This window comes from Oncorhynchus mykiss, chromosome 7, assembly GCF_013265735.2.
Source record: "Oncorhynchus mykiss isolate Arlee chromosome 7, USDA_OmykA_1.1, whole genome shotgun sequence".
In the NCBI taxonomy this organism is placed as follows: Eukaryota; Metazoa; Chordata; class Actinopteri; order Salmoniformes; family Salmonidae; genus Oncorhynchus; species Oncorhynchus mykiss.
The window spans coordinates 28556493-28691317 of record NC_048571.1 but is presented as its reverse complement, the minus strand read 5'-3'; the positions used below and the strand labels follow the sequence as shown (position 1 = coordinate 28691317).

Genomic DNA, 134825 nt, shown 5'->3' with positions numbered 1-134825 from the left:
AGTACTTAAGTATCAAAAGTAAAAGTATAAATAGTTTCAAATTCCTTAAACCATTAGGCCCATTTATTTATTTAAAAAAAATGTATTGACAGATAGGCAGGTGCACACTCCAACACTCAGACATAATTTACAAACAAAGTGTTTGTGTTTAGTGAGTCTGCGTGGTATGTCACAAAATCATGTTACGACCACACACATGCTTAGGCTCTCGAGTGGCGCAGTGGTTTAAGACACTGCACTCAGTGCAAGACACGTCACCTGGTTCAAATCCAGACTGCATCACTCTGTGATTAGGAGTCCCATATGGCAGCACAAAATTAGCCCAGTGTCGTCCGGGGTAGGCCGTCATTGTAAATAAGAATTTATTCTTAACTGACTTGCCTAGTTAAATAAAGGTTACAGAAAAAAATATATATACTTTAAAACATATCAATATTCATTTTATATATCAATATTCTGCTAAGTCTTGCTAAGTGGATTGAAGGTTTAAATGGTGCAGCCAAATGGCTATTTGCATAGTAGCAATATCAGAAATAGATAGTGTCAATATACACTACCGGTCCAACGTTATAGAACACCTATTCATTCAAGGGTTTTTCTTTATTTTTACTATTTTCTCTATTGTAGAATAATAGTGAAGACATCAAAACTAAGAAATAACACATATGGAATCATAAAAGTGTTAAACAAATCAAAATATATTTTATATTTGAGATTCTTCAAATAGCCTGCCTTGATGACAGCTTTGCACACTCTTGGCATTGTCTCGGCATTCTCTCACCCAGCTTTATGAGGTAGTCACCTTCCTAAAAGTTAATGTGCGGAATTTCTTTCCTTCTTAATACCTTTGAGCCAATCAGTTGTGTTGTAACAAAGTAGGGGGATATACAGAAGATAGCCCTATTTAGTTAAATACCAAGTCCACATTATGGCAAGAACAGCTCAAATAAGCAAAGAGAAACGACAGTCCATCATTACTTTAAGATATGATAGTCAGTCAATACGGAACATTTCAAGAACTTCGAAAGTTTCAAACCAGATTAACATGGTCTGTACTTTGTCATGTACAGTATTTGTATGTTTTTTGTGGACCTCAGGAAGAGTATCAACTGCATGTGCAGTAGCTAATGGGGATCCTAATAAATTCAACTTAACCCTAACATCCATATGTGAAAATGGCACGTTTCTAGGTTTTGTGGAAAAGATAGGAAGATAAGTTTTTCCAATGACATCGGTGTGCATCATGTGATTTAAACTAATTATGAGTAGGCATTGCATGCTTATTGGTTGATGCATTGTAAACACGTAGAAACGTGCTATTATCACATACACTATACAGTGGGGAGAACAAGTATTTGATACACTGCCGATTTTGCCGATTTTCCTACTTACAAAGCATGTAGAGGTCTGTAATTTTTATCATAGGTACACTTCAACTGTGAGAGACGGAATCTAAAACAAAAATCCAGAAAATCACATTGTATGATTTTTAAGTAATTAATTTGCATTTTATTGCATGACGTAAGTATTTGATACATCAGAAAAGCATAACTTAATATTTGGTACAGAAACCTATGTTAGCAATTACAGACATCATACATTTCCTGTAGTTCTTGACCAGGTTTGCACACAATGCAGCAGGGATTTTGGCCCACTCCTCCATACAGACCTTCTCCAGATCCTTCAGGTTTCGGGGCTGTCGCTGGGCGATACGGACTTTCAGCTCCCAGATTTTCTATTGGGTTCAGGTCTGGAGACTGGCTAGGCCACTCCAGGACCTTGAGATGCTTCTTACGGAGCCACTCCTTAGTTGCCCTGGCTGTGTGTTTCGGGTCGTTGTCATGTCATGTCACCCAGCCACCACCCATCTTCAATGCTCTTACTGAGGGAAGGAGGTTGTTGGCCAAGATCTCGCGATACATGGCCCCATCCATCCTCCCCTCAATACGGTGCAGTCGTCCTGTGCAGTCATCCTTCTTCTTCCTCCAAACACGGCGAGTGGAGATAAGACCCAAAAGCTCTATTATTGTCTCATCAGACTACATGACCATCTCCCATTCCTCCTCTGGATCATCCAGATGGTCATTGGCAAACCTCAGACGGGCCTGGACATGCGCTGCCTTGAGCAGGGGGACCTTGCGTGCGCTGCAGGATTTTAATCCATGACGGCGTATTGTGTTACTAGCGGTTTTCTTTGAGACTGTGGTCCCAGCTCTCTTCAGGTCATTGACCAGGTCCTACCGTGTAGTTCTGGGCTGATCCCTCACCTTCCTCATGATCATTGATGCCCCCACGAGGTGAGATCTTGCATGGAGCCCCAGACCGAAGGTGATTGACCGTCATCTTGAACTTCTTCCATTTTCTAATAATTGCACCAACAGTTGTTGCCTTCTCACCAAGCTGCTTGCCTATTGTCCTGTAGCCCATCCCAGCCGTGTGCAGGTCTACAATTTTATCCCTGATGTCCTTACACAGCTCCCTGGTCTTGGCCATTGTGGAGAGGTTGGAGTGTGTTTGATTGAGTGTGTGGATAGGTGTCTTTTATACAGGTAACGAGTTCAAACAGGTGCAGTTAATACAGGTAATGAGTGGAGAACAGGAGGGCTTCTTAAAGAAAAACTAACAGGTCTGTGACAGACGAAATTCTTACTGGTTGGTAGGTGATCAAATACTTATGTCATGCAATAAAATGCAAATGAACGACTTCAAATTATACAATGTGATTTTCTGGATTTTTGTTTTAGATTCCGTCTCTCACAGTTGAAGTGTACCTATGATAAAAATTACAGACCACTTCATGCTTTGTAAGTAGGAAAACCTGCAAAATCGGCAGCGTATCAAATACTTGTTCTCCCCACTGTATAGTGTATGTGATAATAGCACATTTCTATGTGTTTACAATGCATCAACCAATAAGCATGCAATGCCTACTCATAATTAGCTTAAATCAAATACTTGTTCTCCCCACTGCATGTACAAATGCATGTGGACACCCCTTCAAATTAGTGGATTCAGCTATTTCAGCCACAAACATTGGCAATGGAATGTCCTTACTGAATAGTTCAGTGACTTTCAACGTGGCGTTGAAACCGTCATAGGATGCCACCTTTCCAACAAATTTCTGCCTTTCTAGAGCTGCCCCGGTCAACTGTAAGTGGTGTTATTGTGAAATGGAAATGTCTAGGAGCAACAGCGGCTCAGACGCAAAGTGGTAGACCTCACAAGCTTACAGAACGGGACCTACAAGTGCTGAAACGCATAGCGAGTAAAAATAGTCTTGTCTTCAGTTTGCAACACTCACTACAGAGTTTCAAACTGCCTCTGGAAGCAACGTCAGCACAAGAACTGTTCGTCAGGAGCTTCATGAAATGGGTTTCCATGGCCGAGCAGTCGCACACAAGCCTAAGATCACATGCGCAATGCCAAGTGTCGGGTGGAGTGGTGTAAAACTCGCGGCCATTGGAAACACATTCTCTGGAGTGACGAATCACGCTTCACCATCTGGCGGTCCGACGGACACCAGGAGAACGCTATCTGCCCGAATGCATAGTGCCAACTGTAAAGTTTGGTGGAAGAATAATGGTCTGGGCTCTTTATCAAGGTTTGGGCTAGGCCCCTTAGTTCCAGGGAAATCTTAATGCTACAGCATACAATGACATTCTAGATGATTCTGTGCTTTCCTTTCCCATTTTACTGTTGATATATACTTTTGTACCGGTTTCCTCCAGCATCTTTACAAGGTCCTTTGCTGTTGTTCTGGGACCGATTTGCACTTTTCGCACCAAAGTACGCTCGGCTGCGTGGTCCCATGGTGTTTATACTTGCGTACTATTGTTTGTACAGATGAACGTGGTACCTTCAGGTGTTTGGGAATTGCTCCCAAGGATGAACCAGAATTGTGCAGGTCTACAATTTTGAGGTCTTGGCTGATTTCTTTTGATTTTCCCATGATGTCAAGCAAAGAGGCACTGAGTTTGAAGGTAGGCCTTGAAATACATCCACAGGTACACCTCCAATTGACTCAAATTATGTCAATTAGCCTATCAGAAGCTTCTAAAGCCATGACATCATTTTCTGGAATTTTCCAAGCTGTTAAAAGCCAAAGTCAACTTAGTGTATGTAAACTTCTGACCCACTGGAATTGTGATACAGTGAATTATAAGTGAAATAATCTCTGTAAACAATTATTGGGACAATTACTTGTCATGCAGTCTCGAAATCCTAAGCTACTTGCCAAAACTATAGTTTGTTAACAAGAAATTTGTGGAGTAGTTGAGAAACTAGTTTTAATGACTCTAACCTAAGTGTATGTAAACCTCCGACTTCAACTGTATATACTGAATAGCTCAATTTACAGAATGTGTAACTGCTATTAAGGGGATTTGTTGGGTGTTATAACTGGACACACCAGTTGAAAGCCCTGACCCACTTTGGGATTACTGGTTTAATGCATCTTATCTCCTAGGCCTCGGACCATCAATGTTAATAAACTAGTATAACCTACAGCATATTACCCAAACAACATTAATGGTACAGATGTTACTTTCACTTTTTATTTGTAATTCTTGAAAGTGCTTCAAGGTTTTCCACAAGCATGATAATAACATGGTACATCTGTGAATTTCATACTTAACTTGTTTTAATACTAAGCTCACACTTCTAAATAGAAACCATAAATTGTGAAGAATAAGAGTTGTGTGTGGAATTGTATTTTTGTAGGCACTTTCCATTCAAATATCAAACCAGAAAAAAAACTGCACAATCTGGAAAAAATAAATCACAATTGCTTTTCATTTAGTTTCTACATCAAAGAATCACCACTACATTTTCAAGAAAGTCCTACTTCCAGTTCATGGCATTCACAGGCAAGCAAGTGGAGAAAGGAAGACTGGGAATGGGGTAGGATAGGATGGGATGGAGATGGAATGGGACTGTTGGGCTTCAGGTGATGGGCATCAAAAGAGGGAGGGGCCTTTCGAATAGCCTCTGGACGAGGAGCCAGCTTGGCTGTCCTCGAAATAGCTCTGCTCGATGCGGCGGCAGAAGGCCAGCAGGTTGCTGTAGCTCTTGATCTTCTCGCCCAGCTCGTCGCTGGTGAGTCGTGTGGTCAGGATGGTGAAGAGGTGGCCGAACACCAGCGCATCCAGCTCAGTGGGTCTGAGGACAAAGGGAATCTTTTATAACCTATAAAAGTTTGAGCATGATTCTTGACACAAACATACTTTTTTTTTTTTTAAAGGAGATCAGATTCACCAATCCAATTTCATATTTGTATTTTTAAGATACGAAAAGTATAGAGGGGGATAGATGGTATATAAGCGCAGAGTGGCCGAGACAGGGCTTAAGTCCCGTAGTCATGGCCTAGTTCCAATATTTGTGGCTTGTATGGCTCAGTTTGTAGGCTAGTTTTCTGGGACCACACATACGTAAAATGTGTGCACACATGACTAAGTCGCTTTGGATAAGTGTCTGCTAAATGGCACATTATTACAGTGCCTTCAGAAAGTACTGTATTCACACCCCTAGATTTTTTCCACATTTTGGGTTATAGCTCAAATTTAAAATAGATTGAGTTTCTGTTACGGGCCTACACACAATTATTGAAGAAGTATGGCTGTACGCCCAGCCTCTGGGAACGAGCTTGACAGCATAGGCTAACATCTTCATTAACCTGGAGAAGAAGCGTGGAAACAGTTATTATTACAACTATGTGGAAACACTGGCCTGAGAGATGAGAAATCCAGCCACACTTTGCATTTGTTAAACTAAGCCACTAACAAATCCTAATATAATTTTTGGAACAAAACCCCATGTAAGTCAATCTCCCCTGTTTAGCATGTTTTGCTCAATTCATTTGTTTAATTATTTTGAAGATTTGGGCATGACATTTAAAACATGCTAAACATGGGGACATCGATTTACATGAGGTTTTTACAGAAAATGCTAACATTAACAATAATTGGCACTGACTAGTTAAACAAAACCAAAGTGTGGTAGAATTCTGTTTCTCGAAATTTTGACCAATTAATGAAATGAAAAGCTGAAATGTCACGTCAAGGATTCAACCCCTTTGTTATGGCAAGCCTAATAAAATCAACTGTATAAAAATATTCCACAAACATGCATCCTGAAATCCAAAAGGAAAATGGTGTTCAGTCTGCTTTACACGGGACACTGGAAGATTTATAAACTTTTCAGGAAGACAATAGCGTAAAACACAAGTCCAAATATACACTGGAGTTGCATATCCGAGAATGTTCTTGAGTGGTGTAGTTACAGTTTTGACTTAAATGGTTCTCTAGCAATGATCAACAACCAATTCGACAGAGCTTGAAGAATTTTGAAAATAATAAAATGGGCAGGTATTGTACAATCCAAGTGTGCAAAGCTCTTAGACTAACCCAGAAAGGCTCAAAGCTGTAATCGCTGCCACAGGGGATTCTAACACATATTCACTCAAGGTTGTGAATACTTATGTAAATGAGATATTTCTGCATTTCATATTAAATCAAAATCATGTTCACTGTCATTACGGAGTAGTGTGTGTAGATAGATTAGGGAAAAAGTAATCAATTTTGAATTCAGCCTGTAACAAAATATGGAATAAGTCGAGGGGTATGAATACTTTGACAGTTCTAGATCCAAATCATACAGCAAATAAGGTTGTCATTTGCCACCATGTCCATGTGTGGGAGACATTACCATTTAAAAGGCAACATGCCATACCATTGATGGATTCACAAAAACCTTACATATTTATTCTATGCACAACAATGTATTATGTTGACTACTCTCCTTCTCTGCTCTAGCCAAGGTCAGCTCAGGCAGTCAGTCAATTATACAACATCACACTCAGGCAGCTTTGTAATGACGTTTAAGATTTCACCCATACTGGCAATCTTAATTTTTATTACAGCAAGTTATTGTCCTCTCTTGTAGCATATGACAAGGCCAGGATGTCATTACCAGATTAATTAGAGGTCCCTCCCCCCGCAGGTTCAGGGGGGAGAAAGCTCAGACAATGGGAGAAAGGGGAGCGCTGGGTTCACAGATTCAGCAGTGCTATCCTTCAACACTATGTGTAAACTAACCCAGTGAAAACAAATGTTAGTCAAAGCCCTGGCTATCTAAGAGGTACTGTATAGGCCCAAGTCTGACCCAAAACAGCATTAGTCTGCATCCCAATTCGCCACACTTCTCCCAAAGTTCCTGTCATGGATTTAAAAGCATTGGATTGACAAAGGGTGTGCAAGTACAAGGCTACCCCTAACCTCTTTTTTTCTTTTAGAGTAGCAGGAAAACAACCTGTTTTGAGACCTTAAGATCAGCACTTTAATGCGACTAATGTAATATAATAAGATTCATTGAATACATTGAAAGGACTGATAAAGTAAAAGGACAAAATTTTTTAGCACAACAGGCAAATACAATGTAATAATAGGTCTAACATGGTATAGACCAGGGGTGTCAAACATTTTTTCCAAGGAGCCCGCATTCGGTCTTCAACGGTAGCACTGAATTTATTTATTTCTACACTGTAAAAATGTGCTAAATAGTCTCCATTGTTTTTGGAATTTAATGCTCCCTGACTGTGTAGCTTTCATTTAGGTGATTTTTAGCGAGCTAGACACAGTCCAAAAAAACTTTGTGTCCATTATCATTTCTACAGCTTTCATCTGGTTTAGTCATGGGCCGGATCCTTATGTTTGACACCCCGGGTATAGACCATTTGTGGCCTCCAGCGGGTAATGCCGCCACTTGCAGCACATTCATTATGGCGTTACAGTGAGTATGAATCCCACTGCTCCTTTGTATGTCTCCAATTCAATGTATCACTTCTCTCATTCGTTTTCTTTTCAAGGGCCGGCAGGTAGCATAGCGGTTAGGAGTGTTGGGACAGAACCCAAAAGGTCGCTGGTTCAAATCTCTGAGCCAATCAGGTGAAAAATCTGATATGCCCTTGAGCAAGGCACTTAACCCAAAATGCTCCATGGTCCCCGTCAATAATGGCAGATCCCTGGCCATTACTCCACTCTCCGATGGTGTCTCAAGAGTGGGATATGCAAAAAATGCATTTAATTTACACGTGTGAAATAGGACAGATGTAAGCATCAACCAGTATATTGTTATTTGTCTATCAGAATAAATAAAGTATGCAAAGACAATTTTATAAACCTACTGCTTATTGAAGAAGTATGGCTGTGTGCCCAGCCTCTGGGAAAGAGCTTGACAGCATTGGCTAACATCTTCATAAACCTGGAGAAGCGTGGAAACAGTTACAATATTACAATAATATTACAATTATGTGGAAACATTGCATGAGATGAGAAATCCAGCCACACTTTGGTTTTGTTAAACTAGCCACTGACAGCAAATGCTAATATTAGCATTTCGGACCAAGTCAATCTCCCCTGTTTAGCAAGTTTTAAATGTCATGCCTAATGGATTGTGTTGATCAATTCATTGGTTTACAATTATTTTGAGAAGATTTTGGCATGACATTTAAAAAACATGCTAAACGTGGGACATTGATATATATACACAAGGTTTTGAACAGAGAATGCTGACGTTAGCATTAATTGGCAGTGACTAGGTTAAACAAAACCTAAGTGTGGATTGCAGTAATTCTTTGTCTATAGACTGCTTTCAAGGAAACAAATAATACATCTGTAAAATAGCTGAACTGATTGTAGTTCAGGTAATATGGTGTTCTTTTTCAGCTGAGGTTGGCATCTCAGGGCGCTAATCTCTGGTGGACAGACTGTTACAAATTGTATCCTAATGTCTGTCAAAAGACTGTGGGATGCAACACTAACAAGCAACAGTTTCGTCACTGATTATTTGAACCAATCGCAATTTAGCGGGTGAGTGTTTCTTTTGAAGTTCGCTATACTTGAGTTCAGTGGGTTGAGTCACTGACGGGGATCTTTCTGTCAGGTTTTGCGCCCCCTCGGCTTCGTAAGGTGGGGGAAATCATCATGGACTATACTCAGCCTTGTTTTAAGGTAGTAAGTCCCCCACCCCGTCTCAGTCGCTGGTATAATATCTCACACACATTTAATCCTGAGTTGCTGCACCCTCTGCAACAAGTGATTATTATTATCATTTATGAACATTTGAACATCTTGAAGAACAATCTGGCCTTAATGGCCAAGTACTGTTAATCTCCACCCGGCACAGCCAGAAGAGGACTACAGAGCCCAGTTCCTCTCTAGGTTAGTTCCTAGGTTCCTGTCTTTCTCTGGAGTTTTTCCTTGCCACCATGCTTCTACATCTGCATTGTTTTCTCTTTGGGTTTTAAGGCTGGGACTCCATATAAGCACTTTGACATCTGCTGATGTAAAAAAGGGCTTTGTAAATAAATATGATTGAGGGAAAACTTGGCCCATAGACTTCCACTACTTGTTCTAATATCTTTTCTCATACATCTCCCCCCAAAACCTTATGGAGTATCTGACAAAATTACACAAGATTTTAGTTCTGGGCTTCCGAGAACACAGGGCACTGACCTGCTCCAGGCTCTTCCCTGCCCAGCCAATGGCATTCATCTTACGACGGACCTCCCACTGCTTCTGATAGGCCAGGATTTGGTTGAGGGGCCAGGAGTATGGGCTGCTGTATCTCGGCCTGGAGATCTACAGATATGAGGCTGAGGTGAGATTAAAAAAGTTTGCACATTTTGAACATTGTCTGGCTTAAGTTGGGTGGTTCTTGTAAACAAAAGACAAACACTAAAATATACTTTATACGCAATTACGCCACTGCCAAAGATAAATATTTTAATAGCTTTATAGATAGACCCAGGTTAAAATGTTATTGTATTTCCTGATTGGTGGAGTGCTGCAGAGATGATTTTCCCATCTCCACAGAGGAGAACTCTGTCAGATTGACCATCAGGTTCTTGCCAAGGCCTTTCTCCCCCGATTGCTCAATTTGGCCTGGTGGCCAGCCCTAGGAAGAGTCTTGGTGGTTCCAAACTTCTTCCATTTAAGAATGATGGAAGCCACGGTGTTCTTGGGGATCTTCAACGCTGCAGAGATTTGTTGGTACCCTTCCCCAGATCTGTGCCTCGACACAATCCTTTCTCTGAGCTCTACAGACAATTCCTTTGCTCTCATGGCTTAGTGCATGGTCAACTGTGGGACCTTATATAGACAGGTGTGTGCCTTTCCAAATCATGTCCAATCAATTGAATTTACCACAGGTGGACCCCAATCAAGTTGTCGAAACATCAAGGATGATCAATGGAAACAGGATGCAACTTGAGTCTCATAGTAAAGGGTCTGCATACTTATGCAAATAAGATCAGATTTGTTATAAATTTGCAAACATTAAAAAAAAAAAACTGTTCGCTTTGTCATGATGGTATTGTGTGTGTAGATAGAGGACATGCAGCTTCTCTTCAGCCATATGTTTCCCTAGAAGGCTAAATAAACCCTTGCTCACCAAAATGTCATAAATCTATAGAATGAGTGGCTCAATCTAGGTGACATCAATAAAGGTCTGTCATCTCGGCTTCTTCTGCGTAGCAAAGACGTTTAGGGACCAGGGAGAAAATGCAACAACAAAAATGGAAAGATTGTCTATGCAAAATGTACAAATGGCATTAGTTTGGCCAGTTGTAAGAAAATGAAGAAAAAAAAGCGCTGTGAAAACAACCCAACATGTTTCTGATAAGATTTCAGTTGGATGCATGCCTATTTTGTGGTTGAAATACTATCAGGTTTTATGATGCTGATAAAGATAGCATCTCTACAGTCGGTACCTAACAGTGCATTTGCATAAGATGCTGGAAAAAAAGAAATCTATTTCTCCACTCCTGTTCCAGAGTCAATTTTAACTACATTTGGTGTAACATTTTACTGCAAGAAATGCTTCATTCTGCTGGAGTTAATATAAGGCTATGTGAGAGGTTAAAGACCTACAGTCAGTGTTCAGATTTCAGTTTCCATTTAACACATCTGAACAGTAGGCTACAGTTCTCTTGATGTGCCATAGGCTTATGTGATGTCCCCGTCTTGTGACCGTGTAATTTGTATAGCACCTCAATCATCACACATTAAGATAGCTGGCACTGCCATCATCCTCTTACCACTTTACCAAATATTTCCTCAACTTTACTTTACTGGCCCTTACCTCTATTTTCAACTCTCCATTTTGCAGCTTTTCTCTTATTGAATTAAACACTGATATTCCTTTTTGCCTTCCGTTGACCGTAAACCTAATTTGCCAATTAGCGTGTAGGCTATTTGGTGTACGTACAGTTAGGCCCTAAAGCTTACGCACCAGATAGCCTAAAATGATGAAAGAAAAACCCTCAATGTAGCCTATAGATATAACATTTAGATAGGACATTTTACTTTCAAAGCGCACTTAGCCCTCCAGTCAGCCCTGACAAATTAGCCTATGCTATTTCACCCATTTCAATGAGCTATTATAGGTGCACACCTAACAGAGGTTCCACAAGACCTTTTCACAGATTAATGCAAAAACACTCACCATAAATAAAAAATAAAAAACAGAATCAGTTCTATCATGTCAAACATCAGACTTCTCTTTCACTGTTGCTGTTAGTATTCTCTGATAGGTTTTGGCTAACCTAAAAACAACTGAACACTGTCTGCCTCTGTATTTGTCAGTTTGATTAGTCAAGGAATGAAAGAGAAACTTATGACATATTATAGTAATGCAAACATTTCAAATGCCCATCCCTAACATTGAAGATGAATGAATGTCAACCGGGGGAGAACGTTTCTAAAAATCGTCGTAAATTAACACAAAAGTCACAGCTGATGGCGGCAATAAAAGGGCTATGCAGAGGGCAATGAGTGGGACTCAGCGGTGTGTGTGAGGGTCTACTAAATGGAAGCTGAGTAAAAAGCATGGCTCATTGATGAGAGGGGGGCCGAGGCTGCAGCCTAATGAAGATGAATGCCCAGGGAGAGCACTCACCTCAGTCGCCGTGGTATCATCACACCACTGGATATACAACTGCATAGAGGAAAGAGGGATACAAAGGATGAACACAGAACATAGGGGGGAAGGAAGGAGGGAAAGATTTAATACAAGAGGCATGAAGAGAAGAAAATACGAGAGAAGGGGGGGGTATACAGGGGGATTTGAGATGGGCAAAATTTGAAAATAAACAAAGGGAGGACAAGTAGTGGCGAGCAGTGAAGGATAAAGGATCTAGGGGGAAGAACATTTCTCACAGAGTACATGGTGTCATTGCTTGATTTTACTCAACATTACTTAAGGAGCAAAGGATTTCAATGAATACTAAAATCACATGTAGATAATCAAATATACACAAATCATGAAACAAGATCATATCAAGGATATGCTCATGACATTTCAAACAACTTCTTGTTGTAACCACACGAGTCCCTTGCCAAGCACTTCCTTCTCTGACAGGAATATAGAGGGCTTCATCAGCATAAATACCCACACATTCAGTATGTAATGGAGTATTCCTTCCTGTTGAGGGGTTTCTCTACTGTACCTCAGCGGTGAGCAGCATGTTGTTGACCAGCTCCATGTAGGCTTTCATTTCAGCCCTCTGAACGTCATCCAGACCATCACTGAGAGAGTGACCCTGGAGAGCGAGAGATAAGCAGTGATGAGTGTGTGAGACATACGTGTGTGTGTGTGCGCATACGAGGGTGTAGCATAGCAGGATGCTTAGATAAGCAAGCAGTCATAACAGTAAAGCTTTCAGAAATTATTCACACCCCTTGACTTATTCCACATTTTGTTGTTACAGCCTGAATTCAAAATGGATCAAATAATTTCTCACCCATCTACACACAATAACCCCATAGTGACAGTGAAAAGGTGTTTAGAAATGTTTGCAAATTTACAAAAAATGAAATACGTCATTATCTCATTTACATAAGTATTCACACCCCTGAGTCAATACATGTTAGAATCACCACAAATGGGTTGAATACTTGACTCAAGACATTTGATTACATGTTTTTTTTAATTAATAAAAAAAAATGTCTAATGCCAAAGTGGATTTGTTTTTATAGGGTATTGTGTCTAGGCCAGCGACAAAATGTAAATGTAATCAGGCTGTAACACAACAAAATGCATGTATGTGAGAGAGTAGTAGGGAGTGATTGATGACTGAACTTAAAGAGGACAGGGGTCCTGCTTCTCATTCATAAAGCTCACTTACCTTTGCCTTGGTAAACTGGACTATGGGCCCCAGCTCAGACACAACCTGATTTCCCACATGGACAAAGGGGACTTTACCTGAAGGGAGAGGAATAAACCATATAAAAGTTCATTTCTAGTGACAAAGGGAAAAGAAGAGAGATTATGGAATGCATATTTTAAACTCTCCTCTGTAAATAAGAATCTGGTCTCCAATGTCGTTACTCAAAACTGCCCAGCAGGCTGAACTGAGTACAGAGCTAATCAAATTCATAACATTTAGTAAAGTGTTTGAGTGGGTTTGACTGGGCAGAAATAAATCAATGATGAAGCTCGAGTCTCTTATGTGTTGGTTTTGAGTGTTGAGCTTACAAGAAAACATTACACGGAAATTGTGGTAATATTGAATTACATTTGCAAATCACATCCTAAGTCAAACACCAGGCTACATTACACTGTATTGGATTCTCCAAATCCCAGGTAGGCTATGGTGTTATGTTCATCCATTTTGAGCCAATTCCTATGAATTGTATAAAAATGTATTTTGTCCTTTAATTGAATCTGACAGTTTTTTTGCATCATTCTCTGCAAGATGGTGAGTTATGAGAGGAGGCTGGAAAAGGAAACTAAGGATTCACACTCCCATAAAATAAATGTAATCTCCAACTGGCATAATTCAATGTAAATGCAGTGATTAAAAACATTGAGGTTCTTCAGTTAAAAACAGTCTAAAGTTCTCCAGTATTTTTCAGATGCTAAATTCAGTAATTGAGAGAATAATTTATAGCCTGATTCAAATTTATCTGCGAGCAGCAACCCTAGTCATGGTTTTACAGTCATCCTTTATCGGTCTACCAGCTGCAATGTAATGTGTGATGCTCCGACAAAAAGCCTGTCCACATCCAGGGGATAAAGATTTACACATACCCAACATGCTGACCACACTGCTCGCATTATGTGCACGAGTGTTTCAAAATAAACTTACACATACATATATTTCAATCATTGTGTCAATGAGCGTCTGCGTAGCCAGGCACTAAAATAGAACTTGGTTCTATTTGTCGCGCTTGAGGCGCTGCAAATCCTACCTCTCCCATCTCCTCATTGGTTTTTAGGAGCATTTGCCCACGTGGGTAATTGAAAGATGAACTGAGGTCCACATTCCAGTCGGTGGTGGTAATGGACCTTAAAGTTGGTTGACAACCACCATTTAAAGTCCAAAAAAGAAGTAGCCGAAAGGAGGCGAGATGACTAGAAACAAACTCGGTTTACCCTTTTATCTGTGGATTAATTGTCAGAGTGCGTTTCAGGTAAAATAACAACCCACTGCTTATAATCTCAGCTAGCTAAATTGCCATGAATGTTTAATGCCTTTCGACCTGTCCCCAAATGAATATAGTTGGTTCAGAGTTTGTTTTGACATTTCAAAATTTGGGTCCTGATCACGTCTTGTGTGGATGGACAAAAATCCACATGCGCACGATGGTATACACGCATGCCCGGTCTAGTCAGCATGTAACAGGAAAGGTTCTCTTGGCCATGTACACATATGGGACGTATAAACAGCTGGTCAAGCTATACAAAAGCATAGACCTGAGGGAGGGAGGGCATACACACTTTTTCAATAGCATGGGGAACTCACCAGATGGGGACATGTACTCTGCGTTTGACCGACAGGACACATGAACAGGCAGATTGCACATCCTCAGATAAGCCTGCGACAAAAAACAGCATTTCATATGAACTACACCAACAACACAGCTAGTTAACAATCTAAATGCAGTAATCAGTAGATCAAATAGCAACACATACGAACAGAAATCAAACAGAATATGCTTAGTATTCATGACTGTGGTTGTTTTCTTACAACAAATGACATTCAAGGTAAATCAATATTTCAAGAACAAAATAGAATAATTTGGTTTATTCAATTAATTCAGGTGAGACTAATTAATTCAGAAGGTTGTGTTCTAGCATGGACACAGCACCACTATCATTATTTTGGCAAGCACACCGACAATAAACTGGTCCTGAACATCTCTAAAACTAAGAGCATTTTTATTTGATACAAATCATTCCCTAAGCTCTAGATCTCAGCTGAATCTGGTAATGAATGGTGTGGCTGTTGAACAAATTGAGGGGACTAAATTACTTGGTGTTGCCTTAGATTGCAAAATCGGTCATGGTCAAAACATATAGAGTCAACGGTTGTAAAGACGAGGAGAGGCATGTTCATTATAAAGAGATGCTGTGCTTTTTTGACAAAACACTCCAAAAAGCAAGTCCTACAGGCTCTAGTTTAGTCTCATCTTGATTATTGTCCTGCCATGTGATCAAGTGCTGCAAAGAAAGCTGGGCTAATCAGAGGGCTAATATACCAGTGACATACCAGTCTCTTGGCTAAGAGTTGAGAGACTGACGGCATTAATATTTTTAAATTCTAAATAGTTAGCAGAGTCAACTTACACACAGCTCTGACACACACACTTGCCACCACCAGATGTCTTTTCAGTCCCCAAATCCAGAATAAATTCAAGAAACATACAGTATTAGAGCCATTATTGCAAGGAACTCCCTTCTATCTCATATTGCTCAAATGAAGAGCACACCTGGTTTTAAAAACCCCCAGATAAAGCAACACCGGCACCGACAGATGAAACTATGCAGCATTTTGTTTTTTGATGTATTATTTCTTTCACTGTTGCCCCAGGAAATCTTAAGTCTTATTACATACAGCCGGGAGGAACTATTGGCTATAAGAGCAATGTCAACCTACCAACATTACGACCAGGAATACGAATTTCCCGAAGCGGATCCTCTGTTTGGTCCACCACCCAGGACAATGGATCGGATCCCAGCAGGCGACCCAAAACAACGGTGCCGCAGAAGGAGCAGACGGAGCGGTCTTCTCGTCAGGCGCCGTAGACGGGCACATCGCCCATCGCTCCCGAGTATACTACTAGCCAATGTCCAGTATCTTGACAACAAGGTAGACGAAATCCGAGCAAGGGTTGCCTTCCAGAGAGACATCGGAGATTGCAACATTCTCTGTTTCACGGAAACATGGCTCACTCGAGATATGTTATCAGAGCCGGTACAGCCACCTGGTTCCTTCACGCATTACACCGACAGAAACATACATGTCTCTGGTAAGAAGAAGGGCGGGGGTGTGTGCCTTATGATTAACGAGTCATGGTGTGATCATAACATACAGGAACAAGTCCTGAACAATTCCAGTTCACCTGACCTAGAATTCCTTACAATCAAATGCCGACCGCATTATCTACCAAGAGAATTCTCTTCATTTATAGTCGTGTACATCCCCCCCTCCCAAGCAGACACCTCGACAGCCCTGAAAGAACTTCCTTGGACTCTGTGTAAACTGGAAACCACATATCCTGAGGCTGCATTTATTGTAGCTGGGATTTTTAACAAGGCTAATCTCAAAACAAGGCTCCCTAAATTTTATCAGCATATCGCGTGCGTGACCCGGGCTGGAAATATTCTGGATCATTGTTACTCTAACTTCCGCAACACAAACAAAGCTCTCCCTCGCCCTCCTTTTGGCAAATCTGACCACGACTCCATTTTGTTGCTCCCAGCCTATAGACTGAAACTAAAACAGGAAACGCCCGTGCTCAGGTCTGTTCAACGCTGGTCCGACCAATCTGATTCCACGCTTCAAGATTGCTTCGATCATGTGGACTGGGAAATGTTCCTGATAGCGTCGAACAACAACATTGATGTATACGCTGAGTCGGTGAGCGAGTTTATTTGCAAGTGCATCGGTGATATTGTACCCACGGCGACAATTAAAACCTTCCCCAACCCAAAATTGTGGATTGAAGGCAGCATTCGCACAAAACTAAAAGCGCGAACCACTGCTTTTAATCAGGGCAAGGCGACCGGAAACATGACCAAATACAAACAGTGTAGCTATTTCCTCAGCAAGGCAATCTAACAAGCTAAGCGTCAGTATAGAGACAGAGTAGAGACTCAATTCAATGGCTCATACACGAGAGGTCTAGTCAATCACGGACAACAAAAAGAAAACCAGCCCTGTCACAGACCCAGATGTCTTGCTCCCTGACAAACTAAACAACTTCTTTGCTCACTTTGAGGACAATACAGTGCCACCAACACAGCCCGCTACCAAAACCGGCAGACTCTCCTTCACCGCAGCCAACGTGAGTAAAACATTTAAAACGGGTTAACCCTCGCAAGGCTGCCGGCCCAGACGGCATCTCTAGCTGTGTCCTCAGAGCATGCGCAGACCAGCTGGCTGGTGTGTTTACGGACATACTCAATCAATCCCTATGTCAGTCTGCTATTCCCACATGCTTCAAGAGGGCCACCATTAGCTTTCTTGGGAACAGGAACAAAGTAACTGAGCTAAACGACCCTGCCCTGTGCAACTGGGTTCTGGACTTTGACGGGCCACTCCCAGGTGGTGAGGGTAGGAAACAACATCTCCACAATCATCTCCAGGAGGTGAGGGCCCTCGGAGTGTGGTGTCAGGAAAATAACCTCACACTCAAAGTCAACAAATCAAAGGAGATGATTGTGGACTTCAGGAAATAACAGAGGGAGCACCCCCCTATCCACATCAACGGGACAGTAGTGGAGAAGGTGGAAAGTTCCTTGGCGTACACATCACAGACAAACTGAAATGGTCCACCCACACAGACAGTGTGGTGAAGGCGCAACAGTGCCTCTTCAACCTCAGCAGGCTGAAGAAATTTGGCTTGTCACCAAAAACACAAACTTTTACAGATGCACAATCGAGAACATCCTGACGGGCAGTATCACCGCCTGGTACGGCAACTTCTCCGCCCACAACCGCAAGGCTCTCCACAGGGTAGTGAGGTCTGCACAACGCATCACCGGGGGCAAACTACCTGCACTCCAGGACACCTACATCACCCAATGTCACAGGAAGGCCAAAAAGATCATCAAGGACAATAACCACCCGAGCCACTGCCTGTTCACCCCACTATCATCCAGAAGGCAAGGTTAGTACAGGTGCATCAAAGCTGGGAACAAGAGACTGAAAAACAGCTTCTATCTCAAGGCCATCAGACTGTTAAACAGCCATCACTAACATCGAGTGGCTGCTGCCAACATACTGACTCAAATCTCTCACCACTTTAATAATTAAAAATTGGATGTAATAAAGTATCACTAGTCACTTTAAAGAATGCCACTTTATATAATGTTTACATACCCTACATTACTCATCTAATTGAACAGTGACCATGTTTTTGTTATTTTGGTTCTGTACTCTAGCACTTTGAGTTTGAAAGGATACAATGACAATGAGGGTGAAGTGCAGACTTTCAGCTTTAATATTTAAGGGTATTTTCATACTCATCGGATGAACCGTTTAGAAATTATAGAAGCTTTTGTACATAGTCCCCCCCCAATATTCGGCCATCAAAAAACATTGGACAGTTTAACATAATGTAGAATAAAGTAACTTCACCCTCGTTGTCATTGCATCCTTTCAAACTCAAAGTGCTAGAGTACAGAACCAAAATAACAAAAAATGGTCACTGTCCAATGAATTATGGTGCTCACTGTATATGTACATATTCTTATTCATTCCTTTACACTTGTGTGTATAAGGTAGTTGTTGTGAAATTGTTAGATTACTTTACTTGAATGTTCCCGAGTGGCCTAGTTACAGTTGACTTAAAATCAGCTTGAAAATCTATGGCAAGACATGAAAATGGCTGTCTAGCGATGATGAACAACCAACTCGAGAGACCTTAAAGACATTTTTAAAGAACCATGTACAAACATTGTACAATCTAGGTGTGCAAAGCTCTTACAGACTTAACCAGAAAGACTCATGTATTGTCTCAAGGGGTTAAACGCATATGTTAAATCTATTGTTTTCTTTCTCATTATTTTTGCAGTCAAATTACATATGGATATTAGGTGAAGGTAAAGAATATCACCTTTTATTTGAGGGTCTCTGCATTATATTTTAGAAATAAAAGGCTACATAAAGTACTATCTAGTCATCCCATTTGTGAAAAAAATACAGTATTTGGACTAAATTCCATTTCAGTAGTCTAAAGGTTAATATTTGGGATGGGAAACAGTTAGCATTTCCCAGAGGAAAACATTTCACACTTAGCCACCATGCTAATGTAACTGTGGCTTCCGTCCCTCTCCTTGCTCCATCCTGGGCTCAGTCAGAGACCCTCTGAAAACATCGACAACTGTCAGCCATAAGGCATTATTACCCGTCACTCCACAAAAGCAGTCTCAGAGCAGGTGAAGTCACCGATTGAACGCTACTTGTGTACCGCTAAACACCAACTGACAAACCCCTAAGGACATTCTCTATGCAGAATTATCCTCTGGAAAGAGACCACAGATATTTCTGCAAGCAAGACCTCAAGTCCTTTGGCATCAACACAGACACCTGAGAAGATGGCACCCAGGACTATCTTCACTAACAGCGGGCACTTCGCAGCGGGCTGCTAACCAGCAAGTCCACCCTGGCGCAACACTAAGTAGTAAAGAGCAAAAATGAAAGATCAGGACACCGCCGCAACATCTACAACAGGCTTCCCCAATAAGCAGCCGGAAGGCATAACCAGGCCCGCGGGTGATTTTATTTGTCCCCCCCAAGTCGTCTGAGCAAAAAATGTATAAATAAATATTTAGTTGGATATAAGACTATAAAATCACCAAGAAATCAGCTCAGTGATTTAAATTCAGGAAATCTGTTTCCCAAGTATTCCCACACATAAAGAGGCATATGTGATCATATCCCAATGTAATCAAGGTTTGAAATTATTCCATTTTTGTCAAATACTATATGTTTGGGATCTTGCAGTGTACAAATTATTTATAACTTTGTTCCAGCCCCCCGACCCTCCGCTCAGGGAAATAAATAAATCGGCCCACGGCTGAATGTAATTGGGGGCCCCTGATCTGCAACAGCAGGGCAGTCTACAAATGTGACAACTATGGCCGAGTCTGCCTCTCAAGAGTGGACTTCACACCCACCGCAGACGCTGTGCTAAGACCTAACTCCCCAAGGCACATGAAATCTATTGTCACCGGAGTCTGCGACGACAAATTGTCAAGATGTTGGTTTCAGACCCCGCTGGTGACAATGGCGCCCAACTGTGGGGCAAGGCTCTTTTTGGTGAGGAGGTCAAAGGCGGGTGAATGTAGCAGACATGAGTCCAGCTCATGGTCTTGTGATGTGGGAATTTCCTGTTGGTCTAACATGTTTGTTTCTCCCCTGGAGACCCAAGTTCAGATCCTGTCCATGACACAGGCATGCACAGTTGTATACCAGATAGCTACAATAGAGCCAACAACGACAAGCAGCCATCATCTGCACAGGGGTTTCCACCCTCTAATTTTTTTCTTCCATATAACAATGACATCCATGAAGTTGTTGGATTTTAATGAAAACAGGTGTCTTATGAAAAGTTTTATAAAATATGACAAACGCTATCAACACATTTGGCCATGTTTGATCGGAGGACTAGCTTCACGGGCCCCTTGTACTGTATGGTCTTTTAAGGAGGCCTAGCCTATACCACAACATTTGTGTAACGGCTAATGCCAACGAGCCAACTGTCTTAGTTTCACATCCTATTTGGCTATGGCAAAGGCATAAACATTATCTTACCTGTACAGCAAGTGATGATGCACAATCTGATAGTAGTATCTGATCCTCTGAAAAAACAAACAGGCAACAGACAGACATGCATTTGCACATTAAAAAGTGACAAGATACATTGATAAATATGGCTCAAACAGTTATTAAAATTCCTAAAAACCTGTATTCCTCTCGGAATCATTAGCATAATTTTCCTCAACATTACATCAAATCACTTTAATTAGGTATGTTTAGCAGTACACTAATAGTCCACAACATTGTAGGGTTCAGGGCTTAAGCCTTAAGCCTAAAAACTAAACTAAACTTAATTAATAAAGTAAATAACTTTCGCATTATCCAACACATGATTTAACATTGTAAATGCAGAAGTAGGTATTTGAACAGTTTTGTCTCTAAAGTGAGTGAATGACTTACCTCTCAGAGGCTGATACAAGGTGGCATTTTCAGGCCATGGCTCCGCAGCTGTGGGACAAAATATTCAGGAGAGCATTGGCAAAAGGTCACATTGAGGAGTTTGTCAGGTTGCAGAACAGTGACACTGTTGTGACATGATGAATTTTGAGCTTGAGCCAATCTGAGAGGCAACATCATAAAATGTTCCTGTGAGGATGATTGAATTTCAGAGGCCTAGTATAACATTGCCTGGGGATCAGACGACCAACGTCTGGGACATTACACTGTTTGATTCTGGAAATGGTCCTCTACAACCTAGAATATTGAATAAAATTACATTACCGATTGTCTGCGTGGCAACAAATTTTAGACAATATATCCACAGTAAAGTATTATTAAATCAACTTTTCAAAGCGCTGGTAATGCACCTTACGCATCGGCCCTACCGAGCTAAAGAACCAGCTGACACCTGTTTGATTTTAAACATACTTTATAATAATAAATCTATGCAGTAAAAAATACAAATTCAGCAACTAGTTGCTTGTATGCACCAGTCCAATAATGTCAACTTCACTTTCACGCACATCTCATGTGTGGCAGCTGTGATCAGCCAGCTGCATCCCCTTCGAGCGATTAGCTGGGGGCAGCAGGTAGTCTAGTGGTTAGAGCTTTGGGCCAGTAACCAGTTGCTGGATCGAATCCCGAACTGACAAGGTCGTTCTGCCCCTGAACAAGGAAGTTAACCCACTGTTCCCCGGTGGGCCGCCATTGTAAATAAGAATTTGTTCTTGACTGACTTGCCTAGTTAAATAAAAGGTTACATTTTAAAACACCTGCTTCTCTCCATCCCACTTTTCCTGTGCATCCATCAGTTTTTAAAATATAATTTAGCCGTAATGGCGAGCTGGGATGCAGACCCTGATAAGTCTTCGGTTGTTACATTTGGAGCAGCGCACAGAGCGAGCAAAGTTGATACATTATATAATTTAATCGCCTGGCTAGCTAGCTAGCTACCCGTGTTGCCCCCGCCTCCCAGTTAGCACAGTGTCCTTCGCTCCCGCCTGCTGAACATCTGCCCTTGTCGTCACTAATGGAACTGCGGGAAATCAGTGCCCGACATGAGGGCAAAGCTAGATAGCTACCGGGGACGCCACCGTCTCCTGCCTACCGGAATCGGAGCCAACACCTGCAATCATATCTTTCACTAGCTCCATATCCCGCCTGCTATGCATCGGAGTCCTAGCTAGTGTAGTCGATGTGAAATGGCTAGCTAGTTAGCGGTGGTGCGCGCTAGTGGCGTTTCAATCGGTGACGTCACTTGCTCCGAGACCTTGAAGTAGTGGTTCCCCTTGCTCTGCAAGGGCCGCGGCTTTTGTGGAGCGATGGGTAACGATGCTTCGAGGGTGACTGTTGATGTGTGCAGAGCGTCCCTGGTTCGAGCCCGGGGCGAGGGGACGGACTAAAGTCTATTCTGTTACACTAGCACCCAGTGTTCTTCGCTAATACCTTCCATCGCCGTCGTTAAAATAACTGCGGGAAAGCAGTGCCCGACAGGCGGGGGCGAAAGACACTTTCTACCAGTGTTCTCGTTAGCTAGCTACCATTGTTTCCCCGCCTCTTCTACTTCTTCTAACATTAACGCCACCTACTGTACTGGAGCAACCCCGCCTCCTCCCTGTGTACCAGAGCATTAAAAATGGAAGATAGAAGTAAAGATGGGTTCATGAAGATGCGACAACACATCTGCCACGCTGATCCTCAACACAAGGGTGGCAGCGTAGCCTAGTATCCGAAAGGTTGCAAGATCGAATCCCCGAGCTGACAAGGTACAAATCTGTCGTTCTGCCCCTGAACAAGGCAGTTAACCCACTATTCCTAGGCCTTCAATTAAAATAATAATTTGTTCTTTAACTGACTTGCCTAGTTAAATAAAAAGTATAAACATAAAAATAAAATATTAAAAAGGGCCCCCAAGGGTGCATCTATAGTCTCCTCCTATATTCCCGGGTTCAACCCCCGACTGCGTGGCTCGACACCAACACCATCATTAAGCCTGCCCATACCATAACTCCATCATGGGGCACTCTGTTCACAACATTGACATCAGCAAACTGAGTGGTCTGTGGTTGTGAGGCCGGTTGGACGCACTGACAAATTCTCTAAAACGACATTGGAGGTGGCTTATGGTAGAGAAATGAGCAGTCTGTCAACAGCTCTGGTGGACATTCCTGCAGTCAGCATACCAATTGCACTCTCCCTCAACTTGAGACCTGTGTGACAAAACTGCACATTTTTGAGTGGCCTTTTATTGTCCCCAGCACAAGTTGCACCTGTGTAATGATGATGCTGTTTAGTCAGCTTCTTGATATGCCACACCTGTCAGGTGGATGGATTATCTTAGCAAAGGAGAAATGCTCTAACAAAAATGTAAACAAATCTGTGCACAAAATCAGAGAGAAATATGCTTTTTGTGGGTATGGAAAATTCAAATTTGGAGATTTCATTCAACTCACTTTACATGTTGCGTTTATATTTTTGTGTAGTGTAACGTAAACTCACCCCATTCCGTACAAATGTGCGCAACCAGAACATTCAAACGAGGCAACAAAGAAAACTCATGGGACTGTGTCGACTTCAAAATCGGGGGTGTGAACTACGTTTCTATTCAAGCGTTGATCGACATGGTAATGGCTCTATAGTATTGGAGAAAAGTTGAAAAAAAACTGACCCTCCGTTACATCGTGACGTGTCATGCCGTAACGTCCTGCATGCATAAAGCAACTATTCCTGTCTTATAATATCTCTCCACCAGGTGTAGCACTTCTCTCATCCTTTAAAAACAAAGGGGGATACCTAGTCATTTTCTGCGTCATCATTGCATGCGATCATCATTCTCAAAGCCACTGTTCACTTCCAAGATCACTTTAGCACCACCCTAAAAACCCAATTCAAATTTGACACAAACCTTCAAATAGGTATGTAATGACACATTATATAAACTCTTTATAGTGTTTTATTTACATTTTAGAGGCGATAAGGTGATAAGTTGGACAGATCGAGTGGAAAAAAGCAATTTTCCCACACAACATCTCTCCTTCTCACTATCACGCATTAGTTTCGCTTCCCCACCCGCCATTTTTAAAAAGACCTGATGGGGCTCATTGCCTTCTTGAATCATGCAGAAAAGGGCAGCGTGGGGGTCATGTAATTGATTCTGTTGTAAAGGGGAGAAATTGTGCTTTACAGTGGTATTGACATTACAGTTGATCTGGAAGTATTACGTTTTTGGGGCGCTAAAATAAGGTAAATTGTACGGACCAATGCGATGTACAAAAGTGAGTGAGTTTACGTTAGTTTGATATGGAAAGCTAGTTACCTCATTTGTCAGCGAAGCCGCAGACAAAAATGAATATTTGCACGGCTAGCTAGTGGCTAGCATCTGATGCTAACTAACGACAAAACGAATGCTAATGACGTTAGCTTTATGTTGCAGACATAAAGCACACATTACACACATTACCTGCTATCTGGGAGACGAATGCCTCTGCAGCAAGAGACATGATGAAATCGGACAGAAATTCAATCCAGAATGGTGTAAAATAAAATGTGGCAAACAAGGTTAAGGGCACGCTTAGCGTAGAGTCATAAAGGTGACGTCAGACGCAGTGGTACGACGCGCCTGTTTTTCCTGCTCCAAATTTAGTTCAATCACAACCGTTCCGCCAACACGTCGCTCGGACCTGAGCCCATAACCACACTCAGAGTAGGAATGCAGGCCAAGTATCGGGGAAAAGGATACGATGAATATGACAAGATCTCCTCTCTGCCCAGAAAGCTACCATTCACCAGCTCTGCTACCGTTATGTCAAAATACTAACCAAATATGCCTGCAATTATCATTTACCTGCTTACTTCCAAAAATGGTCTAAATAAAATTGTACAAGCTACCACCTTTTTTTATGTATCACGATTTTCAAAAAAAACTGTGTTGTGTGATACAAATGCAAAAAGCATGTTAAATATCCTTCCTCCCAATTAATTTCTATGTGAGAATTGCCAGAACAATCAGAGATCATGTAACGTGATCTTTGTTGTCGTATATAATGTGATATGTTACAGGTTTGGTTCGTATTTCCTGTAAAAAAAAAAGAAAAAAAAGAGGGACAACATCTGAAGAATTAAACAGGATATTTTTGATCTAGACAAAAAAATGTGTTAGCCTATTATGTGTGGGTTCCTCCATCATATAACTGGTTAAGCAGAGACGTCCCTAAAAACCTTTACATATTTGCATCTTAGCCCCCCTTGTTTTGGGGTTTTCCAACATGTTGACAAGTATTTACTTTTCTCACGATATTGCTGCATGCTTGAAATCTACACATCTCTGAGTGACTGTCTGCACTGTCAGAGAGAACAAGGTTCAGACGAATATACAAATCAAATTTATTTATAAAGCCCTTCGTACATCAGCTGATATCTCAAAGTGCTGTACAGAAACCCAGCCTAAAACCCCAAACAGCAAGCAGCATGGTCAAATAATAGGTGTGGGACAGGTAGCACGTCCGGTGAACAGGTCAGGATTCCATAGCCGCAGGCAGAACAGTTGAGACAGTTGAACAGTTGAAACAGGAGCAGCAGCACGGCCAGGTGGACTGGGAACAGCAAGGAGTCATCATGCCAGGTAGTCCTGAGGCATGGTCCTCTGAGAGAGAGAAAGAGAGAATTAGAGAGAGAATACTTAAATTCACACAGGACACCGGATAAGACAGGAGAAGTACTCCAGATATAACAAACTGACCCTAGCCCCCGACACATAAACTACTGCAGAGATTATAACAGAACATGGCCAAGATGTTCAAATGTTCAGAAATGACCAGCATGGTCAAATAATAATAATCACAGGCAGAACAGTTGAAATTGGAGCAGCAGCACGGCCAGGTGGACTGGGGACAGCAAGGAGTCATCATGTCAGGTAGTCCTGAGGCATGGTCCTAGGGCTCAGGTCCTCCGAGAGAGAGAAAGAAAGAGAGAATTAGAGAGAGCATACTTAAATTCACACAGGACACCGGATAGGACAGGAGAAGTACTCCAGATATAACAAACTGACCCTAGCCCCCCGACACATAAACTACTGCAGCATAAATACTGGAGGCTGAGACAGGAGGGGTCAGGAGACACTGTGGCCCCATCCGATGACACCCCCGGACAGGGCCAAACAGGAAGAATATAACCCCACCCACTTTGCCAAAGCACAGCCCCCACACCACATCAGTGATCATCAACCCACTCAAGTGACGCACCCCTCCTAGGGATGGCATGAAAGAGCACCAGTAAGCCAGTGACTCAGCCCCTGTAATAGGGTTAGAGGCAGAGAATCCCAGTGGAAAGAGGGGAACCGGCCAGGCAGAGACAGCAAGGGCGGTTCGTTGCTCCAGAGCCTTTCCGTTCACCTTCACACTCCTGGGCCAGACTACACCCACTGAAGAGATGAGTCTTCAGTAAAGACTTAAAGGTTGAGACCGAGTTTGCGTCTCTCACATGGGTAGGCAGACCATTCCATAAAAATGGAGCTCTATAGGAGAAAGCCCTGCCTCCAGCTGTTTGCTTAGAAATTCTAGGGACAATTAGGACCATATACCATTGTCGTTGTCTTAAATAGCCTATTGACATGTCAACAATGTATGTATCAAGTAATGTACTCAACTTCATTTGCTGTTTGTATGCCTCTGTAAAGTCTGCAGTACTACTCACTTTTGCTGATGAACAAAGATGATAAACCTAAAATCAGCAAGATGGCCGTTTCCCGTAAACAGGAAAAGACTCCGAAGACGAAACTCGGTGAGCACAGGCTTGGCCAAATGTACTTTTAGCCCAGAAACAAGATGGTGTCGAGGCCTCAATGCTCTGAGTTAATGCCTGTTTTCTGGGATTAATGGTAAAAAATGGTAATACAGCGCTAATTTGACCGCTTCACATTAAAGTACATCAACCTACGGTGTAAGGAAAAATAGAGCCAGGCATTTATCTATCGTAATTTACGAAAAATCGTACAACGTCTGCTTGATGATGGTTAAACAATTTTTTAATATTTTATTTAAAGTTAGATTCAGTTGCGGATTTGTTAAGGCGAATACGATTACGTGGGTTTCGGAGCTCTATGTGATTTACTGTGATTTTCTGTACTCGCATGCAAACACAGTCAATGTGAAGTGACACAGTGAGGAGCTTACAGACAGTCTGCAATAGTTACCTGCGTTCAAACCATCAAATCACTGTCAGACCTAGAGCTCTGAAACTTTATAAACCTGTTCTAGGATCGGTACTGCACGGTGAGCTATGTGGCTCTAGAAGGTTCTCAGCCAAGTCCATTTGCAATAACTTCAATACATTTTTAACGTCGTGAAAATGACGACATATAGAAAAGTCCCAGAATCACAAGACTAGGTGCATTGAAACCAACTCGGCCCGTAGAGACGGACCCTAAAGTCTCTGGCCGATAGCTCTTTCAGGGATCCCGCAGCAATGCCCAGAAAAAGTTCATTTCCAGCACAAATTAAGATCGCAGCTCGGGCTACGAATGACCTATCGAGCCAAAACTCAGGATTCAGGGTCTCCACAGCTAGGCCTACACATAAAGCCAGGACTGGACCTGCAGCTAGAACGTAACTACATGTTTTATGTTTTTTTAATGGTTTTAATAGAAGGCTCTGTGAATTTCAGGCCGGCACTGAAATATGTGATAGTTGGCTACTAAACAAGTTGGACAAAGTGGGTTTGGTGTCAGTATGTATCAGTTTGGTGTCAGAATGATATCTTATTGACTGATGGACACTGACTTGATGACTGACTTTTGTCCATTTCCAATAAGTTTAAACAGTGATGAACCATCACCGAATGGACAGGCTGAAATCAACATCACTGTAGTTTATAAGCCATGCAGAGTTCAATGAGATGCCCCACTTGTGCAAAAAGTAGGCCCAAAATTAAGCCTGGTCTAAGTTTGAGGTGCTTTTGAGTGACAGCGGCAGAACCATTGAGGCTAGAAACACAATTCAACCACAGGAACGTTCCTAAGGTCCTCCCGATCTGCCCAAGCCTAACCTTGACTGTGTGGAATTAACCCTTAATAGTGAAAACACCCTGTTTTCTTCAAACAGTTTACAATGACATCTCTCCCCATAGGAATACATTGCCTGCTGCCCTAACTTCAACCTGATGTCTATGTGGGTTATGATTGCCAAATCAAACTGTCTTAAATGACTATCCATCAGGCCACTATGAGGATACCTGTGTTGATTCTAAGCTAGATATGTGGTAGTGGTGGAGTAGGGGCCTGAGGGCACACCGTGTGTTGTGAAATCTGAATGTATTGTAATGTTTTTGAAATTGTATACATTTTTGACCATTTCATGGGGGTCTTCCCTTTCCTGGACTAACTGGTGCCCCCACACATTAACAATACCGGTTCCCCCTGTATATAGCCTCGCTATTGTCATTTTACTGCTGCTCTTTAATTATTTGTTACTTTAATTTCTTATTCATATTTTTTTAACTGCATTGTTGGTTAAGGGCTTGTAAGTAAGCGTATTTGTATTTGGCGCATGTGACATAACATTTTTATTTGTATTTGAAATGTATCAGTACCCTTCCCAGATCTGTACCTCAACAGAATCCTGTCCTCTCTACGGACAATCCCTTCGACCTCACAGCTTGGTTTTTGCTCTGACATGCACTGTCAACTGTGGGACCTTATATAGACAGGTGTGTGCCTTTCAAAATCATGTGCAATCAATTAAATTTACCACAGGTGGACTCCAATCAATGTATAGAAACTTCTCAAGGATTATCGATTGAAACAGGATGCACCCAAGTTCAATTTCGAGTCTCATAGCAAGTCTCATAGCAAAGAGTCGGAGTACTTAAGTAAATAAAGGTATTTCTGTTCACCTTCCAACAGGACAACGACCCGAAGCACACAGCCAAGACAACGCAAGAGTGGCTTCGGGACAAGTCTCAATGACCTTAAGTGGCCCAGCCAGAGCCCGGACTTGAACCCGATTGAACATTTTTGGAGAGACCTGAAAATAGCTGTGCAGCGACACTTCCCATCCAACCTAACAGAGATTGAGGGGATCTGCGGAGAAAAAAGGAGAAACTCCCCAAATACAGATGTGCCAAGCTTGTATCGTAATCCTCAAGAAGAGTTGAGGCTGTAGTCACTGCCAAAGGTGCTTCAACAAAGTACCGAGTAAAGGGTCTGAATACTTATGTAAATATGTTTTTTCTGTGTTTTATTCGTAATAAATTTGCAAACATTTCTAAAAACCTGTTTTCACTTTGTCATTATGGGGTATTGTGTGTAGATTGATGACGGACCAAAAATATTGAATCAATTTTAGAATAAGGTAACGTAACATAATCTGGAAAAAGTAGTGCGCTGTGTGTATATATATATATATATATATATAAAAATATATATTTACACACACAGTTGAAGTCGGAAGTTTACATACACTTAGGTTGGAGTCATTAACTCGTTTTTCAACCACTCCACAAATTTCTTGTTAACAAACTATAGTTTTGGCAAGTCGGTTAGGACATCTACTTTGTGTAAGACACAAGTAATTTTTCCAACAATTGTTTACAGACAGATTATTTCACTTATTCACTGTATCACAAATCCAGCGGGTCAGAAGTTCACATACACTAAATTGACTGTGCCTTTAAACAGATGACAAAATCCCCCAAAATGATGTCTTGGCTTTAGAAGCTTCTGATAGGCTAATTGACATAATTTGAGTCAATTGGAGGTGTACCTGTGGATGTATTTCAAGGCCTACCTTCAAACTCAGTGCCTCGTTGCTTGACATCATGGGAAAATCAAAAGAAATCAGCCAATATCCCAGAAAAATTGTAGACCTCCACAAGACCTCCACTAGACCTCCGCTGGTTCATCCTTAGGAGCAATTTCCAAATGCCTGAAGGTACCACATTCATCTGTACAAACAATAGTACGCAAGTATAAACACCATGGGACCATGGGACCATGGGATCATACTGCTCAGGAAGGAGACGCGTTCTGTCTCCTAGAAATGAACATACATTGATGCGAAAAGTGCAAATCAATCCCAGAACAACAGCAAAGGACCTTGTGAAGATGCTGGAGGAAACAGGTGCAAAATGATCTATATCCACAGTAAAACGAGTCTCAAATTGACATAACAATTGACATAACCTTAAAGGCAATGCTACCAAATTCTAATTGAGTGTATGTAAACTTCTAACCCACTGGGAATGTGATGAAAGACATAAAAGCTGAAATATGTAATTCTCTCTGCTATTATTCTGACATTTCGCATTCTTGAAATAAAGTGGTGATCCTAACTGACCTAAAACAGGGAATTTTTACTAGGATTAAAAGTCAGGAGTTGTGGAAAAACTGAGTTTAAATGTATTTGGCTAAGGTGTATGTAAACTTCCGACTTCAACTGTATATCTCTTCACAGTCTCCGTTCCATAAGGTGTACTTTTATCAGTTTTTTTTTAATCCGATTCTACTGCTTGCATCAGTTTTCTGATATAGAATAGGGTTCCATGTCATGTCTCTATGTAGTACTGTGCGCCAAACATAGTCTGTTCTGGATTGTGTAGAGACCTCTGGTGGCATGTCTTGTCTTGTGGGGTATGCATGGGCATTTGAACTGTGTACTAGTAGTTTAAACAGATGGCTTGGTGCATTCAATATGTTGACAGTGTTGTCAAGAAGGCAGAGCAACACTTTATTATGGACAGACTTCTCCCCATCTTAGCTTCTGTTGTATCAACATGTTTTGACATTTTACAATCCAGGGTTACTCCAAGCAATTTAGTAATCTCATCTTGCTCAATTTCCACATTATTTCTTACCTGATTTAGTTGGGGTTTAGCATTTAGTGAACGATTTGTCCCAAATACAATGTTTTTAGTTTTTGAAATATGTAGGATTATTTTATTCCTTGCCACCCATTCTGAAACTAACTGCAGCTCCTTGCTAAGTGTTGCAGTCATTTCAGTCGCTGTAGTAGCTGACGTGTATAGTGTTGAGTCATCCGCATACATAGACACGGTCAGTGGCATGTCGTTAGTAAAGATTGAATAAAGTAAGGGGCCTAAACAGCTGCCCTGGGGACATCCTGATTCTACCTGGCTCTGTGTTCTGTTAGACAGGTAACTCTTTATCCACAATATAGCAGTGGTTGTAAAGCCATAATGCAAGCTGTTCCAGCCACAGACTATGATCGATAATGTCAAAAGCCGCACTGAAGTCTAACTAAACGCCGCCACAATATTTTTATCATAATTTTCTCTCATCCAATCAACAGTAATTTGTGTAAGTGCTGTGCTTGTTGAATGTCCTTGCCTATAAGATAGAACATTACTTAGAGATGCACAAAAACAGTATATCGTTCAAAATGGGGTGAACCTTTCCTTTAAGGTTCCGTGGAGAACTTTTGCCCAATAAAGAACCTTTTGAGTTAAGTTTGGTTTTTTTTCGACATGGCTTCTACGTTTCTTCAGAATTCTCGAAGGTTCTTGAAATGTATAGAAGCTTGAATATGTGTCCCTTTCATAGCACACAGCAAATTGGCCAGTGTTAACTAGTGCTGATTTTTCATTGTAACATTTCGAGTTGATTCGGATGTTAAATTAACAGTATAGTTAACAATATAAAGAGTTAAATTGACACTCAGGGCTGTAAAAAACAAAACCATGCACATCATTTTTCCTAGGATGCTCTATTGCTGATTTTGTTTTTGCATTGATTGATTAATCTTATGCTACTAAAACATAAAATAACACTTTTCCCCCCTAAACTATTCAAATCTGTTACTTATTACACCCAAAATCTAATTAGATTTTATTGGTCACACATATTTAGCTGATGTTATTGCGGGTGTAGTGAAATGCTTGTGTTCCTAGCTCCAACACTGCAGTAATATCTAACAATTCACAAAATACACACAAATCTAGAAGTAAAAGAATGGAATTAATAAATATTAAGACGAGCAATGTCAGAGTCCGGAGTATGTGTGTACTGAACAAAACTTTTAAACATAACATGCAACAATTTCAATTATTTTACTGAGTTACAGTTCATATAAAGAAATCAATCAATTTAAATAAGTTAATTAGGCCCTAGTCTATGGATTTCACATGACTGGGCAGGGGAGCAGCCATGGGTGCGCCAGGTAGGTCATAGGCACAACACCTTGGGAGCCAGGCCCACCCACTGGGGAGCCAGGCACAACCAATACAAATGAGTTTTCCCCCACAAAAGCGCTTTATTACAGATAGAAATGCTCCTCAGTTTCATCAGCTGTCAAGGTGACTGGTCTCAGATGATCCCGTCGGTGAAGAAGCCGGATGTCGAGGTCCTGGGCTCACGTGGTTACACGTGGTCTGCGGTTGTGAGGCAGGTTGGACATACTGCCAAATTCTCTAAAATGACATTGGAGGTGGCTTATGGTAGAGAAATTATCATTAAATTATCTGGCAACACATCTTGTGGACATTCCTGCAGTCAGCATGCCAACTAGAATTCAAGGCCACCCTTAACATGGCTATCACAGTATTCTGCAGCGATACACCATTGCAACTGATTTGCGCTAGGTGGACTATCATTTGTTTTTCAACAGAACAATGACTCAACACACCTCCTGGTTGTGTAAGGGCTATTTGACCAAGAAGGAGCGTGATGGAGTGCTGCATCAAATGACCTGGCCTCCACAATCACCCGATCTCAACCCAATTGCGATGGTTTGGGATGAGTCGGACTGCAGAGTGAAGCAAAAGCATCCAACAAGTGCTGAGCATATGTGGGTAACTCCTTTAAGACTGTTGGAAAAGCATTCCATGTGAAGCTAGTTGAGAGAATGCCAAGAGTGTGCAAAGTGTGGCTACTTTGAAGAATCTCCAATGTAAAATATATTTTGATGTGTTTAACACTTTTTTGGTTACTACATGATTCCATATGTGTTATGTATTATGGCCATTGAGGGAGATGTAGTGCATCTGGTTGGTGAGGTAGGCTTGTAGCCAGGAGAATGTGGTGCCCTCAGCATCCAAGCCCTCCAGCCTGGAGAACAGCATAAAAGTCAGCACTCAGGTCAAGGAGAATCAGGATATCAGGCAACAATATGTTTAAGGGTTTTGGCCAGGAAGGGGAGGTTGGAGATGGGGCAGTAGTTATAGAGGATGTCGATATCCAGTTCGGGCTTCTACAGGATGTGTAGAAGTGTTTCTGAACACTTCTACATTATCAATTCTCCTATGATAATGAATAATCATGAATGTATCATGAATAGAGTTGCAAAACGAGGGTATATTACTGGAAACTTTCAAAGTTTGGTAACTTAAGTTTTTAATTAATTTTATCAGATGTCATCTAGTGGCCTTTTTGGGTACTTCAGAATATCACCGACTGCGTGGACTTATCATGTGTACAATATATAAAATAATCAAATAATATGATTTGTAAAACAATCTGTAAATTACCATTTGTTATGACAGGTGTACATTAATGTCGTAAATAGACAAGATATTGAGTTTCTGAAACAAAGGTGCAGATGAAGCCAGGTAATTAGAGGAGGTCTTGCAAATATATTTTGTATAATGAGTCATTTGTGTAGGTAGGAGACATATGTACTGGCCCAGACAATATTACAGTAAATGAGATATGGTAAAATTAAGCTATAGTATAGAGTTAGGAAGCGAGCTTAATGAACCAAACCACTAATCTTTCTGATGATACCAACAGATTTTGTTACTTTAATGCAGACAAATTGAATATGATCTTTCCAGGATAACTTTTCATCAATTAGAACTCTGAGGAATCTAGTGGATGTGACTTGTTCCATTTTAATTCCCACCAATTGACATTTGGCTCTTTTCTTACAATATTTATTATTCCTACTAGTGAATACAATAATGTTGAATTTAAAAAAAACATTTAATTAAAGATAATTGGAACCATTCAGATAATTTGGCCATTCCTGAGTTGGCTTCTTTAATTAGTGAGCCAGCCGTTTGCATAAACTAATTGTTCTCTATCATAAACATAACTATATAGCCAATTATATGTATAATCATGAAAACTATAATAATGAAATGTAGAAAGTAATATTTCATGCTCCACCATGTCAAATGCTTTAGATTAATCTAAAAAGATGCCAAGAGCGTATTCATTGTTCAGTGCTGTAACGATTTCATCCACAAGTTGCAAAAGAGCCATATCTATGGAGTAGTTTTTACGAAAACCATATTGGTACTCATATAGAATAGTGTTGATTTAAAAGTTCTAACATTCTCTTATACACCTATTTTTCTAGGATAAAAAACAAACGTAGTACAGATATTGGGCAGTCATTTGTGAAAGATCTGAAATCCCCAGATTTATAGAAAGGGGGGATAACTTTGGCAATAATATAATCTTAGGAACAATACCTGTTTGCATTGATTTGGTGACAATTTAGGTTAGAGGCTCAGTAAGCGAGGAAGACACTGATTTCACCAAAGAGGCACCAATCTCATCATAACCTGCTTTTGATATCTTTAAGTCACCAATTACCTCCATCCCCTCCATTACATCAGGGGGATCAAACTGAAGGAGAGAAGGGAAATGTCCCTTAATGTAATCCAAGGGATTTCCATCAGTTCTGTATTTTCTTTGACAGAAGGAAACCTACATTACCCCAAAACAATATTACATTCTCATTATTAAATAACATTAGGATCACTATTGATTTCGTATCTTATTTTCAACAATAAATTGACATGGGATTGTTGTAGATGCCTTTTTCTTATTCAAAAGTTGATTGATGATTTTACAAATTGACTTTATATTATTTAAGGATTCCTGGAATTTGTTAGTAACATACAGTAGGTGAGTGAATTTAATCTTATACTTTTTGTAATTTGCAGAAATCAGGGGAGAGGGATTTGATTGTTTTGTCTAACTTTGTTTAACTTTGTTTAACGGTTTAACATATGGAACCCATATGCTGATCTCTTACGTGATTTAACTATGGGAAAGCAGTGGTGAAATAAAGAATTGAAAGATGTGAGAAAAGTCTGGTAAGCAGACTCCACATCGGTCTAATTAGAATTTTTTTTCCATGAAATATCAACAAACAACATCTTAAAGCGCTCACAATTACTTGTATTAACTATTCTATCCTTAATGCTACTAATCATTCCAGCTGCCAAAGAGAAGTGGAAAATAGTCAGAATTGTCAGTTAAAAGTATACCTGTATTAGCCACATTATTATTCAAAGAATACAGATAGCAGAAGTATAAAGTATTCCCAAAGTCAGATGTCAGTGAGTGGTTCTCACTTTTAAATACAATTTGTAATCACCCAATAGAAAACACATTTTATCTACATCAAATCCAAGGTTGATGCAAAGATATTAATGAAACTACCAATGTCAGAATAGGGTGGCCGATAGATGCATCCAATAACCACTTTATCATCAAAAAAATGAACAGGAAGGACTTTCTATGAAGAGATTTAACATCAATGTTATCAGATGTACGGTAAACACATTTTATTGGTAACATACACATATTTAGCAGATGTTATTGCGAGTGTAGCGAAATGCTTGTGGTCCTAGCTCCAACAGTTCAGTAGTATCTAACAAGTCACAACAATACACACATCCAAAAGTAAAATAATGGAATTAAGAAATGTATAAATATTAAGATGAGCAATGTCAGAGTGGCATTGACTAAATACAGTAGAAAATAATACATTAAATACACATGAGATCAGTAAAGCAGTATATAAACATTATTCAAGTGACTCGTGCTCCATTATTAAAGTAGCCAGTGCTTCCATGTCTATGTATAGGGCAGTAGCCTCTGAGGTGCTGGGTTGAGTAACCGGGTGGTAGGTTGAGGGTCTTAGGGGCCAATCCAAATTTCTTCAGCCTCCTGAGGTTGGAGGCACTGCTGCGCCTTCTTCACCACATTGTCTGTGTGGGTGGACCATTTCAGATTGTCAGTGATGTGTAAACCAAGGAACTGGAAGCTTTCCACCTTCTCAACTGTGGTCCCGTCGATGTGGATAGAAGGGTGCTGACTCCGATCAGCTCCTTCGTTTTGTTGATTTTGAGAGAGAGGTTATTTTCCGGGCCCCACTCTGCCAGGGCCCTCACTTCCTCACTGTAGTATGTCTCGTCATTGTTGGTAATCAGGCAAACTACTGTTGTGTCGTCTGCAAACTTGATGATTGAGTTAGAGGCAAGCGTGGCCATGCAGTCATGGTTGAACAGGGAGTACAGGAGGGGGCTGAGCACGCACCCTTGTGGGGCCCCTGTGTTGAGGATCAGCGAAGTGGAGGTGTTGTTTCCTACCTTCACCACCTGGGGGCGGCCCGTCAGGAAGTCCAGGACCCAGTTGCACAAGTTCAGACCCAGGGACCCGAGCTTAATGATGAGTTTGAAAGGTTACATAGTGTTGAATGCTGAGCTATAGTCAATGAACAGCATTCTGACGTCGGTATTCCTCTTGTCCAGATGAGATAGGGAAGTGTGCAGTGCAATTGCATTTGCATTGTCTGTGGATCTATTGGGACGGTAAGAAAATTGAAGTGGGTCTAGGATGTAAGGTGGAGGTGATTACGATCCTTAACAAGCCTCTCAAAGCACTTCATGAGAAGTGAGTACTACGGAGTGATAGTCGTTTAGTTCAGTTCAGTGTCCACGGCGTGGCTGGTTTTCCTTTTGTAATCCATGATTGTCTTTAGACCCTGCCGCATTTCTCTTGTGCCTGAGCTGTCCACTTTGTCTCTGTACTGACGTTTTGCCTGTTTGATTGCCTTTTGAGGGGTATAACTACACTGTTTGTATTAGACCATATTACCAGTCAACTTGCCTTGGGTAAATGCAGTGGTTCACGCTTTCAGTTTTGCGCCAATGCAGTCATCTATCTACGGTTTCTGGTTTGGGCAAAAATAGTCACCGTGTACATCCCCTGTACACTACCTGATGAACTCAGTCACCGTGTCCATGTAAGCATCAATGTTATTCTCAGCGTCTGCCAGGAAGATATCCCAGTCTGCGTGATCAAAACAAGCTTGAAGCATGAATTCCGATTGGTCAGAAGAGTTGAATAGACCTTAACATGGGTGCTTTCTGTTTGAGTTTCTGAGTGTAGGAAGGGAGGAGCAAAATGGAAAATGTAGCAGTGATCTAGTGTTTTCTCTAAGCTAGTCCTACAGTCAAAGTGTTGATAGAACTTCGGTAGCGTTTTCCTCAAAATTTCATGGCTAAAATCCCTAGCTACAATAAATGAAGCTTCAGTATATGTAGTTAACAGTGTAGTTCCTTGAGGGCCGTCGTGGTATCAGCTTGAGGGGGAATATACACGGCTGTGACTATAACCGAAGATAATTCTCCTGGGAGGTAATACGGTCAGCATTTGATGTGAGGCTATTCTAGGTCAGGTGAAGAAAAGGACTTGAGTTTCTGTATGTTATCACAATCACACCATGAGTAGTTAATCATGAAGCATACACCTCCGCCTTTCTTCTTCCCGGAGAGTTCTTTATTCCTGTCTGCTTAATGAACTGAGAACCCAGCTGGCTGTATCAAAGTCAACATAACAAAGGAGCTGATTGTGCACTTCAGGAAACAGCAGAGGGAGCACGCCTCTATTCACATCAATGGGACTGCAGTAAAGAAGGTGGAAAGCTTCAAGTTCCTTGGCGTACACATCACTGACAATCTAAAATGGTCCACCCACACAGACAGTGTGGTGAAGGCGGCGCAACAGCACCTCTTCAACCTCAGGAGGCAAGAAGAATTGTCTTTGCTCCTAAAACCCACAAACTTTTACAGATGCACAATTGAGAGCATCTTGTCGGGCAGTATCACCGGCTGGCACGGCAACTGCACCACCCACAACCGCAGGGCTCTCCAGAAGGTGGTGTAGTCTGCCCAATGCACAACCAGGGGCAAACTACCTGCCTTCCAGGACACCTACAGCACTTGATGTCACAGGAAGGCCAAAACAATCTATGACATCCACCACCAGAGACACGGCCGGTTCACCCCGCTATCATCCAGAAGGCGAGGTCAGTACAGGTGCATCAAAGCTGGGACATAGAGACTGAAAAGCAGCTTCTAGGCCATCAGACTTACAGTTGAAGTCAGAAGTTTACATACACCTTAGCCAAATACATTTAAACTCAGTTTCTCAATTCCTGACATTTAATCCTAGTACAAATTCCCTGTCGTAGGTCAGTTGGGATCAGCACTTTATTTCAAGAATGTAAAATGTCAGAATAATAGCAGAGAGAATTGTTTTTTTCAGCTTTTATTTCTTTCATCACATTCCCAGTGGGTCAGAAGTTTACATATGTAACCGATGTAAAATGGCTAGCTAGTTAGCAGTGGTGTGCACTAATAGCGTTTCAACCGGGTGACGTCACTCGCTCTGAGACCTGAAGTAGTTGTTCCCCTTGCTCTGCAAGGGCCATGGCTTTTGTGGCGCGATGGGTAAGGATGCTTTGTTGGTGACCATTTTGCCTGTGTGCAGAGGGTCCCTGGTTCGAGCCGGCAAGGGGACGGATGAAAGCTATACTGTTACATTGGTGCCGTGGCCCAGATCACTGGTTGCTGCGGAAAAGGAGGAGGTCAAAAGGGTCAGCATATGTGGGAACCCCTTTAAGACTGTAGGGAAAGCATTCCAGGTGAAGCTAGTTGACAGAATGTGCAAAGCTGTCATCAAGGCAAAGGGTAGCTACTTTGAAGAATCTAAAACAAAATATATTTTGATTTGTTTAACACTTTTATGGTTACTACATGATTCCATATAAGTTATTTAATAGTTTTGATGTCTTCACTATTATTTGACAATGTAGAAAATTGTCAAAATTAAGAAAAACCCCTGAATGTGTAGGTGTGTCCAAACTTTTGACTGGTACTGTATCTCTTGGAATGTTTGAAAAACAGGTGGTTCTGAATCCAGACCTTAACCCTTTTCTCACCAATTTTCTCCTAATTCTGAGATATTTGGATTACATTTTCCTGATCTGTACAGGGACCTAGGAACAACTTTTGGAATTCCATGCTTATCTAAACTATACACCCTCATTTCACCATTAACTACGACCACAAATCAGTTTTCTTGATGTTATGGTTATTAAGGACAAAACCTCCCTCTCTACAGATCTCTATAGGAAACCTACAGACAGGAATACCCTCCTTAGAAGCGATATTGGAAATATTCCATAATGTGCCCATTATACATTTTGTAGTAGTCAGCAGGATGAATGCACTCTATACGTGTGTCTAGGTCATTAGACATGCACCTGTCTGGGCAGTGGACATGTCTGTTTATTTTTGAACCAGTGCTAAGGCATAATATGCACTGTTGCTATGGTTACGAGCGAGCTTGCCAGGAGTGGCGAAAAGGGCCCAGAGACTGTGAAAATCTTCAGCTGCGGATGGGCTTCTTGGAAGAACAGCACAAACGAACAGCCACTTGAAGATAAAAGTAAAGTTTTTGCCTATATTATAGAGTTTGTGTGGTTCGCTCCAGGAACCTGACTCAGCGGTAAGTCACCAAGTGGGTCTCTCCAAATTTGACGAACCAAAGCAATATTGGGAGCTTTCAAATATTGGGAGGGTTCAATGAAATGCATGAAAAATGTTTTATTTATTTATTTCACCTTTTATTTAACCAGGTAGGCCAGTTGAGAACAAGTTTTTATTTACAACTGCGACCTGGCCAAGATAAAGCAAAGCAGTGTGACAAAATCAACAACACAGAGTTACACATAAACAAACGTACAGTCAATAACACAATATAAAAATCTATGTACAGTGTGTGCAAATGTAGAAGAGTAGGGAGGTATAAGGCAATAGATAAGCCATGGAGGTGAAATAATTACAATTTAGCATTAACACTGGAGTGATAGATGTGCAGATGATGATGTGCAAGTAGAGATACTGGGGTGCAAAGGAGTAAGAGGATAAGTAACAATATGGGGATGAGGTAGTTGTGGTGTGCTATATACAGATTGGCTGTGTACAGGTACAGTGAGCTGCTCTGACAGCTCATGCTTAAAGTTAGAGAGGGAGATATAAGCCTCCAGCTTCAGTGATTTTTGCAATTCGTTCCAGTCATTGGCAGTAGAGAACTGGAAGGAAAGGCGGCCAAAGGAAGTGATGGCTTTGGGGGTGACCAGTGCAATATACCTGCTGGAGTGTGTGCTACGGGTGGGTGTTGCTACGGTGACCAGTGAGCTAAGGTAAGGCGGGGCTTTACCTAGCATAGACTTATAGATGACCTGGAGCCAGTGGGTTTGGCAACTAATATGTAGTGAGGGCCAGCCAACGAGAGCATACAGGTTGCGGAGGTGGATAGTATATAGGGCTTTGGTGACAAAATGAATGGCACTGTGATAGCAAACTGGATGTAGCCTGAGTAGAGTTTGGAGGCTATTTTGAAAATGACATCGCCGAAGTCAAGTATCGGTAGGATAGTCAGTTTTATGAGGGTATGTTTGGCAGCATGAGTGAAGGATGCCTTGTTGCGAAATAGGAAGCCAATTCTAGATGTAATTTTGGATTGGAGATGCTTAATGTGAGTCTGGAAGGAGAGTTTACAGTCTAACCAGACACCTAGGTATTTGTAGTTGTCCACATATTCAGAACCGTCCAGAGTAGTGATGCTAGCCGGAGGGTGTGGGCAGCAATCAGCATGCACTTAGTTTGACTTGCATTTGAAAACAGTTGGAGGGCTCGGAAGGAGTGTTGTTTGGCATTGAAGCTCGTTTGGAGGTTTTTTTATCACGTCCAAAGATGGGCCAGATGTATACAGAATGGTGTCAACAGAATCACCAGCAACAAGTGCGACATCATTGATATAGAGGTGGATCAGAGAATCACCAGCAGCAAGAGCGACATCATTGATATATACGGAGAAAAGAGTTGGCCCAAGAATTGAACCCTGTGGCAACCCCATAAATACTGCCAGATGTCCGGACAACAGGCCATCCGATTTGACACACTGAACTCTATCTGAGAAGTAGTTGGTGAACCAGACAAGGCAGTCATTTGAGAAACCAAGGCTATTGAGTCTGCTGATAAGAATGCGGTAATTGACAGAGTCGAAAGCCTTGGCCAGGTCGGTGAAGACAGCTGCACAGTACTGTCTTTTATCGATGGTGGTTATGATATCGTTTAGGACCTGAGTGTGGCTGAGAAGGTACAGTGGGATTCAAAATGGTCGGTGATCTGTTTGTTAACTTGGCTTTCGAAGACTTTAGAAAGGCAGGGTAGGATAGATCTAGGTCTGTAACAGTTTGGGTCTAGAAGAGGGGGATGACCGCGGCAGCTTTCCAATCATCTGGGATCTCAGATGATACGAAAGAGAAGTTGAACAGGCTAGTCGTATTGGCTGGACCAAGATAGATAGAAGCTGTCTGGTCAAAAATTGCTTTTGACTGTGAAATGCATTTTTGCATGCTTTAAATTTATTGTGGGATAAAGTTTACTGTTCATTTCGGAAATAAAAAAGGAATTGAATGCATCCACAGTAGCCTAGCTAGAAATCGGATTGAATTGGCTATCGTATCAGGCGAATGGATCCATTTTCTCAATCAAATACAGAATTCTAGAAGAAAATAGGTTTGAAAATGATTGGGTTAGACTACACTACATAATATAGGCTTATCGCATATGACATTTTGATCACCCATCTTGTTCTTCGTTATGTAGCTCTACTGTTCACAAGCTGCTAGGCCAGAACAGTCGTTCCATTTTGATTTACTACCTTATTAACCCGTGCTTCTGTAAGTGTGACCGATTTGATTACGATGCATGTTTGGAATAATGTTTGACTTAGGAAATGAAAAATCCTCATTAACAGTGAAGAGGGACCAAACAAGGTAACTTTGAAGAGTAAAAACAATGCCCTTCTCAGTTGAATTACGTTTTGTGTATGCATGAGTGACAAAACAAAGTAATTAAGATTTAGATTTTATAACAGTCTAATATCAATGTTATGGTATTAAGGTTATCACCGCTGTCGTCGTGGAAATGACCGGACCAAGGTGCAGCATGGTGAGCGTACATTTATTTTATTGATAAATGTTGCCAACAAAACAAAGAAACGACCATGAAGCTTACTTAGGCTATAATGCCACTAACAAAGACAACTACCCACAAATACAAAAAGGAAAAAAAGGCTGCCTAAGTATGATTCCCAATCAGAGACAACAATAGACAACTGTCCCTGATTGAGAACCATACCAGGCCAAAACATAGAAACAAAGAACATAGAGTTTCCCACCCGAGTCACACCCTGACCAAACAAACATAGAGAATAAAAGGATATCTACGGTCAGGGCTTGACAATACTCAAATTGTACTGTATTTCTAGAGTTATCCAAAATGTTATTTAAATAACTGATTTTCCTTCCAAAAGATAGGCTAAGTGGTGACCCATTTTATTTGCTAAACAATTACACGATTTAAGTTAGTTACAAACATTAAAACAATGGCTGGAGTAAGTGTAATTTATAAAGTCAGTGACTTATTGAACATGTAACACAACTAAAATAATCTATTCATGATACAAAAACGTGATCTTCCATTTCTAATTGCCAAATTAAGAAATTAAAACAAAATGATAGGCTAGGCCTACAGTGCCTTAAGAAAGTATTCTATGTATCAATCACTACAAAGATACAGGTGTCCTTCCTAACTCAGGGATTTCATCATGAGGCCATTAGTGATTTTAAAACAGTTGAATCCCACTTTGTAACACAGCAAAATGTGGGAAAATGGGTGTGAATACTTTCTGAAGGCACTGTATGTTTTTCACATGGCACAACTTCGAGACAAAAATGGGCCTATACAGTACATGCCATAAGAAGCCCTGAACTCATGAGCAACCTTAACATTAATTTAATGCTGAAAATGTAGCCTATCCCACTAATAAATGAACAGGTTTAAGAGACAAATCTTATATCAACTAAATATCTTAAATGACTGCTCCCAATTAAATGCTACTTTATTATTTGACATGAATTCAACAATAAATCATTAATGAAAAAGGAATTAAGTGGTTGTAATCTATCCACTCCTAATGATGATAAACCATACTCTTTCAATCCATGAAAAGACTCAGTCTAGTGGTGAAAAATTAGGGTCGGCCACTCAATCAATTAGGATACAAAGGCTATGCCTGTAAATTCATTCTCCTGGAAGAGATCAGTTTTAATGCATCTATAGAACATTTTGTCAATTTGTCCGGGATCCCCCCCCCCGCACTACTTTGCTTTATCTTGGCCAGGTCGCAGTTGTAAATGAGAACTTGTTCTCAACTGGCCTACCTGGTTAAATAAAGGTGAAATAATAATAAAAAAAAGTAAAAAATAGAAACAGTGAAGTTAAACATCTTTTTTCCATTGTGCATTAAAAAGTCTAGACTGTATTTTTCACATTGTAAGTGGAGACTGAGGAAGTAGTAATTGCCCCACAAATATTAGACAACTACACAAGCCCTAATGTAAATCAAAGGTGGGAGAATAATATGAGTAACTCATAACACCAGAGCTGGATTAATGCAGGGGCTTATCTATCAGGTATGAAGGTAAGACCCAGATGCAGACCGCATCGAATGAACAAGTGTTTAATATTCCAACAGGGGCAGGCAATCAACAGGTCAAGGCAGACAATGGTCAGAAAACCAGAGGTCGGGCAACGGTACCGGGTGGCAGGCAGGCTCAGGGTAGAGCAGAGGTTGGTAATCCAGAGGTGGGCAAAGGTACAGGTCAGCAAGCAGGGTCAGGCAGAGTGGTAGGGGGGTCAGGCAGAGTGGTCAACAGCAGGCGCTGTGACACAAACCACTGGTTGACTTGAACAAACAAGACGAACTGGCAACATACAAACAGATAATACAAGTATAAATACACAGGGGATAATTGGGAAGATGGGCCACACCTGGAGGGGGGTGGAGACAATCACAAAGACAGGTGAAACAGATCAGGGTGTGACATTACGGAGTTGAAGCCCCTGAGCTCAAGCCCGTGGGGGGCCCAAGCGCCACCATAAAGAAGTGTTAAACAATATATTTTAGATGTTTCAAAGTATCTATCCTTTTGCTTTATAACAGCTTTGCACACACTTGGCATTCTCTCAACCAACTTTATGAAATGGAAAGCATTTCAATAAGGTGTGCCTTGTTAAACGTTAATTTGTGGAATTTATTGACTGGGCCAATTGTGCGCCGCCCTATGGGACTCCAGATCACGGTCTGTTGTGATTCAGCCCTCAACATAATTGTATAGACTAACGTAACATAATTAGGTAGGAGGGTTTAGGTGTTTTGTGTTTATTTTCTTTTATACTGATGTAGCCAGAGCTACTACTGTATGTAGTGTAGTAAACCATGATTACCACGCACAGTAGGTGGCGGCATGGACCCTAAACGTTTGTTCGCGGACCGCCATTCTACCATAAGAGAAAAAGACGAGGAAGAACCCGTTCGAACCCCCCGTATTGTTATTGACTTTCTTGCATGACACGGACCTATCTAACGTGAAATAGCTATCAAGCAACCGTAAGTAGCATACTTTGATGTATTTATATTAGGCCTAAGAATGATTAACGTTAGGCCTGTCTGTTTAACACACTAACGTTAGGCTAACGTTACGTGCTAGCGTGTGCTGCTAGTAATATTCTGCTAGCTAGCTAGCCAGTTTGTCAGCTAGCGAGCTGTCACAAGCAATCTACAGTGTTACGTTAGTCTATACAATTATGTTGAGTGACTCAGGATTACAAAACCGTGTCAGTCATGCCCAACACTGAGCATTTTCCTTCAGGTGCTTCAATGGAACATGTCAGGGCTGTTTAGCGTTAGCTTCGACTTTTTGTCTGTGGATGGGGGGTTTCACTAGTTACCACAGCCACAAAGTCATAAATATGGCTGAAGTGTACACGGACTATTTCTAAAATGCTTCTTCCTCAAATCAGTTTAAACATAACCTTAACCACAATGCTAACCGTATACCTAACCATAAAGTAAGACCAAAGAGCACATTTTTTTTATTCGTGAATTTTTACTTCATAGCCAGTAACAACCATCTGAATGGGCTAGCTATCGTTTGCACTTTCCATTCTGTAACCTTACCTAGCTAGCCGTCTGAGCTATTGTTTAGGTAGCAAGCTATGTCTTACCTTTACTTTTCAACACTTTTAGGCAGCTAGCTAACGTAAAGGAAAGAGTGGACGAGGAGCGGGACACACCATACATTCTACAGAGATGGGCGCTGTTGTTTCCCGGTGGAAGGTAACTAACTATATGCACGTTAAACAAGTCCGTAACAGTAGCGTAAGCTAGTTTAGCTATAATAATCCAAAGTATTCTAGCAACCCTGGTTTATAAACGCAGATATCGACTCTGCCACTTGGGTATGCTTTTTTTGGCATTAGGTTGAGGGTTATAGCTACACTCCCTGCCTGTTTCATTACATTGGTGTCAGAAGCGGGAACCCCAAACCTTCTGGCCTGAAGCAGAGGTCCATCGACTGTGCCACAAAAGCATGCTTAAGTGGCACAGTCGTTATCCAAGTTTATAAACCAGGGTCCCTACACAACTCCTGTAATATTCATATGTGTAAACATACTGAATTGTAATTGGATGCATTTTACCACCATATCATACTGTGTTATGATTGGTTAAGACCATCCAAATGTTTAGGTCATGGGCAGTTTGATCCTGGTTGGCGATATGTGAACATGCCAGTTATAGCTAGCTAATAAAGAGCTACGTTAAGAAATATCCTGTAGTACTGCATTTTATTATTTTGTACAAAGTGTGCAAAACAAGACAACTCCCTCCCAAAGAGCATGTCCTTGCGTTAGACCTCATAGGATGCCGTCTTACAGGAACACGCTCACCAGTCAAGCACACACACACACTAGTGGATGCGAGCTCCGATCCCACTTCTGACACCAATGTAATGAAACAAGCAGGAAGTGGGTCTCGAGCCATCAACCTTCTTGCCTGAAGCCCAGCACGCCATTGATTGTGCAACAAAAGCATGCTCAAGTGGTAGAGTCGATCTCTGCACTTATAAAACAGGGTTGAATAAATCTGGAGAAACCGACTACTCCACTGTCTAACTAGCTAGCTACCAACCCAATGCTCCCTTAGCATTTCAAGGTTTAATTTTAAATTAACGTAATCAAGTAGCCTACATCACTGACTAGTCAACTGAACTGTACTGTCTGGCTAGTTTCAGAATGGAATTGAGCCAATGTTTTTGCCGCTTGAGGGCATGCATGATGTGTTGGAAGTTAATGTTCATAATATCTATTAATTACCTTTTTTATCATTCATAGAGAAAAAGCGTTGCATTCAGCACACACATCTGGTCGTAGCCATTTGTTTTGAGTGATTCAGAAGTAAATTGTATCTAATCTTCAAACAGGCTAAACCAACGACGGTGGAACTTCTAGAAGGCATTGACAAGGTAAGTTTTAGGTTAAATGTGGCTATAAGCGCTGCTTTTCAACATTTATATAGGCTACTAGTATTCCAAAAATTGTTCACAGCACCAAGCTTCTCCCACAGTCCTGTCCATGAGCTTCATCTTGTATCTGTCTGTAATTATCAGTCAGGCAGTGATCTGTTTTGATCTTTTAGTGACAGGCGCAGATGTCCACAACTCTGACTTTGGCCAGCACATTGGCTGTCAGATACTAGAAAAGAGGTTATACTTTTTAGAGAAGAATTAGAATGCTACATTAAACCCTTTTTAATTGTAGCATAAGGCTGGGAAATACTCTGGCATTACCCAAGCATTCCATAATTCTTATAATCCAAGTATTACCTGTTATCTGTTATAAAATACTTGTCATGGCATTTTGTCTTTTCAGGATATTAAGGACCTTGAGGAATTTAGAGCGAAGAATCAGAGATTGGAGAAGTTGTGGGTGGGAAGACTGCTTCTGTATTCATCTGTGCTTTATCTTATTACTTGCATAAGTGTTTACTTCTGCTATCTCCCCGAACAATGGACAGGACGCATCGTGATGACTTTGCCCTTATTTCTATTTCCTATATTGTAAGTATAGCCTACTCTGTCCACTGCCACACATAACCTTAAAGGGGCAATCTGGGATTCAAACAACAATGAAGTGGTGCTCTTTTTTTTTTTTTTGGTAAACAGCTGAGGCATGGGACTGGAGGAATGTACTCACTCTCAGATTCATGTTTTATAGCTATACTGTATTTGTTTGAAATCACATTATTTACAAACTCGGTGTATAACAAGCTTATATTTTGGTTTCTGAAAAGAAAGTTGTAATCTTCAAGAATCAATGGCTACTTTTATTTATGAGATCCTTTATTTAAAATTATTTTAAAAATGTATGCACCAATCCCTGATTACCCCTTTTAAGTATGTATACTATTATATTATGTGCCTGCAGCCTCCTTTGTAAAGATGTTTGTTGGCAGTTCAAAAGTACCCCTGGCACATAAGTTAGAGAAGATGCCGAGCATCTACATTTTTCATTCACATGAAATCTTCCACGCACAGACATAGATGTTTATATTTGTTTAAATCAATAGTTTTTCTTATTCCACAACTGTACTGGTTTTGTGCATCTAATGCCAAAGTTACTTTTCAATATGTAGGCCTATACTACTCTTTCAGGTCATCAAAATGTCCTGCCATATAACATTTCCACCACATAATCTTCAAAGTGAAGAATCTTCTGTTTTGTTCCATTGATCACCAAATGCTTTACCACAGAAAGAGATGCTCTCTCTGATCTGCTTTTCTGAGTAACTATTCAACAATGGAAGACTGTTTCTGCTGCATTCTAATATTCCTGATTGGTTTTCAGAGTGTGGTTTATGAGGAAGCTGCTGTTATTCCTTTTCTCAAAGCGAACGGAAAGAAACAGTAAGGCTTCTCTTATTTCTATTCAATTTTTGTTGGCCCATCATCCACCCCCTTCTTTGGAGGATAAAAGTAACTTTGTTCTATATTTTTGTTTTTTCACACGTAGGATTATCTTCTTTACATTAAGTTTATCTTATCTTGTTTTGAATTGCAAGTCTGTCCAATTGTTAAAAAATAATGATAATACTAAAAATATTTATCAATATAAATGTCTCTTAAAATGCAGATGTTTGAAAATGCATGTGTTTCATGACATACTCAACACATTCCTCGTCACTTTTGTTTCAGATGACAAACTAGAAGATTTAAAAGTTGAAAAAAGAAAAATTGTAAGTGTAGATTTTTATATCTAATTTATTCCAATAATTTTAGATAATTCAGGGCAGAACTTGTTTCCTGGACACAAATTAATCCTAGTCCTGGCCTAAAAAACATGCTCAATGGAGAAACCAGCCCTTAGTGTTTTGAAGTAAGCACGTTATTGATCCAGAGCTGATATCTTAATGACACAATGCCTCTTTCCCTGATTGCCCTTTTAATAGCCCTAAATGTTTAATCGTGTCAGGAGCTCCTTGCACAACTCGCATGCGCTCTAACCTTTAAAACACATTGATGTAATTTGTGCTGATCTATACATATTACACCCTCCTATCCCTTTCCCTTAGTAGTGGGAGGCTCTTTGCTACAGCAGGCAGGCATTGAGTACTGGTGCCTCAAGCTTACAATGAAGTCTCCTGCCTTCTTAGGAAGCCTTTATTGAGCTCTTAGAGCACTTAGCATGTTATCGTGTGTGTGTACGCGCACATGTGTCTATGCCAATTGTGTTGCTTCACAGTCCCCGCTGTTCCATAAGGTGTTTTTTAATCTGTTTTTTAAAACCTAATTTCACTGCTTGCGTCAGTTACTTGATGTGGAATAGAGTTCCATGTAGTCATGGCTCTATGTAGTACTGTGTGCCTCCCATAGTCTGTTCTGGACTTGGGACTGTGAAGAGACCTCTTGTGGCATGTCTTTTGGGGTATGCGTGGGTGTCTGAGCTGTCTGCCTGTAGTTTAGACAGACAGCTCGGTGCATTAAATATGACAATACCTCTCATAAATAAAAGTAGTGATGAAGTCAATCTCTCCTCCACTTTCAGCCAGGAGAGATTGACATACATATTATTAATATTAGCTCTCTGTGCACCTCCAAGGACCAGCTGTGGTGCCCTGTTGTGAGCCAATTGCAAAGTCTCTCTTTGTGGCACCTGACCACACGAGTGAACAGTAGTCCAGATGCGATTAACTAGAGCCTGTAGGACCTGCCTTGTTGTTAGTTCTGTTAACAAGGCTAGTGCTTTTTTTATGGACAGACTTCTTCCCATCCTAGCTACTGTTGTATCAATATGTTTTGACCATGACAGTTACAATCCACAGTTACTGGATTGCAGCTTCGTCATCTCAACTTGCTCAATTTGCACATTACTTATTACAATATTTAGTTATGGTTTAGTGAATGATTTGTCCCAAATGTAATGCTTTTAGTTTTTGAAATAGTTAGGATTAATTTATTCCTTGCCACCCATGTTAAGTATTGCAGCCATTTCAGTCGCTGTAGTAGCTGACATGTATAGTGTTGCGTCATCCGCATACATAGACACAATGGCTTTACTCAAAACCAGTGGCATGTCGTTAGTAAAGATTGAAAAAAGGGGTCTAGACAGCTGCCTTGTGGAATTCCTGAATCTACCTGGATTATGTTGGAGAGGCATCCATTAAAGAACACCCTCTGTTCTGTTACCTGTCTAACTCTTTATGCACAATATTGAAGGGATGTAAAGCCATAACACATGTTTTTCCAGCAGTAGACTAGGATCAATAATGTCAAAAGTTGCACTGAAGTCTAATAAAATAGCCCCCACAATCTTTTTATAATTTCTCTCAGCCAATCATCAGTAATTTGTGAAAGTGCTGTGCTTGTTGAATGTCCTTGGGTTACAGCTGTGGTGGAAATTTCTGCACTCAGTGAGCGAATTGCACGTTCCCTCAAACTGCACATTTTAGAGTAGCCTTTTATTGTCCCCAGCACAAGGTGCACTTGTGTAATGATCATGCTGTTTAATCAGCTTCTTGATATGCCACACCTGTCAAGTGGATGGATTATCTTGGCAAAGGATAAATGCTCCCCAACAGGGATGTAAACTAATTTGTGCACAACATTGGAGAGGGAAGCTTTTTTTGTGTATGGAACATTTCTGGGATCTTCTAGTTCAGCTCATGAAACATGGGACCAACACTTTACATGTTGCATGTATATATTTTTCCAGTATATATGTATTTTAACTTGAAAGCTACCAAAATGTTTGTTGTTTACTGGTAATATACCCTCCCTTTGTATTCTTATGCTGTGCAGATAGTTCCTTAACTGATTTTATTTTTAAAACTTTATTTCTACAGTTGGAAGAGGTGATGGAGACTGAAACATACAAAAATGCCAAGTTAATTCTTGAGAGGTTTGATCCTGAAGCAAATAAGAAAGTTGTAAGTACAGTATCTGTTTTTTAAACGAACCAATGACTTAATCTGCTATTTAAATTATGAATTGATCTGAGATTCTTATTTTATTTTGAAAGGAAATGGAATTCACGCCAATCAGGCCAGGTCAGATGACTCCTAGACCGGGCCAAGGTGAAGGCATCCTCTCTACATTAGTTGTTTTTGTATTCAAGCATAAAGCCAAAGATTGTAAAACTATAAATGCCTTACTTACCTTTTGATTGCTACCACATAATTTCTGTGGTTGACTAGGTTACATAGAATTGATCTGTTCATGTGCTCACGGTGTGAGCCTGAGCTGTCAGTCCTGTATAATTGATTACATTCAGGAGAGCAGTCACACACTTCTTTCTCTACGTTTAGTCAATGAACAAATAGGTTGACCATAATTGAGTGAGCGCTTGTGGGAATTGTTTATTCAATGCCCCCTGAGGACTTCCGTTCAATCAATGGGGGCGGCAGGTAGTCTTTGTTATGCTGCAAGGTTGGGCAAACTACGAGCCCAACCCTGTTTTTTTTTCAGGGTGGGGGGGGGCATTATTATTAAGGGTTAAAAATATGTCCAGGCCTCTCTTGAATGTCTAGAACTTAATAGAAAGTATGTAGATATGATAATGGACCGACGTAAAATAAAAGGTTAAATAACTGCACTTTTTTTCTGGCACAGAAATAGATTTTGACAAACAAATCGGGTCAAAAAAAAATTTAAATCACGATTTGGCCCTCGAGCCAAAAAGTCTGCCCACCCCTGCACTAGTGTATACACCCTTATGTTATACTGGGAAATTGTATTTCCATAGCTAGAGCTGACAGTGAGAATCAACCACCTCTGCATAATAAAATCTTTGTGAGAAGGTAGAGATGTTTAGTTAGACATTGATATGCAAATACAGGCTGAAAAGTACCAGTAGCCCCACTTTGGCCCCAAGTGAGAGCAGGTCCGCAGGAGCCATAGCCCAGTGAGACACGGGTGCCGGCCTTCGTAGATGGAAACAGAAAAGCATGAACTTTTTGGGTAAAACAGTGGGGTAAATTTTGCATGGAAACGTGCCATTAGAGATGTGGGCCAGCAATTGGAATGTTGCCGTTTTGAACCCCTAATCAGACAGGAAAAATCTGGCATGATGTGAGTCGGCAACCAAGGGTTGCTGGTGTCAAATCCTAGATGCCATCTCCTGCCGTTGTGTCCTTGAGCATGGCAAGAAAATGTCCCTGTACATTACCGTAGATATGCAAATTAAACAATGCCTTAACTCAGAACCATTTGTGTAGTGTCCCCATTTTGAGAAAGAATACCTTTTCTACATGTCCCTCTTCTTCAGAACTCCGTCAACGCAACATAGCCTTGAGGCCCCCTGTCATGGGTGCTGGAACCACCCCTACGGGTCCCCTTCCTCGCTCAGCCCCAGGTGGGCCCCCAGGAGGACCCCCGGATAGAGGCCTGTCTGCCGCAGTCTCCCAGCAAACCATGATGAGGAGACCCCCTATGACACCCTGCACCCCTATCCCAGGCATGGGTGAGTAAAGATCTAATAGGATAGTTATTTGGCCTGTTTTGAATGAGAAATAATTATTTCAGTTACCAGAATTGTACAAAAGTTCTATAGCGCTTTCTGGTCCCCCTATATCTGGGTTTACCAAACTCTTGTGGCCCACGACCCTATTTTGATATCAGCAACTTCTAGGTGACCACACCATGTAAAAGGCAATGTAATCAAAGCAAGTTCAGTCTGACAGTATTTCAATCTGATGGAAACATCAGGGAAGATCATCAGGAAATAATTGTGTATGATCTTATGTGTAGAAAATAACAATCATTGCTAGAAAAGATTTGTCTATTGTCTAATGAGAGCGGACCAAGTCATTTGGTGTCACTCTAAAGCGGAAAGGTGGAATAAACGAGTCAGGAGTAGGTTTTCTTGATTGAACACAGTTCTCTATTGAGAGATTTCTGACAATACAAACACTCCAACACAATCAATGAGAATCTCCCAAGGAACAACTTACATCTTCTTTAGATCGCACAGGAACACAAGACGACTATCTTTAATGAAACTATAACAACAATCACAGATTTGTCACCGTCTTAATTGATCTTCTTGGATAGCTCCCCTCTCTTGGTAGTCATTCTACAGAGAGAATTTATCTTCCCTCTGTCTGCTGGTTCCATCCTCTCTCTTATAGGGGAAAGAGAATGTCATTAGTACCGTCAGCTGTGCTTAATTGCCTTTGGTTACCTTGTGTCACATGCCTTGTTGGACTACTATCTGTGAGCCCAGCCTGCCCTCTGGTGGCCCTTCCACACTACTTTCCATCTAAAAAGGGATTCAACTGATCTACACAACCTACTCAACATTTTCCAAGTGAAACTTCCTCAATGAGCTTGACACCTTGATGAGCTCATTTCCTGACGATGGCTCACCACTCCTTGTACTCGGTCACTTCAACCTCCCGATGTCTGAATTTGTTTCTTTCCCCTCTTTCCATCTTTTAACCTCACCCTTTCTCAGTCCCCTCCCACTCACAAGGCAGGCAATACGCTTGACCACATCTTTACTAGAGGCTGTTTGTTTCCTTTACTGTCTTGTCTCTCCTCCAACCCTATCCACTCAGCCCCTCCCAGATGGTCATGTGCCGTTGCAGTCTTCACTACTCTCTCCTATTCTATCTTATCTCAGTTCTAGGCCCTCTCCTTTTCTCTCTGTACATGAAGTCACTCCGTCATATCCTCCCATGGAATCTCCTGTTATTGCTATGCGGGTGACACTAAACTACTCCCCCCCCCCCCTTCTGACACCAAGGTGGTGACCCATCTCTGCGTGTCTGGCAGATTTCTCAGCTTAAATGCTGGCCCACCACCTCACGCTCAACCTCAATAAGACAAAGCTGCTATTCCTCCTGGTGAAGGCCTGCCCGCTCCAAGACCTCTCCATCATGGTTGACAACTCCACTGTTTCCCCCTCCCAGAGTGTAAAGAATATTGACGTGACCCTGGACAACACCTGTCGTTCAAATCAGTGACTCGCTCCAGCAAGTTTATGCTCTACAACATCTGTAGAGTATGACTCTACCTCACACAGGAAGCACAGCAGGTCCTAATCCAGGCGCTTGTTATCTCTCGTCTGAACGACTGCAACTCGCTGTTGGCTGAGCTCCCCGCTTGCGCCATCAAACCCCTGCAACTTATCCAGAACACTTGCAGCCCTCCTGGTGTTCAACCGATCTTCCATGTCACCCCACTCCTCCCCATACTCCACTGGCTTCCAATCGAAGCACGCATCCACTACAAAACCATGGTACTTGCCTACGGAGCAGCAAGAGGGGGCTATTCTTAAATCTTACACCCCAATCCAGATACTCCGTCTTGCTGCCTCTGGTCTCTTGGTCGTCCTATCCCTCAGCCAAGTCCACTCTCTTGGTCCTCCTATCCCTCAGCCAAGTCCACTCTTCTCTGTCCTGGTACCCCAATGGTGGAACCAGCTTCCCCCTGATACTAGGGCACCAGAGATCCTGCCCATCTTCCGAAAACAACAGGATGGCTATCTCTTTGAAGAGCATCTTAAATAATCCCACAGCAGCCCCCCCCAAAAAGGCCTTTCGTGAACAAACACTCGCACTTGCCTTTTTCCATCCCTTACTAGGTCTGACTTTGCTGATGAGGAAAATGTACTTGATATGTGGTATATGGTCATCCCAACCACGGCTATGGCGGTCATTATATTTTGTCAGCCAGTGATTGTCTAGCAAATATCTGCTGGTCTCACAATAATTGACTTAATTAACATAAACACATTTAGCATCTTCTGGCTTCAACGCATAGCCTACAAGCATCTGATGCAGACCTTTTGGAACATCTACATTTTAAGAAGTGTAATATACCATCACAAATCCATTTATTTATTTTAGACTGGTCTAAAGAAACATTATATGAAGAAAATGTAATCTATTTCATAAGGACAACTGTTCTTCTGTTAGGCCCTGATCTGGCTGTGGGCTACAGTAGTTAATTTAGCAGACAAGATTTGCTTAGAATTCTGTGGCATTATTTTATAGTGTGAAGAAGACAATTGAACATACATGCATTAGGAAAGTTTTCAAACCGCTTCACTTTGTCCACATTTTGTTACGTTACAGCCTTATTCTAACATGGATTTTTTTTTTTAAATCATCAATCTACACACAATACCACATAATGACAAAGCAAAAACAGGATATTAGACATTTTAGCAAATTTATTACAAATAAACTAATCACATTTACGTAAGTATTCAGACCTTTTACTCAGTACTTTGTTGAAGCACCTTTGGCAACGATTCCAGCCTCAAGTCTTCTTGAGTATGACGCTATAAGCTTGGAACACCTGTATTTGGGAAGTTTCTCCCATTCTTCTCTGCAGATCCACTCAAGCTCTGTCAGGTTGGATGTGGAGCGTCTCTGCGCAGCTATCTTCACGTCTCTCCAGAGATTTTCGGTCGGGTTCAAGTCCGGGCTCTGGCTTATTTACATAAGAATTCAGACCCTTTGCTATGAGACTTGAAATTGAGCTCATGTGCATCCTGTTTCCATTGACCATCCTTGAGATGTTTCTTCAACTTGATTGGAGTCCACCTGTAGTATATTTAATTGATTGGACATGATTTGGAAAGGCACACACCTTTCTATATAAGGTCCCACGGTTAACAATGGATGTCAGAGCAAAAACCAAGCCATGGGGTCGAAGGTATTGTCCGTAGAGCTCCGAGACAGGATTGTGTCGAGGCACAGATCTGGGGAAGGGTACCAAAACATTTCAGCTGCATTGAAGCTCCCCAAGAACACAAAGCATTCCATCATTCTTAAATGGAAGAAGTTTGGAACCACCAATAATCTTCCTAGAGCTGGCTGCCCGGCCAAACCAAGATATTTGGGGCAAAGGGCCTTGGTCGGGGATTTGGAAAAAGTCAAGGGGTCTGAATACTTTCCGAATGCACTGTAGCTGAATAAAATTGAAAGTATATTTTCTCCAAGCGATTTGAGGGAGTGCGCACATGCGGCTATAGAAACAGGTACTCCTATATGCTTAATTTAGAATTATTTATGTAACTTTAGTTGTGATACAAACATTTTTTTATTTTGATACATACTACGGTTGCATGATGTGACTACTGATGATTTGAAAACAATTGCATGGAAGGCATGAGCTCAGGCTGCAAACACTTCGTCACTCTTAACCACTTGATAATGGCCGTTATGCCCCTTGGCTGAATATACTAGTTATAATTCCCTTCCCCCGGCTGCGTGCTCTGAAGCACCTCTCACATAGACCCAATCACGTGACGGAAAGCTTTCTCACAGGCTACAAGTGAAGGTAGATACACAGGGGACGCAACTGTGCGCGTCCTTATCCAATTCCAACGTGGTAGGCAAAACTGCTGTTGTAAAGAGAAGCAATGTGCTTAATATTGGACATGGGGCGGCAGGGTAGCCTAGTGGTTAGAGCGTTGGACTAGTAACTGGAAGGTTGCAAGTTCAAACCCCCGAGCTGACAAGGTACAAAGCTGTCGTTCTGCCCCTGAACAGGCAGTTAACCCACTGTTCCTAGGCCGTCATTGAAAATAAGAATTTGTTCTTAACTGACTTGCCTAGTTAAATAAAGGTAAAATAAATAAAATATGTGGAAAGTTGAGGAATAAATATAGTAGGCCTAGCCTACAGGAAGCTGATGGGAACCTCTTTTTAATAGAGGCCATCACTCTGTTTTCTCAATTGCATAGCCTATTTTGCAACATGAGCTCATAGGTTCTACATTTGCATTGATGTCAGAGTGATTTAGAGGGACAATAGAGTGCTGAGTACCAGGCAGTTAGCAAGTTTGGTAGGCTACTAATGATTATCAGCAGCATCGGAGCTTAAATAAGCCCAATTACCGTGGCTAAACAGTCACATGGAATTTGACTGCCGTCATGACTCATGACCGCCAGGGTGGTGGTAATACGGTCACCGTAACAGCCCTAGTCCCACTTAGCTATCTTAAGATGAATGCACAAACTGTAAGTCGCTCTGGATAAGAGCGTCGGCTAAATGACTGCAAATTTAGGAGATTAATTTAAATGAAACCATAATTTCACCTTTATTTAACCAGGTAGGCTAGTTGAAAACAAGTTCTCATTTGCGACCTGGCCAAGATAAAGCGTAGCAATTCGACACATACAACAACAGAGTTACACATGGAATAAACAAAACATACAGTCAATAATATAGCAGAACAAAAGAAAACAAAAAGTCTATACAGTGAGTGCAAATGAGGTAAGTTAAGGAAATAAATAGGCCATGGTGGCGAAGTAATTACAATATAGCAATTAAACACTGGAATGGTAGATCGGCAGAAGATGAATGTGCAGGTAGAGATACTGGGGTGCAAAGGAGCAAAATAAATAAATAAATACCAGTATGGGGATGAGGTAGGTAGGTAGATGGGCTGTTTACAGATGGGCTATGTACAGGTGCAGTGATCTGTAAGCTGCACTGCCAGCTGGTGCTTAAAGCTAGGGAGGGAGATGTGAGTCTCCAGCTTCAGAGATTTTTGCAATTCGTTCCAGTCATGGGCAGCAGAGAACTGCAAGGAAAGATGACCAAAGGAGGAATTGGCTTTGGGGGTGACCAGTGAGATATATCTGCTGGAGCACGTGCTAGATATATCATAAAGAAGTCTTGATTGTGAAGGTCTTTAAACCCCTTGCTGTGGCACATCTAAATATGTTCAGAATGTAATATGTTCATACAAAATCAAAAATGTTGGGGGATGAGGTCCATTTGTTTGCAAAAGTAGTGGTTCTCATGATTTAAGAACAACTTAACGACTAGGTAGCTTAACGGTTAAGAGCGTTGGGCCACTAACTGAAAAGGTTGGTGGTTTGAATCCCGAGCCGATTGAGCAAGGTACTTAACCCTAATTGCTCCTGTAAGTCGCTCTGAATAAGAGCGTCTGCTAAATTAAATTTCACTCAAGTTCACTCCAATTTGATAGTGAGTGTCAAACAATTATTCAACCTCAGTCTGCTTTTAAAGCATGTCTGGGATACATTTTCAGACCGGCATAGATCAGGGGAGGTTAAAATAATAATTGCGACAACGCTGTTACTGCAAGACTGTTTGCCATGTTGTCTTGCAGAATTACACAAATTAACTTTTTGGCCTATATTAACATCTTCAGGTTTGGGTCAAATCCAGTACAACACATCACTAAGCGAAACCCTTTGTATTTTCCTGTATTGTGGGAAATAATAATAATTATTATTTGCAATGAAGACCTACACCGGCCAAACCAGAACGATGCTGGGCCAATTGTGCGCCACCCTATGGGACTCCCAATCACGACCGGTTGTGATACAGCCTGGATGTTATGGGTATGCTTGTCACTGGCAGGGACTTGGCTTGTCAGGATCAAATGAAATATTAAAGTAGCAAAGCCCGGGTAAAAAGTTGGAGGAAAACATACCTGTCCTCGGAATACCTTACCCTGGGATAGAGTTTTCTTTCAGTGGAACAATTGCAAAAATTTTAATGCCACAGACACACCAGAATGGCTTTCCAAGAGGTGTTGAGGGTTCATGAGTGGTCCAGTCTCAGTCTTGTCTTAAATCTGCTTGATAATCAGAGACAAGGTTTGAATATCGCTGTACATCAATGGTTACCCTAAGAGTTGTAAAAACTTGGTAGAATCTTATTCAAAATGATTTACAGCTGACAAATGTAATCCTTTTTCAAATGTTTTTATTTGAAGACAGCTAAATGTGAAAACTGCAAGAGATATGTAGACTTTCACTTAGCACTGTATGTAGCCCTCTAAGTTTCTTATGGGTTCCAGTGTAGATTATTAAAATACTTGACCTTATTTTCTATGGCCTATACTTTTATGTATCCCAAATCTAAATGCCATATTATACACTAAACAAGGGTGATTTACATTCTTACCTTTCAAGAGGAACCTGTTAAAAACTAGCCTGTGTATTTTTTTTTTTTAAGGCTGTAGTATTAAAATGTGTAGAAACTAAACTAAGCACTAATTGTCACTGTGTTCCTATGATGTGCTATAATGTTAGGTATGCACCCCCCAGGCCCACCCCTGGCTAGACCCGTCTTACCTCGAGACCGAGGTGCTGTGGACAGAGTCATCGAATACCTTGTGGGAGATGGCCCTCAGAACAGGTCTGTACTTCCGTCCAAAGCATTTCCAATGACCTCATTACTGATGTGCTTCGTAGAGTACTATGCCTACAGTGAGCAGAGGATCGTATTCTCTGTTTGGCGTCACTATTTTGTGCTCATCAGTTGTGACAGTCACTGTAACATACAGCTTTAAATGGTAGACCTTTACTGGAGTTCTTCTTTTAACAGTTTTGCATCTAGGCAACTTAAAGGTTGATCTCTTCTCACTGTTATGTATGCTCTTTTATCCCCAGATATGCCCTTATATGCCAGCAGTGCTTCTCCCATAATGGTATGGCATTAAAAGAGGAATTTGAATATATTGGTAAGATTTTGAGAAATACTGCTTCCTGTCACTACTCTTCAAACAATGCATTAACTTTGCCCTTCGGTGCTTGGCTGCCAGCTTTGTATTTTGTATTTATTATGGATCTCCATTAGCTGCAGACAAGGCAGCAGGTACTCTTCCTGGGGTCCGGCAAAATTGAGGCAGTTATACAATTTAAAAAAACATTACAATACATTCATAACAAATTTCACAACACACTTTGTGCCCTCAGGCCCCTACTCCACTACCACATATCTACAACACAAAATCCAAGTGTACGTGTGTGTATAGTGCGTATGTTATCATGTGTGTGTGTATGCCTGTCTTTGTTGCTTCACAGTCCCCGCTGTTCCATAAGGTGTAGCTTTATCATTTTTAAAAATCTGATTCTACTGCTTGCATCAGTTACCTGATGTGGAATACCGTTCCATGTAGTCATGGCTCTATGTAGTACTGTGCGCCTCCCATAGTCTGTTCTGGACTTGGACTGTGAAGAGACCTCTGGTGGCATGTCTTGTGGGGTATGCATGGGTGTCTGAGCTGTTTGCTAGTTTAAACAGACAGCTCGGTGCTTTCAACATATCAATACCTCTCACAAAAACAAGTCCATATCTCCTCCATTTTAAGCCAGGAGAGTTTGAAATGCATATTTATTCATTTTAGCTCTCTGTACATCCGTGCTGCCCTGTTCTGAGCCAATTGCAAAGTCCCTCTTTATGGCACCTGACCACACGAGTGAACAGTAGTCAGGGTGCGTTTAACGAGAGCCTGTAGGACCTTCCTTGTTGTTAGTGCTGTTAACAAGGCTAGTGCTTTTTTTATGGACAGACATTCATCCCATCCTAGCTACTGTTGTATCAATATGTTTTGACCATGGCAGTTTACAATCCACAGTTACTGGATTGCAGCTTCGTCATCTCAACTTGCTCAATTTCCACATGACTTATTACAAGATTTAGTTGGGGTTTAGTGAATGATTTGTCCCAAATGTAATGCTTTTAGTTTTTGAAATATTTAGGATTAATTTATTCCTTGCCACCCATGTTAAGTATTGCAGCCATTTCAGTCGCTGTAGTAGCTGATATGTATAGCGTTGAGTCATCCGCATGACAATGGCTTTACTCAAAACCAGTGGCATGTCGTTAGTAAAGATTGAATAAAGGGGTCTAGACAGCTGCCCTGTGGAATTCCTGATTCTACCTGGATTATGTTGGAGAGGCATCCATTAAAGAACACCCTCTGTGTTCTGTTAGACAGGTAACTCTTTATCCAAAATATTGCAGGGATGTAAAGCCATAACACATATGTTTTTCCAGCAGTAGACTATGATCAATAATGTCAAAAGTTGCACTGAAGTCTAATAAAATAGCCCCCACAAGCTTTTCATAATTTCTCTCAGCCAATCATCAGTAATTTGTGAAAGTGCTGTGCTTCTTGAATGTCCTTTTGTTACGTTTTTTTCTAATATGCTTGTGCAACCAACCTTTTGTAACCAAAGTAGCTCAAGCTATGACATTGAAATAAGGTTAATCCATTGAGCAGATGCAGTTATGCATCTTCAACATGTCTTAAAAAAAAAGTTGTGGGGCAATTGTTGAAGCACATGGCACCTTGCCTTTGAAATAATGTTACTTACATTATGACCGTTTAGCTTTCAGGTGTGCTTACTGTTACGTCCTGAACCATGCAAGGAAGACCCGACCTCAAGCTCCAAGACTCCCAGAATTTAGCTTTGAGCGGAGAATGCGCTCGGAATCACCCACCCCAGAAAAATCTGCAGCATCAGAGGCCACTGATGAGAGCGCACCCCCCTCTGGAGGTATAGTAACTAGAGTTACCTTTGGAAATGAACTAAGCATATATGTAGCACTTGGCCAAATCCAAGGGTCAAAAGATCAGAGGAGTTAAGTGGACCCAAATGTATCAGTGTTGACATTAAGGTAAAAAAAAAAAAAAAAAGTGTTTTATTTTATTCGGGGCTCTAAATGAACAGGTTGTAAATTAACAGCACTGGTGCTCCCAACTTTTAAAATGTTGTTTACATTTAAGAGGAACCAGAAAATATGATTTTTTTTATCGATTGAGATATATCCAATATGAATTCTAGCTACTTCTGAAGCACATGTTGTGCCCCAGTAAGTCATGTAACCCTGTTGATATAAATACCTGTCATTGTAATTAGTCATTTGTGTAATATTAGGTTTTGACATTATGTAATAGCACTATTTTGCTATTTTTACATCTCTGTAAAACATGTGTAATTTATCAGATGCTCATCCAGAGCCTAAATTAGTAAACATGTGCTTAATTAACATAATACAGTGCATGGACTCACTCTGTATGCAATAATAGTGTTTATCATGATTTTTGAAAGACTACCTCATCTCTGTACCCCACACATACAATTATATAAGGTCCCTCTGTCAAGCAGTGAATGTCAAACACAGATTCAACCACAAAGACCAGGGAGCAAAGACCATGTTTCGCAAAGAAGGGCACCTATTGGTAGATGGGTAAAAATAAAAAAAATAAAAAGCATGCATTGAATATCCCTTTGAGCATGGTGAAGTTGTTAATCACATTTTAGATGCTTTATCAATACACCCAGTTACTACAAAGATATAGGCATCCTTCCTAAACTCATTTGCCAGGGAGGAAGGAAACTGCTCAGGGATTTCACCATGAGTCCAGTGGTGATTTTAAAACGGTTACAGAGTTGAATGGCTGTGATGGGAGAAAACAACTGAGGAGGGGTCAACAACATTCTAGTTACTCCACAATACTAACCTAAATGACAGTGACCAACTTGGTTAGTCATGAATTCATAATCTTCAGGTCATTAAAACCACATGGTAAATGTAGCATAGTGTTTGTTGCTATAACAAACTCAATGATCAATTTAGCATTGTTGTCGTTTTGTGCATGTTTGTTTAATCCTAATATTTACCATTGCTTTATACTTTGTCTTTGAATAGCTGATCAAAGTGAAGACAGTGGTCCCAGTCATGTGGCTACCAGGGCGCCCACTGTATCTTTAGCAACTGCTTCATGGAGTTCAGTGCACAGTTTCGCCATTGTCCACCATCACCACAAAGGTCCCCATCTTACCACAGCCTGGTGCTTTGCAGCCCCTTACAAATAATGATTTTAGTCCCACCAATCACTTACCCTGATTAAAGGCTATTTAAATGGACTTCTTGTGGCATCTGGCCCCATAATCATATCACAATCTTAATATGATCAAGCAACTAACAATCAGATTTGGGGTCAATTTATTTTTGATTCAGGAATTGAACTGAAATTTCCGTTTTACCCATCTGTCTGATATCACAGCTACACAAGCTATTGCATGGCATCACACAATGATGTTGATGCATTATTTCACGTTGGACCATCAAATGTCCATTGTACTGATCCCACTCTTTTGACCCTGAAAGTTGTTGATAATTAACTTAATTCTGGAGTAATGTAAAGCTTCAGTGTTCACAGATCAAGTCATTGTATATAATATTAGCAGGCTGGGCATGCTGCAAATTATTATTGTAGTGTAATTACACAAAGTTAGTGATTTAATGGTTTGACTGTTAAAATTATTTAACCCTGTCACTCACTCACCCCCCCCCCCCCCCCCCTTCTTTCTCTGATATTTTTGTGAATGATTGATAATAGGCTGCTCTGACAGTTTGACAGTAATACTTTACAGTAAATATATTATAGTGGCTTATGAATGTGTGATTTGTACAAAGTGGCTCAGAGGCAGAGAGAGCGAGTCCTGTTATCAGAAACAAACAAGTGGTAGATATGTATGGTTAATGTAAGCTTTATAAATGTCTGTCTTCTGGTTGTAGATGAGAAGGAGCTGGAGGCCCCTTCTGATGAAGTAGAGCCTGAAGTTGAAAAGGCCCAGTCTACAGAGGAGACCCCAGACGCCAACGTAGAGAACCCAGAGGCCGCAGAGACGGTACACACAGAAGAGGAGCCTGAGAGACCAGGAGAAAAGCAAGAAGTCCCCCAATTGGAAACAGAGTAGAAAACATTGAATTCCTACCCTCCCCTCTGTATATCAGCTGACATGGTGCAGTGTTTGTTTAAAAATCATGTGGTACCCAGCTCCTGGATTTACATAAGATGCTTGTAATGCACAATATTCTTTGGAAGTGAAGTAATAATCTAGAATTTACCACTTTTTTTCTCACTTAAACCATAACTTGGCAGGTGTGAAAGAGCATTTCTTACATTGACTTTGATTACATACTTGCCAAATCCATGTTTTCTTTTGAAAAGATACATTTGCCAAATGCACTGGTCCGGTCTGTCTTTCATGATTTGCTCTGATTGTGTTATTCATTAGGCTACACAATAAATAGTTAAGACATGTTTTACATTTATTTACAGCAGTTCTGGAAATATTGAAACTTATTCAATCGTAAGCCTAGTCGGGCAAAACTTTTGTTTACAGAGTGAAAGTAGAATGAATATTATTTATATTATTTATTCTGGCCAAGAAGCAGTTCCACATATCTTCTTTCAAGCCTGTGTTATGTTCAGCCATGAAGTAAATAAAAAATATATTTTGTGTTGGAGCTGAATTTGTATGTCAGGTTTTTGGCCCACCAAATCTTTGCAAATGCCTGTTTTTATTAGTATGTAGATGGCACGCCAAATAATGTTTGTTTTTTTAATAAAATAAAAGACATGTTCTCAATCAATTCATGGTAGACTATTGTAACAAGACAAAGGGTGCTTCTACTTCATATTACTCCAGGTTAGACTGCAGTGCTTTGCAGGCAGCGCCATTGTGGGCAATTCCATACAAAATTGGCCCAAAGATATTTATTATGTTTTGGTTCTTACTGACACGAAATTCGTGGGAAGGATGTTTGGCATACCTTTGACTTATGCAAAATGTTTATTGAGAACTAATAAGTTGGGGAATTTGTGACATTTAGGCCTTACCCAGGCCTTAAGACACTACAAAGATGAGTAAAATTGTGCTTAAGTCATAAGTTGCATGGACTCTGCAATAGACTGTATCTGCTGTAAAGACTGTTCTCATTGTGTAGAAACCAGGGTCTGGCCCCCAAAACAAAGTTCCTCTTATCATTATCCATACCGGAGCCATCTCTATCCTGGTACCTCCCAGCACACAAACACCAACTCATGCTATGGAGTGCAGTCTTGTTAGGTTTATCACCGAAGGAATCGTAAATCTTCTGTCAGCATTAAGCCTCCAGAGGCCCAATCTAAGTTCACACAGACAATATAATTATATTGCATAAAACAACCATTTGATGCAATAACAGCATTTATAACATAATCTTGTAATTTTGCTCTCATAAACATTTTTGAATGTCTATCTCAACTCTGTAGACCACACATACAATTTAATTGCAAGGTCCCTCAGTCGAGCAGTGAATTTCAACCACAAAGACCAGGAAGGTTTTACAATTCCTCGCAAAGAAAGGTACCCATTGGTAGATGGGTAAAAATTAAAAAGCTGACTTTGAATATCCCTGTGAGCATGGTGAAGCTATTAATTACACTTTGGATGGTGTGTAAATACACCCAGTTACTAAAAAAATACAGGAGTCGTCCATCCTAACTCAGTTGCTGGAGAGGCGAATGGTGACTTTAAAACATTTAGAGTTTAATGGCTGTGTTAGGAGAAAAGTGAGGATAGATCAACAACATTGCAGTTACTTCAAAACACGAACCTGATGGATTGAAAAGAAGGAAGGCTGTACAGAATAAAATATTCCAAAACATGCATCCTGTTTGCAAAAAGGCACTAAAGTAAAACTGACAGAAATGTGGCAAATACATTTACTTTATGGCCTGAATACAAAGCATTATGTTTGGGCAACTCCAACGCATCACTGAGTACCACTCTTCATATTTTCTATTATGGTGGTGGCTGAATCATGTTATGGGCATACTTGTCATCTGCAAGGACTAGGGAGTTTTTTTTAGGATAAAAATAAATGGAATAGAGCAAAGCACAGGCAAAATCCTAGAGGAAAACCTGGTTCAGTCTGCTTTCCAACAGAAACTGACTAGGGTACCTCACATCTCAAAATAGGGCTACTTAATGTTAGATCTCTTACTTCAAAGGCAATAATAGTCAATGAACTGATCATAATCTTGATGTGATTGGCCTGACTGAAACATGGCTTAAGCCTGATGAATTTACTGTGTTAAATGAGGCCTCACCTCCTGGCTACACTAGTGACCATATCCCCCATGCATCCCGCAAATGCGGAGGTGTTGCTAACATTTACGATAGCAAATTTCAATTTTGAGCTTCTAGTCATGAAATCTATGCAGCCTACTCAATCACTTTTTATAGCTACTGTTTACAGGCCTCCTGGGCCATATACAGCGTTCCTCATTGAGTTCCCTGAATTCCTATCGGACCTTGTAGTCATAGCAGATAATATTCACATTTTTGGTGACTTTAATATTCACACGGAATAGTCCACAGATCCACTCCAAAAGGCTTTCGGAGCCATCATTGACTCAGTGGGTTTTGTCCAACATGTCTCTGGACCTACTCACTGTCACAGTCATATTCTGGACCTAGTTTTGTCCCATGGAATAAATGTTGTGGATCTTAATGTTTTTCCTCATAATCCTGGACTATCGGACCACTATCGGCTCAGACCCCAACCAAGGAACATCACAAGTCGTGCTATAAATTCACAGACAACATAAAGATTCCTTGATGTCCTTCCAGACTCCCTCTGTCTACCCAAGACAAAAATCAGTTAACCACCTAACTGAGGAACTCAATTTAACCCTGCGCAATACCCTAGATGCAGTTTCACCCCTAAAAACTAAAAACATTTCTAATAAGAAACTAGCTCCCTGGTATACAGAAAATACCCGAGCTCTGAAGCAAGCTTCCAGAAAATTGGAACGGAAATGGCGCCACACCAAACTGGAAGTCTTCTGACTAGCTTGGAAAGACAGTACCGTGCAGTATCAAAGAGCCCTTACTGCTGCTCGATCATCCTATTTTCCCAACTTAAATTGAGGAAAATAAGAACAATCCTAATTTATTTTTGATACTGTCGCAAAGCTAACTAAAAAGCAGCATTCCCCAAGAGAGGATGGCTTTCACTTCAGCAGTAATAAAATCATGAACTTCTTTGAGGAAAAGATCATGATTATTAGAAAGCAAATTACGGACCCCTCTTTAAATCTGCGTATTCCTTCAAAGCTCAGTTGTCCTGAGTCTGCACAACTTTGCCAGGACCTAGGATCAAGAGAGACACTCAAATGTTTTAGTACTATATCTCTTGACACAATGATGAAAATAATCATGGCCTCTAAACCTTCAAGCTGCATACTGGACCCCATTCCAACTAAACGACAGAAAGAGCTGCTTTCTGTGCTTGGCCCTCCTATGTTGAACATAATAAATGGCTCTCTATCCACCGGATGTGTACCAAACTCACTAAAAGTGGCAGTAATAAAGCCTCTCTTGAAAAAGCCAAACCTTGACCCAGAAAATATAAAAAACTATCGGCCTATATTGAATCTTCCATTCGTCTCAAACATTTTAGAAAAGGCTGTTGCGCAACAACTCACTGTCTTCCTGAAGACAAACAATGTATACGAAATGCTTCAATCTGGTTTTAGACCCCATCATAGCACTGAGACTGCACTTGTAAAGGTGGTACATTACCTATTAATGGTGTCAGACCGAGGCTCTGCATCTGTCCTCGTGCTCCTAGACCTTAGTGTTGCTTCTGATACCATCGATCACCACATTCTTTTGGAGAGATTGGAAACCCAAATTGGTCTACACGGACAAGTTCTGGCCTGGTTTAGATCTTATCTGTCGGAAAGATATCCGTTTGTCTCTGTGAATGGTTTGTCCTCTGACAAATCAACTGTAAATGTCGGTGTTCCGCAAGGTTCCATTTTAGGACCACTATTGTTTTCACTATATATTTTACCTCTTGGGGATGTCATTCGAAAACATAATCTTAACCTTCACTGCTATGCGGATGACACACAGATGTACATTTCAATGAAACATGGTGAAGCCCCAAAATTTCCTCCGCTAGAAGCCTGTGTTTCAGACATAAGGAAGTGGATGGCTGCAAACTTTCTACTTTTAAACTCGGACAAAACAGAGATGCTTGTTCTAGAAACAAAGAGATCTTCTGTTGAATCTGACAATTAATCTTAATGGTTGTACTGTCGTCTCAAATAAAACTGTGAAGGACCTCGGCGTTACTCTGAACCCTGATCTCTCTTTTGACGAACATATCAAGACTGTTTCAAGGACAGCTTATTTCCATCTACGTAACATTGCAAAAATCAGAAACTTTCTGTCCAAAAATGATGCAGAAAAATGAATCCATGCTTTTGTTACTTCTTGGTTAGACTACTGCAATGCTCTACTTTCCGGCTACCCGGATAAAGCACTAAATAAACTTCAGTTAGTACTAAATACGGCTGCTAGAATCCTGACTACAACCAAAAAATTTGATCATATTACTCCAGGGCTAGCCTCCCTACGCTGGCATACTGTCAAGGCAAGGGCTGATTTGAAGGTTTTCCTGCTAAACTACAAAGCATTACTTGGGCTTGCTCCTACCTATCTCTCTGATTTGGTCCTGCCGTACATACCTACACGTACGCTACGGTCAGAAGACGCAGGCCTCCTAATTATCCCTAGAATTTCTAAGCAAACAGCTGGAAGCAGGGCTTTCTCCTATAGAGCTCAATTTTTATGGAATGGTCTGCCTACCCATGTGAGAGACGTAAAATCGGTCTCAACCTTTAAGTCTTATCTGAAGACTCATCGCTTCAGTGGGTCAAATGATTGAGTGTAGTCTGGCCCGGGAGTGTGAAAGTGAACGGAAAGGCTCTGGAGCAACGAACCACCCTTGCTGTCTCTGCCTGGCCGGTTCCCCTCTTTCCACTGGGATTCTCTGCCTCTAACCCTATTACAGGGGCTGAGTCACTGGTTTACTGGTGCTCTTTCATGCCGTCCCTAGGAGGGGTGCGTCACTTGAGTGGGTTGAGTCACTGATGTGATCTTCCTGTCTGGGTTGGCGCCCCTCCTTGGGTTGTGCCGTGGCGGAGATCTTTGTGGGTTATACTCGGCCTTGTCTCAGGATGGTAAGTTGGTGGTTGAAGATATCCCTCTAGTGGTGTGGGGGCTGTGCTTTGGCTAAAGTGGGTGGGGTTATATCCTTCCTGTTTGGCCCCGTCCGTGGGTATCATCGGATGGGGCCACAGTGTCTCCTGACCCCTCCTGTCTCGGCCTCCAGTATTTATGCTGCAGTAGTTTATGTGTCGGGGGGCTAGGGTCAGTTTGTTATATCTGGAGTACTTCTCCTGTCTTATCCGGTGTCCTGTGTGAATTTAAGTATGCTGTCTCTCGGATTTTCAATGTTTACTAACTACATTTCACTGTCTTTGAGCAAGGCCAGTGTGTCTATGTATGCGGATGACTCAACACCATACACGTCAGCTACTACAGCGACTGAAATGACTGCAACACTTAACAAAGAGCTGCAGTTAGTTTCGGGATAGGTAGCAAAGAATAAGTTAGTCCTAAATATTTCCAAAACTAAAAGCATTGTATTTGGTACAAATCATTCACTAAACCCTAAACCTCAACTACATCTCGTAATGAATAATGTGGAAATTGAGCAAGTTGAGGTGACTAAACTGCCTGGAGTAACCCTGGATTGTAAACTATCACCTTCTTAACAACACTATCAACTAGGCAGGTCCTACAGGTCAAAATGTTGTCACACCTAGACTACTGTTCAGTCGTGTGGTCAAGTGCCACAAAGAGGGACTTGGGAAAATTACAGTTGGCTCAGAACAGGGCAGCATGACTGGCCCTTAAAAGTACACGGAGAGCTAACATTAATGGCATGCATGTCAATCTCTCATGGCTCAAAGTGGAAGAGAGATTGACTTCATCATTACTTGTTTTTGTAAGAGGTGTTGACAAGCTGAATGTACTGAGCTGTCTGTTTAAAATACTAGCACACAGCTTGGACACCCATGCATGCCCATCAAGGCATGCCACCAGTGGTCTCTTCAAAGTTCCAAAGTCCAGAACAAACTATGGGAGGCTCACAGTACTACATAGAGCCATGACTACATGGAACTCTGTTCCACACCAGGTAACTGATGCAAGCAGTAGAATCAGAGTTAAAAAGCAGGTAAAAATACAACTTATGGAAGAGTGGGGACTGTGAAGCAACACAAACATAGGCACAGACACATGCATACACACACATGATAACATACGCACTATACACACATGTACACATGGATTTTGCGTTGTAGATATGTGGTATTGGAGTAGAGGCCTGAGGGCACACACTTATTGTGTTGTGAATTCTGTAATTAATGTAGAGTAAAGTTTTTAAAATTGTATAACTGCCTTAATTTTGAAGGACCCCATGAAAATGAATGGGGATCCATAATAAATGCAAATACAATTACTGTATATTGTCCACATTTGTGAATTTCCAAGCATGTGTTTAGATATTTAAATGTCATATTGATGTGAAGAAAAGGTCAAGCACAATACATTAATGATACATCTCCAAGCCTTTTAATCAGCTTCAGACTGCCGTTATTTAAGAACCTTGGCGATGCAGCATAATATCTTTATTTAAATGTTTCACTCAACCTTTATTTTACCTGGTAAGTTGACTGAGAACACATTCTGATTTACAGCAACCTAGGGAACAGTTACAGGGGAGAGGAAGGGGGATGAATGAGCCAATTGGAAGCTGTGAAAGATTAGGTGGCCATGATGGTATGAGGGTCAGATTGGGAATTTAGCTAGGCTACATCTACATGTCCTTGAAGACATAGGTAGAGACCCTGTCTATGAACCAATCATTGCATGTCTGTTCGCCCCTGTCATTCCCTCACATACCCAGACAAACACACAAAGACAGATCTTTGAGGGAGGTAGGACATGAAAATAGTAGTTTACACACACATCATTATTTTGCTCTCATCTCTAAAATACCATTAATTTAATGGACAAGGAATGTTAATCCAACTCTTTTTTTTAAGCTGGTCATATGTTTTTTGTGTGTGTGTGTGTGTGTGTGTGTGTGTGTGTGTGTGTGTGTGTATGTGTGTGCGCATGTGTCTACACAGTGGCCCAATCTCAATTTTAATCATAAGACCCTATGGCCTTTAAAATCAACTCTGGACCTCGAAGCCAGTTCGACTGCATTTTTAAATTTTTCCCCTCTAATCAGGGACTGATGTAGGCCTGGGACACTAGGTGTGTGCAATGAATTATCAGGTATAACAGAAAACAAGCAGGCTCCGGACCTCGTAGTGTAAGAGTTGAATACTATGCATTCCTACCACTGCCCTACTCCCTGTGCAGATTGGAGATCTGAAAGGACATGGCATAGGTATGGTAATAGCTCCACCTAGGCTTCAGATAGGCTAGTTGGATTTAATGCCATATTGCTAACACCTGTCAAACCTTCTCAGATCACTGAAGTGCACAGAGCGTTAAGGTTGAGGTTTGACATTGGGATTGGGTCAGTATGGCTGGAATGATACCTTGCCTAGCTGCCACTACATCACACAGGTTTACACCACATCCCCCTCTGCTGGAGATGGATCAAGTTGTATATGATCTGCTATAGTGCAAAACCAAACTCAATAAATAAATTCATGGTTTTATATATTTTTAAAAAATGTAATAGACAAGAGAACATTTGAAAAGGATGACACTGTCCATATATGAATACAACAAAAGGCTAAAGAACAGGAAAACTAGAATTAAAAAATATTTTGGGGTTAAAACAAATATGTGGGGTAAAACTGATACATACATTCACAGAGAATGAAAAAAATAGCAGTTCAACATCATTGGTGAACAGTGTGGCACTCACACAAGTAGAAATAAACCCTTTTGAGTGTGCCCTACTATCACCCTGCGTTTATGAGTTTATTATCACTAGTAGCATGATTAAAATATGTCACATTGTCATTGAAACGAATACAATAGATATTTGATTGATAAATAGAAACATATATGGTTGATAGGAACAATATTGAATACGCTGTGATTGTACTATTTTTCTTTCCAATATTCTAACAAAGGTGCTAGCTAAGGAATGAGGTATGATGTCGTAAACCCGTCATCCGGGAATATGATTAAATACGGTTTCGGGCATGCGCAGTTGTTCCTCAGCGCTTCGACCTCTGCAGCCGGTAAGTGAAGGGGAGGCAAATGGGGATCTACGCTGAAACATTTTAACAATCCATTTTCATCTTCCATCTAAAGTCTTTTTGATCCCACACCGACACATAATTTATGTGAATACAGTTGTTTTGCACATAACGTTAATCGTTTTCATGGATTCGCTGTATCTTTGAATTTGTAGTGAAATTATCATTGACCTTAGCGACTGTTCTCTCTTTTTTTTGACAAAACCAGGTGACTCGTCTAGTTGATTTGAGCAGTCAACACATTAAACTAATATGTACGCCTGTGCGAAGTTCGTCTCTACGCCTGCACTGGTGAGTTGTGAAAGTAATGATGCATATAAGTTGTCATAGCATAGCTATGCATAGCATAATGTTAACTAGGCAAGTTAGATGGGCCTGCTGAATTTATACTTATTTGTGACTTAGGAACTGCTGTAACGTTTCAGTGCATGCAATTGTGCACACTGAATTGTAAGTAACTTGGCTTGAAATGTAATTGAAATCAACGTAGCTAGCTAACCTTTAAAAATAATTATAATAATTGTTAAACCTGCTCTTAGAAAATAACGTTAACTCTTGTCACCTAAGCTAGGTTGCCAGCTTTAGCTATGCTTACGTTAGGTTGCTAACCATCGCTCGTTAGCTTTCGAATGAGCCAATGAGACTTGTAATTTCAAGGTCATGCAGAAATAAAGCAGCAAAGACTGCTTTCATTTGGCTATGTGCATTTGCTACTAGTAATGTCAATCCTAGTTGTGCCCTTTGCCAGTTTGGCGTTTGTGTATTTTGGGCCATGGCACTACATATTGATCCACTCCATAATGCCCTCTGAGTAGGTCGTCTAGGACATCTGCAAGGGCTGGTTCAGTAGAGGCAGATATTTGGAACTAAACACTGCAGTGCTTCCATGCATTTGTCATGTTTAACAGCACATTCTCCTCAGTGTGTGTGGGAGGGGGGCTCTGTAGCTTGCTAGTAGTATGTAGCAAGCTACTAGTTACTTGTTGTACTGCCCACATCTGACTTGTACAGTTGGTCAGTGGTGATGTACATATGATTTGGCCATGTGTCCCCTTGCGACTGTTAACAAATGTTATTTCTTTTTGTAGTGGTGTGTTTATAATCAAGTTACAATAATGTTATGGAAGTTGCATCACTTAACGTATACCATTTTTTAAAAATGTGCAGGTCCGTGCTGGATCCAGGGCATTATACAGACCTCTCTCTGCGTCTGTGCTTTCCCGGCCGGATGTCAGAACAGGAGAGGTGAGTGTCTACCTGCCCCCTTTACCCCTTAGCGCCCTTACCCTGAGGAACAACACAAACTTCTATGGACAACTGATGCTACCTTTTAGTCTAGATTTTTTTCCTTAGGTAAAATGTTGCTGATAGAAATGATAAGGAAACAGCCCTCTGCTCTCTTCCAAATTTTATTGGACCCCTCTGCAATGATTTAAGTGTTGTCTTAATCATAAATTATTGTAATATTTATCTTCAAGCTGTTTTTATGATCAATTGGTTCATAATTTTTTTGTGACTTTTTATTTGTTGCTCCCAGGCTAGCACTGACTTTGTGCCACAGAGTGCCTTTTCTCAGGTAGCACTGCGGGGTTTCCAGACTAGTGCTGTGAGCAGAGACATTGACACAGCAGCCAAGTTCATCGGCGCTGGAGCTGCCACAGTTGGAGTGGCTGGTTCTGGTGCTGGAATCGGGACTGTGTTCGGCAGCCTTATCATCGGCTATGCAAGGTAAATATTGCCATTAGTAGATATTGGGGCGGCAGGGTAGCCTAGTTGTTAGCGCGTTGGACTAGTAACCGGAAGGTTCAAATCCCAGAGCTGACAAGGTACAAATCTGTCGTTCTGCAACCTGAACAGGCAGTTAACCCACTGTTCCTAGGCCGTCATTGAAAATAAAAAATTGTTCTTAACTGACTTGCCTAGTTAAATAAAGGTAAAAACATTTTTTATATATATATTTTTATAAATATGGTGCCCTACTTTATGCCCTTTATGTGAATCTTTGTTTTTTTTTTTTTTTACAATGTTTGTGAAAATGGTAAACAATCGCTATGGCTGCAAGTCTCTCCCACAGTTTTGATTCATGGCACTAGCAATTATTTTATTTTTTTCTCCCCAGGAACCCTTCCCTAAAGCAGCAGCTTTTCTCCTATGCTATCCTGGGATTTGCCCTGTCTGAAGCCATGGGTCTGTTCTGCTTGATGGTTGCTTTCCTGATCCTGTTTGCCATGTAAATAGGTCTACTGCAGATGGTGATCATGATTTTGAAACCACAGCTGTGGCTACCTATTTTACTCGAGCAACCCAAATTGTTCAGTGTTGGTCATAGAATTGTACATTTTCCAAGTTTTTGTTGAAGGCTGACAAAAGAAAAGGCATGTATTGTAAAAATGTAACCAATTACAGAATTAAATGCATGTATTTCACTTTAAAATGGTTTAGTTATTTTGTGTGTAGCCCCACTTCCCTGCAAAACATTTTCAAAGGAACACCAGATTTTGGATTAACAAATGCATTTCTCTAGTGTGTGCCCTTCAGCTCAAAACAAAGCATATAGGTATGTTAACTGCAGGTTGATTGCAATCAAGTGAGTTTAAGTACATTTTTACTGTACTTTTGGTTATCATATGCTTTTCTTAATTGTAATAAATATTGAAGTCATCTTTCACTGGTGTAATACAATGTCCTCTTTTGCTATTCCATGAAAAATGATCAACTTGACTCTGCTTTGCATTTTTTTTTTTTTTAGAACAGCCATTTAATATATGTTAAAGTTGCCAATAGATGCTGATATTGGGTCAGTTTTGCATTAGGATTGGGGAAGCTGATCTGAGCTCTTTACCTAGGGCAAACTTCACCCCAAAAGCCATACATTTCGCTTGATCTTGAAGATATTTTAGATTTGGGGTGAGATTTAGTTCAGCTGTTGGATTACAATTGAATAGACACTTCCAATCTCTTGCATTTTGAGATTATAAACTTCATAGCGCTAAGTAAGCATTTTGGTTGTCATGAGCAGATATTATTTATTGATACCGGTAGTTAAAACATTCATAGCAGAGATGATCTAACATTGGCTATTTAATTTAATCTGCATGCTAAATTGAAACAGTTTGGGTCCATTGAATTTCACTTTCTATATTGAATACAAAACACGGAGTTTGGATCCTGTGCAGTGCCTGGGCTTTTGAATTGACCCTCCATTATTTCTCACACTATGCATTGCTTTGTAATAGTGGGATAGCCTTTGTTGGAGCATAGTTGACTTGGTACTAATGCGAGGAGGATGCTTTAAGAGGGGGGAGGGAATAATGCAACTGGTTGTATGTGAGTGGACAGTGCAGTGTGCTGCTAATGGCTTTGGACCTGTCTGATTCTGACCAATGACCCCCCCCCTTGCTGTGACCTTAATTTTTCATTCCTGTGAATGCTGCCTCCCACCGCTCAGCCCATTGACACTACCAAAAACAAACTGCTTCTGCTCCCATCTTGATTTTTAACTGTTTAATTACTTATGTGCTATGTATGTAATTACGCTATAGCTGCCAAGTACAGCCTACATGTGTAATAAATTACTATTATGGTGCCTGGCACAAGGCCTGGGCTTTATCTGGATGTGCTCCTTCTCATGACCCTACAAGATCAAGTTGGTAGCACACACACCTTCCATGATAGAATAGGTATTTTGTATTTCTATTTATTATAAATCCCCATTAGCTGCTGCCAAGGAAGCAGCTACTCTTCCCGGGGTCCAGCAAAATTAAGGCAGTTGTAAAAAATAAACATTGCAATACATTCACAACATATTAGGTATGGGCCATCAGGCCGCTACTCTACTACCACATATCTACAACACACAATCCATGTGTACGTGTGTATGACTAGTGGCACAAGTAGTGGTCTTACCTTTGGACTGCAGGATTTATGAATCGTTAGCTCAAACATTGCCTGTACTAGGCCTACTTGCAGAGCCGCATTTGCAGTTAAGATTTCCATTTAGGATGTCCCAAAAAAACCGGAACGAAATTACAAGGACATCTCAACGGTATATTAATCTAATCAGATGTATGGATTCTCTCATCCTTCTAACATGGTGATTTAACTGGATTGCTGCTGCACCGGTCCATGCTTTCCGGGATCCTTGGGGCTTTCCGGGATCCTTGGGACTTCCCAAATTGAAATTTAAAATAGTTACGGGTAGGGACATCCTAAGGATCCCAGATAGCACCAACCCTGCCCCATCCTTTTCTGAGCAGCGTCACATGGTAACCATGGTAAAACTACGGCCATCACAAGATGGCGACTTCGTTATAGAAAATAGATACGATGTTTGTTGGGATCAATTATATTAGCTATATGCATGCATATGCAACCGGATAGATTACATATTGGCTTTACCCTCACTGTAGATAAATGCATGTTTGCATCTACGCCTGTTCCCATTCCTTAGGTTTGTTTATTTTTGTCATGAAGTCGGCGGTACTACTAGCGGTGACTCAGTGTGAGCAAACGCGTTAACTTAAGTGTCCAACGCTATCTAGCCTGGACTGGCTCTGTTATTGTAGTATAAACACTTTGATACAGTTTTCAACATTTTTCCTAGTTGCTGAATGTTTTCTCGCAAAATAATATTTATTCACTGTATTCCCCTTATCAGCTTTCTAACGGCGGTGGAAATAGTCATATTGCGCATCAGTTATCGCACCAAGAATGGCTCTAAATGTCTTTGGTAAGTTAACTAACGTTAGCTAGCTAACTGTTCCTTTCTGTCAGTTTGATACCTCGCTAGTTCCAATACCAGCTCTAACGCCAGCTTCCTAGTAATGCATGTGACAGATATGCAAATGTTTTGCTATAGAAATGTGATCTGTGTTTGTCCATCTAGCCAGCTTTTTTTTGGCCTTGTCGGGAGGCCTGTAGAGTTCTTTCGCACGGGATAGAAACACCGTATTTTGTGTCATCAGATTTGTAGATACGATGTTCGATAGCTAAAGCTAGCTAACTAACAGTTTATTTAAGTCATTTGTCAACGTTCATGTATTATAGCGTTTTAAGCCATGTTAAAACCCCTTCATCACCAAAGGGTATCACAAGACTTTTCATGAGGTGGAATAGTAGACTACAGTCTATTGCCTTTTTTTTGCATTAAACAAAAAACATTGACATATCTGTAACTTTTGAACTAGGAGAGGGAGAGAAAATACATACAGAACGGTTAGGGGGCTGGAAATTACGTGCATTTCAAGTTTAAGATCGAGCTAACTTCCAGGCTGTGGGGGATGAGACTGGAAGCTCTGTGCTTTGGGACAGATATCCAGTGTATTCTGTCAGAACACACATGCCATAGTCCTTTCATGGTGTGATTGAAAGCACAGTCTGCAGTCCTATGTAGTGCAATAGCTATTTGAGGGTCAGAACATCCTTGTAGTAGCCTAATTTAAATATTTGTCAGTAGTAAGTAGTAGCTCTCTTTAAAGCTATCCTACACAATGGTGTCGACCCAAACTGCATGTGCTACGGTTCAGTATAGAACAGTGGTATTTTTTGTTGTTGTAAGGATATGTTGCTACGAGTGGAGACAGCGACCATATCAACAATGGCGGATGTGTGAAAAGTAAAGTCCTCATAAAACAGTTTGGCTTGGCACCATAATGTATAAATGTTTTAATGTATTGAGAACTTCTCAAGTACAATAAGCCTAAGCTAATAACAATGTTAGATTTATTCTGAATTTGCATAAAATGCTAATTTCCCCACAGCATTAGTTTGGTATTGTTGATTAGGCTAGTTGCATAGTATCTTGCGTCTAGCCTAAAATGAGTGACCCTGTATTATGCTTCAAGGCAATTCAGATGTGCTGAAGGCCTGCTAATGTAATCATTTGTTTGGGGTCAAAAATATCTTGTCTGTTACTGAATCTGTAGAATATCTCATTTGTCAGGGTGGCTTAATCAACACAGTTTAAGTGTAGTGTGATATAATGACCACCTGGAGGCACTGTCAATCAGGAAACAAAGATTTTTGGTAGTGTGTCAATGTTAAAGTTTTTTAAGACTTGAAATTATGTTCTTCTTTCCTCAGACCATGATGAATACAGGCCGCCAGTGTGGAAATCTTACCGTGAGTATAAATGTATTCTAATGATGAAAATATTGTAGGGAGCACTGTAATCATGTTTTACTGACTGTGTTCTGTTTTTGCACAAGTGTATCAGCTCCAGCAGGAGGCACCACATCCACGGCGACTGACCTGCACCTCTGAGGTAATTGACTTGCTTTCAATAATTGACTTGCTTTCAATTTCTCATTGACTTGCTTTCAAAGAGAATAACAGATCTATAACTCACATTTCTATGTGAATTTGTTCTGGTCACAAAAGTTACATATTGCAGCTTTAGGTGCTAAATAAGTTGGGTGAATTTTGGCCCATTCCTCCTGACAGAGCTGGTGTAACTGAGTCAGGTTTGTAGGCCTCCTTGCTCTCACACACTCTTTGAATTCTGCCCATACATTTTCTATAGGATTGAGGTCAGGGCTTTGTGTTTGCCACTCCATTACCTTGACTTTGTTGTCCTTAAGCCATTTTGCCACAACTTTGGAAATATGCTTGGGGTCATTGTCCATTTGGAAGACCCATTTGCAACCAAGCTTAAACTTCCTGACTGATTTCTTGAGATGTTGCTTCAAAATATCCACGTAATTTTCCTGCCTCATGAAGCCATCTATTTTGTGAAATGCACCAGTCCCTCCTGCAGCAAAGCACCACCACAACATGATGCTGCCACCCCCGTGCTTCACGGTTGGGATGGTGTTCTTCGGCTTCCAAGCCTCGCCCTTTTTCCTCTAAACATAACGATGGTCATTATGGCCAAACAGTTCTATTTTTGTTTCATCAAACGATGGTCATTATGGCCAAACAGTTCTATTTTTGTTTCATCATTCCAGAGGACATTTCTCCAAAAAGTACCATCTCTGTCCCCATGTGCAGTTGCAAACCGTGGTCTTGCTTTTTTATGGCGGTTTTGGAGCAGTGGCTTCTTCCTTGCTGAGTGGCCTTTCAGGTTATGTCGATATAGTACTGTGGATATAGATACTTTTTTATCTGTGTCCTCCAGCATCTTCACAAGGTCCTTTGCTGTTGTTCTGGGATTGATTTGCACTTTTCTCACCAAAGTACGCTCATCTCTAGGAGACAGAACGCGTCTCTTTCCTGAGCGGTATGACGGCTGCGTGGTCCCATGGTGTTTATACTTGTGTACAATTGTTTGCACAGATGAACGTGGTACCTTCAGGCGTTTGGAAATTGCTCCCAAGGATGAACCAGACTTGTGGAGGACTACCATTTTTTTTCTGAGGTCTTGGATGATTTCTTTTGATTTTCCCATGATGTCAAGCAAAGAGGCACCGAGTCTGAAGGTAGGCCTTGAAATACATCCACAGGTACACTTCCAATTGACTCAAATTAGGTCAATTAGCATGTCAAAGCCATGACATCCTTTTCTGGAATTTTCCAAGCTTTTTAAAGGCACAGTCAACTTAGTGTATGTAAACTTCTGACCCACTGGAATTGTGATATAGTGAATTATAAGTGAAATAATCTGTCCGTAAACAATTGTTGGAAAAATTACTTGTGTCATGCACAAAGTAGATGTTCTAGCCGACTTGCCAAAACTATAGTTTGCTAACAAGAAATTTGTGGAGTGGTTGAACAAGTTTTAATGACTCCAACCTAAGTGTATGTAAACGTCAGACTTCAACTGTGTGTGTGTGTATATGTATGTATATATATATATATATATATGTAACACACTACGCCGTGAAGGACTGAAATCCTGCCGCAAGGTCCCCCTGCTCAAGAAAGCACATATACATGCCTGTCTGAAGTTTGCCAATGAACATCTGAATGATTCAGAGGACAACTGGGTGAAAGTGTTGTGGTCAGATGAGACCAAAATGGAGCTCTTTGGCATCAACTCAACTCACCGTGTTTGGAGGAAGAGGAATACTGCCTATGACGCCAAGAACACCACACCATCCGAACGTACAAAATCAGCAGGGGATATATATATATATATATCCCCTGCTGATTTTGTACGTTCGCCCACTGTCAAAGAAATTTATCAGTCTATAATTTTAATCATAGGTTTATTTGGAACAGTGAGAGACAGAATAACAACAAAAAAATCCAGAAAAATGCATGCCAAACATAATGTTTCCACCTCCATGTTTGACGGTGGGGATGGTGTTCTTGGCGTCATAGGCAGTATTCCTCTTCCTCCAAACACGGTGAGTTGAGTTGATGCCAAAGAGCTCCATTTTGGTCTCATCTGACCACAACACTTTCACCCAGTTGTCCTCTGAATCATTCAGATGTTCATTGGCAAACTTCAGACAGGCATGTATATGTGCTTTCTTGAGCAGGGGGACCTTGCGGCAGGATTTCAGTCCTTCATGGCGTAGTGTGTTACCAATTGTTTTGGTGACTATGGTCCCAGCTGCCTTGAGATCATTGACAAGATCCGCCCGTGTAGTTCTGGGCTGATTTCTCACCGTTCTCATGATCATTGCAACTCCACGAGGTGAGATCTTGCATGGAGCCCCAGGCCGAGGGAGATTGACAGTTCTTTTGTGTTTCTTCCAACTGTTGTCACCTTCTCACCAAGCTGCTTGGCGATGGTCTTGTAGCCCATTCCAGCCTTGTGTAGGTCTACAATATTGTCCCTGACATCCTTGGAGAGCTCTTTGGTCTTGGCCATGGTGGAGAGTTTGGAATCTGATTGATTGCTTCTGTGGACAGGTGTATTTTACACAGGTAACAAACTGAGATTAGGAGCACTCCCTTTAAGAGTGTGCTCCTAATCTCAGCTCGTTACCTGTATAAAGGACACCTGGGAGCCAGAAATCTTTCTGATTGAGAGGGGGCGGCAGGGTAGTGGTTAGAGTGTTGGGCTAGTAACCGAAAGGTTGCAAGTTCAAATCCCAGAGCAAATCCCCGAGCTGACAAATCTGTCGTTCTGTTCCCCTGAACAGGCAGTTAACCCACTGCTCCTAGGCCGTCATTGAAAATAAGAATTTGAGGGCCTCCCGGGTGGCGCAGTGGTTAAGGGCGCTGTACTGGAAGCATCATGCTTTGGGGCTGTTTTTCTGCAAAGGGACCAGGACGACTGATCCGTGTAAAGGAAAGAATGAATGGGGCCATGTATCGTGAGATTTTGAGTGAAAACCTCCTTCCTTCTTCCAAGGGTATTGAAGATGAAACGTGTCTGGGTCTTTCAGCATGACAATGATCCCAAATACACCGCCCGGGCAGTGAAGGAGTGGCTTCGTAAGAAGAAAATCTTTGAAGTCCGTGTTGCCCAGCAACAGCCCCAAAACATCACAGCTCTAGAGGAGATCTGCATGGAGGAATGGGCCAAAATACCAGCAACAGTGTGTGAAAACCTTGTGAAGACTTACAGCAAACATTTGACCTCTGTCATTGCCAACAAAGGGTATATAACAAGTATTGAGAAACTTTTGTTATTGACCAAATACTTATTTTCCACCATAAATTGCAAATAAATTCATAAAAAATCCTACAATGTGATTTTCTGGGATTTTTTTCTAATTTTGTCTGTCATAGTTGAAGTGTACCTATGATGACAATTACAGGCCTCTCTCATCTTTTTAAGTGGCCAATTGGTGGCTGACTAAATACTTTTTTGCCCCACTGTGTGTGTGTGTATGTGTGTATATATATATATATATATATATATATACACACACACACACACAGTGGGGAAGCATCATGCTTCAATATATGCTGCCATTTCACTTCATATCCAGTTGAATATATTAGAGAAAAGGCTTGCAAGAGTGTGATACGGGATGCAAAAAAAAGAATTCTAGCTGTCTCACGGAGTATTATTACATTCCGGCTTGGCCAGCCCCTTGATGGACACCTGTGCATGCTAGCATTGTCTCTGACCATGGTGCTTATCCAGTGACCTTCCTCTGAAACACCTAGATGGTGGGCATTAGATCCTATTTAAGTTTGCTATATGTCTTCACAGTAGTCAAGTCGCGTAGCATACGGTGGATCATTCTTTATTTTATCTTCCATGATGTTGAGTTGTGTCCTACGGAATGCATCCCAGTGTTATAGCTGATGCATGTAAAGTACTATTGCGGTGACTTAGTTCTCCTCTGGTTAACCTTCCATCCTTCACAATCCGAAAACCAGAAGTCTATTTTTCTTTATTTACTTATCAATGGAATATTCTATTTGCTTTCAGGTGGATAACCGGCCCAAATACTATGGGAGAGAGTAAGTTGGATTATTTCAATGTAGAATTTATATACAAAACTAGTCATTGCTGTAGTTTTTTTTAATCCAGTCTGCATCTGTATTTCCAATGTTCTGTCTTCTCCCCAGGTACCATGGGATGATCTCCAGAGAGGAGGCTGACCAGCTGCTGAGTGTGGCAGAGGGGAGTTACCTCATCAGAGAGAGCCAGAGGCAGCCTGGGACCTACACACTGGCCCTACGGTTAGGCACACACACACCTTTTCTACAGATAGATTTTCCCAACAGTGCGATGCATGACTTCTTTTGATTTAGTTTAGAATTTTTTGTAGTTACACCCCTTTTTCCTCCCCAATTTTGAGATTTACAATTGGTAGTTAGTCTTGTTCCATCACTTCAACTCCTCTACGGACTCGTGAGAGTTGAAGGTCGAGAGCCATGCGTCCTCCGAAACACGATCCTGCCAAGCCGCACTGCTTCTTCACACTGCTGGCTTAACCCGGAAGCCAGCCGCCCCAATGTGTCTGAGGAAGAAACACCTTTCAGCTGGTAACCTCAACATCTAAGCCATTTGGTGGGGGTGGTTCTACTAAGCTAACATATGGAATTGCTTTAAGATGATCATTTATCTATTTGATTTTGAATTTTAAGAACCCTTTAGGTACGCATATATACATATATACTCAAGTATGTGGACACCCCTTCAAATTAGTGGATTAGGCTATTTCCGCCTCACCCGTTGCTGGCAGGTGTATAAAATCGAACACACAGCCATGCAATCTCCTTAGCCTAACATTGGCTGTAGAATGGCCTTACTGAAGAGCTCAGTGACTTTTACATGGCACCGTCATAGGATGCCACCTTTCCAACGAGTCAGTTCATGAGATTTCTGCCTTGCTAGAGCTGCCCCTGTAAACTGTAAGTGCTGTTATTGTGAGTGGAAATGTCTAGGAGCAACAACGGCTCAGCCGTGAAAAGGTAGGCCACACACGCTCACAGAACGTGAAACAACCTGTCCTCGGTTGCAAAGCTCACAACTGAGTTCCAAACTGACTCTGCTGGAGTTGCATCCACAATAACTGTTCGTCAGGAGCTTCATGAAATGGGTTTCCGTGGCCAAGCAGCCGCACACCAGCTTAAGATCACCATGCACTATGCCAAGCGTCGGCTGGTGTGCTGTAAAGCTTGCTGCCATTGGACTCTGGAGCAGTGGAAACGGGCTCTGGAGTGATGAATCAAGCTTCACCATCTGGCAGTCCAACAGACAAATCTGAGTTTGGCGGATGCCAGGAGAACGCTACTGGCCCGAATGCATAGTTCCAACTGTAAAGTTTGGTGGAGGAGGAATAATGGTCTGTGGCTGTTTTTCATGGTTTGTTTTAGTCCCCTTAGTTCCAGTGAAGAGAAATCCTAACGCTATGGCATACAATGACATTCTAGACAATTCTGTGCTTCTAACTTTGTGGCAACAGTTTGGTGAAGGCCCTTTCCTGTTTCATCATGACAATGCCCTCGTGCACGAAGGGAGGACCACACAGAAATGGTTTGATCTGTGTGGAAGAACTTGTATGGCCTGCACAGAGCCTTGACCTCAACCCTATCAAACACCTTTGGGTTGGAATTGGAACACCGACTGTGAGCCAGGCCTAATCGCCCTAAATCAGTGCCCGACCTCACTAATGCTCTTGTGGCTGAATGGAAGCAAGTCCCCGCAGCAATGTTCCAACATCTAGAAAGCCTTCCCAGAAGAGTGGAAGCTGTTATAGCAGTAAAGGGGGGACCAACTCCATATTAAAATGATTTTTAAATTAGATGTTCGAGTATGTCCACACTGTTGGTCATGTAGTGTATTATTGAATATCGCATTCAGAAATGTCAGACGGCTCAGACTCATGTGTGACTCCAAGGCTTGCTGAGTCTTGCACACGTACACACACCGCCTACATATCAAGTCAAACTTTATTTGTCACATGCGCCAAGTACAACAGGTGAAATGCTTACTTACAAGCCCTTAACCAACAATGTAGTCCAAGAAAGAGTTAAGAAAATATTTACCAAGTAGAAAATAATAAAAAGTAACACTATAATAACAATAGCGGGCCTATATACAGGGGCTACCCAGTCAATGTGTGGGGGTAGTTAGTTAGTCGAGGTGATTTGTACATGTAGGTAGGGGTAAAGTGACTATGCATAGATAATACATAGCGAGTAGCAGCAGTGTAATATGAATTTGGGGTGAGGGGGTGGGCATCAATGTAAATAGTGCGGGTGGCCATTTGATTAATTGTTTAGCAGTCTTGTGTCTTGGGGGTAGAAATTGTTAAGCCTTTTGGTCCTAGATTTGGCGCTCCGGTACTGCTTGCCGTGTGGTAGCAGAGAGAACAGTCAATGACTTGGGTGGTTGGAGTCTTTGACAATTTTTTGGCCTTTCCTCTGATACCGCCTAGTACAGTGGGGCAAAAAAAGTGTTCAGTCAGCCACCAATTGTGCAAGTTCTCCCACTTAAAAAGATGAGAGGCCTGTAATTTCCATCATAGGTACACTTCAACTATGACAGACAAAATGAGAAAAAAACATTTCTCCAGAAAATCACATTGTAGGATTCTTAATGAATTTATTTGCAAATTATTGTGGAAAATACAGTGCCTTGCGAAAGTATTCGGCCCCTTTGAACTTTGCGACCTTTTGCCACATTTCAGGCTTCAAACATAAAGATATAAAACTGTATTTTTTTGTGAAGAATCAACAACAAGTGGGACACGATCATGAAGTGGAACGACATTTATTGGATATTTCAAACTTTTTTAACAAATCAAAAACTGAAAAATTGGGCGTGCAAAATTATTCAGCCCCCTTAAGTTAATACTTTGTAGCGCCACCTTTTGCTGCGATTACAGCTGTAAGTCGCTTGGGGTATGTCTCTATCAGTTTTGCACATCGAGAGACTGACATCTTTTCCCATTCCTCCTTGCAAAACAGCTCGAGCTCAGTGAGGTTGGATGGAGAGCATTTGTGAACAACAGTTTTCAGTTCTTTCCACAGATTCTCAATTGGATTCAGGTCTGGACTTTGACTTGGCCATTCTAACACCTGGATATGTTTATTTTTGAACCATTCCATTGTAGATTTTGCTTTATGTTTTGGATCATTGTCTTGTCGGAAGACAAATCTCCGTCCCAGTCTCAGGTCTTTTGCAGACTCCATCAGGTTTTCTTCCAGAATGGTCCTGTATTTGGCTCCATCCATCTTCCCATCAATTTTAACCATCTTCCCTGTCCCTGCTGAAGAAAAGCAGGCCCAAACCATGATGCTGCCACCACCATGTTTGACAGTGGGGATGGTGTGTTCAGCTGTGTTGCTTTTACGCCAAACATAACGTTTTGCATTGTTGCCAAAAAGTTCAATTTTGGTTTCATCTGACCAGAGCATCTTCTTCCACATGTTTGGTGTGTCTCCCAGGTGGCTTGTGGCAAACTTTAAACGACACTTTTTATGGATATCTTTAAGAAATGGCTTTCTTCTTGCCACTCTTCCATAAAGGCCAGATTTGTGCAATATACGACTGATTTGTTGTCCTATGGACAGAGTCTCCCACCTCAGCTGTAGATCTCTGCAGTTCATCCAGAGTGATCATGGGCCTCTTGGCTGCATCTCTGATCAGTCTTCTCCTTGTATGAGCTGAAAGTTTAGAGGGACGGCCAGGTCTTGGTAGATTTGCAGTGGTCTGATACTCCTTCCATTTCAATATTATCGCTTGCACAGTGCTCCTTGGGATGTTTAAAGCTTGGGAAATCTTTTTGTATCCAAATCCGGCTTTAAACTTCTTCACAACAGTATCTCGGACCTGCCTGGTGTGTTCCTTGTTCTTCATGATGCTCTCTGCGCTTTTAACGGACCTCTGAGACTATCACAGTGCAGGTGCATTTATACGGAGACTTGATTACACACAGGTGGATTGTATTTATCATTAGTCATTTAGGTCAACATTGGATCATTCAGAGATCCTTACTGAACTTCTGGAGAGAGTTTGCTGCACTGAAAGTAAAGGGGCTGAATAATTTTGCATATATAAGTATTTGGTCACCTACAAACAAGCAAGATTTCTGGCTCTCACAGACCTGTAACTACTTCTTTAAGTTTATGACCGGGTGTTAGCTGTCAATCCGGCAGTTGGTTGTCAGCCTTTGCCAAGCTGAGCTGACCCATTTGTGATCCTCACAGGACAGTCACGACACCGGGGTGATGCTGTTGATGTGAGCCGTGACCAGCCTTTCAAAGAACTTCATGGCTACCGACATGAGTGCTATGGGGCGGTAATCACTTAGACAGGTTACCTTCGTTTCCTTGGGCACAGGGACTACGGTGGTCTGCTTGAAACATGTAGGTATTACAGACTGTCAGGGAGAGGTTCAAAATGTCAGTGAAGCCACTTGCTTTGAGTATATGTCCTGGTAATCGGTCTTTCTCTGTGGTTTTGTGAGTGTTGACCTGTTTAAAGGTCTTGCTCACATTGTCTACCCAGACAGTCGTCTGGAACAGCTGGTGCTCTTATGCATGCTTCAGTGTTGCTTGCCTTGATGCAAGCATGAAAGGCATTTAGCTCGTCTGGTAGGCTCGCGTCACTGGGCAGCTCGCGGCTGTGTTTCCCTTTGTAGTCTGTGATAGTTTTCAAGCCCTGCCACATCATCTGATGAGCGTCAGAACCAGTCTAGTAGAATTCAATCTTAATCCACTCTGCCTGTTTGATGGTTCGTCTAAGGGCGTAGTGGGATTTCTTATAAGCGTCCAGATTAGTGTCCCACTCCTTGAAGCGGCAGCTCTAGCCTTTAGCTCGATGCAGCTGTTGCCTGTAATCCATGGCTTCTGGTTGGGATATTTACGTACGTACGGTCACTGTGGGGATGATGTCGTCGAGGCACTTATTGATGAAGCCGGTGACTGAGGTGATATATTCCTCAATGTCATTGGATGAATCCTGAAACATATTCCTGTCTGTGCTAGCAAAACAGTTCTGTAGCGTATTGAGCGAGTCACTGGTACTTCCTGCTTCTTCAGTTTTTGCTTGTAAGCAGGACTCAGGAGGAAAGAATGATGGTCAGATTTTCCAAATGGAGGGTGAGGGAGAGCTTTATGTGTCTGTTACAACCCATAAACAGCAAACTAAAACTACATCAAACTCCATAGATGGCTTTAAAGAGCTCACACACATTAACGTCATATTCTTACTTTGGTCATTAAGAACATTAGGAAGGAAGAGTCCGTTTCTGTCCTACACTGATGATATGAATCACCAGAAAAATAAACATTGAATGATGTAGGGGAGTAGTACAAAATGTTCTAAAAAGTGTATGTGTTCTTTATCTTGAAAGTTCAAATGTAATTCCATTGGGGGAACATAGGTTGTATGAGCAGCATTGATCAGCTTCTCTCAGCTGTCAAGTGCTGTATTGCCTATGCACTGGGGCCTGACTAAATGTTATTTATTAATTATTTATCCAGATCATTTTCCTTGAAGCTGCTGTGATGAAAATGTTGATTTCTTGTATTTATAGAGGTCAGCCAAGTTGTGCTTCTAGTGTCAATCTGCCACTCTGTGCATTGCTTCGCTTATGTGTTTGCCTCTGCGACAGAGGAGTATACCTTCCTCTGTCGCAGATGTCGTTAGCGTGGTAAATATAATGCACAGTGTATTCCCAGGTTTTGAAATGCAAATAAACTGCATTTCTTCCTCCTGTATATCTGAGAGAAAAAACAGAAGTATTTCTTTTCTCTCTGCTTAAGTGTCTCACCTCTGCTGATTCTTCGCTATAATTGCTTTCCATAAATATAATCACCTTTGTAAGGATGGCTGGAAAATGGTTGTCCAACAATGGGCATCCTTGGATCTCAATTTGGAAGGGTTAGGTAATGCACTTTGCGTCTGGTTAGTATTGGAGTAAGGATTCTTAGCTAGTTAGTTTAGGATGTCTCCTGAGTTATTTGTGCTGGTTTGTGTTTTTCTTTTCACACAGGAACACTTTCTTCTCTTCGCCAACTATCTCCCTTTATTTCTCATTGACAGGTGAGGTTGAAATATTGGTCTCTTGCATCTACCCAATGATGAAGAATTCCTTGCATTGTTCTGGCTCATGTTGTGCACAGTGATTGGATTTGCTGTCAGTACAGAGTGTAATGGTTGGCGCTCTTGCAGCATGCACATCTGAGAGGCCTTTTTCCTGTGAGATGAGGAATTTTGTTAGCATTCACTATACACTTAATGTATTGATCAGCTCTAATAAAGGTCACCATTATTTATAACCACTATGTGCAGGGAAGAAATTATTTGATCTAGCAGTCATTACTGGATATAAAAACCTTTTTAGCACTTTTGCGAAAATTATTTAATTTGGTTTTCCACTGATCCAGGGTACGAGGAAGGAGAGGCAGGCAAAGTTTTTATTTTTATTTTTATGCTTTTAAGGTCGGCTCTTCATCCTAGGATTTTCCTTTTCCCCCCCAGCTGTACGGCCTTCTCCTTATGCTTCCCACTTGAGACGATGTAAAAACACTCTCCTACCCAATGGTAGGAATCACTGATTCTCACTGATTTCCCTCCCCCTTCCCTTTTCCTCTTTCCCCCCTATATCCTGAACCCAGATTTGGAAATCAAACCAGGAACTTCCGCCTCTACCGTGATGGGAAACACTTTGTTGGGGAGAAGCGCTTTGAGTCCATTCACGACCTTGTGACAGATGGGCTGATCACGCTCTACATCGAGACCAAGGCAGCAGAGTACATCGCTAAGATGACCATCAACCCAATCTATGAGCACATTGGCTACACAACACTCAACAAGGAGCCCACGCTGAAGAAACACTTGCCTGTGTGCCAGGAGGTTCCTGATGGGCCTGCGCCACAGGGAGGGCTGGGTGACGAGGAGAAAGGGGTAAGGAACACTCTCACTGTCCTAAAAATGTCAGCCTTTTACTGTACTGGAAAAGGAAACAAATGGAGCAGATGCTGAAATGAATGCAATGTGAAAACCAGGCAGAAGTGAATGTTTTCCATGTCAAGAAATTCCAGCTCTACTATTCTAATGTGCAGAAAGTTGGTAGCACTGCTCTTGTTGCTCACCAAAAGAAGATAGCCAGAATTGTTTTAGATGCATCCTGAGATCCATTTTTAACACTTCATACTATTGAACGGAACTTTGTCGTTTTGTGATTCATGGAACCTGGATTTGCTGGCGTGTGGGTGTGTACAGTGCGTTCTGAAAGTATTCAGACCCCTTGACCTTTTCCACATTTTGTTACTTTACAGCCTTATTCTAAAATTGATTAAATAATTTTTTCCCTCATCAATCTACACACAATACCACAATATGAAAATGTAAAAACAGGTTTTTATTTATTTGCAAATGTGTTCATACCTCAAAACATACCTTTTTACATAAGTATTCAGACACTTTGCTATGACACTCGAAATTGAGTTCAGGTGCATCCTGTTTCCATTCATCATCCTTGATGTTTCTACAACTTGGAGTCCACCTGTAGATACATTCAACTGGTTACATTATTTGGAAAGGCTCACTCCGGTCTAAATAAGGTCCCACAGTTGACCGTGCATGTCAGAGCAAAAACCAAGCCATGAGGTCGAAGTAATTGTCCGTAGGGTGACCAAGAACCAGATGGTCACTCTGACTGTGCTCCAGAATTCTTCTGTGGAGATGGAACCTTTCAGAATGACAACCATCTCTGCAGCACTCCACCAGTCAGTCCTTTTTATGGTAGTGCCCAGACAGAAGCCACTCCTTAGTAAAAGACACATGACCGCCACTTGGAGTTTGCCAAAAGGCACCTAAAGGACTCTCAAAACTCCGTTGGAGTTTTTAAAATAAATTAGCAAAAATGTTTAAACCTTTTTTTGCTTTGTCATTATGGGGTATTGTGTATAGATTGAGGAAAAAAACAACTAATCAATTTTAGAATAAGGCTAACGTAACGAGATGTGGAAAAAGTCCAGGGGTCTGGATACTTTCCGAATGCACTGCATGTACACACAAACTGAACAAAAATATAAATGCAATTCTCTTCCAAAAAGTTGACTACATTTAGCTAAAAAACACCTGGATGATCATCAAAACTCTTGGAAGAATGTTCTATGGACAGGAGTCAAAAGTGGTGAAATGGGCCCTGTTTATCCCTGGCGCAAACCAACACTGCATTCCACTGTAAGAATCTTATACAAACGGTCAAGCATGGTTGTGGTAGTGTGACAGTTTGGGGTTGCTTTGCTGCCTCAGCACTTGGACGACTTGCCTTAATAGAAGACATCATGAATTATCCTCTGTATCAGAGAATTCTGCAGGAGAATGTTAGGGCATCAGTCTGTGAACTGAAGCTGAAGCACAGCTGGGTCATGCAGCAAGGCAATGATCCAAAACATACAATCAAGTCTACATGAAAATGGTTAAAAGTAACACATTTTAAGTTTTGGAATGGCCTAGTCAAAGTGGAGATCTAATCCCAATTGAGATATTGTGGCAGGACTTGAAATGAGCAGTTCATCATTGAAAACCCACAAATGTCACTGAGTTAAAGCAGTCCTGGATGCAGGAGTTGGCCAAAATTCCTCCAAAGCGATGTGAGAGACTGATCATCTACTACAGGAAGGATTTGGTTAGTCATTGTTGCTATAGGTGGCACAATCAGTTGAGTGTAAGGGGGCAATTATACTGAACAAAAATATAAATGCAACAATTTCATTTTTACAGTTCATATAAGGAAATAATTCAAATAAATTAGTCCCTAATCCATGGGATAAAAAAAAAAAGGTATGGGCGTGGATCAGAAAACCAGTCAGTATCTGGTGTGACCACCACTTGTGTTGCGCTGCATGAGACATCTCCTTCACAAAGAGTTGGTCAGGCTGTTGATTGTGACCTGTGGAATGTTATCCCACTCCTCTTCAATGGCTGTGCGAAGTTTCTGAATATTGTTGGGAACTGGAACACGCTGACGTACTCATCGATCCAGAGCAACCCAAACATGCTCAATGGATGACGTCTGGTGAGTATGCAGACCATGGAAGAACTGGGACATTTTCAGCTTTCAGGAATTGTGTGAAGATCCTTGCAACATGGGGCTATGCATTATTATACTGAAACATGAGGTGATGGTGGCGGATGAATGGCACAACAATCAGGATCTCATCACGGTATTTCTGTACATTCAAGTTGCCATCGATAAAATGCAATTGTGTTCATCGTCCGTTGCTAATACCATAACCCCACCACCACCATGGGGAAGCGTTGACATCAGTGAACCCCTGATCGTAATTCTTTGGCAAAATCTCTGGTGAATATTGCTACAGTCAGCATACCAATCCCCCCCTCTCCTCAAAACTTTAGATGTGTAATGATCATGCTGTTTAATCAGCTTCTTGATATGTTACACCTGTCAGGTGGATGGGTTATCTTGGCAAAGGAAAAATGCTCACTAACAAAGATGTAAAAAAAATCTGTGCACAAAATTTGAGAAATAAGCTGTTTGTGTTTGAAATTTCAGCTCATGAAACATGAGACCAACATTTCACATGTTATGTTTTATATTATTTTCGTTTGTGTGTGTGTGTGTACAGACACTTAGGTTGGAGTCATTAAAACTAGTTTTTCAACCACTCCACAAATGTCTTGTTAACAAACTATACTTTTGGCAAGTCGGTTAGGACATCTACTTTGTGCATGACACATCATTTTTCCAACAATTGTTTGCACAGATTATTTCACTTATAATTCACTGTACCACAATTCCAGTGGGTCAGAGGTTTACATACAAAAAATATGTCATGGCTTTAGAAGCCTTTGATAGGCTAATTGACCTCATTTGAGTCAATTGGAGGTGTACCAGTGGATGTATTTCAAGCCCTACCTTCAAACTCCGTGCCTCTTTGCTTGACATCATGGGAAAATCAAAAGAAATCAGCCAAGACCTCAGACAAATTATTGTAGACCTCCAAGTCTGGTTCATCCTTGGAAGCAATATCCAAATGCCTGAAGGTACCACGTTCATCTGTACAAACAATAGTATGCAATAGTATGCAAACTCCTTGGGACCACACAGGCGCCATACCGCTCAGGAAGGAGATTAATTTACTTTGGTGCGGAAAGTGCAAATCAATCCCAGAAAAACAGCAACGGACCTTGTGAAGATGCTGGAGGACTTTATCAACAACCTGAAAGGCCGCTTAGCAAGGAAGAAGCCACTGCTCCAAAACCGCCATAAAAAAGCCAGTCTACAGTTTGCAACTGCACATGGGGACAAAGATCGTACTTTTTGGAGAAATGTCTTCTGGTCTGATGAAATAAAAATAGAACTGTTTGGCCGTAATGACCATTGTTATGTTTGGAGGAAAAAGGGGGAGCTTGCAAGCCGAAGAACACCATCCTAACTGTGAAGCATGGGGGTGGCAGCATCATGTTGTGGGGGTGCTTTGCTGCAGGAGGGACTGGTGCACTTCACAAAATAGATGGCTTCATCAAGGAAAATTATGTGGATATATTTGAAGCAATATCATCAGTCAGGAAGTTAAAGCTTGTTTTCCAAATGGACAATGACCCCAAGCATACTTCCAAAGCTGTGGAAAATGGCTTAAGGACGACAAAGTCAAGGTTGCCATCACAAAGCCCTGACCGCAATCCTATAGAACATTTGTGGGCAGAACTGAAAAAAACGTGTGCAAGTAAGAAGGCCTACAAACTTGACTCCGTTACACCAGCTATGTGAGGAAGAATGGGCCAAAATTCACCCAACTTATTGTGGGATGCTTGTGGAAGGCTACCCAAAACGTTTGACCCAAGTTTAACAATTTTAAGGCATTGCTACCAAATACTAATTGAGTGTATGTAAACTTCTGACCCACTGGGAATGTGGTGAAAGTAATTAATTAAAGCTGAAATTAAAGCTCTTTGCTATTATTCTGACATTTTCACATTCTTAAAATATAGTGACTTCAGACTTCAGGTGTTTTTTTTTTTAAATTTTAAATTTTTTAAAAACAAATATCATGCAGCTGTTACAAGTTTGAACACTGCAATGTGTGATGTAATCTACATCTCAATTAGGCTGATATAAATCAATTTTTAGTTTGAATGATTTTACATTTGAGTGTTATTAATTCGATAGCCCACACTTTCTTGTCCTGAACTTCTAAAGCAGGTGGGATATAAGCATGGGTGTGGACAAAATGGAAACAGCATATTCCGAGGTGTGTGTACTCAGCCCCCTTCTGTACTCCGTGACTTTCACAAAATACATTTAAGGACATTGGGACATACGCAAACTAAACGGTGGATAGATGGCAGCATTCGCACAAAACTGAAAGTGTGAACCACCGCATTTAACCACGGGAAAGGGACTGGAAACAGAGGCGAATATAGACAGAGGCAGAAAGACGTTACAGGGACTAAGTGAAGTTGCAGTTCAACTGCTCTGACCCGAGACTCATGTGGCAGGGATTTAAAACAATCACCGATTTGTAAAGGGAAAACCAGCCACGTTGCGGACACTGATGCCTCACTTCCAGACCCGTTAACACCTTTTTTGCCTGTTTCGAGGAAACGACACTGACCCACTGACATATGCCTCCACTGCTTGTGAGGACTGCGGGCTCCCAATCTCTGTAGGTGATGTGAGTAGGATCTTCAAGCATGTTAACACTCACAAGGCTGCCAGCCCAGATGGCATTCCAAGCCGTGTCCTCAGAGCATGCACAGACCAACTGGCTGGAGTGTTAACGGACATTTTCAACCTCTCGCCATCCGTCTGTCATCTGCACTTCAACAGGGCCACCATTGTTCATGTACCCAAGCAAGCCAAGGCAACTGCACTAAATTACTATCGCCCCGTAGCGCTCACTTTTGTCATCATGAGGTGCTCTGAAAGGCTAGTCAAGGACCATATCACCTCCACCTTACCCGACACCCTTGACAGACTACAATTTGCATACCGCCCCAACATTTCTAAGGACGACGCAATTGGCGTTGGACTGCACACTGCCCCATCCCACCTGGACAAGAAAAATACCTATGCTGTTTGGTGTTAAAAGCTGAGCAGTAGTCATAGTGCCCTAACTGAATTAAAATGTTCTGGACCCCATGAAGAGTACACCAGCTTAATTAGGGATGTATATTAAATATAAATTCCCCCCCCCCGCCTCAGGGGTTGTGCTCAGCCCCCTCCTGTACTCCCGTTTTCACCCCTGACTGTGTGGCAACTCGATCATCAAGTTTGTTGACGACTTGACAGTGGTAGGCCTGATTACCAACAACCACGAGACAGCTTACAGGGAGGAAGTTAGAGCCCTGGTGGAGTGGTGCTAGGAAAATAACCTCTCCCTCAACAAAACAAAGGAGCTTATTGTGGAATACAGGAGACGATGGAGCCGCAGTGGATAGGTTCAAAAGCTTCTAGTTAATTGGCATGCACATCATAGAGGACCTGAAATTGTCTCGCCACACCAACATTGTGGTGAAGGTGCAACAGCACTTCTAAAACCTCAGGTTGCTGAAGAAAATCTGCATGGCCCCCAAGACCCTAACAAACTTCTGGAGAGGCAGCATTGAGAGCATTATGTCAGGCTGCATCACCGCCTTGTCCGGCAACTGCTCCGCCCTCAACTGCATGACTGTCCAAAGGGTAGGTGTGGACAGCCCTATGCATCACCGGGGCCATGCTGCCTGCCCTTCAGGACTACAGCACCCGGTGTCAAAGGAAGACCAAGAGGATCATCAAGGGCCTCAGCCAGGTGAGCCACAGACTGTTCACTCGTCTATTGTCAGACAGATGGAGACAGTACAGGTGCATTAAAACCGAGACTAAAAAACTGCTTCTATTACTTGGCCTTCAGACGGTTGAACAGTCATCGCCAGCAGTCAGCTAGTAATCTCACACACCTCATACTCACGTGCACTTACACATCACATCAAATTCCTATATTAAGCAAACTAGATGGCACAATTTTATTTTTTACTTACGTGCAGACAGGTACACTCCTTGGTCCATTTGACCAAATTCATATGCCCATGATTTTGGAATGAGATATTCGATGAGCAGGTGTCCATATTATTTTCTATTTTATTCAGCTAAGTTCAATTATATGCTTCTTACTATAAAATAATGGCAGTAGGCTAAATGCCTACTGTTGGACTGTCGTGGTCTGCATATAGATGCTTCATCTCATGATTCAGCCTCAAATGGATGTATGCAATACTTTTTTTGTTTTGTTTTACACCACTGAAGTTATCTAATGGTCATTCACTCGCTGACCTCCCCCAGCCTTCTTCTCCCTCCTCCCACTCTTCTCTCTCTATGTAATTAAATGCCTATAATCATCCCAATGCAGGCTCTTTTTGAAGAGCCTGGACATAATCAACCCGGCAACCCCTCAATACAGACTGATAAGGTGGAGTCATGCGTCCTCCGAAACATGACCCGCCAGCCAGCTGCACCAAGGAGTCGCTAGAGCACGATGAGCCAATTAATCCCCCACCGGACGATGCTGGGCCAATTATGCACAGTCCTATGGGACTGCCGGCCACAGCATGAACCCGGGTCTGTAGTAAAGCCTCTAGCACTGCGATGCAGCGCCTTAGACCGCTGCGCCACTCGGGAGGCCTGAATTAAAGGTGATTTTATTGAGAATAATAACACAACTCACTCCTTGAGTTGCTATGGTGTGTACTAGTAGCCTCTTTTCTGATACACGATCAATCTTGGCAGTATTTTTCTGTCTATCCCATGGTAACTTTAACAGGCTATGTATACAGAGGACACTATCAAGATCACTCAATATCCTTTCTGCATTTTCCCTTCAGGGAAGACCGTCTAATCATGATAGTTAGTGCTTTCTATAGAGTGAGGTCAACATATTTAGACAGTGATTTTGGTTAAAGTCAATACTGTCAACTTGAATTTGATGGTATATTCATCCATATCATATTTTCATCCACTTGAAGTATGTGCCACCTCCCCCATTTTAGGGAACCAAAAGTATTTGGACAAATTCACTTGTGTATTAAAGTATTCAAAGGTTTACTATTTTGTCCCTTATTCCTAGCACACAATCAATCTAGTTTTTTTTGGGGCTTGTTTTAGGTTTTGTGCCCAATAGAAATGAATGCTAAATAATGTATTGTCATTTTGGAGTCACTTATATTGTAAATAAGGAAAGAATGTTTCTGAACACTTCTGCGTTAATATAGATGCTACCATGATTACAGATAATCCTGAATGAATCTTGAATATTGATGAGTGAGCAAGTTGGAGGCATAAATATCATTCCCCCCCCAAAAATGCAAACCTCTCCTGTTGTTGGTAATGGCATTTCTTGGGGGTATGATATTTATGCCTCAAACTTTCTCAATCGTCATTTTTCACCATTCAGGATTATCTGTAAACATGGTAGCATCCACATTAATGCATAAGTGTTCAGAAACATATTCTATTCTTATTTACAATAAAAGTGACTCAAATGACACAGTACATAATTTACCATTAATTTCTCTTGGGCACAAAATAATCAGAAAAACAACCAAAACAAACTGCAAATGCATCCAAGAAGTTTGTAATGTCACAAGCTTGTTGTTATTGTCATTGCATGCTAGGAATTATGGGACCAAATACGAAGCTTTTGACTACTCAAAGAAGTGAATTGGTTGCCTAAAATGGGCTATGTACCAAAAGTGCTGTAATTTATATTTCTATGTCATTTCTATGGATGAAAATTCATTCACCTTATTAACCTCATAGTCATTGTATAATTTTAAATCCTAAGTACTGGAGTACAGAGCCAAAACAACAACAAATGTCACTGTCCAAATACTTTTGGACCTCACCACCAAGAGAGTGCTACAGAGGGTTCAAGATGGTGGTGGTGAGAGGGAGATGCAGAGAGTGTGAGGGTAAGATGCAATCGGGCAAATTTAGAAGTAAGGATAAAAGGTGAGTGGGAGAGGGAGAAATATTTCCATTTCTCAGAGCCTCTGTGAACCTCAGGCAAGTCTGGGCCTGATTTTAAGTCCGATGGCTGCTATTATCTATCCCTTTATGTTCTGTACATATTGTTAACAGTCCTGAGCTGCAGGCAGAGACCAGCTTCTACAATCATGATCTTTACCCCACTTTCTGCTACTTGGATCTATCCACAATCATGCACTCTTCCAGCTTACAGTGCATTCGGAAAGTATTCAGACCCCTTGATTTTTACACATTTTGTTACGTTACAGCATTTTGCAAATGTATTACAAATAAAAAAACGAAATACCTTAGTTACATTACTATTCAGACCCTTTGCTATGAGACTCAAAATTGAGCTCAGGTGCATCTTGTTTCCATTCATCATCCTTGATGTTTCTACAGCTTGATTAGAGTCCACCTGTGGTAAATTCTATTGATTGGACATGATTTGGAAAGGGCACACTTCTGCCTATATAAGGTCCCACAGTTGACAGTGCATGTCAGAGCAAAAACCAAGCCATGAGTTCGAAGGAATTCTCCGTCGAGCTCCGAGAAAGGATTGTGTCAAGGCACAGATCTGGGGAAGGATACCAAAAAGTGTCTGCAGCATTGAAGGTCCCCAAAAACACACAGTGGCCTCCATTATTCTTGAATTGAAGAAGTTTGGAACCACCAAGATTCTTCCTAGAGCTGGCTGGCTGGCCAAACTAAGGGGAGAAAGGGCCTCTGTAGAGATGGGATAACCTTCCAGAAGGACAACCACCTTAGTAAAAGGCACATGACAGCCCGCTTGGAGTTTGCCAAAAGGCACCTAAAGGACGAAACCAAGATTGAATTCTTTGGCCTGAATGCCAAGCATCACATCTGGAGGAAAGCAGGCACCAACCCTACGGTGAAGCATGGTGGCGGCAGCATCATGCTGTGGGGATGTTTTTCAGCGGTAGGTACTGGGAGACTAGTCAGGATCGAGGGAAAGATGAACGGAGGGGAATACAGAGATCCTTTATAAAGAGGGCTCAGGGCCTCCGACTGGGGCAAAGGTTCACCTTCCAACAGGTCAATGACGCTTAGCACCCAGCCAAGACCGCACATGAGTGGCTTCGGGACAAGTCTCTGAATGTCCTTGAGTGGCCTACCCAGAGCCTGGACTTGATCAAAGATCTCTGGAGAGACCTGAAAATAGCTGTGCAGCGACGCTCCCCATCCAACCTGCCAGAGCTTGAGAGGCTCTGCAGAGAAGAATGAGAGTAACTCCACAAATACAACAGGTGTGCCAAGCTTGTAACGTCACACCCACGAAGACTTGCGGCTGTAATCGCTGCCAAAGGTGCTTCAACAAAGTAAAGGGTCTGAATACTTATGAAAATGTTATTTTTTTAAAAAATATTTATTTTATGCATTTGCAAAAATGTCTTAACCTGTTTTTGCTTTGTCATTATGTGGTATTGTGTGTAGATTGATGAGGGGGAAAAAATGATTGAATCAATTTTATAATACGGTTGTAACGTAACAAAATGTGGAAAAAGTCAAGGGGTCTGAATACTTTCTGAATGCACTGTATTTAACAAGTAATGTGTACTATAATTTTTGTAAATAGCTGTTTTGAAAACATGCAGATCCTATATAGTTTTTAATTTTTTTTTTACTCGAAGTTACAACCATGTAGGACTAAGTTGTCTGAAAGTGAAATCAATTGTGCCATATCCTAACATTTTGGGAATTGTAATGATTTTTTTATTTTCTTCTGTATGTGGTAGATGTGTTTTTATGAGCATTAATCTGAAAGCTAGTCTCTCAACCCTGGAGCTACAGTGACATTGAGCTGTATTGAGCTGTATTGTAGGATTGAGCTCTCTCTCCCTCTGCGTGTGGGGTAATAGGAATATACTATTGCACTGTTGATTAAAGCCGAGCCTGTTCTTTTCTCTGATTGGCTTATTCTCAATGTGACATTTTAAATTCAGCAGTGACTACCCAATCCTCCACCTGCTTTCGCTCGCTCGCTCTCTCTCTTGCTTCCCCCCCATGGCTGTCTTCACTCTGGGTTTTGTCTGTGCACCAGTGACAGTATCAGTGTCGACATGGAGAGGATAAACTTAGCAACACACCTCATCTGCATCGATGCACACAGTCAAGCCAGATCTTTTGAGGAGGAATCTCATTTAGACACCCTGATCAGCACAGGATTAAGGACACAATTCTGTGGCACTGTAAATTTTAAAGGAATACTCTTAACTACTTTTTTTTTCATTTTTTCCCTTTCAGATCTTTGGATTCTTAGTGGATTTTACCTACTGCTTTCGTTGGGTTGTTTTGGTTTACCTGATGCGTTGATTTTAACGATACAAGCATCGGTGCTGAGTACAGGCTTGCCCTGAGCTGCTCCGAGTTGATCTCTGTGAGCTTTGTCAGTCTTCCACATAGGCATCTCATTAGCTGTTCTGAGAATTGGGGGAATTTCCCTTTTTATTACCCACCCATCATATCGTACAGGGAGTTGTCCATAGTCAGGGAAGGGAAGAAGTCTGGTACACGAGCCTAAGAAGGATGGGGGTGCAGAAGGACATTATGGCCACAGCCCTGGGTGTGAGGATGGGGTCAGGGACCCAGAGGCCCTTGCCACCTTCTGGCAACCTCTCAAACTGTTTGCCTATTCACAGCTCACCTCACTGGTCCGCCGAGCCACCCTGAAGGACAACGACCACGCGACCAAGTATGAGAAAGTCCACAATTTCAAGGTAAGACCTGAACCTGCCTGCTCAGCGCTTCTTACTTTTCCTCTTCTGCTCTTTCTTTTTCACTGCCTTTATGGTTGTTATATCACATTTGAGGTTGTTTGATTGGCATATTTTAAATTTTTGGAATGACAGGGGGGAGAGAATTGCCTGTTTGTAAAAGATAAAAATCTATATTCTGATCGGCTTCTGACTAGTGAGCAGCATTTTGAGTAGTCATGAAGGAGGTGGGATTGTAGTAGTCCTCAGCAACTGATAGTGTAGTCTGAATGGCTACCGGACCTGTCGTGGGTAGCTCATATAAATTGGGAGAGGGAGACAGAACCTGACAGAACACAGCACTTAATCCCATTCTGTCCAGCCAGACGCTTAGGGACCCTCCAGCTGCATCTTGCCAACCACACCTCTTACCAGCCAAACATAGCAACCATCTTGTCCTAAAATTAATCTCAGCCAGATATAATTTTACTAGAACATGTGAAAATATCAATCAATCAATCAAATTTATTTTATATAGCCCTTCGTACATCAGCTGATATCTCAAAGTGCTGTACAGAAACCCAGCCTAAAACCCCAAACAGCAAGCAATGCAGGTGAAGAAGCACGGTGGCTAGGAAAAACTCCCTAGAAAGGCCAAAACCTAGGAAGAAACCTAGAGAGGAACCAGGCTATGTGGGGTGGCCAGTCCTCTTCTGGCTGTGCCGGGTGGAGATTATAACAAAACATGGTCAAGATGTTCAAATGTTCATAAATGACCAGCATGGTCGAATAATAATAAGGCAGAATAGTTGAAACTGGAGCAGCAGCACAGTCAGGTGGACTGGGGACAGCAAGGAGTCATCATGTCAGGTATTCCTGGGGCATGGTCCTAGGGCTCAGGTCCTCCGAGAGAGAGAAAGAAAGAGAGAATTAGAGAGAGCATATGTGGGATGGCCAGTCCTTTTCTGGCTGTGCCGGGTGGAGATTATAACAGAACATGGCCAAGATGTTCAAATGTTCATAAATGATCAGCATGGTCGAATAATAATAAGGCAGAACAGTTGAAACTGGAGCAGCAGCACAGCCAGGTGGACTGGGGACAGCAAGGAGTCATCATGTCAGGTAGTCCTGGGGCATGGTCCTAGGGCTCAGGTCCTCCGAGAGAGAGAAAGAGAGGAGAGAATTAGAGAACGCACACTTAGATTCACACAGGACACCGAATAGGACAGGAGAAGTACTCCAGATATAACAAACTGACCCTAGCCCCCCGACACATAAACTACTGCAGCATAAATACTGGAGGCTGAGACAGGTGGGGTCAGGAGACACTGTGGCCCACTCCGAGGACACCCCCGGACAGGGCCAAACAGGAAGGATATAACCCCACCCACTTTGCCAAAGCACAGCCCCCACACCACTAGAGGGATATCTTCAACCACCAACTTACCATCCTGAGACAAGGCTGAGTATAGCCCACAAAGACCTCCGCCACGGCACAACTTAAGGGGGGGGGGGGGGGGGCGCCAACCCAGACAGGATGACCACATCAGTGACTCAACCCACTCAGGTGACGCACCTCCTCCAGGGACGGCATGAGAGAGCCCCAGTAAAGCCAGTGACTCAGCCCCTGTAATAGGGTTAGAGGCAGAGAATCCCAGTGGAAAGAGGGGAACCGGCCAGGCAGAGACAGCAAGGGTGGTTCGTTGCTCCAGAGCCTTTCCGTTCACCCTCCCACTCCTGGGCCAGACTACACTTAATACATTTTGTTTTGTGAGATTCTTTTTAATAACAAGACTGCTATAACACCAGTCATTTAGGTTTTCTCATTTTGTTGTTTGTCTTGTCATTTGCACAAGATGACTATCCTCCACGTTCCCATTCCCAAAATAACAATCTAAAACAAGGGGTCTGAGTCCACCATGCTTTTCACAGATAAATGTTGAGCATTTCTGATTGGTCTAGCCATTACCTGGCAGAACTAGGCATTTGTTTGATGTAGTCCCTTTTTAGATATGTGATAATCCTGGCATTGTCAACCATGGTACACACACACACACACACTCCCACCACCGCCACTCTCCAACCCCCATTAAGGCCTGCCAGTCTGCTTTCTAGTGCTGCTTATCTCTCTCAGGGATAATTCCCAATTGGCTCCTTCCATGTGCGCAGGCTGTGGAGATCCAGACTAGTATGTCCATCTATCCTTCCATCCAGTAAAAAAAGTGACCATGTTTTCCATCCTCTCTTCCTCACCCTTGCAGGTGCACACCTTCCGGGGACCCCACTGGTGTGAATATTGTGCCAACTTCATGTGGGGCCTCATCGCTCAGGGAGTTAAATGTGCAGGTAAAGGGAGGGTGAGATCAAACCGTGGTCTCTGCTTTGTGTTTTGTCTTTTAACACAGCAGGTTTGAACCAGGTTTCGAGGAGATGTCATATACAGCACCATACCAGTGTCTACAGGGCGTTCGTAAATTCAATCTGGTAATCTACTTGAGTTCAGAGCACTCTGGTTTGAGAGTGTCAGAGCAAAGAATAATTGATGAATTTAAGAACGACAAGTTGTGCCTGTTGATATGACAGGTGCCTGTAAATATTGGCTTAAAAAAACAAATTGAAATGTTGCCATTAAGTTAGTCACTAACCCTCCTGATAACATGAAAATAGACTAACCAGCTCAGCAAAGGTGAGTAAAATTAGTCAGTGAGCTGTTCTCTCATTTTTGTCTTTAAAGTAGCTAGTCAATGTTAGCCAGTTAGCTTGACTGCCGTTATTAGACTTTTTTTAATTTAACCATTATTTTAGGGAAAACATTTGAAAACCTACAGTGCTTTTGGAAAGTATTCAGACCCCTTGACTTTTTCCACATTTTATTACGTTACAGCCTTATTCTAAAATGGATTAAATTGTTTACCCCATAATGTCAAAGAAAAAAAATGGTAATTAGAAATGTTTGCAAATGTATTAAATCAAAAACTTACATTTAAATAAGGGTAGGCAACAACACATCTGCCACGCTGATCCTCAACACAGGGGCCCCTTGGGTGCGTGCTTAGTCCCCTCCTGTACTCCCTGTTCACCCACGACTGCGTGGCCAAACACGACTCCAACACCATTTAATTTTGTTGACGACACAACAGTGGTAGGCCTGATTACTGTCAACGATGAGACCGCCTATAGGGATGAGGTCAGTGACCTGGCCAACAACCTCTCCCTTAATGTGAGCGAGACCAAGGATCTGATCATGGACTACAGGAAAAGGTGAACATCGACAGGGCTGTAGTGGAGTGGGTCGAGAGTTTCAAGTTCCTTGGACCACTGTCATGGTCCAAACAACCCAAGTTGTGAAGAGTGCATGACAACACCTTTTCCCCATCAGGAGACTGAAAGTATTTTGGCATAGGTCCCCAGATTCTCAAAAAGTTCTACAGCTGCACCATCGAAGCATCCTGACCCTGTTACATCACCGCTCGGCATCTGTCCGAGGGCCAGTACATCACTGGGGCCAAGCTTCCTGCCATCCAGGACCTCTGCCAGGCAGTGTGAGGGAAAGCCCCTAAAAATTGTCACTCCAGCCACCCTGTTCTCTCTGCTACCGCACGGCAAACGGTACTGGAGTGCCAAGTCTAGGTCCAAGAGGCTTCTAAACAGCTTCTACCCCCAAGCCATAAGACTCCTGAACATCTAATCAAATGGCTTCCCAGACTATTTGCTTTGCCCATCTCCCCCTCTTTTACACTGCTGCTACTCTCTGTTATCATCTATGCATAGTCACTTCAGTACCGGTGCCCTCGCACATCGACTCTGTACCTTTACCCCCCTGTATATAGTCTCGCTATTGTTATTTTACTGCTGCTCTTTAATTACTTCTGACTTTTATTTCTTATTCTTATCCGTATTTTTTAAAACTGCGTTGTTGGTTAGGGGCTCGTAAGTAAGCTTGTTGTGTTCGGTGCGGTGCATGTGACTAATACAATTTGATTTGCTCTATTTTTCAATGCCATTTTATGGGCAAATTGATCAGAGAAAACTGAAGACCTTAAGAAATGATGTGCATGATAGAGTGGGTTCTTACTATTGTATTTTTTTAGTGATTTAAAGTATTTGTTTAACTAATGTGTAATTGCTTTTTGCTCTTGTAGTACAGGGCTCCTTTGCAAACGAGGCTGGTCTCAATTGGACCCCCTGCCTAAATAAAGGTTACATGAAACATGCACAATTCATCTCCAATTGGAAAAGCAATCAGATTGGCATAACATTGAGGATGCGTTTATGCGTTGTAACAGAATAATTGTTTTTAGTGCTGCCTGCCATTTTAAATTGTGATAAGGATACTTTATTTAGGCAGGACTACCCTGTCTAAATAAAGGTTCAATTAAATGATACAGCATTATTGCTAATCTCTTTTTCTGCCCAGATTGCGGTTTGAATGTCCACAAACAGTGTTCCAAAATGGTGCCAAACGACTGTAAGCCTGACCTCAAGCATGTCAAGAAAGTATACAGTTGTGACCTTACGACCCTGGTAAAAGCCCACCATTCCAAGCGACCCATGGTGGTGGACATGTGCATACAAGAGATTGAGTCTAGAGGTGAGCGGTAGAAAATGAACTACTTGTGATGTTTTTTTTTTGCTATAGGGTTGTTATGGTTTCAGACATCCTCCAGTAACAATGTTCATGTCACTTTGTTCAGATTTTCTGACAAGTAATGGAGAGGTATGAATTTGCACTGGTGTTAGTTTGATAAATGTAAAGCTGTTTAATTTGTCATGGTCTTTCTCTCCTGTTCTCTAACTGTAGGTGTTCAGTCTGAGGGCCTGTACAGAATCTCAGGCTTCAGTGACCTGATTGAAGATGTGAAGCTGGCTTTTGACAGAGGCAGGGCCCTTTTTCCTTTGCCACTGTATCGCATTCTGCTTTCTGGGTGGGGCAGTCAGTGGGTATCAATTGGACTTAGGCCAAGGACTATTGTTGAAATTGCTGCAAGATTGCGGGGACTAGGTGGGACAAAAACTGATTTAATTGGTAATGGCAGTTATCAAGTAAGGCCAACTGAGTTTATAATCTCTAGACCGACTGCAAAGCCACAAAACAATAGAATTCTTAAGTTCTCTTTTTGGATGCGTGCAACCGTTGTGGCATCTTTTAATTAACTGCCCCGTCTATAGATAAGTTTAAAAATTCTCCCTCTTGTCTCCCAATAGATGGTGAAAAGGCGGACATTTCTGTGAATGTGTATGAAGACATCAATATAATCACTGGCGCACTGAAACTGTACTTCAGGGATTTACCTATTCCTCTTATCACGTATGAAGCCTACCCAAGGTTCATGGAGGCAGCAAGTTAGTCCTAAACTTAGCCCGTTTAATGAATATTTGTATTTGGACTTTTATTGGGTGTGTGTTATGGTTCCTATCCTGCAGACACTGACTGTGTGTCCATTTTTTTTCGGATTCTAGAGATTACAGATCCAGACAAGCGGTTAGAGGCCCATCATGAAGCTCTGAAGCTGCTGCCACCTGCACACTGTGAATCACTGTGTTATCTCATGGCCCACTTAAAGAGGTGAGACCAGATATTGTAGTATATTATGGTAAAACAGGCGTACAGTGCCTAGTCATTGAGTAGAGACAATGATTAGATTTACAGTCTATTAAAACTTAGGGATTGGCGTTGCAAATCATGCAGTGCCTTGTGTCAAGATCGTAAATTCTTGTTAATATAACTGCACTGTCAATTTACAGTAGCTATTACTGCGAAAAAATATCATGCTATTGTTTGAGTCCCTAACAACCAAACACTTTTTTTTCACCGCGATAGGTTTCATAAATTCACAGCTGAAAGTGAAATCTTTACTTAAATCAGAGCAAGATTTCAGAATGTATCATCCAAAGGGTACCAGAGATAACATGAAGTGCCGTTTTGTTAGATAAAATCATTTTTCATATCTTAGCATGCATGATCGATTTTGTATTTCCGCTTGTTCAATTTTCAAAGAACAGAATCTGTGAAAATCTAACCCTAAATGTTGTTTCAACCAGTCAAATCACATTCGTATGTATTCCTCTGAGATCCTAGAATGTAACCAGACCTCACTATATCATTAGGGTTGTAGTATATTCTATAGGACACCAAATTTGGTCCGAGAGCGACGCCTTCAAGGCACGCCAATGACACGGGCGGTCTTCACTCGATCAACTTTGTCAAATAAGCACAATCGGGGTCAAACAAAGCTAGCTAGATAGCCAATGAGCTGGGCTTTACGGGAGTATCCGGAAACCCTGTATCTGTCGCAAAATGCAGCTGCTAACCTTGTGCGATAGCATGCCTTTACCTTTTGGTGGAAGCACCTTTGACAGCCATTAGGATGTTAAAATAGTTTTTTGGCTACAATTAAAAATGTATATTTGTAATTCTCACACCACTTTGCAATGGGCTGGAGGCAGTATGCGTTTTTAAAACATATACTATAGCTAATTAATTGTTTGAAACCTGAGCATTTTACTACATAGTATGAGGCATGTTTTACCTTGTTTCAACATAGCCAAGGCAAAATCTCACCATATCAGGAGGCAATTATTTTATACAGACATTGAAACTAGTAGCTTATTTCTCATTCTATTTTTATTTCAACTTTCTTTCATTTTCCATTAGCCAAATGCAAATTTGCGTGTAGCCTACTGCCTTGTGCGTATTGCTGCGCCAATAATGTTAAGAAATTGTTTATCAACAGTTTAAGCGAAACGGTCTTGATCTGTTGTATCAGATACATTTTCTTTTTAAAAGCAATGAATGTCACCTAGGCCTACTGATTTTATGAATGTGGTATCTATCCTCCCACAACTGACTCTGGGCTGTTTATTTCGCGACAAGCTGACCAATAGAATAGTTTAACTTTTTTTCTACTACGGGTATTGTAGATTTCCCCAAGTAAATTCCTAAAATTATATAGCTGAATTAGCCTACTCCTGTCTATACAGAAATAAGTAAAATAATTCAAAATAGACTACTGAAGCATGATTTGTCCACAGAGGATGATTGGCTTCAGTCGGAAGGAAAGGCAGCGAGTGCTGCAAATACCAAATAGATTGTTGATTTGCGACTGTCACTGAAAAGTAGAGGCCCAGCCAGGCATATTACAATATTTCTAAATTCAATCGCAGGAAAACACCATTTGGAAAGCAAATGGCTATTGCTGTAAAGCGAAGACAATGAAAAGACTAATCTGTCTTTTAGATATCAAAATGTTCATCTTAATTGAGCAAAGAACAGTAGTCCTATAGCATACCTTATTGGCAGCAGTGGAGATCATCGGCCATATGAATATGCGCACAGCTTAAGTTAGTAAGTTTGGACAATCATTTCCTCCTCCAGTTTAGATGGACGTCGTATTTGTGCGTCCCCTTATCGTAGGCCTATTTATATGGACAACGTTGTTTTTATTAATCGTCAGTTTCAGCAGAGTAGGCTACCCTGTAATTTGTCTTATTAAAAAAGATTCTGCTAATGTCTCCAGTCATATAAAGTGTAGTGGAATTGCATGAAATGTGTTTTTCACGTGCAAAGAAAGAAGAAATGTATCTGATATAGCCCAGGCCTCTACACTATACTCGCTCAGCGATGCATTGATTGTTTTTTTTGTTTTTTTGCAAACAGTGATTGAGTCATAGCCTACTATTTGTAATGTGATCATCAGTCTTCAAATGTGATGATGAATGGTATTTTATATTATAAAGGTGCATTTTCATGGTGAAAATTTGCTTCCCCGCCCCTTATGGGACGGGTACATTTCTCAAATGTAATTTAAATGAAAATGCTGCCGGTCAAACGTGTGGTGCCACATTTTCCTTACGGAGTCCCTGGCATGCACGTATTTTTCCTCTCTGTTCCAGTGGAATCTAACAGCATCTTTATCTCACGTTGAATAGTTGATTCCTGCCATGTCAATTGATTTCTGCTGTTATAGTATTTATAATAATATAATGAAATATAATACAAAAAAAAAGAACATTTAAAATAACAATTTTCCATATGAATAACTAGAGTGAGATGTTCCAAATTCGAATGCATCTCTGATAGTCTGTGCATCAATTCACTTTGTTTTTCTTGCCATTGTAAATTCAATCACCCCCTTCACCATCGTCATGATCATTATTCAGTTAATTCAATCATGAAGTGAGGAAAGACACATCAGGTGTTGGTACCAATGCCGTTTGTCTTGGCAATTAGGTTTAAAAAAACAGGCAAACAGCCTAAAAACGATCTTGTTTTGTCTTTTAGAGGATTGTAAAATACAAATTCTTAAAAGTCTGAGGAAGAGGACGATGTTGCAGATTTATTTTGAAGGAGTGGCTGCAGTCCCGTCTTCTCTGCACCCCTCTTCCCGACGGCTAAAGGTCCGCGCATGTGCATGTGCTAGGTTCTCCACTTTGCACAGTCTCTGCTCTACTCGTTGAGCTGCCCAGAGAACATGCCACCCGGGGGAATGATACTTGTTTAATAAAGTTTAATTAAGTTAGATCAAAGTTGAATCAAGATCACATAATGATAGTATTAATGATAGTACAGTATAACATACTGTAAGACAAATAACATCACCTCATTTCTTATGAGATTTTCAGATGATTGTGTGAATGGTCACATTTTTCTCATGCGGCCAAAACTCTGCAGCGCTTGCCAAAGAATCACATGCACGATGTGATTCGGATCTTCAGTTCTGGGGAAAAGGGATCCATGGGGGTGGGATCCGCAGCCTCTGCCTTATTTTAATTACAAAATCAAATGCCCGTCGGCCAATGGCGGTTCTAGTGTTAAAATGTGTAAATACTTGTGAAGCAGCTTGTGTGACTTAAGGAAAATCTTAGAGGACAAATACTTATGCAATCAAGATGGGCCTTTTTGTAAGTTATTAATTGTAGAGTTCATATTTTTTACTTGGAATTATATGTTAACCATAGCCAATAATTGGTTTTATGGTAGAAAACTAATTTGGACCTGAATGAGCATGTCAATGGCACCCAAAGGGGTTATTTTTGTTGTTGTTGCTGTTTCTCTCTCCTTGCCCTGACCCTATCCTGTTCCTCTTTTAAAGGGTAATCCAAAATGAGAAAGACAACCTGATGAATGCAGAAAACCTTGGCATTGTTTTTGGGCCCACCCTCATGCGTGCCCCAGACCTGGATGCGATGACGGCGCTCAATGACATCCGTTATCAGAGACAGGTGGTGGAGACGCTTATAAAGAACGAAGATATTCTGTTCTGAAAGGGGATGATTAACAATGAAGGAATCTTAAATCATGAATAAGCGATGTACTCATCATTTAGAATGGAGGAAGTGATGATGTTTTTAATATTTTCCCTTTTTAAAACCAAGACTTGAATAATAATGCACCATTGTACATTCTCTTCCACTCCCAGTGAGCCCTGTCTGAAGAGATGTCTGTTGGGTTTGAATCACGTACCTTAGACTTGTCTTTTGCATGTTCACCCCCCCCCCCCCCATTTGTGTCGGGGGTAATTGATGGAACACACATTCCTTTGGATAGTTAGTATGCGTTTTTGTTTTCAGATATTGGGTCACACCAAAGGGAGAGAGGACTCAACATTATCTCTGACATTATAGTGTCTTTGACAGCATGGGCAGTGCCATTGATGCTACAACCCATAGGAATCCCCATCCAGTTGGCTACTTTTAATAGTTTGAAATGGCGGAGGCATGGTGGAAGCCCTCAATGGCAATGTCCATGCCAAAATGGGTTATATCCATGATGAGTCCTCTCTCTATGGATCACAATCACTCATTATCTGCTCTCTGATCTTGTAGATGTGGCTCATTTGTTTCATGATGGGTTTATTCTTCCTGTGAATCACTAATGTACCTGGATGTAACACAGAATACTATCGGTTAAAAACCTTGTTTATTTTGTTTAATATTGTATGTTGTTCTTTTACGTTCATTTAAAAGAAATGCAATGGGATATTTATATAATTTCAGCCAGTAGTTCTAAAAGTAGCCTAGCACTCACATGCCATAACGGGTGCCTTAAATGTATTATGTTATATTAACGGTGTGTCCCATGTACATCTGCACTTCATTTATATTATAATGGCGTGCCACACTATTGGCACTCACTGCCCCTATTGTCAGAGTATCCAATGTGCCCAAGTGATCGAGCCTCCCACTTTTACCTTGCAGCGTCATTGTATGTGATTGTGCCTTTCAACGGTCCTATCAACATTGTCCACCCGCTTTGGTTGTTTGAAGTATCCCTTTATTCCTTGGTCAGACTATGGCATAAAACTTTTCTAGTTTAAAAAGTATAAATGGTATCAAATAGCTCAATGGATGCAAAGTTGAGTCAGTCTGGTTTAATTCGAACCTAACTAACCAGTTTTATTACAATGGGATGCCCATCCACAGTGGATGGCCCATTATCAGGAAATGAAGTATGCTAAGCCTGTGACAAGGTCTATGAGAGGGTTTTGTGCAAGCAGGTTCAGTCATGTATCCCAATGTTGCAGAACAGTGTAGCTTAACAGGAAGAATAAACCGATATGACATGCCGTGTTCATATTGCTATCAAAATATTAGATGTATATCAAATTATCAATATTGGTGCCCACCACCAAAAATGTAGGGCCCTATAAAATCACTTTTTTTCCCCCCCCAAATTTGTTTTTGTTGCAGTTTTTTTATTTTTATTTTATTTTTTATTTTGCTCTCAATCTTTATAGAAATAATTGGATGTTCAAAGCAATGCTTAAACCATATCAGGAGACTACTTTTGAGCACTGATTAAAAAAAAAAAATAATAATAATAATAATAATAATATTGTGTGTAAATTAAGTGCACAACAGCAAGAAACCGTGTTTGGATAGCATTGATTTCTGTAGCACTCGTGATCGCAAAGTTTGCTAAACAAATGTCCACTGGATTGATGCAAATAATCATTTTGCCAGGTAGGCTACTTTGTAGTTTAACATTTAATTGAGAAGGTTTTTGGGAAAGCCTTCCCATATCTACCAGAAGACGGTTATCATTAGCGTCATTGCTAACGGCTACACAAAGTATAGACGTACCCGTACACCACACACACACACAGATGGGGGCATTCCTGTGCCGTTTCAGAAAGTTGCAGGAAAATACGACCAACATGGAATTATTGATTTCGATGGTAACATTAAAAAAAAGGTAGGCCTGTATTTTCTCATTGGCTGAAAAGCAAACTAAATGTATTATATTCCTTGAGCAAATTTTTTTTTTTCATCCAGCTCTATGCAGTGAGTAATGAAAAGTAGCCGATACAGCAATATTGTTTTCCATGCAAAATACCCAAATAATTGTAAGGAATAATATTTAGGCCTAATTAAAATGTTTAAGTACCAACACTAACCAGTTATACTAGGCACTACCTCCAGCAGCAATCAAAATAATGGCGACCAGTCATTTTCGATGGAGGGAGGAGACACGAGGATACATTCAGAGACTTAAATCGGCAGTTATGAGCTCTGCCACCAGGGCTCAATGTCCCGCGTTTATGCGATAAATCGGAGGAGGGATGGTCTTCCTAGCTAGCTCTAACACCGTGCTCGACAGGCTAATTGCAAATGTGACGTTGTGCAAAGGAAGATCTTGGTGATTTCTAGTCCTCCTACTTCGCAGCTATTGATATAACTGGGCCTTGAAGGGACAATCTGCAGTTGCTACATCCATTTATGGACTTTTAAATTAATGATATACTAGTTCAACTGTTGTACCCCATCAGAATCCCCCAAATAAGCTCAAAATATAAGCTTACAATGGAAATGTAAACAAAAACTGTATAGCCTCTAAACATGATTAAATCCAATATAATTGTGTGTGTGTGTATATATATATTATATATATATATATATATATATTATATATATATATATAAAGGCTCAACAACTAAATAACAGCGAGGCTATATACAGGGGGTTCCGGTACAGAGTCAATGTGCGAGGGCACCGGTTAGTCGAGGTAATTGAGGTAATATGTCCAGTTAAAGTCGGAAGTTTACATACACCTTAGCCAAATACATTTAAACTCAGTTTTTCACAATTCTTTACATTTAATCTCAGTACAAATTCTGTGTCTTAGGTCAGTTAGGATCACGACTTTATTGTAAGAATGTGAAATGTCAGAATAATAGAAGAGAGAGAAGGATTTATTTCAGCTTTTATTTCTTTCATCACATTACCAGTGCGTCAGAAGTTTACATACACTCAATTAGTATTTGGTAGCATTGCCTTTAAATGATTTAACTTGGGTCAAACATTTCGGGTAGCCTTCCACAAGCTTCCCACAATAAGTTGGAATTTTGGTAACTGAGTCTGGTTTGTAGGCCTCCTTGCTCACACGCTTCTTCAGTTCTGCCCACACATTTTCTATGGGATTGAGGTCAGTGCTTTGTGACAGCCACTCCAATACCTTCACTTTGTTGTCCTTAAGCTATTTTGCCAACTTTGGAAGTATGCTTGGGGTCGTTGTCCATTTGGAAGACCCATTTGCAACCAAGCTTTAACTTCCTGACTGATGTCTTGAGAAGTTGCTTCAATATATCCACATCATTTTCCTCCTCATGATGCCATCTATTTTGTGAAGTGCACCAGTCCTCCTGCAACAAAGCATCCCCACAACATGATGCTGCCACCCCTGTGCTTCACGGTTGGGGTGGACTTCTTCAGCTTGCAAGCCTCCACCTTTTTCCTCCAAACATAACGATGGTCATGGCCAAATAGTTCTAATTTGGTTTCATCAGACCAGAGGACATTTCTCCAAAAAGTACAATCTTTGTCCCCATGTGCAGTTGCAAACCGTAGTCTGGCTTTTTTATGGCGGTTGGCATATTCCTTGCTGAGCGGCCTTTCAGGTTATGTCGATTATAGGACTCGTTTTACTGTGGATATAGATACTTTTGTACCTGTTTCCTCCAGCATCTTCACAAGGTCCTTTGCTGCTGTTCTGGGAATGATTTGCAATTTTCGCACCAAAGTACGTTCATCTCTCGGAGATAGAACAAGTCTCCTTCCTGAGCGGTATAATGGCTGCGTGGTCCCATGGTGTTTATACTTGCGTACTATTGTTTGCAGAGATGAACGTGGTACCTTCAGGCGTTTGGAAATTGCTCCCAAGGATGAACCAGACTTCTTTTCTGAGGTCTTGGCTGATTTCTTTTGATTTTCCCCTTATGTCAAGCAAAGAGACACTGAGTTTGAAGGTAGGCCTTGAAATATATCCACAGGTACACTTCCAATTGACTCAAATTATGTCATATAGCCTATCAAATCAAAATCAAATCAAATGTATTTATATAGCCTTTCGTACATCAGCTGATATCTCAAAGTGCTGTACAGACACCCAGCCTAAAACCCCAAACAGCAAGCAATGTAGGTGTGGCAGCACGGTGGCTAGGAAAAACTCCCTAGAAAGGCCAAAACCTAGGAATAAACAGAGAGGAACCAGGCTATGAGGGGTGGCCAGTCCTCTTCTGACTGTGCCAGGTGGAGATTATAACAGAACATGGCCAAGATGTTCAAATGTTCATAAATTACCAGCATGGTCAAATAATAATAATCAAAGTAGTTGTCGAGGGTGCAGCAAGTCAGCACCTCAGGAGTAAAATGTCAGTTGGCTTTTCATAGCCAATCATTAAGAGTATCTCTACCACTCCTGCTGTCTCTAGAGTTAAAAACAGCAGGTCTGGGACAGGTAGCACATCCGGTGAACACGTCAGGATTCCATAGCCGCAGCCAGAACAGTTGAAACTGGGGCAGCAGCACGGCCAGGTGAACTAGGGACAGCAAGCAGTCAGCATACCAGGTAGTCTTGAGGCATGGTCCTAGGGCTCAGGTCCTCTGAGAGAGAGAAAGAAAGAGAGAATTAGAGAGAGCATACTTAAATTCACACAGGACACCGGATAAGACAGGGGAAGTACTCCAGATATAACAGACTAACCCTAGCCCCCGACAAATAAACTACTGCAGCATAAATACTGGAGGCTGAGACAGGAGGGGTCAGGAGACACTGTGGCCCCATCTGATGATACCCCCGGACAGGGCCAAACAGGAAGGATATAACCCCACCCACTTTGCCAAAGCACAGCCCCCACACCACTAGAGGGATATCTTCAACCACCAACTTACCATCCTGAGACCAGGCCGAGTATAGCCCACAAAGATCTCCGCCACGGCAGAACCTAAGGGGGGTGCGCCAACCCAGACAGAAAGATCACATCAGTGACTCAACCCACTCAAGTGACACACCCCTCCTGGGGACGGCATGAAAGAGCACCAGTAAGCCAGTGACTAAGCCCCTGTAATAGGGTTAGAGGCAGAGAATCCCAGTGGAAAGATGGGAACCGGCCAGGCAGAGACAGCAAGGGCGGTTCGTTGCTCCAGAGCCTTTCCGTTCACCTTCACACTCCTGGGCCAGACTACACTCAATCATATGACCCACTGAAGAGTAACTTCTAAGTTGCCAACTTTGACACTAAAACAGGGGACCTTGCAAGCTTTGCTCTGGAACCAAATAAGATCGATTGCGTTTTTCCAAGATGCAGAGAAAGATTTATCAAAAAATCTATTTGCTGATATTGGATAACTGCACTGAGTATTTTCATTTTCTTATGGGACATAAGCAGAGTCATCTGCATACAAAAACCATTGACGAGAGCAGGCTGATTTATGTTAAAAAAAAACATTTAGGGTTGGGGTGACCAAAGGAAGGCATGTGTGACTGCTTGTATCTCTCAGTCTTGGGCTGTGGATAAGATGTCAGTTAGCTTGTCTTGTAAAGGGACCTTTAACGAGGAAAACGTCCAGGCAAAATGAATCTCTTTGCTCAGGGAATGAGGGTAGTGATAATGAATTTAGTGCAGCCTTGTATCTGAGATATGTTGTGCCAAGGATGATTCGCCAAACGTGGTTTTGGTTGCGCTCAAGCTGGTCAGAGTGCCTGAGTTTAGGAGTCACTGCCAGGACCGGCAGGGGAAGTGGGCCCGGTTCCTTCCCTGGGCGGAGTATGCCCACAACGTTGTTTTTATTAATCGTCAGTTTCAGCAGAGTAGGCTACCCTGTAATTTGTCTTATTAAAAAAGATTCTGCTAATGTCTCCAGTCATATAAAGTGTAGTGGAATTGCATGAAATGTGTTTTTCACGTGCAAAGAAAGAAGAAATGTATCTGATATAGCCCAGGCCTCTACACTATACTCGCTCAGCGATGCATTGATTGTTTTTTTTGTTTTTTTGCAAACAGTGATTGAGTCATAGCCTACTATTTGTAATGTGATCTTACATCAGTCTTCAAATGTGATGATGAATGGTATTTTATATTATAAAGGTGCATTTTCATGGTGAAAATTTGCTTCCCCAAACTTATGGGACGGGTACATTTCTCAAATGTAATTTAAATGAAAATGCTGCCGGTCAAACGTGTGGTGCCACATTTTCCTTACGGAGTCCCTGGCATGCACGTATTTTTCCTCTCTGTTCCAGTGGAATCTAACAGCATCTTTATCTCACGTTGAATAGTTGATTCCTGCCATGTCAATTGATTTCTGCTGTTATAGTATTTATAATAATATAATGAAATATAATACAAAAAAAAAGAACATTTAAAATAACAATTTTCCATATGAATAACTAGAGTGAGATGTTCCAAATTCGAATGCATCTCTGATAGTCTGTGCATCAATTCACTTTGTTTTTCTTGCCATTGTAAATTCAATCACCCCCTTCACCATCGTCATGATCATTATTCAGTTAATTCAATCATGAAGTGAGGAAAGACACATCAGGTGTTGGTACCAATGCCGTTTGTCTTGGCAATTAGGTTTCAAAAAACAGGCAAACAGCCTAAAAACGATCTTGTTTTGTCTTTTAGAGGATTGTAAAATACAAATTCTTAAAAGTCTGAGGAAGAGGACGATGTTGCAGATTTATTTTGAAGGAGTGGCTGCAGTCCCGTCTTCTCTGCACCCCTCTTCCCGACGGCTAAAGGTCCGCGCATGTGCATGTGCTAGGTTCTCCACTTTGCACAGTCTCTGCTCTACTCGTTGAGCTGCCCAGAGAACATGCCACCCGGGGGAATGATACTTGTTTAATAAAGTTTAATTAAGTTAGATCAAAGTTGAATCAAGATCACATAATGATAGTATTAATGATAGTACAGTATAACATACTGTAAGACAAATAACATCACCTCATTTCTTATGAGATTTTCAGATGATTGTGTGAATGGTCACATTTTTCTCATGCGGCCAAAACTCTCCAGCGCTTGCCAAAGAATCACATGCACGATGTGATTCGGATCTTCAGTTCTGGGGAAAAGGGATCCATGGGGGTGGGATCCGCAGCCTCTGCCTTATTTTAATTACAAAATCAAATGCCCGTCGGCCAATGGCGGTTCTAGTGTTAAAATGTGTAAATACTTGTGAAGCAGCTTGTGTGACTTAAGGAAAATCTTAGAGGACAAATACTTATGCAATCAAGATGGGCCTTTTTGTAAGTTATTAATTGTAGAGTTCATATTTTTTACTTGGAATTATATGTTAACCATAGCCAATAATTGGTTTTATGGTAGAAAACTAATTTGGACCTGAATGAGCATGTCAATGGCACCCAAAGGGGTTATTTTTGTTGTTGTTGCTGTTTCTCTCTCCTTGCCCTGACCCTATCCTGTTCCTCTTTTAAAGGGTAATCCAAAATGAGAAAGACAACCTGATGAATGCAGAAAACCTTGGCATTGTTTTTGGGCCCACCCTCATGCGTGCCCCAGACCTGGATGCGATGACGGCGCTCAATGACATCCGTTATCAGAGACAGGTGGTGGAGACGCTTATAAAGAACGAAGATATTCTGTTCTGAAAGGGGATGATTAACAATGAAGGAATCTGAAATCATGAATAAGCGATGTACTCATCATTTAGAATGGAGGAAGTGATGATGTTTTTAATATTTTCCCTTTTTAAAACCAAGACTTGAATAATAATGCACCATTGTACATTCTCTTCCACTCCCAGTGAGCCCTGTCTGAAGAGATGTCTGTTGGGTTTGAATCACGTACCTTAGACTTGTCTTTTGCATGTTCACCCCCCCCCCCATTTGTGTCGGGGGTAATTGATGGAACACACATTCCTTTGGATAGTTAGTATGCGTTTTTGTTTTCAGATATTGGGTCACACCAAAGGGAGAGAGGACTCAACATTATCTCTGACATTATAGTGTCTTTGACAGCATGGGCAGTGCCATTGATGCTACAACCCATAGGAATCCCCATCCAGTTGGCTACTTTTAATAGTTTGAAATGGCGGAGGCATGGTGGAAGCCCTCAATGGCAATGTCCATGCCAAAATGGGTTATATCCATGATGAGTCCTCTCTCTATGGATCACAATCACTCATTATCTGCTCTCTGATCTTGTAGATGTGGCTCATTTGTTTCATGATGGGTTTATTCTTCCTGTGAATCACTAATGTACCTGGATGTAACACAGAATACTATCGGTTAAAAACCTTGTTTATTTTGTTTAATATTGCATGTTGTTCTTTTACGTTCATTTAAAAGAAATGCAATGGGATATTTATATAATTTCAGCCAGTAGTTCTAAAAGTAGCCTAGCACTCACATGCCATAACGGGTGCCTTAAATGTATTATGTTATATTAACGGTGTGTCCCATGTACATCTGCACTTCATTTATATTATAATGGCGTGCCACACTATTGGCACTCACTGCCCCTATTGTCAGAGTATCCAATGTGCCCAAGTGATCGAGCCTCCCACTTTTACCTTGCAGCGTCATTGTATGTGATTGTGCCTTTCAACGGTCCTATCAACATTGTCCACCCGCTTTGGTTGTTTGAAGTATCCCTTTATTCCTTGGTCAGACTATGGCACCAAACTTTTCTAGTTTAAAAAGGATAAATGGTATCAAATAGCTCAATGGATGCAAAGTTGAGTCAGTCTGGTTTAATTCGAACCTAACTAACCAGTTTTATTTCAATGGGATGCCCATCCACAGTGGATGGCCCATTATCAGGAAATGAAGTATGCTAAGCCTGTGACAAGGTCTATGAGAGGGTTTTGTGCAAGCAGGTTCAGTCATGTATCCCAATGTTGCAGAACAGTGTAGCTTAACAGGAAGAATAAACCGATATGACATGCCGTGTTCATATTGCTATCAAAATATTAGATGTATATCAAATTATCAATATTGGTGCCCACCACCAAAAATGTAGGGCCCTATAAAATCACTTTTTTTCCCCCCAAATTTGTTTTTGTTGCAGTTTTTCGATTTTTATTTTATTTTTTATTTTGCTCTCAATCTTTATAGAAAGAATTGGATGTTCAAAGCAATGCTTAAACCATATCAGGAGACTACTTTTGAGCACTGATAAAAAAAAAAAAGTAATAATAATATTTTGTGTAAATTAAGTGCACAACAGCAAGAAACCGTGTTTGGATAGCATTGATTTCTGTAGCACTCGTGATCGCAAAGTTTGCTAAACAAATGTCCACTGGATTGATGCAAATAATCATTTTGCCAGGTAGGCTACTTTGTAGTTTAACATTTAATTGAGAAGGTTTTTGGGAAAGTTTTTGGGAAAGCCTTCCCATTTGCAATATTGTTTTCCATGCAAAATACCCAAATAATTGTAAGGAATAATATTTAGGCCTAATTAAAATGTTTAAGGACCAACACTAACCAGTTATACTAGGCACTACCTCTAGCAGCAATCAAAATAATGGCGACCAGTCATTTTCGATGGAGGGAGGAGACACGAGGATACATTCAGAGACTTAAATCGGCAGTTATGAGCTCTGCCACCAGGGCTCAATGTCCCGCGTTTATGCGATAAGTCGGAGGAGGGATGGTCTTCCTAGCTAGCTCTAACACCGTGCTCGACAGGCTAATTGCAAATGTGACGTTGTGCAAAGGAAGATCTTGGTGATTTCTAGTCCTCCTACTTCGCAGCTATTGATATAACTGGGCCTTGAAGGGACAATCTGCAGTTGCTACATCCATTTATGGACTTTTAAATTAATGATATACTAGTTCAACTGTTGTACCCCATCAGAATCCCCCAAATAAGCTCAAAATATAAGCTTACAATGGAAATGTAAACAAAAACTGTATAGCCTCTAAACATGATTAAATCCAATATAATTGTGTGTGTATATATATATATATATATATATATATATTTATATATTATATATATATATATAAAGGCTCAACAACTAAATAACAGTAGCGAGGCTATATACAGGGGGTTCCGGTACAGAGTCAATGTGCGAGGGCACCGGTTAGTCGAGGTAATTGAGGTAATATGTCCAGTTAAAGTCGGAAGTTTACATACACCTTAGCCAAATACATTTAAACTCAGTTTTTCACAATTCTTTACATTTAATCTCAGTACAAATTCTGTGTCTTAGGTCAGTTAGGATCACGACTTTATTGTAAGAATGTGAAATGTCAGAATAATAGAAGAGAGAGAAGGATTTATTTCAGCTTTTATTTCTTTCATCACATTACCAGTGCGTCAGAAGTTTACATACACTCAATTAGTATTTGGTAGCATTGCCTTTAAATGATTTAACTTGGGTCAAACATTTCGGGTAGCCTTCCACAAGCTTCCCACAATAAGTTGGAATTTTGGTAACTGAGTCTGGTTTGTAGGCCTCCTTGCTCACACGCTTCTTCAGTTCTGCCCACACATTTTCTATGGGATTGAGGTCAGTGCTTTGTGACAGCCACTCCAATACCTTCACTTTGTTGTCCTTAAGCTATTTTGCCAACTTTGGAAGTATGCTTGGGGTCGTTGTCCATTTGGAAGACCCATTTGCAAATAAGCTTTAACTTCCTGACTGATGTCTTGAGAAGTTGCTTCAATATATCCACATCATTTTCCTCCTCATGATGCCATCTATTTTGTGAAGTGCACCAGTCCTCCTGCAACAAAGCATCCCCACAACATGATGCTGCCACCCCTGTGCTTCACGGTTGGGGTGGACTTCTTCAGCTTGCAAGCCTCCACCTTTTTCCTCCAAACATAACGATGGTCATGGCCAAATAGTTCTAATTTGGTTTCATCAGACCAGAGGACATTTCTCCAAAAAGTACAATCTTTGACCCCATGTGCAGTTGCAAACCATAGTCTGGCTTTTTTATGGCGGTTGGCATATTCCTTGCTGATCGGCCTTTCAGGTTATGTCGATTATAGGACTCGTTTTACTGTGGATATAGATACTTTTGTACCTGTTTCCTCCAGCATCTTCACAAGGTCCTTTGCTGCTGTTCTGGGAATGATTTGCAATTTTCGCACCAAAGTACGTTCATCTCTCGGAGATAGAACAAGTCTTCCTGAGCGGTATAATGGCTGCGTGGTCCCATGGTGTTTATACTTACGTACTATTGTTTGCAGAGATGAACGTGGTACCTTCAGGCGTTTGGAAATTGCTCCCAAGGATGAACCAGACTTCTTTTCTGAGGTCTTGGCTGATTTCTTTTGATTTTCCCCTGATGTCAAGCAAAGAGACACTGAGTTTGAAGGTAGGCCTTGAAATATATCCACAGGTACACTTCCAATTGACTCAAATTATGTCATATAGCCTATCAAATCAAAATCAAATTTATTTATATAGCCTTTCGTACATCAGCTGATATCTCAAAGTGCTGTACAGACACCCAGCCTAAAACCCCAAACAGCAAGCAATGTAGGTGTAGCAGCACGGTGGCTAGGAAAAACTCCCTAGAAAGGCCAAAACCTAGGAAGAAACAGAGAGGAACCAGGCTATGAGGGGTGGCCAGTCCTCTTCTGACTGTGCCAGGTGGACATTATAACAGAACATGGCCAAGATGTTCAAATGTTCATAAATTACCAGCATGGTCAAATAATAATAATCAAAGTAGTTGTCGAGGGTGCAGCAAGTCAGCACCTCAGGAGTAAAATGTCAGTTGGCTTTTCATAGCCAATCATTAAGAGTATCTCTACCACTCCTGCTGTCTCTAGAGTTAAAAACAGCAGATCTGGGACAGGTAGCACATCCGGTGAACACGTCAGGATTCCATAGCCGCAGCCAGAACAGTTGAAACTGGGGCAGCAGCACGGCCAGGTGAACTAGGGACAGCAAGCAGTCAGCATACCAGGTAGTCTTGAGGCATGGTCCTAGGGCTCAGGTCCTCTGAGAGAGAGAAAGAAAGAGAGAATTAGAGAGAGCATACTTAAATTCACACAGGACACCGGATAAGACAGGAGAAGTACTCCAGATATAACAGACTAACCCTAGCCCCCGACAAATAAACTACTGCAGCATAAATACTGGAGGCTGAGACAGGAGGGGTCAGGAGACACTGTGGCCCCATCTGATGATACCCCCGGACAGGGCCAAACAGGAAGGATATAACCCCACCCACTTTGCCAAAGCACAGCCCTCACACCACTAGAGGGATATCTTCAATCACCAACTTACCATCCTGAGACCAGGCCGAGTATAGCCCACAAAGATCTCCGCCACGGCAGAACCCAAGGGGGGGGCGCCAACCCAGACAGAACGATCACATCAGTGACTCAACCCACTCAAGTGACACACCCCTCCTAGGGACGGCATGAAAGAGCACCAGTAAGCCAGTGACTAAGCCCCTGTAATAGGGTTAGAGGCAGAGAATCCCAGTGGAAAGAGGGGAACCGGCCAGGCAGAGACAGCAAGGGCGGTTCGTTGCTCCAGAGCCTTTCCGTTCACCTTCACACTCCTGGGCCAGACTACACTCAATCATATGACCCACTGAAGAGTAACTTCTAAGTTGCCAACTTTGACACTAAAACAGGGGACCTTGCAAGCTTTGCTCTGGAACCAAATAAGATCGATTGCGTTTTTCCAAGATGCAGAGAAAGATTTATCAAAAAATCTATTTGCTGATATTGGATAACTGCACTGAGTATTTTTTTTCTTATGGGACATATACAGAGTCATCTGCATACAAAAACCATTGACGAGAGCAGGCTGATTTATGTTAAAAAAAAACATTTAGGGTTGGGGTGACCGAAGGAAGGCATGTGTGACTGCTTGTATCTCTCAGTCTTGGGCTGTGGATAAGATGTCAGTTAGCTTGTCTTGTAAAGGGACCTTTAACGAGGAAAACGTCCAGGCAAAATTAATCTCTTTGCTCATGTAATGAGGGTAGTGATAATGAATTTAGTGCAGCCTTGTATCTGAGATATGCTGTGCCAAGGATGATTCGCCAAACGTGGTTTTGGTTGCGCTCAAGCTGGTCAGAGTGCCTGAGTTTAGGAGTCACTGCCAGGACCGGCAGGGGAAGTGGGCCCGGTTCCTTCCCTGGGTGGAGTATGCCCAGAATTCACTTTGTCACTCCACCACTGGGCTGTCACCCTTCCAGTGCGTCCCGGGGTACCAACCGGCCCTGGCTCCGTGGACCGAGAGCCAGAAGCTCCTGCAGAGGAGGTTTGGAACACTGCCCAGGTGAGGCTCCAATGCGCCGTCTGCCGCCAGAAAGAGCAGACGGACCGCCACTGCAGTGAGGCTCCCGTGTTTCATCCTGTTGATCGCGTCTGCCTTCCACCAGGAACCTCCCCCTCTGCCTGACCTACCGGAAGCTGAGCCCCCGGTTTGTGGGGCAATGCAAATTCCTCCAGAGGATCAATGAAATAACGTACCAATTACAGCTCCCCACTAGAACTACCTTATCTCACCCTCTTTTCATGTTTCCCTCATCAGCATGGGGGTTTCTGGTCTCCTGGCTTATGCCATCTCCAAAGACACCCCTCCACCTCCCCTGGACATCGAAGGAAGCCCGTCAGATGACGTCAGATCCCTCCTGGACTCCCGACGTCATGGGGGTCAGTTCCAGTATCTGGTGGACTGGGAGGGGTATGGTCCAGAGGAGTGCTTTTGGGTTCCAGTGGATGACATTCAAGATCCCAACATCATCCGAGATTTCCACCTTCGCCGACTGGCCCGCTCCTCGCCTTCGGGGCTGTCCTGTGGCTGGAGCTGCACGTCGGTGGGGGTTCTATCACGCTCTGGCGCTCGACTTTGCCGGTCTACTAACCACCAGTCCTGGCAAACTATCATTACGCACACATAGCAACCATCATTACGTACACCTGCACCTCATTAGGCACACTTGGACTTCATCACTTCCACGATTACTTCCCCTTTAGCTGTTGTATCACCAACAGGCAGCATTGTATGGTGGAATATTCTATGTAGAGAGTGAGAGAGACTTTGTCATTTCTTCAAACAATCATCTTTAGTCAATATCGATTAATTATTGCAATACTGAAACCGTTGACACAAAAGTCTTGACTGTTGAGCTGAGAGCCTACTCTTTACAGACAATGCACAGTTTATATAGCTGATACCCAGAATGCTTGGTTCCACCTCTCCCATATACATTGGAGGTACTATAAGCCACTTTGGGTTTTCCTCTGGTCATCTGCCTCTCGTGCTGTTTCCCAGATGCCAGGATAATTAGGACTAGTAAGGCCTTTGTTCTGTTCCTCCTGGCCATCTCGGTGACACCCACCACATCTGCTCTATGGAATGCCAGCTGTGTTTTTTTTTAACACCAAGCCATCACTTAATCAGTTGCCAGCCCAAGCTCCATAAAGACTCATCTCAGTTAACTCTGAAAGGAGAGAGAGAGAGTCCTTACTTTATTAAATAAAACAACCATTTGGTGCATAAATATAACAATCTTGTTATCCTGCTACCACAATTGTTCAAACGCTACTCTTATTCTTGCATTCTCTATGTTCATTCATATTAAACTCAGACTACACCTGCTTCCTGACTTCCTGCGTCTTCGTTACAGTCCATTTACCTTACAGCTAAAATTAAGTTAGTTTTAAGCTTCCTTAATGCAAAAGATTTTCCAATAAACAAGTGTGAGTAGCCCTTTCCTGCAGTCATTGACCAAAAGCGCCCCCTTTGGTCTCGGGTGTAATGTTATTAATATTTTCCATAATTAATAATGTTTTTTTTGTTTTTTTTACAATGAAAATCTGGTGTTTGTCAAACAGTTTTGTTATATTTCAGTCTTCTGTGATATGTGTGTATATAAAGTGTAATATTGGGATGCAAACTCAAAATGGAATACATTTCAACTCTCTTATCTAACATGGTACAGGTGTCTTATTTTTTTAAGCCCATAACCATGTATGTGAGGTGTATACTTTTGTTTCAAAGTAGATTTGTTTAAAACTACTAAGAATCAATGTGTGACCCTGATTTAGCCCACTGCAGTAAAAGGTTAAACATTTGCTTTCCCTTTCTGTCAACATTAAACCAACACCACCATATGAAGCAACCAGTACAAAAAAAAATCTAATTTTGACTTAACTCCACTCCCAATTGGTACAACAAATATGTAATTGAAATCACGCCTTCCTTTCAATTCAATATATAGTCTACATAATTTCCATGCACAAAAATATTACAGCCAACATGTCACTTTCATGCCATATAGCCATGACTTTGGAGGACTAAAACCCTACTGTACTATCACATACTGGAAAGACTGTAACACACATAGTGACCATCACATTCAAAACAGAAGAGCAACATAATACATTTCCTGGGCCTGCAATGTCATTTCTATCAATCTGCAGGGAGTGGCGTACACACCAAAATGTGACCCACTCCAATCTTTACCACCAGTGGCAGCTGTCCAACTTCAACCTGTGCCTCCAGGAACTTGGAACAGAAGATCCTACATACAGTACATATGTGTCTGGCATGTGGGAATTGCACACAGATGGTTCTTTGAGTTGGGAAGCTGCATACTGAAGTGGGTGCAGTTAACTCCACTTACCAAACCAGAGGTGATCAAGCTGATCATCTTCAGTGACATGTTGTGGTTACTTTTCACAAAAGTTGAGCATAAGTGCATAGTCTTTGGCCATTATTTTCTGCCCTGTGATTGATCTTTTGCTACCATCAAGAAAAGGTGCACGTTTATCAGTTCTTCATATTCCCAATGTTGAACCAGTTTGAGAATGTTCCTAGAACATTACTTATGTTTTAATTTAAATGTAACCATGTTTGAAATTTTAAGAAATGTTCTGTTAAAGTAACAAAATAACAAGAAAATTGTTTTGTTGTCAAGTTCCTTAAAAATCTCTTAAACATCCGCCCTTTTTTTCCAATTTTCGCCTAAAATGACATACCCAAATCTAACTGCCTGTCGCTCAGGACCTGAATCAAGGATGTGCATATTCTTGATACCCTTTGAAAGGAAACATTTTGAAGTTTGTGGAAATGTGAAATTAATTTTGGAGAATTTAACACATTAGATCTGGTAAAAGATAATACAAAGAAAAAAACATGAGTTTTTTTTTTTTTTTTTTTTTGTACCATCTTTGAAATGCAAGAGAAAGGCCATAATGGATTATTCTAGCCTAGGCACAATTTAGACTTTGGCCACCAGATGGCAGCAGTGTATGTGCAAAGTTTGACTGATCCAATTAACTATTGCATATCCATTAAAAATATTGTATCAACACTGCCCAAATGTGCCTAATTGGTTTATTCATACATATCAGATATGTCTATGTCCTGGGAAATGTAATCTAAAGCCAACTCATGGCGGCCGATGACTGCTTTCAGATTCTGGACATCTAATGAGAGTTGGCTAAATCCTTGGATCATTAAATGGGCCTGTAAAGAGTAGGTTCAATTGCTTACCCACTTTCCCAGGACAGCCACACCCCAGGAGGGTATGATTGACATACCAAAAATCTCACCCGGGTGTAGGACACGACCATAGGGTTCCTGATTGTCTGGGATGAGTCTTTTGGCACGCTTCAGTTCCCCAGAGCTGGTTTGACCTGTCTCATTGAAAAGGTCGGTGACCGGAATTCTTAACATGTACATTTCTGTTCTCCCCAAATAACAACACCCTCCCCATCCAGGAGGTAAAGTGAGGTACCCCTTGTCACTGCATACCTACATCCATCCAAAAGGTGCTCTCATGCCTTCCTCTATCCTGGAAAGGTTTACACCTGTCACCTTTTGCTGTAAGTCTAACACTAAAATCCCCTTTAGCATAGTTTCCCCTATCACTATACTCTTCTCTCAGTTGACCCATATATACACGACAAGCTCTAGTATCTCCCATACCTTCCTTCCTATCATTACAAAGACACAGGGCAGGGGTTGACTCCGGGCTTAGGGAGGTCAGTATGGGATTGATACTCAAGCTTCCATTTCCTAACAATTCTATTCACGGGTGCCTGCTGGGATAATTACACCGTAAAGAATGGGTAGTTCTCAACGTGAAGACAGAAGGTAGTTCTCACCTCTCCCGAGGTGAGTTCTAGGCCATAGAGGGATCTGCCTGCTTCCTTCTACCACATTAGGTAAGTTTGATCCCTTCTTGTGACCACCCTAACATACATGTGTCCCATGATCCCCAGCTAACCTCTCAGTTCTTCTCCCAAAGAAATGTCCTGTGTACTCCCTTCACCTAGTAGATTGTTTCTCATTACCGCTCTGCATAAAGTATAAAAACTCCAAACTCCATCCTTCTCATAGGCTCAACCTGACTCCCGAACAGCTCAGTGGTTGATGTAGGCTTTCTAAATAGCAAAACCTGGGTCCCTGCCCTCTTAGTCTGATTTCCAATTTTTCTCACCATTTGTATACATTTGTTGTTTTCCTCAGATCCCCCAGGGGGTCCCGTGGCTGCGCCAACAAGGAGACCCATGGAAAGGATGATGGGGAAAACAAACCACCAGACCCGGTGTGGTCTCTGTTTCCTAGTTATAGAACCTGAGTGTGAGTAAAATGATGTCTCCTTATTCTTCTCGTTGGCTAGAGCCTTCTTCTTCATCTTTCTTTCTGGCCTTTTGGTCTGGGCCCTCTGCTTCTGTCCTTTGGCTCAGACCTTCTTCCTCCTTCAGATGTTCTTGTGGCCCTGCTCTCCCTCCCTCCAGTCGCTCATCCATGGCTTCCACTCTGGGAGGTGCTTGCAGTGGGAGAGATGATGCCAGCCGGACCTCTCGCCACTCGCAGGGCTGTTGGTGTTACCATGGTTAACTGGAATGGACCCATTCATCGTGGATGGTTCCATTTTTGCTTGTGGACTCTGACCCCCTTTGATTGTTTGATTATCCCTCTCTGTAATCCCGTTACTCTGCGGGTGATAGATGGACACAAACTTCTGGCCAACACCCATCATTTTGGCCACTTGGGCAACCACATCTCCTATGATATGGGCGCCATTGTCTGCAGACAAAACATCAGTCACACCGAACCTGGGTATAACTTCTCTGACTAGCAATTTTGCAACTGTTCGCGTATCACAGTTGGTGGTGGGAAATGCTTCCACCCACCTGGTGAACCTGTCAATTATCAACAATTATCACCAGGCACTATCTTTCTTTCTTTTTGCTCCACCATGTCTATGAAATCCATAGCAAGGTGGACAAAAGGTCCTTTTGGAGTGGGGAACTTCCCTGGTTGGAGTGGAGTTCCCTTGTCTATGTTATATAACATACATGTTGAGCAATGGTAAATTAACTGTTTTACGTGCTGATTCAAATTTGGGCAAAACCATTGGGCCGAAATCTTCTCCTCCACCACTTCGGCATACAGTAGAGATCATGGTTGATGGTAAACAGGGCATGCCAGACAAAAGACGTAACCATAAGCAAGACCTAGGACAGAGAACACATCCTCTCTCCCTCCATACTTGGTGGTTGAGAATATCAGCCTGCTGCTGTTTCTGAATTTAGGGAGTTTCAGATGACACAAACGACTAAAACTAGAATGCATGTGTGTGACAACGGGAAGCAGCCAATTTGGCCTCCTCATCAGCTATGCTGTTACCAATACTAGCATAATCACTCCTACCCGTGTGTGCCTCAACTTTAACAATAGCCAATTTGTTAGGTTTTCGCATAGCTTCAATCAATAAGGTCTGTTTTTAATAGGTGTGCCTGTGGTATTAGTAAACCCTCTTGCTCTCCAAACCCCACACAAGGTCAGACAAACCCCAATAGCATATGTTGAGTCTGAATAAACAGTAAGTGCCTTTCCTGCCCCTAATTCACAAGCTGTTTTCAGAGCCAACAATTCTGTCTGTTGCGCTGATAAATGTTCTGGTAGGGGCTGTATAACACGAACAGTGAGCTCCAGTGTCTATTAGAAATGGTAGGTCATGTCCATTAAGAGTAACCATTGGCTCTTCTCTTCCATCATTGAATTTGTACTGGGGACACTGGAGCAGGGGAGTCGGGCGCCTTCATTGTTGATTCTGAGGAAAATAAGAACTGTTGGGGTCCTGATTTCCCATTGGCCATGGGTGTCCTCTGTCATTAACTTGTCCTCCTTGTCCATAGGGCATAGGTGTCCCTTGAAGACCAAGACTTTTCCACTCTCCCTCCCGAATATTTCGACCTCCGGGAGGCCTTCAGTAAGAGGCAGGCCACCACCCTTCCCCCTCACCGTCCTTACGACTGTGCCATAGAACCCCTACCCGGCACCACATATCCTCGGGGTTGGCTGTATTCCCTCTCAACCCCTGAAGCAGCAGTCATGGATATTTACATCCAGGAGTTGCTGGAGGCAGGTTTCATTCGCCCCTCTTACATCCCCTGCTGGTGCAGGCTTCTTCTTCTGGGGTAAGAAGGATAGAGGCCTGAGTCCCTGCATCGACTACAGAGGGCTGAACCAGATTACAATCAAGAATCATTACCCCCTACCCCTGATGTCCTCCGCATTGGAGTTGGTCCAAGGGACACAATTTTTCACCAAACTGGACTTCCGCAACACTTACAATCTGTTGAGACTCAGGGAGGGAGATGAGTGAAAGCCTGCCTTTAACATTTAGTCATGCCCTTCGGAATATCAAACTAACCGGCAGTCTTTCAAGCATTGGTCAATGACACCCTGAGGGATATGTTCAATTGGTTCGTCTTTGTTTACCTTGATGACATCTTGATCCTCTCCAAGACCCTTCCGGAACACATACTGCGCATCAACCAAGTCCTGAGATGCCTCCTGCAGAGTCAACTATATGTCAAGATAGAGAAGTGTGAGTTCCACGTATCCCAGGTTTCCTTCCTGTGTCACAATATCTCTACCGAAAGGCATCCAAATGGACCCAGTAAAGATTGAGGCAGTCGCCGACTGGCCCCATCCCACCTCACTCAAGCAGGTCCAGCGGTTCCTTGGGTTTGCCATTTTTTACAGGTGTTTTATATGCAACTTTGGTGCGGTGGCAGGTTTGGACCGTGAGGTGCGCTGCAAGTCCCAGACCCATTTTTGCTGGACCCCCGAGGCTATCTCCTCCCTGGCAAGAGCTGAAGATAGGAAGTTAATGGTAACAAGACAGATGGCACAGACAACATGTCTCTAGCTACCCTGCTGAAAGGGCCAATAACTGTAGTAGGATCTATGTGTATCCAAATTAGTACCCCAGTATTCTAGACTACTTCTTTATTACAGTGCCTTGCGAAAGTATTCGGCCCCCTTGAACTTTGCGACCTTTTGCCACATTTCAGGCTTCAAACATAAAGACATAAAACTGTATTTTTTTGTGAAGAATCAACAACAAGTGGGACACAATCATGAAGTGGAACGACATTTTTTGGATATTTCAAACTTTTTTAACAAATCAAAAACTGAAAAATTGGGCGTGCAAAATTATTCAGCCCCTTTACTTTCAGTGCAGCAAACTCTCTCCAGAAGTTCAGTGAGGATCTCTGAAAGATCCAATGTTGACCTAAATGACTAATGATGATAAATACAATCCACCTGTGTATAATCAAGTCTCCGTATAAATGCACCTGCACTGTGATAGTCTCAGAGGTCCGTTAAAAGCGCAGAGAGCATCATGAAGAACAAGGAACACACCAGGCAGGTCCGAGATACTGTTGTGAAGACGTTTAAAGCCGGATTTGGATACAAAAAGATTTCCCAAGCTTTAAACATCCCAAGGAGCACTGTGCAAGCGATAATATTGAAATGGAAGGAGTATCAGACCACTGCAAATCTACCAAGACCTGGCCGTCCCTCTAAACTTTCAGCTCATACAAGGAGAAGACTGATCAGAGATGCTGCCAAGAGGCCCATGATCACTCTGGATGAACTGCAGAGATCTACAGCTGAGGTGGGAGACTCTGTCCATAGGACAACAATCAGTCGTATATTGCACAAATCTGGCCTTTATGGAAGAGTGGCAAGAAGAAAGCCATTTCTTAAAGATATCCATAAAAAGTGTTGTTTAAAGTTTGCCACAAGCCACCTGGGAGACACACCAAACATGTGGAAGAAGGTGCTCTGGTCAGATGAAACCAAAATGGAACTTTTTTGGCAACAATGCAAAACGTTATGTTTGGCGTAAAAGCAACACAGCTGAACACACCATCCCCACTGTCAAACATGGTGGTGGCAGCATCATGGTTTGGGCCTGCTTTTCTTCAGCAGGGACAGGGAAGATGGTTAAAATTGATGGGAAGATGGATGGAGCCAAATACAGGACCATTCTGGAAGAAAACCTGATGGAGTCTGCAAAAGACCTGAGACTGGGACGGAGATTTGTCTTCCAACTTCATAGTGAAGAGGGCACAGTGTGGACAGGAGCCAGGGGAGGCCAAGTTTTCCTGGGCATGTTGCAGCCCAAGGCAAGCAGAGCACACCAAGTGGATGTCTTTGGCCAATGTATTTTTTTACGCAGAAGAAAATATATATTTTTAATTCAATATTATTTTGCTTTACAGACAAGCTTTTTACTGCCTACCCTGCTTACACTGTCTGCATGTCACAATTTTAAAACAACAGTATTTACTTTGTTGTATTCTGGAAGAAATTAGGCAACACCGTGATTTCTTCCCTTCATTAAGGCAGCCACATACCCATGGTTTTATTTTTCTCTGCTAGTAATCCCTTATTAAGATAAACTTTCTTTTTTTCTCTCCTCTCTTTTTCAAATGTAACCTTTATTTAACTAGGCAAGTCAGTTAAGAACAAATTCTTATTTACCACGACAGCCTACCCCGGCCAAAACCAGACAACTGTGCACCACCCTATATGACTCCCAATCACTGCCGGATGTGATGCAGCCTGGATTTGAACTAGGGACAGCAGTGATACCTCTTGCACTGAGATTCAGTGCCTTAGACAGCTGTGCCACTCGAAAGCTGTTCTCTCTCCATTTAACATACACAAAGGGTAGATAGTACCCTAGCAGAAACCATGGCAAAAGGGGCAGCACACAGTTGTAATTAATCATTTAGGATTATAAATCGGGTGTTCTAGCCCTGAATGCTGATTGGCTGAAATACCACGGGTATGACAAACATTTGTTTTACTGTTCTAATTACGTTGGAAACCAGTTTATAATAGCAATAAGGCACCTCTGGGGTTTATCCATCGCTTCTGGTGAGCCATCAGGGACGCCGACCTCCATGTTAGGGTCCTGTTGAAGGCTGAATTTGCGGGCTGCATCCAGGTACATCAGCTTGTATGTTTTTTTATTTATTTTATTTATTATTATTTTATTTCACCTTTATTTAATCAGGTAGGCCAGTTGAGAACAAGTTCTCATTTACAACTGTGACCTGGCCAAGATAAAGCAATGCAGTGCGACAAAAACAACAACAGAGTTACACATGGGTAATCTAACTGTACCATTGTCACAATTTTAAAATGTATATTAAGGATATACCTCATGTTTCGAGGTATATAAGCCTTAATGTTTTGGGGTGCATTCTTTCTGAGAATGAGATATCACCCTCTGACTCACATTACATCTGAGCAGTACGCTGCGTTGCACCGGATGTTATTAATTTCAAAGGGGACTGTCCGCAATGGAATGGTATCACAGCGCCCCCCTGCGGTTGAAGAATCAGATACTGTCAATACATTCCATCACAAATATATACCCTGAAACAAATATATAAACGCAACATGTAAAGTGTTGGTCCCATGTTTCATGAGCTAAAATAAAATATCCCAGAAACGTTCCATATGCACAAAAAGCTTATTTCTCTAAAATGTTAAGCACTAATTTGTTTACATCCCTGTTAGTGAGCATTTCTCCTTTTCCAAGATAATCCGTCCATCTGACAGGTGTGGCATATCAAGAAGCTGATAAAAACAGCATGATCATTACACGGGTGCACCTTGTGCTGGGGACATTAAAAGGCCACTAACGTGTCGTTTTGTCACACAACGCAATGCCACAGATGTCTAAAGTTTTGAGGGAGCATAACATTGGCATGCTGACTGCAGGAATGTACACGAGAGCTGTTGCCAGATAATTGAATGTTAATTTCTCTACTAACATCGTTTTAGAGAATTTGGCAGGACGTCCAACCGGCCTCACGAACACAGACCACGTGTACAGCGGTTTGCTGATGTCAACGTTGTGCACAGAGTGCCCCATAGTGGAGGTGGGGTTATGGTATGGGCAGACATAAGCTACGCACAACGAACACAATTGCATTTTGCAAATGGCAACTTGAATGCACAAAGATACAGGTCGTTCTTGGGCTCAAGTAATATTTCAGTCCCTCTGAAGTATTGGGTCACCAAAATAAAATGTTAAAAGATTTTGTATATAAATTGAAATGTTCAGTATAATTAATAAAAATAAATACAGCATTAATTTAAACTTTATTATTTATCTTTAAAATTAAATCTTATTTTTTAACTGACACTAAGAATTGTGTCATGTCCCCCAGGTGTTTCCCTTCATTTTTACTTGGGAAATTCATATTAAGAACTTTTGCCATTAACCTCTCTGAGCACGGAACCTGGTAGGTAGCAGGCTGAAATTCCACAACATATGGTGATCGCTACATAAATAGTCATATTAAACATTCATGCAAATACAAGTGTCTCACTTGTATCGAAAGCCTAGAATCTTGCTAATCCAACTGCGTTGTTAGATTTAAAAAAGGATTTACTGCGAAAGAATACGATGCGATTATCTGAGGATAGAGCCCCATAAAAAACAACTGTTTCAACCAGCACAGGTGTAACAAAATCACAAACTGCATTAAAATAAATTGTTTACCTTTGACGATCTTCGTCTGTTTGCAATCCCAATGCTCATTGTTACACAATGAATGATCTTTTGTTTCATAAAATCATTTTTTATAGCCTAACACGAAACATTTTGTGAACCGCTTGTGTCGTGAATTCTGTCTCATTCCATTTTCGACGACACATTCCAGGTAAATAACCCACACAAAACGTGACTTTTCCAGTCATGTTTGGTTTCATTGCAATCAACTGGTTTGTTTGTAACACAACCAAACCTGATGGGCCATTTCACGGGACGTATTGACTGAAAAAAAACTATTTGAAGACAACAAGTAATGACATCACTGTGCACCAATGATATGACCACTGTTTCGTTGATTGACTGTATTTTAACCCAATGACCACTGATCGTCTTGAAATCTAGCTGGGTATCCAATGAGCTGAGGTAAACGGCAATATGCAATGGTTGTGTGTTAGAAGAAATTGATCGGAAAAGCGAGACAGAGATTGTTGTGGGACGATTCATTTAGCGATTCCCAAGTGGAGGAATATGTTTTGAACAGAGAGGACACCATTGTAGCCACTGTGTATAATCTGTAATGGTGCCTGCAGAAGAGGAACAATGTCACCGTTTTGGACTGGTAAGTTCTTCTCATGCTATTGCCCTTGTTTGAAATTAATAATATGAAATATTATTTGTGATTTTATTTTATTTTATAAGCAATATATAAAAATGTAATGTGATGAAATTATGTAATGAAAAGTGATGAAATGTGTCTGCCGCCCCACCCCAACCCACATGAAATAGCCTATTTGAGGCTGTTGAGGGGAGGGCAGGCCCACAACAATGGCCAAAGTGAAATGGAGACAGTAGATACAGCTGGTCTGTTGTAATATAATAAAGACAGTAGATCTAGCTCGTCTGTCATAATATAATAGAGACAGTAGATCTAGCTGAAATGTCATAATATAAAAGAGACAGTAGATCTAGCAGGTCTATAATAATATATTCAACCTTATGTTCCCTGTACTCTATCTATATATATATATGTACCTGTTTATTATACCTCAGCAGCATAATTTTGTGTAGAGCTTTGGCAAAGTGGGTGGGGTTATATCCTTCCTGTTTGGCCCTGTCCGGGGGTCTCATCGGATGGGGCCACAGTGTCTCCTGACCCCTCCTGTCTCAGCCTCCAGTATTTATGCTGCAGTAGTTTATGTGTCGGGGGCTAGGGTCAGTTTGTTATATCTGGAGTACTTCTTCTATCTTATTCGGTGTCCTGTGTGAATTTAAGTATGCTCTCTCTAATTCTCTCTTTCTCTCTCTCGGAGGACCTGAGCCCTAGGACCATAAGTCAGGACTACCTGGCATGATGACTCATTGCTGTCCCCAGTCCACCTGGCCTTGTTGCTGTTCCAGTTTCAACTGTTCTGCCTGCGGCTATGGAACCCTAAACTGTTCATATTTACTCTTGAGGTGCTGTCCTGTTGCATCCTCTATAACTACTGTGATTATTAGTATTTGACACTGCTGGTCATCTATGAACATTTGAACACCTCGGCCATGTTGTGTTATAATCTCCACCCGGCACAGCCAGAAGAGGACTGGCCACCCCTCATAGCCTGGTTCCTCTCTAGGTTTCTTCCTAGGTTTTGGCCTTTGTAGGGAGTTTTTCCTAGCCACCGTGCTTCTACACCTGCATTGCTTGCTGTTTGGGGTTTTAGGCTGGGTTTCTGTACAGCACTTTGAGATATTAGCTGATGTACGAAGGGCTATATAAATACATTTGATAGAGGACTGAGGGTCTTCCAAATATTGAAAGTGTGTAAATAGTTACCTATGTTATTTTGTAAATGTATATATTTTTTTCTTCATATTTTTTTCTCCATTTTTTGGGGGGGGGGGGGGTGTGTTAGAACACCATTTTGCCATTTTGTATATAGTTATTTGTTTCAAAATGTACACCACCAATTTGGCCAATTGGGTACATTTGGGCTACTTGTGTGGGACACCTGGGTGACTTCATGATAAATGTCATGTAGCACACTCATTTTGGAAGTTATCATTCTGAAACTTATCGTTCTGTACTGTTGCCCTCTTATATTTTTCACTGAAATTGTCCCCATCATCCTATCTGAATATGTTTTTTTTCATTGTATTATCTAAACCAGATCTATTGTGTTATATTCTCCTACATTCAATTCACATTTACACAAACTTCAGAGTGTTTTCTTTCAAATGGTACCAAGAATATGCATATCCTTGCTTCTGGGCCAGAGCTACAGGCAGTTAGATTTGGGTATGTCTTCAGGTGGAAATTGAAAA

The 134825-nt window shown here is 41.5% G+C and overlaps 4 protein-coding genes across 18 annotated transcripts; 3 read left to right on the top strand and 1 right to left on the bottom strand.

The window, feature by feature from the left end:
• Positions 1 to 4524: 4524 nt before the first annotated feature.
• On the bottom strand, positions 4525 to 24902 carry mtx2 (metaxin 2). Its single transcript, XM_021609004.2, has 10 exons — positions 24723 to 24902; positions 21224 to 21271; positions 20819 to 20865; positions 14801 to 14873; positions 13181 to 13257; positions 12503 to 12595; positions 11953 to 11991; positions 9510 to 9635; positions 8180 to 8256; positions 4525 to 5157 (listed from the first exon to the last, which is right to left on the bottom strand). Exons 1-10 carry the CDS (start codon positions 24760 to 24762, stop codon positions 4956 to 4958), a joined length of 822 nt encoding a protein of 273 aa, XP_021464679.1. The 5' UTR covers positions 24763 to 24902; the 3' UTR covers positions 4525 to 4955.
• Positions 24903 to 44264: 19362 nt separating this feature from the next.
• Positions 44265 to 63929, top strand: lnpk (lunapark, ER junction formation factor). 10 transcript variants are annotated; one of them, XM_036983119.1, is made up of 15 exons: positions 44453 to 44816; positions 45456 to 45545; positions 46690 to 46731; positions 47138 to 47194; positions 47283 to 47325; positions 48113 to 48171; positions 48460 to 48500; positions 50607 to 50690; positions 50783 to 50843; positions 52028 to 52222; positions 58787 to 58892; positions 59147 to 59217; positions 60872 to 61039; positions 62196 to 62315; positions 63069 to 63929. In XM_036983119.1, exons 5-15 carry the CDS (start codon positions 47294 to 47296, stop codon positions 63248 to 63250), a joined length of 1119 nt encoding a protein of 372 aa, XP_036839014.1. In that variant the 5' UTR covers positions 44453 to 44816; positions 45456 to 45545; positions 46690 to 46731; positions 47138 to 47194; positions 47283 to 47293; the 3' UTR covers positions 63251 to 63929. The 10 variants fall into 10 exon arrangements, with proteins under 10 accessions (XP_036839006.1, XP_036839009.1, XP_036839005.1 ...); XM_036983111.1 differs by lacking the exon at positions 44453 to 44816 and adding an exon at positions 44265 to 44429 and having other exon boundaries at positions 47138 to 47325; XM_036983114.1 differs by having other exon boundaries at positions 44265 to 44816; positions 47138 to 47325; positions 58802 to 58892.
• Positions 63930 to 71379: 7450 nt separating this feature from the next.
• atp5mc3b (ATP synthase membrane subunit c locus 3b) lies at positions 71380 to 74190 on the top strand. 2 transcript variants are annotated; one of them, XM_021609001.2, is made up of 5 exons: positions 71380 to 71451; positions 71678 to 71760; positions 72637 to 72714; positions 73007 to 73197; positions 73589 to 74190. In XM_021609001.2, the coding sequence occupies exons 2-5, from the start codon at positions 71722 to 71724 to the stop codon at positions 73701 to 73703; spliced, it is 423 nt and encodes a 140-aa protein (XP_021464676.1). In that variant the 5' UTR covers positions 71380 to 71451; positions 71678 to 71721; the 3' UTR covers positions 73704 to 74190. The 2 variants fall into 2 exon arrangements, with proteins under 2 accessions (XP_021464676.1, XP_021464677.1); XM_021609002.2 differs by lacking the exon at positions 71380 to 71451 and adding an exon at positions 71472 to 71556.
• A 1484-nt stretch (positions 74191 to 75674) lies between these two features.
• LOC110527604 (N-chimaerin) lies at positions 75675 to 110130 on the top strand. 5 transcript variants are annotated; one of them, XM_036983107.1, is made up of 14 exons: positions 75675 to 75734; positions 76127 to 76198; positions 77551 to 77589; positions 77676 to 77731; positions 81743 to 81774; positions 81883 to 81996; positions 88390 to 88678; positions 99407 to 99484; positions 101722 to 101806; positions 103878 to 104051; positions 104262 to 104339; positions 104666 to 104803; positions 104921 to 105026; positions 108553 to 110130. In XM_036983107.1, the coding sequence occupies exons 2-14, from the start codon at positions 76180 to 76182 to the stop codon at positions 108722 to 108724; spliced, it is 1380 nt and encodes a 459-aa protein (XP_036839002.1). In that variant the 5' UTR covers positions 75675 to 75734; positions 76127 to 76179; the 3' UTR covers positions 108725 to 110130. The 5 variants fall into 5 exon arrangements, with proteins under 5 accessions (XP_036839002.1, XP_036839003.1, XP_021464675.1 ...); XM_036983108.1 differs by having other exon boundaries at positions 75725 to 75743; XM_021609000.2 differs by lacking the exon at positions 75675 to 75734 and adding an exon at positions 75750 to 75919.
• Positions 110131 to 134825: the final 24695 nt, after the last annotated feature.

Bases quoted from the DNA above. Each gene is read 5' to 3' on its own strand.
- mtx2 (XM_021609004.2), bottom strand. From the start codon at position 24,762: ATGTCTCTTGCTGCAGAGGCATTCGTCTCCCAGATAGCAG. The intron at 13,258-14,800 runs GTGAGTTCCCCA...CTCTCCCTTCAG, and splicing joins AGAGTACATGTCCCCATCTG to GTAAAGTCCCCTTTGTCCAT. The intron at 12,596-13,180 runs GTAAGTGAGCTT...CTCGCTCTCCAG, and splicing joins TCCAGTTTACCAAGGCAAAG to GGTCACTCTCTCAGTGATGG.
- lnpk (XM_036983111.1), top strand. From the start codon at position 45,519: ATGGGCGCTGTTGTTTCCCGGTGGAAG. The intron at 47,326-48,112 runs GTAAGTATAGCC...ATTGGTTTTCAG, and splicing joins TTATTTCTATTTCCTATATT to AGTGTGGTTTATGAGGAAGC. The intron at 58,893-59,146 runs GTCTGTACTTCC...TTTTATCCCCAG, and splicing joins GGAGATGGCCCTCAGAACAG to ATATGCCCTTATATGCCAGC.
- atp5mc3b (XM_021609001.2), top strand. From the start codon at position 71,722: ATGTACGCCTGTGCGAAGTTCGTCTCTACGCCTGCACTG. The intron at 72,715-73,006 runs GTGAGTGTCTAC...TGTTGCTCCCAG, and splicing joins CGGATGTCAGAACAGGAGAG to GCTAGCACTGACTTTGTGCC. The intron at 73,198-73,588 runs GTAAATATTGCC...TTTTCTCCCCAG, and splicing joins CTTATCATCGGCTATGCAAG to GAACCCTTCCCTAAAGCAGC.
- LOC110527604 (XM_036983107.1), top strand. The intron at 77,732-81,742 runs GTAATTGACTTG...ATTTGCTTTCAG, and splicing joins GACTGACCTGCACCTCTGAG to GTGGATAACCGGCCCAAATA. The intron at 104,052-104,261 runs GTGAGCGGTAGA...CTCTAACTGTAG, and splicing joins ACAAGAGATTGAGTCTAGAG to GTGTTCAGTCTGAGGGCCTG.